General features: G+C 38.3%; 2 protein-coding genes and 1 long non-coding RNA gene across 8 annotated transcripts; 2 read left to right on the top strand and 1 right to left on the bottom strand.

Moving 5' to 3' along the window:
• Positions 1 to 33,286: 33,286 nt before the first annotated feature.
• Positions 33,287 to 94,842, top strand: USP47 (ubiquitin specific peptidase 47). Of its 5 annotated transcripts, XM_072864939.1 has the most exons (31): positions 33,340 to 33,483; positions 39,692 to 39,755; positions 40,581 to 40,685; positions 48,158 to 48,217; positions 51,276 to 51,479; positions 52,441 to 52,557; positions 53,720 to 53,858; positions 55,531 to 55,627; positions 56,160 to 56,305; positions 57,132 to 57,211; positions 58,071 to 58,220; positions 64,382 to 64,477; positions 64,568 to 64,720; positions 66,139 to 66,306; positions 68,574 to 68,705; positions 69,446 to 69,522; positions 69,834 to 69,889; positions 76,501 to 76,613; positions 77,512 to 77,616; positions 78,638 to 78,845; positions 79,270 to 79,385; positions 80,419 to 80,538; positions 81,824 to 82,601; positions 84,395 to 84,570; positions 84,757 to 84,837; positions 85,900 to 86,015; positions 87,391 to 87,509; positions 89,882 to 90,012; positions 92,129 to 92,176; positions 92,268 to 92,398; positions 93,432 to 94,841. In XM_072864939.1, exons 4-31 carry the CDS (start codon positions 48,161 to 48,163, stop codon positions 93,604 to 93,606), a joined length of 4,089 nt encoding a protein of 1,362 aa, XP_072721040.1. In that variant the 5' UTR covers positions 33,340 to 33,483; positions 39,692 to 39,755; positions 40,581 to 40,685; positions 48,158 to 48,160; the 3' UTR covers positions 93,607 to 94,841. The 5 variants fall into 5 exon arrangements, with proteins under 5 accessions (XP_072721039.1, XP_072721037.1, XP_072721038.1 ...); XM_072864938.1 differs by lacking the exons at positions 39,692 to 39,755; positions 40,581 to 40,685 and having other exon boundaries at positions 33,287 to 33,483; positions 66,142 to 66,306; positions 93,432 to 94,842; XM_072864936.1 differs by lacking the exons at positions 39,692 to 39,755; positions 40,581 to 40,685 and having other exon boundaries at positions 33,291 to 33,483.
• A 2,956-nt stretch (positions 94,843 to 97,798) lies between these two features.
• Positions 97,799 to 126,948, bottom strand: DKK3 (dickkopf WNT signaling pathway inhibitor 3). The gene is made up of 7 exons (XM_072864941.1): positions 126,686 to 126,948; positions 124,458 to 124,595; positions 123,871 to 123,954; positions 105,273 to 105,365; positions 103,055 to 103,199; positions 100,375 to 100,531; positions 97,799 to 98,162 (listed from the first exon to the last, which is right to left on the bottom strand). The coding sequence occupies exons 1-7, from the start codon at positions 126,881 to 126,883 to the stop codon at positions 97,919 to 97,921; spliced, it is 1,059 nt and encodes a 352-aa protein (XP_072721042.1). The 5' UTR covers positions 126,884 to 126,948; the 3' UTR covers positions 97,799 to 97,918.
• On the top strand, positions 125,851 to 142,862 carry LOC140653177 (uncharacterized). 2 transcript variants are annotated; one of them, XR_012043040.1, is made up of 6 exons: positions 125,851 to 126,598; positions 127,355 to 127,677; positions 132,840 to 133,021; positions 139,261 to 139,339; positions 141,056 to 141,141; positions 142,089 to 142,862. It is a non-coding gene; the product is annotated as an uncharacterized lncRNA (long non-coding RNA). The 2 variants fall into 2 exon arrangements; XR_012043039.1 differs by having other exon boundaries at positions 126,018 to 126,564; positions 142,089 to 142,859.
• Positions 142,863 to 144,179: the final 1,317 nt, after the last annotated feature.

Below are 144,179 nucleotides of genomic sequence, written 5' to 3'. Positions count from 1 at the left end.
CACTTCTCCAAGTCCAAGTGACACATAACATCCTGCATAATGAACAGGATGACATATTTATTGTTCTTTCATCTGTAAGGACAGCAAAAAATCCACCAACAATAAAACAAAACTAAACAGCTCTATGAAGTTCACTACTATTTGCAACTCCACTGCATTTACAGGCGGGATATCCAGCCAGCCTGGATAGCTGGCTTCAGGGCTGACTTCCAGATTTCTCTTAGGGATTAAGGTCTGTACATTAACCCAGAATCTGAGATGTGACCAGCTGTTTTCCAAATTACGTTTTTGTTCTGTTGGCCTGCTTCCAGTCCTAGAACAGATAAACATTATAGTCCATTGCTTCCAGTTTTCATCCTTGTATGGACAGCTCCTGTTTTCCATGTTTAATTGCATCTTTGTGGATTAGTGCCCTTCAGCTCATACCCTGGTTCCTCTCTCCAAGAACAGAAGCTCACACTTTACCAGGTTGGTCTGTCCCACCCAAAACAGTTAACTGATAGCAAGAAGGCAGCAAATGTAAATTTACAATGTGCTTAAAATCTGTTTGTAGTCGGTCCCTTTCCAAAAATTCTTTAAGATAACGCAAATGAAGTACTTAAATTTTGAACCAAACACTGATAATTTCTTACGAAGTTTTTCTTATATGGGTCACTGCCCATGAACTATTAAAAAGTAACCCATCCAATTTATTTTGAATGAGCCTTGGCAAACGCTCAGTCAGGAACACTCAAAAATCTCATGGAATGCCAGAGGCTCTCTTCCATTTCCTGTATTTGGTACATTTCACACCTTCCAGAGGATGCTTATTTAAGGATAGGACACCACCTCAAACTGCTTTATCAGGAGCCAACCATTCAGAGACTGAAACTTTAGTGCCAGAATTCTGCAACCAACAAGTTATAAGCCAGGAAATCTGAACTAAATAATTCACTCAGTAACAGTGTTAACTTTAGCAAGTGCACAAAACCACCAGAATCCAGACAGGAATTGTTTGCAACTCACCATGGTAACAGTGCACCAAGGCCAGCTATCAGAACTCACCCCTCCCCACTAGATGACTTATTTTGCAGGAATAAACAGAATATCAACAACCCTCTCCCTAGGCCCCTTTTAATTCTAAAACTATTTCAGTACCATGCTTTGGAAGTAACATGTAGCTTGTTTGTGGCGTTTTGTTGTTTGGTTTTTTTTTTTAATTTCTCTCTCTATACTTAATTGAAACACTGAAGAGCTCTCTGTGTAGCTCCTATATAGATCAGAAATAGGCCAAGCCGGCTCCCATGAATGTTAATAGAAGCTTTGCAATTGACTTCAAGGGGGAAGAGAATCAAGCCCTGTAGAGTGCGGTAATATGTTGGTAAGCCCAATAATATTTGTTTCACCTTCACCCATTTTAACCTCTTCAAAGGTTTAAATTTATGGGCGACAGCGTCTGCTCCTCTCAAAGGGGTTTTGCAAACGCATAGCATTAATCTGTCACTTGATTTTCCACTTGAGCTAGCATACACAATGAGGCAAAAAGAAGCAGTAAGGTATGTTGATAATGACTCCCACTGATAAAGCCATATATATTTTACGTCGGAGTGTGACCCTACACAGACTAGGCTCTTATTGCCACAAAAGCTGATTTGCATCTAGTTGGCTTCCTTCCAGACGGTGACCAGAAAGTGCACCAGGGAGACTTACACAAGACACCCTCAACATTATAATAGCCTCAATACGGCTTTTGGATTTATGACCAAATCATCCCATTAGTATACAGCTCTATTGTCATACAACTGTAAATGTAATTACATGAGATAAAGGCTATCCTTCAGCAAGGACCCCTGTATAGCACTAGCAGTTTATTCTTACCTGATTCAGCATGTTATTTTATTCATATATTTTGAAATAGGAAACAAGAAAAATGTCTGTCACATCACAGTATACATTAAACATCTCCTACACATTTTCTGTGATGAAACTTCTTGCTCTGAGTCCATACTTACCTTTCAGCTTTACCTTATAAATACTTTTGATGTAGTCATTTATTTAAAAAAAAAAAATTCTATGATATCACATTTCTTTCTCATGCTGTATCATCAAAGATGAAAGCAATAAAACAGGTTCAAGAACTGCATCTATACACAGAATCTATACTTGGTGCAAGCTGTACTTTCAAAATGTATTGTAGTGATTCTAGTTCAAGTGTGTTTAAAGTAATGCATCTATTAATGCTCAGGTATAGTTTTTCTGTAGGTAAGTCAAATAAAACAACCTCTCTGGTTTGCCAGGGAAATGGCTGAGAAATATTTGACTCTTTCCTGCCCCTAATCCATCTCTTCCAATGAGACTGAAGAAAGCAACTTCTACCTCCCTGTGCTCTCTCTCAGGTGGGCTCCACGCTCCGAGGCAGTAGGAGTGCAGTTCTGCTTTGCCCTTCCACCATTTCAGCACGTATTCAACACTGTTGCTTCTGCTGTCTCTGCTCTCACACCGCATGCCTGCGCGCTCACGCGAGAGACAAGAATTTGGTCCTAAACTTCTGTCAATGGAGGTGTTAGTTTGTGCTACTGCTTCTCATATAAATGGGCTCTTCCCTTTTGGCTGCTCATCAGTTCCTCAGGTCCTGAGTACCCCTAGTTCCTTTCTCCCCTGCTGGCGCTCACCAATGTATCTGACTCACCTAATAGATGCGTGATGTAAGTTTTCTCTTTGCAAATATATTACTGCTCTGAAGCATCCTGTGTAAATATATTTTACATTAAGATGGCCCCTCTGGGCCACTTCCATGCTAGCCAGTAACTGGCAGTTATCTTCACGCTGGATCACACTGCAATCATTCAAATTTTGAGCTCTCTCCTTAACTCTGCCAGTTTATTGGAGAGGAGCTTGCTAATTCTCAGATTCCAGACATCCCTTTCAACAGAAATGACTCTGTGACTTAACTGCAGTGAAATCAGTTATACCTGATCTGCAACATAGGTTTTTCCTTCTCATTTTGTCCTGTTTCCTCAGTCGGGAAACATATCAGTGTTTATCTTTTTTAGTGAACAAGTATCACAGTCACTAAAGATCCCATTTTACTAAGCACCAGGCTCGTATTTGCTGGTGATCAACTGAGCCTCATTCTCTCATTTAGGTTTTGGAACAGAGACATTTTTAGTGCTGTGCCACAGGTTCTCCTCAGTTTCCAGGTCCCACATGGTGGCTGCGGGAAGCCAGAGCAAAGTTAGGATTTCACATCATGCAAGAATAAATCCACCTCTGTGTCCTGTTCCGAGCTGCGTGACAGAGGTGGTCTCTCCTATTCACAGTCTCAGCACACTCCCTGAACAAGCACATCTGCACATTAGAAGTTTAATAGATCACACTGTTTATAACTTTTATAAGAGAATTAATGCAAAGTATAAAAATATACATAGAATTGCTGAAAGCAGAGTGCAAAAAAATAGTTGCTTCTCCCCACCCCTGCCTAATTGCACTATGCTTGAATGTAGCAACATTGGCAGAGCTGGCATTACCCTATCATAATGTCCTGCAACCTCCTATCCAACACCCTAATATCACCTTACAACTCAAAAATTAACTCCATACTGACAGAGAGAGTTAAGAAATTAATATGACTTCAAGCCATTCATCAATATTCACGCAATCCCTTGTTTTAACTAATAAGCCATTTTCTGATCAATTATGTAATGTTCAATGTCCTTAATGTTCAACATCTCAATAGTAGCATATTCAGAAAGTAACTCATATTCAATTAACTCAAAGCCTTCATATTTGCATATTCAACTTTGCTTTCTAAATCACACAGAAAGGTATTTGAAAGGCTAGAAGTGCTTTGATCTTCTTGAAAAATAAAAATGTTAGGATTATTAGAATTTTAAAAACCTTTTGGGCAATAGTTTCAAGATCACTGATACTCATATATTTTCTCCCTGGAACTCTAGTTCCTTTACTAAGAAATCTGACTTTAAACAGTTTGACTCTATTACTGGTGCAATCATATAAACCAGATTGAGGGTGTACAGCCTACAGTATTGTATAGCAAAGAAAAACTCTAAAATGACAGGTTTTTCAAAGCAAAAATTTAATTACATTCAGGATTAAAGCACAACATTGATTTTGCTGCTTGTAGGACTGTGGCAGAGACATTTCCTAGCAGAAAAGGGGTGTAAATGATGGCAGGGACTACCTTGATCCCCGAGTTGAGTTTTCCCTGAAGTCCTAAACATATGTAGTAGATGTTAAATTAAAATTTAACATCAACACCCATTCTGCCCATACATACATACATAGCAGCTGAAAAACACTCACAGCCTGTAATGTATATCTTTAGTATAAAAGATTTAAAAAAAACACAAAACCCTTCAGACATCACACAGGAATAAAGAGCAAGCATATTTAGCAGCACTATAGGTCTTGCACTGGCAGGGAGTTACAGTGAAGCAGTTGAACTAAGTGCAGGAAGTGAACTTTACTCCATAAAACATAAGAGCACAGAAAAATAAAAATCCCAACAGCTTCTGCCAGCGTAAACAAGGATGAGAGGGTGGGGGGGAAAAGGATGCCTTACTCCTCTCAAATCTGGCAACTGCAAGCCAGATGGCATTGCCAAGCATGAGAAGAAAACATAAACAGGATCCTGAAAATTTCTTATAGGAATGACAGTATAGCATGTTCAGACTCCCATCTTTAGTTCCCAGCAAAGATAAAACAAAGAAACAACAAATGTAATTATGAAAAAATATGAATGCATGAGGGAGAGACAGGGGAAAGAATCCTTCTTTGATCCTTCAGGTAATTAGTGGCAATCCTCAACTAATAGATAATTGATCAAAACCAAAAGACACTGAGTTTAACAACTCTTTCTAATCCATTTAAAATATTCAAGAACATCCTAGCCAGTCATATAACTGCTTCCTTGAATTCGTCAAGATCCATTTTCAAATTCTATGTTCCTTAGCCTTTTGCTCTACTTCAAAGTTAATTTTGTAACTTCAGTTCTCCTGGTTACTAATTCAGTACTGGTGCTGAAATAGCAGTGAAAACATTCATAGATGACAGAATCACAGTTCTTTCATCTTACTAATGGATTAGTTTAAGAACATTCAATAGCACAGGATATTGGAAATCTATAAACTTAATTATCATTGTGTTTTAAATTAACAAGAGGCATTTCATTACTATCAAAATTTCACACATGGCTTCCAAACACTAGGTGACAGGACTATAAATGTTATCTGGAACAATGCTTTAAAAAGGGACCTTAGAAAGTACAAGACATTATATAGAAAATACAGGTAAGAGAGCTAAACAAAACTCCCCCCAAGGACCTCACTGGTTGCCTCTTCCAGATAACAATCCAATCCAAAATAAGAACAAACTTCCCTATAATCTCTTCTCCACCAAGCCAACCAGACACATCTGTAAGCCTGATTTCTTCACCTGAAGAGAGGTCAGTCTTATCTTAGTTTTTCACCCTCATTGTTTTTATGCTAGCTTTATCCTGAGTTGTAATGTTGCTTCTCATCTCCTGTTCCCTAAATAAACAGAAAATTAGGTTCTCAGTGCAGATCCCAAGCCCTATCTTCTTTCTTTCCTGCCAAAAATAACTTGTTTCAGTGAGCTCGCTGGAACAATCATAATGCTCAGATTTAGTAAGGCTCTGTTTTCATAGCCTGTTTAAACAATATATTTGATGGTGTCCCATCTGCAGCTGGTCTGAACCAAAACAGAAATATTCGCATGATCTTTGTTAAGCTACTGTCTCCACAGTTAGGAACCTAAACTCTTTATATAACCCACATAGCACTTCCTTCAGAGCACTTTCACTGTTCATTGCAAATGCTTAATGAATACCGTCCTATTCAACTATAGCTAGAAGACAAGATTTGCCACGAAGGCAGAATGTAGTCTGCAAAGTCTTTATTCCTTTTGACACAAATTAGAAAGAACTAGTTTTATTTTTGGTTCCAGTGCTGAATTTCTGGCTGGTCAATTAGAACGTATATTTCCTCACCTGCAAAAGGAACAAATCTGAACTGCATATCAGAACAACATACTTCAATGCCATTGAGCAGCACATTTCAGAGCTGAACTAACAGAGTAACATGGAAAACACATTGAAACTGTGTCTCCAGAAACATTAAATGGTTAAAAAAATCCACTTTATATTCAATATAAATATCAGTTGTCTTAGGTCAGGACGCTGAGAGTAAATCTTAACTCTGTATGTCAGCATTAAGACAGAATTTCAGGTTCCTATATGCAAATACTATTGCAAAAGGTATTGGAGATTTCCTCTAGCAATCTCTGAGCTAATACCATACATATCTTTCATCACTACATGTTAATCATTCAAGAGAAATCATAAAGGTGTTACAGTCTTCATATGCCAATTCATTTCTTAGCAAGGGATTAGCATGTTACATAGATTGTTACAAACCTATACTGTATTATGCACCTAATACTTTTGAGCACTGTCTCTCAAAAATGTGAAGTCAATTTGTAAATGAAAGGCATAGCTTTTGCTTACTCTGTGCTATTATACTGAAAGTTATTTCAGATACTGGATGGTCTGGGGAGTTTTTATCTTTCAGAAAAAACGCAATTAAAGGCTTTAGACTCACAGCAGGTGTTAGTGCTTGTTTATATTACAATACAGTCAAGGTTTCTGTTTCTCAGTTGATTGTTCTTCCAATCTTACTTCAAATATTCTCCACAAAACATGCTGCCTGCAAACTTTTGTTGTTGGCAATGCAAGTATCAAGGTCACGCATCAATATACGTCAGTTGTACACAGCTCCATGTCTCCCCCCTCTGAGACTGGAATTACAAAAGCCCTTCCTGCACATGTAGCATGGCTCTGTACCTTGCAGAGAAGTTTTCAGAGCCTACATCTTGTTTTAGTTTTAATAACATTAGCTTAGTTAAATATGCTAATGGGAGTTGAAAAACTGAAATAGAAAGATGTGTTCAGCTTGTGTCAGAACTGTTGCTCTCCATGCTAGCTCCACTTCTCTGTACTAAAACCAACCCCCTTCCCTCCATTTCCAAGTGCACACAACCATGTGGTTGGGTACTTGAGACACAAATACCAGCAGGAGAATCACAGAGGACAGGAGCTGGGACAGCAGACAAGAAGAGTTAACCATAACTAACTGGAGATTAGTTCTGGGGAAAAACAGGGGCCATCCTACAGCTACACTGCAGGAATGGATACCCTGGAAATCAAAACACAGCGGGGGAAGATGCCAGAAGCAGGAGTGGTATCTACAAATGTACATAGGAAAGTATACAGTCTGGAACTGTGTGACAGTACATTATTATAGGTGCTTCTCTTAATCCATGGACACTCTCTGGATTTATCTGGCCTCTTCTACCTTAGGCAGGGAAAAGTCTTCATGATGTGAAATCCTAGCAGGCTTTCCTTTGAGCAGACAGTAAGGATTTTCATGAGACTATGCTCTAAGACAGTCCTTTTGGGGATCACACAGAGCATAACACTGTTTATTCCTACATAGAATAATTATAACATCTTTGCTTATATTTGCTCTCCCTTCCGTGCCTTAACTCCCTATAGTTGCTTTTCATTGACATTCACTGTTCCATGACCATTCTGTTTTTCTCTTCTTTCCCTCAGTTTTCTGATTCCCATCTTCCTGCCTCTTACCCATATTTTCTAACTCATCATTCCTTAATAGTACATGTACCACTTAGCTACCCTATTTCTTCTATTCCAAACTGTTCTAATTTTCCTCCACCCCTATTTGTAGTTCCCTCTGTCTCTGAATAGCTGTACTTTTGCCCTTCACTGTCAAAAACATCTGTCCACTTAAGCTTGCTATTGATAATGGTGGAAACTAATTAACATAGCCTTCCATACTTAGTGCAAGAAACAAATATCCTTTTCTCTTCTGACTGCTCCTTCTGTGTGCACCTACTGCTGACCACTTCTGGTGCACATACTCCAAGTAATTTCTGCTTTTCAGCTTTTACTCCTGTACAGAGATTTAAGAAACAAAGAAACAACTGCCCCTAGAACATTGTAAGGCACATTCTTTTTCAAGCCTGCTTCAACTGAAGTGATAGGATACTGTCAGATGCTTTATCTCAATTTTGTCACCTACAGGAAAATTCATTGCAAGTATCTTTCAGTGACAGGTATGTTTATAATCTAGAATTTCTGCAACAGCCCAGCCATAAACAATTAAACCACTGCATTCAAATGCACAATTTCTATTCCTGCTCCAAATCTGCTGAGAACCCTCCTGCAATTCCTTAATATGTTGTTTCCACATAGGCCTGCACACAAACTGAGCAAAATAATCTGCCCTTTGCTAGGACTGTATGCAGTCCTAAATGGCCTATATTGCTTCTGGGACGTTAAGACTTCTTTCAGTTAAGTTTACATTTTAAAGACTTAAAGCTTCCTAAATCTTCCTGTTTCTTTACACCTCTGCCCAGATTCCTGAAAGCTTCTTAATATTTTCAAAAAACCCACCTTTTTTCCAATCACATATTCCCATATATTCTGCCCATTCTTTCCATTACTCATGATTCATGCAGACGCTTCTGCCTTCATCCTGCCTTTCTCCTGGTTTCATTTTTATCTGCAAACTCCTTTATGACTTTTAATTTACCTTCTTTTTTTATACTAAGACCCTTCAGCTTCTTCTCCAATATCTCCCAATTTACTGTTATTCACAGTTAATCTGTTTTTCCTTCTCTTTTATACATCTTCTTCAACTTTGCAACTGAACGTATGTATCTACAATCTTTCACCTGTCAAGTGTGATGAAATATAAATATATATTTAATATATAACTTTAGGACATATAATTTTAATATATAAAATATATAATTTGTAACCTTAAAATGATGTCTCTTTTTATGGCTCTGATACAGAAAGGTAAGTACCATAAAGAAGTTAGTCTGTTAGGAAGGCTTAATACTGCTGTATCAAATAACAGCTCATATTTCCTGAAAAGCTCTTCCACAGCCTACAAACTTCTGTTTTACTTAATTTGTTATGAACTATCCCTGAATAAACAGTCCAAAGATCTGAGGACTTAATAAAGAAAGTTTACTTTATACAGGTTCTTCTGAAGTAAACAAGCCAAACTGTTACCCAGAGCATTTTGCCCTGCTTTCCTCTGTTAAAACAATCTCATGTTGCATCTGCAAATGGGTTTTGAAGTAGCCTATGTCATAGGTAAATATCAAGCCCTTTGCTTGAGCAAATCACAAAATGTTACTCTTCAGGATAGCTCTCATTTCAACTCTCTTGAATTAGAATTATTCTTTTTTATATGATAAATTCAGATATTCTTCTACATTAACAGCCTATCCTTAAATGCACTTTACCTTAATACTACTGCTTTTAGGTTTCATTTAATTCCCCCCAACCTCCAAATGATGGAATATTACCAAATTTCTTCTTAGCAATACTGCGTAAAACATAAAAATTATTTATTTTGCTACTTCCCAGGTAAGCCAATATAACAGACAATGCTTAGGACTAGGTAATACGTATTGCAGTTACCACATCTATTACTACTTAAAAATGTATATACACCAAATGGAACAGATACTAATCTCAAACATGCCAATATAAAATCTCTGGAAGCAATAGCTCATGTTTTTCTGACATTTTTCTGCTTTAAGTTTATTCCACATCTATTGTAGCAGAATGAGAAAGTGGAATCTGACCCAAAGACTACTTCTAGTAAATCCTTTCCTTTATTAGTAGAAATGTTGTTACTCACAATACAACATATGTTCCTCTAATTATGTTTTTGAGCAAAAGTATTAATGACATTTTGGCCATATGTCTACTTACCCATTTCAGAGTAAGTTTTCTTATGACACATTTGCATTATATAATGGTCAGAAACTTTGGTTAAAAGTTTGCGGCTTCAATACATCTTATTTGCAGTAAAATAGAAGCCAAATGCAGACCCATCCAATGATTTTGAGCAGCACTCAGCTACTGGAAAGCATTTTTTATGAACATTACAACACAATGTATGCTTTTGAAGAATCTATTTTCTAATCGTGCACCTTTATCAGGATATGAACCAACTGAAATTTAAATGTTCATCTCTGCCTATCTTTGTAATGCCAACATAAATCCTTAAAGCATGGAGAAGTAAAATAGGATGGGAATTTGAAGCAGAACATTTCAGTGTTTCTGAGTGAGAAGCAAATTTTGGTAATCTGGTCATATTCAACAGTATCTTTGCAAAATCTTCCATGACTGAAGTGAGGTATTGAAAAAGGACATGCTTCTAGTTCTTTGTATGTTACTTCTGGCAATTTTTAGTCAATCAACATGGCTTTCACGAGTGGCAAACAACTGCAAAGCTATCCCATGAAAACTGCATATATGGATCATAGTATAAACTTGGATTAATATTATTCTAGGGCTGCAAATAAATGAGAATTTTAGTCTGAGGCCAGACTAAAAATGAGAATAAAACAAAAATTCCCCATGTCATTAAACCATTTGAGATGCGTATTGTCTTTGTTACATGCTTTTCTATTATGTCTCTGAATACTTAGAGGGAATAACATTATCTCTTTTCTTTCTTTTTGTGCTTTGTATTAAGCATGTGTGAAAAGTACTGACCTTCAAGTCCTTTAAAATGAAATCTTCATTTGTTTGTGGGTCAGGTAGACACAAATGCTTATGGAATTAACACGTGATAAAAGCTACATTATAAAAGTTTAGTTTTTGTCTTACAAGTGCCACTGTAAAGGTTAAGAGTACCTCATTCACCAGTGTCTTTCAAGTGTGCTTCTAAATAGCCCTGAAAAACACAGTAAAAGCCAAACACATTTTAAATGCTTTCTAAAAAAATAAATTGACTTAAACATGTACATCAAACTTCTAGAATAAAGGACCACACATATGGCCACTGCTGATTAAACCAGCGAGACCCATTTATAACAAGAATTCTCATCCACTAGGAAGAGAAGAAATTAATCTCATGCAGTCTACTAAAAAAATAGCTTCTGACTTTTAATGGTGTGGGTTTTTAATGTGATCAATATTGCATTTCATCACCAATAACCTCAATTATGTTGTTTCCTTAAACAATCTCTCTTAGTTTTCTGCTACAGGCTAGACCTTGAATTATCTTCCTCTTTAAAGCAGAATGTCTTTCAATTTCCTTCGAAAGCGGGTAAGGCCAGACTTGTTCTACCGCCAGGATGAGTGAGTGAGAAGGCTCATGGAGAATATTACAGGCTTTCTGTGACCAGGAGGTTAGATTCATGCTCGCTCTCTTTTTTAACCAAAGACAGTTGGAATGATGGAGGTGTGCTGACCTGCAGGAGCCAAAACAATTTCCAGTGTTTGAGCCTACTTTTCTGAAGCTCTCACACATCGCTATCCACGTGTTCCAGTTCAGTTCTTACAACATCCCAGAAGATATGTTAAAGTGGAGACACCAGCCTCTATAAATGAAGATACCATCATGCACATTTCTTCTATTTACTTAGACTCTATGCTGGGGTAGGAAGGAAAGAGCAGAATTCAGCATTCTTTATCATACAAGGGCCTGACTTCATTCTCTTAATATCATTTATATCCATGGTTTTCTTCCTTCAGCAATTTTAGAAAATGTGTTCAAAGCCACAAAAGTAAGTAAGTGATGCTAATGGTAAGTCAGTGTTTGGGAGGCTGTACTGTGAATCGCTGAAGATTAGCACAATTGGACCAATAAAAATCTCTATGTACATTAAAGAAGAAATTAAATACTCAATTCATACATTCCAGTTTGGGAAAGTATAAAGATATGAATTCAATATCTCTAAACATTAAGTTGAACGACTTGGGCTGTTAGTAGAGAGTTATACTTGCAGACTAAACCTACCTTAGTCCTAGAAGAGCGAACTAAGTGACCACCTCTCAGTAAAACCATATGTTAGCACATTGGATTTCGAGAAATTAAAAGAAAGGCAAGCTTATTTTTTTTTGTGCTCAGCAAAAAATCTTCATGAAAATGAAGATACAAGAATTCAAATCTTTTTTTCTTAAAGTGTTATACCACCCAGTATTTCCTTGAAATAATAACCATTGCTACTCAGGATAGCAAAGTATGTTCCCTTCAGTACTTTAAGTATGAGAGAGACATTTCTCCAGGCAATCATGGAAAATGCTTTCCTGCTTTAAAAATGAAAATGGTCTTGTTAGCATTTTTGCCAAGTGGAGTATCTGAACAGAGTTATAAAACGGCGGTATGAATTAGAAAACATTATCCTTCAGCTCACAACTCATGCTGTAAAATCAGAATCACAGGCAAAATGATAAGTAAAAAAAAAAAATACCTATCTATATTCTTGGGGAGCTCGACTTCATCCAAGACAGCACAGTGAGGATTCCTGCATTTCCAAGCTTTTTATTCCTGATGGGTAAGGCCAAATTGGTAGACCTGTTTCTAGAATCAGAAATAAACTTGACCTAATCCCTTCAGAAGTCAATCAGTGCTGCCCTGAAATAAAATAAAGGGATTGCCTGGAGGTAACTGAAGGTCGATGCTTCAAACAGCAGCTCTTTCATCATTCCTGATTATTTATATATGGAATAAAATACAAAAAAAATCAAAATTACTTTATTCACCTTTCTTATTTTCTGTTCCTATCTCCTTACAGGACTTAGCCTAAAATTCTGACTCAGCCATTGCAAAAGCACTCGATGGACAAGAAGGGAAATATATATGAATCTGAAATTAAAATTCCTGTAAGATATTTCTGTTTAGTGCAATTGAAACAATCCAATTCCAGGTTTGCAGCTGAAGCCTCAGAAATGCAACTACAGTATTAACTAGAGTCACTATAATAATGACAAAGAATCAATATAATGATATAGTTTCAATATAATTAGCAAAACTTATTACAGTCCCGGTAACTTATTTTCATCACAAAGTCTGCAAACATAGCAGCAAATGAATGAAACTCATCCAGTCCCGTGACTGATGTTGATACGTAAATTCAGATAACACAAACGAACACATCTGTCAGAGTCTCTCTCACATACCAGATAAAATGGAAATATTAAAAACCTCAAGACATCCTGAATGGTGCAGGCAATTTTATTCCCTGAAGCAATGCTGCCATCTTGTGAGGGAAATGCTTAAACCAAAGTTTTAGTTGTCTATATTTATCCTAAGTGACTAGGGTTTATGAGACACAGAGGTAAGGAATCAACATGGATGTGAGCTGGAAAAAGTCTGAGCCCAGCAGACATTTGCTGTCCCTCCACATAAATAGGTCTTTGTCTGAAAACATAGTGAAGAAGATAAGCAATTGTGCTGGTTTTGGCTGGGCTAGAGTTAGTTTTCTTCATAGTAGCTAGTACGGGGCTATGTTTTGGATTTGTGCTGAAAACAGCACTGACAATACAGGGGTGTTTTCGTTATTGCTGAGCAGGGCTTACACAGAGTCAAGGCCTTTTCTGCTCCTCACCCCACCCCACCAGCGAGTAGCCTGGGGGTGCACAAGAAGCTGGGAGGGGACACAGCCGGGACAGCTGACCCCAACTGACCAAAGGGATACTCCGTACCACATGACGTCATGCTCAGCATATAAAGCTGGGGAAGAAGAAGGAAGGGGGGATGTTTGGAGTGATGGCGTTTGTCTTCCCAAGTCACCGTTAGGCGTGGTGGAGCCCTGCTTTCCTGGAGATGGCTGAACACCTGCCTGCCCATGGGAAGGAGTGAATGAATTCCTTGTTTTGCTTTGCCTTTGCACGTGGCTTTTGCTTTATCTATTAAATTGTCTTTATCTCAACAGAGGAGTTTTCTCACTTTTACCCTTCCGATTCTCTCCCCCTTCCCACCAAGGGGGAGTGAGCGAGCGGCTGTGTGGGGCTTAGTTGCCAGCTGGGGTTAAACCACAACAGCAATATTGTCCAAGAACTAAGAATTCTTAAAAGTAAGCTCTATCTTAGTTTAATTCAGTAGCAAGCAGAACATTCAGCATTGCAGTGGTAAATTCAAAACTAAGCAAACTTGCATTTCAGGTGAAAATGAACGCAAAGGAACTACAGACAGTCCATGCTAAAAGTTGGTGAATTCCACTTCCTTTCTTTTAGCTTTCACTATGCAGCTGGTATCTTGTATTGCCCGATTTGAAAATCCAAGCAATTTAAAAAAAAATGGATTTTGCAAGGTCAGATATTTAACTCAGTTCTCAAAGTTACATACTTCCATCCTTGACATGAGGGATGAAGGGACAGAGCACAGTTTAAGGGAACAAAGTATTTTCTTAAGTCATTGACCAAATAGCAGGCCATTGTGTACAGAGAGATGTTTTCACTTGTGTTTTCTCACCAGGAAGTCAAGAGTGTATACTAACGTCCTTCCTCTTTATTCCATCTCTAATTCCTATGCACGCACAGAGACTTCAAGATAATAACTATGACCACCTACAGTTGGATTGAATTTAATAGGATGGGCTAAAGAAACACCAACTGCTATTAAATCTAGAGTGAAATTTTCTAACAATGTTTTTACAGCCGAAAATGTCACTTCAACAAGTGTTACACACCCTCAGCAGGAATCTGTTTTGAAAACAAATAAAGTAGTTTTAATAAGATCAAAATATTCTGACTTCACCTTTGTGAACGGACTATTTCGATCTTCCATTTCCATGTTTAAAATGTGTAATGCAGAAAATAAAATTTTAAAATGTTTTATTTCATCAAAGTGAAAGAAAGAAGAAAATTTATAGTATTACAATGACCATATACCATAGAGTCTGCAGGCATATTCAACTTCCACTTGGGAATACTGAAAATCTCCTAAAATTAATTTTATTAGCATGCCTAAAGATTTCCTGTGTTGCTAGAAAAAAATCACCTGCTCTTTCTGGTTGCAAAATCCATGTCTTCCTGCAAACCCCTCACATCAGAAACAGCTTCATGCTATTTGGGATTACTGTTGTAGCTGTAGACAGTAACCTCTCCACTCTCCCAATATGTAAATTTGTTATAAGTTATTACAAGGGGTCTGTAAAAGAATTCCTTTTGCAGGTGTTACTAAAATGAAGCTGTTACTTTCCAGTTGAAGCAACTGGCTAGTAGACAGAGCATTAATGATTTCCATCATTGCTGCATAATGTTAGATTTCATTCTTGCTCTGTCACAGTCTATTACAGCTCTGGGTCCTCATTTATTCCTTCGAAAAATAGTATAAAACACCATCTTGCTATGCATATTGGAGTGCCACAGCTATTTACACAAATGTAAAATGCTTTGGTGTCTCTGAAGGAAAGGCACTACAGCCTCAATTATCAGACACTTTGGCACTTACTAGTTGAAAACTAGGTGTAATGTATTTATTAGTTTGCATCATCACCCCAGCATGCATTGTGTGAGCCAAGAATACCTTTTTCTACTTCTCTGCTCCTGTAGAAGGACAGGCAGAGGGGGGAAAATTCTACCCTAGGCTTCCCAAAGAAGAGTTCCTCACTGGGAAACCGTAAACCAGAAAATCTGGCCCTATATAATTAGAAAATGTTTTTGTTGTTTGAATTAGCAGCAGGATCTGCTCTTAGTAATTACCTGAAAGTATGCTGAATCTAGAGATATATTCTACCCGCTTCCCTGTAAAACACATTGCCTTCTATTCACTACAACAATGCCCCCTAATTTTTTTAATTTAATATACTTAAGGTGTCTGGAGTCTTTAAACTCTGTACTCATTTATTCAATCTGAAACCACTGCCTAAAATAAATTGTATTTAAAGAGAGATTAGAATATGCTGTATTTCTCCTCCCTCTGCAAAGTTGTCTTGGATGCATGGGTAATAGCCTCTGAATCCTTTGATGCTTTGCATCACCATTTTAATTCCTGTAAATATAAATGCTTGTGGCCTAAGAAAAGAGCAGGTATGGGGAGAGAGGAGGGATGATGTGACAAGCATGCATGAGCCTACCCACATTTGCAAACAAAAACTGCTCATTATGTCTCCTGATACTGGTTACCCAGCTGACAATTTTTTTCTTTGCTGGAGTCTGAGAGCTCTTAAAAAAATGGACTCAAGAGATGTATGTATTTCACTTGCAAAGCCACCTTACATTGTCAGCATTGCCAATGTCCCTTTAAAGTTAAGGGGTTTTGGTTTTGATGTGTTTTATCTCACTTCTGAATGTTAGTCTGCTGTCATATATTTTGCCTCTCCTACACATCTGAGCTTACTTTGCTTTCTTGAACCTATTAAAAAAGCATTAGAACTGTGGGGTACAGAGGACATGTTTGCATGGGTGAGATGTTTTATAAAGCATTAGATTTCTGTTACACTACACAAATTGACATAGCTGAGCAGACCAGTTAGCCTTCTACTGAGAATCCCATCTTTAGAAGGGGTCGGGATCTGCAGAAGCCCTTCAAAGGAAGGGATAATTGCAGTAGGAACTCAGTAATAGAGGCTATTAAATGAGGAGAAATTTAAGAAATAAATTCAAATTATCTAATACACAGGATTTGTCTTTTCTGACTTTTTGCAGATTTTCTGTTGATACAGAAGGACACATTAAAAAAATACATCTATCTATTACAGTACAGTCCAAACTAAGAATGTCAGTGCTTCACTACCTTTGTAGTTAGACAGTTTTATAACCGTCCAAGACGTGGCTCCTGGTATGTATACACTGTGCTTCCTTCAAACAATGAAAAGCCATAAAACTTATCTAACTGATCAACTAAGAACACCTCCAGAATCAGAAGATGCCCAGTGGAGGAATCAGCTAGTAGTCTGGGTGTCATTATGCTCCCCACCCCTCCTCTGCAGCCTTCGGTTCACTGTCAGCCCCAAGAAGACAGCCTCCTAGAAGTGCCATTAACAGCTCTTACAACCTGGACGACACAAACTCTGCTCCAAATAGTGCCAGAAGTTCGGGCGCCAGAACAAGAAATGAGAGGTCTGAGTCCCTGAGCTCCTCTAAGCTGATCTGAGCTTCCTACATGAATTCCCATGTTGGAACCACCTATTTTTTTGGCAAGCAGTGAAAAATCACAATTCTATTTGAAGTGAAAAGGGGCTGAAAAGACTAAGCTACTTCCAGTGTTACAAAATTCTACTTCTATTACTTTTTTCTTCGAAGTTTTTTTTTTTATTTATTTCTTCTTTTGAAGGGGCGTCAGTTATGGCTGTATGTTCATTGGTGAGATCTACAAAAGCACCTACAGGCTGAGTTCAGCCAAATATCCAGCACACCTGCAGTGAGAAGCAACTATCAGTCTAAATCCATCATAAATATTCAGGTTTTAACTGGCTGGTTTTTATTCTAATTGGACTTCTTTATTATCAGCAAAATGAAAAGTCACTTTCTGAAACTGGAGGAATTCTTAGTACAAAACTGTTTAGCAAAAGAATGTTTCTACGCATTTTTCAGTAACGTAATTCAGCAATTTAAGATGTCCATATAATTTAAGATATAGCTCCTTGCTCATCCAAAACCATGACTAAATATGACGCATCTTATTCCAACAGATTCACAGAGTGTATTTTGAGAATACTGTAGTAAGAATTTTCCACAGATCTATTATCTGATGTATTGTGCATGTGGAAACTATTTTTAGCCATTTATAAGAGTATGGCAAGGAATGCATAATTCTAAGAAGAATCTCCATGAGAGTTTCTGAATTTCTTTCCCAAATAAAAAGCTAAGGATTCTGATCTATTCAGGGTATAGTTGGTCCTCCCTCAAAGAATTAAGTTAAAATACTAAGTATTTCACCTTTCAGGTATAATTTAATGTATTGCAAACATCAAGTAAAGAATGACTACTTACCTAAACTGACGGTTTTTTTAAAGAGATCTTTTCTTACAGATCCCTTGAGCATGTCCACAATTGTTAATGCCACACACAACTAATATCACTGCTAAAAAGAACATTATTTGCCCCAAATGAGATTTAAGAAAAGCAACATACATTAAAGAAAAGAAAGTACAAAGAAAAGTTAAAAAGAAAAGGCAATTTATATTTTCAACCACTAGACTGCTCAACAACATTGATTCCTAGAATAAATGACCTTCACTTGAACTATTCTTCATACTTCAGGCTTGTACTGCATATTGAACTACTTTCTCTTTATTAATTTCTTCTTTGGTTACCATTCCTAGCTGCAGTAAATATTTCTGCACAGCAAGTAAATATTTTGAGTACACACAGCAAAATAATCACAGAGGAGCCAAAAACTCTTGAAAGGTCTTATCATAGAAGCAAAGGCAAAAGGAATCCCATATTACTTTGAATTTTGGGGAATGTAGGATATCACTTGCAGAACTCTCTAACAGTAGGGAATCTGCAGATAGTGCAACCCATCCAACAGAAGGTCTGCAGAACAAATCACTGGTCCTCAGGACTTCACATCCACAGACTATATGCATTTGAAGAGACTGCTCCACGAAGTGGGCCAAACAACAGTAAATAGTAATAATTACGAGATTTACTCCAAAAGCACATTCTTGATCTGAACTCAAATGTACATGCACCCTGCATATTTTAGAAATTTAGAAATTGGGACATAGGAAGAGATGATCAAAGAAACTGTCTTTATAATACTCTTGTTCAGTCTGGTTCAGTCCCACCAGAATTAGGTGGGAACACATAGGTGACTTAATCTTTAAGAGACCATCTGGATGGTCATCTGCTTTTAACTGAGATCTCATCCTTCTGACTGCTCACTTCAAAGTGCTACCAAATTAATTGCAAAGTCTCTATAAAAAAACAAGGGATAAATAAGCAGTCCTTTCCATAAGGTTGGAGCATCAAGCTTTTGAGAAGTAGCTTAATGAGTACTTACAAAAACTATCAGAGGAATAAATTCTTAAAGTTATTCAACTTTAAGAATTGCATAAGACATAAGAATTGCACAGGAATATCTAAACAACCAAATTCCAGTATGTTAAGTGCTAACTGAATAAAAGAAGAATTTCTACTCTGGAAATGTTGTTACATAGAAGTAAAATACTATCTCTACATAAGAACTCTACCAAAAGTAGATCAAAAATAGCAAGCAGATACGTTGGCACTACAGAAATGAGCAGAAGTGTAGAAATGTAAGAATGCCAGCATCTCTTCTGCACTTTGATAGTAACTTTCCCAAATTGAAAAATATCTTCTCTTGCCTTCTCTTATTTCCTGCATGTTATCTTCATCTTACCTGTTTAATTTGGAACATTTCTGCCATCAGTACTTAACTAAACCTGTTTTTGCTCAACTTTAACAAGTCTCACTTTCACTTTTGTCCATGAAAGATGTTAACCCCTTTCAGTATGGCCTTGCTAGTTCAGATACTTACTCCATTTTAAATAATAATGTATCTGTTCAGACAAAAAAAAAAAATCTAGTTTACTGGAGATAGTAAGTTTGTAATAAGAGATTGTTACAGAAGCTTGTATTTTGGCCGTGGTGACTATGCTATCTACCCCAGGTATTCCATGTTCCTTCTACATACAAACATTGCACACAAATCAGCGATAGCTTAGGGAACAGGTTACTTGTCTCAATGCTACAAACAGAATAGGTACACAAAACCTGATTGAGATCACAAAACCAGAGCTATGAAACTGCACTGCCCAATTACTCCTTTTTCTGGATCCCTACGTTGCCTTCCCATCTATTCTTAACATCCAAGAAAGCACATGATTTTCCTTTCATCAGCAACATTCAATCTGACTGATCTATATAAATAGGAATCTGAAGCTACTGTATTTTACAAATTGAACAAAGTGCATTTAATACCTTATCCTTTCTTGAATATTTATTTGTACTTTCAAAACCAGTAGTAAGTCAGGTTAGAAAACACAAGTGCCTTATTATCTGAATAACGAGGTCTTCAGACTATGAAAAGTAAAGCACCTTGAGTATTTCACCAAGACCTAGAAAAGAGAGAGTGCAAAGTTAACAGAAGAGCAGCTTACCACTGTTCTGTTGGAGCTATGTCTTAAATACTTAAGAAGGTTATATCTGAAGATTAAAAAAGTGGTACAGATTGCTAGATGAAGGAGTAGGATCATGTTCCCTGCATATAAATGAAATACTGAATTTCAAATTAATATAGAGCTCTCTAGAAAACATAGCAGTAAATAAGAGCTTTATTTAAATAGCTGCAATGTTTAAATCAAAAGCTAGTATGAATTCTTTTAATAAAAAAGAAACCAATTTGCCACAAAAATAAAATATTAACAAGAGAAGTAAAATGCTTTCATAATACCTTTGTTATTTACGGACTAGTGTTAAATTATTTTTTAAAATAGCAAGAGCATACATCATTTCTTTCTCATACTTTAAATGCCTTTAAAATTGCTAGACCTAAATCCAACGAAGTTTCATTCAGTTCAGCTTGCTTATTCTCCTTTCCCAAAAACAAAGTCAAAACACTACTAACTACACAGAAACACAGACTTTCCAGGTGTTCCTTGAAAGTAACAAAAAATTATATATATATAAAAATATAACCTACAGTAAGTTATTCTAGGACTTCAAAGATACCCAAGATGCACACATGACATGGTAGCAAGGACAATTCCTACGGTATGACAAAAGAACAGTATAAAGTTTTTTCTATAGTGCTGACAAAATCCTTCCCTATTTAGTTGACCTTTCTTTCCAATTACAGAACTTCACGTTAACATTGAAACATGGTCAGTGAACTTCAGTTATTCAGCTAAGAACTTAATTAAACTATTCCCATTTCAGAAATTACAAAAAAGTATATTCTTATAACACATCTTAACTAGCTGATGACATAGAATGGAGCACAGAGGTCTTTGGACATTGTTGTGCAGAAGGCTTAGGGAGAATACAGACCTCAGTAAGGTAAATCAAGCATTCTTTACCTCTGCTAGAGGTGTAATAATTTCAAAATAAGAGCATATTTCTTTCCAACCCACTCACTACATTCTACTATATTGAAATAATAAGTCAGCCTTAACAACCTCCAGTGAATCCATGTAAATACATTCCTTTTAGTTTGCTCAGCAGTAGAACAACAAGGATGTTTTAGTCTTATTAAATTCCTGGTGGTCCCTCCCCCTCCCCCCCCCCCTGTTTCCTGGCACTGGATTCATGCATGGTGTTCTAGACAACTCAGCATCTGAATCACCTTTCGCCGTAATGAAACAACATGAATTAAGCAGTATCTGAGCATAGTTTACCTCTTTAAATATCTGTGACTTGGTGAAATCATGATTTTTCCCTTTCCTGTGAAAACACTACACCTGCAGTAGGACATTTAGTGGATCCAAATGTTTACATATGCTTAGGAAAAAAGTGAAACCTTCTAATGAGGAAAGAACTCCTGTGTTATCATCACTTGTTCTAATTCTGCAAGGCAAACTGAGGTCAAGTCACTGAGTCAGTCTGCAGATCTTTCCCTACTTAATAAAGAAGTGGCTAAGGCTGGAGAACCGAGAAAGGTCTCTGTCTGCATTGCACACTCTCTTGTTCAGGAATTTCTCTTCCCCATCTTGATGTCATACTGCAATGAGAAACCTGACTCTCTTCATCACAGGTTTCTCTGTCCAAAGACGCCTGAGAAAACTCAAATACCTCTACGGCATAGAGAAAGAGAGGTGGGAGGTGGTTTTTTGGGAGGTAGGGTGGGGCAAGGGTTTCAACTTCTATGTTTGTCTATTAAAGTTTTGTTTACAGAGCAATACTGGCAAAAACAACTTCTGGATTTAAAAAGCTCTTGTCTATGATCAAAACTGCATATTGCTTCAGTTTTCAAAGTCATATGACAAGCTCCCTTATCCCTTAGGCTTCCTTCACCGAATGTAAGGCCCAAGCTTTAAGTTTTCCTCTCCAGTGCTGCTAGACTAGATGACAAAAGAGACACTGTGCTGTCCGTACAGCTGTTTATTCCAGTGGCATCGGCTACTAGTAAACAACCAACAGAGACATCCTTATGCAATTTCCTGTTCTTCTCAAACCTCGCTCTGATTCCACCACCAAAACAGCTCACAGCAGAATCACAGCGCTCCTGTTTGCAAGGTGTCTGATACCTAGAGCTGCCTCTCTGATTCAGTACGTTAGGTTCAATTTTCTCAGCAACAAAAGACTGTTGTGATAAAGAACGGAGGCAGAGATGGTTTTGCACAACTTAATATTAATGTCTTAGCATTTTTATAATATAGTAGATTTTCTTATCAAAAGCTTTCTTAATTATCACTATCTGCTGCAGTACCAGGAAGTAGCTTTATTGCTTTTGCCTTCTTTCCTATAAAGGCCCATGGAGAAGTGTTTTGGTTCTTCACAGAATCTCTTTGGATACAGAAACAACCAAAAAAAAAAAAGGCAGCTGGACTGTATCATGCTTGTTCTTTTAAAAAATTTTATTCCTTTTACTATCAGTGCCATGGCTACCCATGCATCCAGGTTCTCTTTTATTTTACAGAGATTAGATTTAATTTTCTTTTCTTCTCCCTTTATCTCCCATTCTTTTCCAGACTTTTTGGATTTGCCTTTCACTTTGCCATGTCCTTTTCTGCAGGGTTCTCTATCATCAAGCTAAGCTTCAAATGCACATAAAATAAGCAAGTTTAGTTCCTTCTTTCAGGTTTAACTGAGCGCACTTAGGAAAAGAGAAAAGTCTTGACATTAACGTGAAAAAAACCTAGTGTATGCAGTAACTCGCAAAATTTTAAGTGTCATGAATTACATCATGCATAGTAAAGTCTAATGTTCCCATGCAGCTATGTTATGCTATTCCCATACATGAAATTTCCATATTCTTTTCACATGCTTTCTGATGATATAATGTTCACTAAGCACAAGGAAACACTGTTAACACAATGTTAAAGCATACTATTAAAATAAAAATAGTCTCTCTGCGCATCCAGAGAGATGTTAATCTACTCACATCGAGCCTCTTAGGATAGTGATAGAGGAAGCTCTAATTGTGCTCTCAAGAAAATCTTAAGTTGTTGTTTGTTTTTTTAAACAAGATTAAGACATGTTATAAATTCAAAGAAACACCATGCTGCAGTTAACATTTCACCACAAGATTCTAATATCTAGCTTCTTTTAATGTATCGATACATCTAGTTTACAGTAGAAAAGATAGCCCGAGTTACTCTGTTTTAAAAACCAAAGATTTCCTTCTCCGGGTTCAAAATAGCAGCACTCAGCCATACTCTAATTATCTCAGGATTGGCATACTTGATACAAACCTCTAAGTTTAGATATTTCAGCTATGACAGAATATCTTTGCTAACTAGTACTAGGTAATATTAATAAATAAAAAGTAGCATATAGTAAGTAAAAGCACTCCCCCTTAAAAATGTAAGAAAACACAAAATAGCTAATGAAATGTAAGTGGATAGTTCAAAATCATAATTCTCAGCTATTTCCAAGATTTAAGGCTGCAGCAACACTCAGATACATTAAACATCTTATGTATTTAACAATAACAGTTACAGACTCCTGAAATGTACACAAGCAAATAGTCATGGGAACAACATGACCAAACAACATAACCATGTATTCGACATCATACTTCACACATCTCAAGACTTTATACAGATGAAGTGAGTACTGCATAAGAAACACTGGCTTGTTTTTTACTTCGTATCTAGCTCTTTAGTCCTGCCTGTGAATGTCCCACAGGTATTACAGTTTTAACAAGATTTCTTCATACTGCATATTAGTACCAAACCAACTCTGTGGTTGAAACATCTTACCTAACTATGTTTTACAACATAACATTGCCTAGAAAAAAGTCTTTAAGCAATCCAAACACGAGTGGCATCTTTCTCCGTCACATGATGGATTTGAAACAGCCAGCACAGCACAAGTGACCAGTAATTACTCTGAAATTTCCCAACATATTCACTTCCATTGAAGATTAAAAACACAGCCTGTCCTCTTTAATTCTTACTGCTTTCACCTTTCCCCCTTCCTCAAATTAAAAAAAAAAAAATTAACTAGTTACTTCATCCTAAGATAAAGCCATGGTTTAAGCAGCTAAAGAACCAGAATCCAACTAGCAGTGAGGCTTTGAGAATTGTTTCTTATGCCATGAATTTCTCATTTCCAAAAATTAAATCACAAAAACATCTTCAAAACACCTTTTCATTAACATTATTTTATTAATTTCAACTTAGGAATTCTTTGTTTGATTAACTGTTTACTAAAGTTGCCCTTTCTATTTTCAAAAGAGGCACCATAAAACTGCTATTACTGCTGAGGAACATACAAAAGGACTCTAAAGATTCTGTTACATCTAGTTTGGCTGTATAGAAATGTTGCAATCCAAAAGGATAACAGTCTTTGTATGTGACTGCAGGCAATAACTACCATCCCAAGGCTGCCAAGAACATGAATGTTTTTATGAGGTAGTTAAAGCTTCATTAACCTCTTCATGCCTGAAACATGTATACTGTTAGTGCCATCCTGAATAAATTCAAAGACATGAAAATAAATAACATGGGAATACAAAGAGCAGATTAACAAAAGGCCACTATAGTTTCAGCCTGTCTTTGAAAAAATCTGGGACCAGTGAGAACAGGAAGAGGCTGAAGGAGTAGCAATACAATAGGGAAGACCAGACTGAAAGATGATCAGGATATTAACAAAAATTTTGCAGTTAGAAAAGTATGTTATAGTCAGGCTTTTATTTTTCCTAGAATTCAGTGGTCAGAACAGACAAAAGACTGAAAAGACAAATATGACTGACTACCTTTGTTTATAACTTCTTGGGCAGTTTTGATGATAACCCTCTGATGATCTGAAGCTTGCACCTTCCACATTTCAGAAACCTTCCTAGACTTAAAAAAAATCTGCAATACAACCCAGATCTTGGATGCAGAAAAGGATGGGGGCTTTATTGTATATGCAAGTTTTCCTGTACATAGAAGTAAACCTAGAAAATAAAGAAGTTCATGGATGCTTTTGGCTCACTCTTATTCTGGTAGACAGCATTCCCATCAGCAAGTCTGGCATTTGGTTTCCTGTAAGTATTTCCATTACTGGTGGTATCAAAAGCACAGTTCTAGATGCCTTTTAGTATTTAAAATTGATTTGGGCTGCTTAATGTATATCTTTTGTTACCATACGGAACACAAACCCAGCATATATGCAAAGCCATAGGGCATGAAAGGCACACATTTCCTGTGCAAGGAAGGGCATAGATTAATTCCATATGTGAAACACTGTGGTAAATACTACAGTACCCAGCCTATTATTACATCTATGAGCCCGACATCGGGACCCTTCTAATTCACGCACCCCTGCATTCCATAGGTGCACCGTACACTACTAACCAGCCAAACAAAAAACCCCAATAAGCCCCCTTCCTTTAACATCACCATAGAAAAGAACCCTCTGCTGAAGAGCTAAGTCTCAGGAATGGATTTGGATCCAATCCAAATGATCTGGAATTTGTCTTTACCTCTCTGGGCATCTCTGCTAGACATGCTTACATCTAACAGCCCCAATTAGCAAGCCTGGTTTAAATCACAGGTGATAGGCAAATGGGTATGCATCTAACTTATAACAGCCGGCACAATTCATTGCAAAGAGGTAACAGGATGAAAAGAAATTTACTTCCCATGCTAACAGCAAATAGGAGATTCAAATTAGCATAAATGTGCACACATTTCAAAGTTCTGCAGTCAAGCCTTCTAATCAAAATGCTGAGGAAAGCACCTGCTCCCCAGAGGCATCTTCTCACAAAGGCAATGATGACAAACGAGGACAGTAGTTACAAATTTTTTAAATTTTTTTTCTCAGTGCAACCAACAGATGTATTCCAAACATTTAAAAGTGAATTTAAAAAACATTTAAAATGACATACACATGAACAAAATGAGATTGTTTTTAGAAACTACATTCTTAAGACTCTCACTTGGTAGTGCTTTGCCTTAATCTTTCACCCAGAGGAGAGACTACCAGTTCTGCAGGATTACTTTATCAGTGTAGACCCCACACCCTGACAGGCTACTTACAGTCAGGTCTAAATACAAAACACAACAGTCAAGAGCCAGTAGTATTTCCTTATATATCAACCAAGCAACACAGGAGATAACTTGCTGGGAGATTTCAAAGGGCATTTTACCAACGTCAGGATACTCTGTACACAAGTCCCTGCCCAGCCTGACTCACGCTGTGTCCACACTGACATTCCCCACATTCGCCCTGTGACAGCATTCCCCCTGCCAGAGCTCCAGTGCTGGCAGCTGCTCTAGACTGGCAGCTGACATTTTAAATGCTATGTAAGACCTCTGGCAACTCCCTCTGCTACTGCCAAAGGTAAAGCTACATTAATTCATGCAAGAAAGAGCTTAGCAACCCCCACAGTAGACCAGCCCTTAAAGCCCAAGCAAGCTGCAGCCTATTGCAAAACAAGGACAAGGTTGAACTTGGAGAACCACAGAGCCAGCAGCAAGTTTTAGACCAAGCCTCCCAACAGCTATGCACATGTTACCTAAAAGCTACTTTAGAGACATCTCACTGCAGGACACTCTGAGCCCCTACCATTGTGGGGACACAATGTTTGCCATGCAGACTGCACAAGCAGGAAGCTACAGGGCTGCAGACACATGGCCCTCCTGTGATGGACAGGAGGGAGCCCTGGCACAAGGAATGACCACAGATGAAGAGCAATTCCCCTTCCCCTAGCGATCCTAAAACAGTTATAAAATAACCCAGCCCACCCCAACACTCCTCAAAATAAGAAGTTCCTCCCATCACCAGTGGAAGAAAATTATTAGTGAGGGCACAGAGCAAAGCAGAAAGAGTGGTGTCAAGCCCTGTCAGTAAGCAGCATTCATGGAGAAATGGTGAGAGAGGTGACAGCCCCCTCCTGCTTTCCACCCCCACTTCAGTAGAGAAGGCTGGCAGGTCTCTACTCCGGGTCAGTACAGAGAGGTCAAAGGCAGACCACACCACAAGGCAGCTCAGGGTACAGATCCTGCTGCAGGTACTGCCCTTGCACTCAAAGCCATGAGACAGCACCTTCAAAGATGCCAAGTGCTGCACTTCCTTCCCTCCCCTCAGTGAGGGGATAGGGTGAGGCCCAGGCAGCTGTGAGCTACCACTTTACAGTGATAATCATGACATCTTACAAAGAAAATGTGAAGAAAACATGTTTCACCCAGGGGAAGGCCACCTAGGATCTTAAATCTGGGATGGAGGAACATTCCCTATGTGCTAGGGCTTGCTGAGGATAGGAAACCACTTCCTGCTTGCCCAAAGAGCTGTAAGCAGTAGAATTAGCACTTGCTCGTAATATTAAACATCACCAGATTTAATCTGAAGGGTCACTGGGAACCCCTAATGCAAACTTGAACTATTTAACTCTCCTGGACCCAAGGGCAGCTATAAATACTTCGAGCGTCCGTACTGAGAGCAGCCTCATGTGAAGCTAAGCTACTCTGTTATTTTTGCACATTACACAGTCTTATTTAGTGCTGCCTTTTCACTCTTACGGTGACTCTCCAAGAGCAATCCTCATGTGTGGTAAGTGTTAATTCAATGTTTTTAAATACACTGGCTATGTCACTGTGAGCTTTTTTTGAACCTCTGAAATAACTGAACCACTTTGGTGACTGACATTACCATCACGGTATGCATTCAAGGCAACTCTCCTTTCTTCTTGCTTTCCCACACATAAGCCTTTGCTACGTTGCTGTGCATAGAGATGCCTTCCCCCCCGTCACCCGCCAGCCTTAGAGAAGGGGGTTAGATAACATACTAGCCCGTATTCCAGAAAGGATGTATGCAGTACACTCTACTAGTCTGCACATTTAAAAAGACATCAGATTTCCAAGCTACTGCACACATTTTAGATAGAAGAGTTACAGTCTGGCCATGAGCCTAAGCCAGTAAACTCCGTGTGAGATTTGCTTGGATCTCAAAAACTCTACATGATACCAGTACACATCTGTTTCCACACTTCAACCACACAAAGTGGAAGTTGGCCTGCTAGTGCATGTGTTTTACTCCCTATGACACCAGGAAGGTTTTGACAAGTGCATCAAGAGGTCAAACACCCTGGAACTGTGTTTTGTTTAGACTACTAATGCTAGAAACTGCTCTGTAGTTTTAAGTACACAATGTTGAAAATCTTAAGTCAAGCTGATACAAGAATTCAGTGTTAATAAAGGAATCCATGGTCCTGCAAAATCCTCTGCAGGACTTCTATTTCTCTTTACAACTGTAATTTCAGCTTCAAACCCATTTGGGAATTCATACATAAGATTAATGCTATCATGGAAAAGCAAACTAACTTCTTAAGCTAATATCTGAACACTCAGTGTCTTCAAACCAGAGTAAGAAGATAATCTTTAACAAAAATGTCAATGAATCTTGGCTGCTGATTTATAATTAATTAAAATAATCTTCTACTGGTTTTGATTAAAAAGGTCTTGGCATGAATTACAGTGTCAGAGGACAGAAAAGCACTTGCATGCTCATAAACATTATAGCAGAAAACACTATTTGAACACAATGTTTAGCACTGAACTTAAAACTGAGTTTTTTTCTTAATCTTGTGAAGTTTAACTTCAGAGGGCTGCTTACCTATCTACTAGACCTACAAGACTATTTACTACAATGGTCTTTCTAAAGCAAAAGAATTATTTTTCCATAGTAAATCTCCCATTTAAAGCTTTAATTTCCCACAGCATTCTCAACTCTTAGAAATTTATTTTTTTATTTTCTAAAATTCTGCATACACTTATTTAGACATGGAAGACTATAATCTTTCTCTTTTTTAAGAGACAGACCATAGAAAATTATTTAATGATTCCTTATCTTTAAATTAATAGTTTAAAATAATACATTCAAGAAATAGTCCAAAATGCTAAAATATAAAAGCCCCTTTTTAACAACAGTTACAGAAGAATTAAAAATAATTAGTGTTCCCTTTTTAAAGATCTTAATTCGCTCTTTAGCCTTTTACTGGCCTGCTTCATAAGATCAAAGAAATAGAAATCCAGCAAAAAGCACCTTTAAAGATGCAGAATTCTGTAATTGTCCCTTCTTTACCTTGTACTAATTCTGCTTGTTCTCCCTAATAATTCTCCCTGTACCCTACCTTCACTCCATCCATATAAGGCCCAATTTTACTTTTTTTTTTTTTTTCTTATTCCAAGGACTGTGTGGTGCAGTCAGTAGGCTGCAGATTTTCAGAGAAATGCTTCAAAACTTCTTGTGTAATTCTGGAAAAGTTACCTGAGGCTCAAACAGCAAAGTAACCAGCAGTGCAACAAATTGCTGCACTGTGATATCCTGAACTTTCACACATCTCTGCTTCTATCAGTAGACGTGGACTTGCCAAAGATTGAAAAGGGGAGAGGCCTTCAGCTGGTTTTCCTTAAAAGTGCTGACAATGCAGAAGAGCTCTAAAAGAACACTGCCACAGCATTGGCTACATTTCTACTGCTGGCAAGTATAGAATGGCTGTATCATTTTGATATTCATTAGCAACTTGCCAAGGGTTGCAAACTTCAGGTTTGTTTTTAGGCGTTTGTTGTGGGTTTGGTTTTTTTGTTTGTTTGCTTTTTTAACAGAACAATACAGAAGAAAACAAGCACCGCAATGCTGGCTCTACAAATAAGACCACCAACCTCTGAAACAGGAAATGGATCTCCCACCAACAGCCTAATTGAAAAATCAAAACTGAAGTGTTTCAGAGAAGACATCCCAAATCAATGGTATTAGTCTACAGAATCCTCTTTACATAGGTTTTCCATTTCAAACAGGTAGGATAATATTACTTTGGGAAAGACAACATCAGTTTGTATGCTGACATTTACCTGTTAAGATTTTGCACCCCTAGAGTTCTTAGCATACAACTTGTGCATATGGAAGAGCTACATGGCAGCTCTCCCTTCATTTAGTTTTTAAAACTTTTTTCATTATTCATCAAATCGTGGATGGGGTGTTGGGACAGGAGTGTGTGAATTCTTACAGAGAAGGAGAAATGATTAAAGCATAAACTTTAAACAGGCTGTGGAGGGGGGGAGGAATCCCGTTCCCACAGACTAATTTAAAAGTTCATGATCTCTGATAATGAAGGCCTGCTATTTACTCTAGCATACCGATGTTGCACAACTATATTTCCATTAATACGATGCATACATTAGTGTGATAAGTACTGCATTGACTAAAACTAGCCAAGTGTCACTGACTGAAAACTGACACACTTCAGTACTTGTGACACTCATTAATGCATCTCTGAACAATAGTTTGACAATCAACAGCCCAAGAAATTTACCAGTAACTGCAAATCCAGCATAACTTTAAGTCTGAGATACCAACTTTTCTTCTTCACACTAATAACAAATTAAACCTGTGGTATGTTAAATCAGTCTTTACATAAGGCTAGGATTCCCTTCATGAAATTTGAATTCTGAATATTCCTCTTTAAGAAGTCTCACAGAAAGAGATTAAATACTGTAGCATCCACAAATTACAAAAGCTCCTGGAGATTTAATTATTAACTAGAGATTATTACTCCATTAAAGATGTTTCACGCACACATGCTACACTAGATGTTTGCACAGTTTTAAAGGTTGGCAGGAGGATCTAACAGAGCATTTCTTTAAAAAACAAACTCCTGATTCCTATCTAGTAGGCACATATTTGTGGTAACTACCTCTTTATCCCAATAGAACAATATATTTTAATTAAAGTCATTGAGTCCCACAGTTTTGCCCCTTGTTAAGCACAAATAGCAGCAAAAAAAACCCCCACAAGAACATAACACTTTAGAAAGTCAAAAGAACTTTCAAAAGTAACATCTCTGAAAGCTGCTCATTCTGAATTCTGGATTCCTTAGGAAACAGAGGAAGAATCCTCCAAGTTCCAAAGGTTCTGGTGTGTGTGTGTCCCCCAAAAAAAGGAAAAGAAAAAGTAACACCAGGCCCATCAGTCACATACCACTGTTGGAGGCTCCCAGCCAGTGCTTTGATGACTGTATCGCCTTCTATTGCAAGCTTATGTCTCTGCTGTGGCTCTTCGACTCAAGTACTTGCTCACTAATCTTATGGATCTTTGGACATCACTGGGCAACAGAATATCACCAGGCAGCTGCGCTGCTTCAAATATCTACAAATGTTGATACCATTTTTCATTCCTTCTGCAGTTATACCTCTTCTCACACTGAGATGCTTCACCTCGAAAGTCCCCCTCAAAAAAAACCCCAACTAAATCTCAAACCTTTTCATCAACAACACAGCTCATAAGTATTAATAAAAAACTCTTTTCTAAAAGACATGAGTTCATTAATTCCATACTGTCTTTCCTATTAAAAAACCCCAACTATTCTACAGCCTTTTCCCTGTTGTAGAGGGGTAGCTCTACACAACCCTATGCTTAACAAAGTACCATTAAAAGCAAGGGACTCCCAGGTTCCTGCCTTGATGCTTGATTTCATCATATTATAGCTCAAATGTCTAAGGTGAGGGGCTTTCAGGTGCAACACATTTCAAAACTAGAGGGCAAAAGCTTCTGTCTCAAAGAACCTCCTGACCTTTACTATATAAGTAAATTGATCTCATGAAGTTATGTAATGAAAACCAGGTCAGAAATACATTTAAAAACTGCTTTGAGTAAGTTTTCAATGAGGGGATTTCTGTGCTTAGTTCAAGGACCAGAACTGGGGAAAAAAAAACCAAAACAAAACTTAGCACCTACCATAGCACACTTGAAAGATGAAAATACAACTACTGATGTTGTTATTCACAGAAATGACCACTTTGAAGCCTTTTTAAAAGTATTAAAATACTATACTAATATAAATACTAATAACATATCCTGACTCCAAAAGGTACTACTTATCTCACCCTTGAGAAAGCATGGTGACGGAGAGGAACCCAAGAAGTTACATACTTTAAACGTGAAAGGGTAGAAGAGGTCATTTAATTTTATTAAATCTTCACAACAGATTTCCAATAACCTTCAGTACAATGGGTTTCAAAAATTACCCCAAAACACAAAGTTTCTTGGACATGAAACCAGAAAATATCCTCAGTTCTGCATTTTTCCACAAGAGGACACTAAAATAATGAGAAAAATATTTTACAACTACCACGTACCATTCTTCATCAGCCAAGTCGAATGTTCTTCACTTAAAAACTATGTTGCAGTCAAGCAGACATTAATGTGTAATTACTTTTCTTCTAATGTGCATTTTACTCACTCTAGTGATTAGCATTTGGCTTTTAGTGTGCCTTAGGTGACATGAAAAGATATATTCAAGCTTGTTGTAGACAAAAAATCAACAATTAAGTGATGTTACAGAAATAATCTTGTATTTCATGAAAATGCACTATTAAACCTAAATTTACAGAGAAGCAAGCACATGCGTAACTTCACAGTATGACTTCAAAGAACTTCTGGGCACCAAGAAGAGCACCTGTGTGTTAGTGGGATCAGGCCACACTTACTCTTCCACCCCTTCTGCTGGTCTCCTAACCCCACAGCCAAGCACCAGCAAATTACATCCAGATGTGAGGAAAAAAAAAAGGGGGGGGTAAAACAAACTAAAACCGTAGCCCACGTCCCCTGTGCCCCTTGGCTCTAGCAAGGGCCCCTTGGAAGCAGCAAAGCTGCATGAAGCAGACCTCCGTAGTGTACATAGATGGGAGGCAGGCTGGCCGGTTCCTGTGCCTCCCATTACCTCAGGACAGAGGCCCCACACCTGAGCACACTAACGGCCCAGCTGGTGAGCCCTGCTCTCATGAGCGGGGGAAGGCCCCCACGCCCACGGGAGGCCCTTATGACCTCTCTCCGGCCCCTGCAGGCCACGATCTCTGGACACTCTACCTCCTCACTTACCTACTGCAACTCATTTTTAATCACTCGCTACTTTCTCCCGCGCCCGCTGCAAGCCCAGGGGCCCCGCGGCGCGGAGGGGACGCCCCACACCGCCACGGACGGGGCGAGGGGGCAAACGGCGGCGGCAGGGGCCTCCCCCGCGCCCAGCCCGCCCTGAAGCCCATCCCGGCCTCCCCGGGGCCGGCGTTTCCCGCCGCTGCTCTCGGGAGCAGGGTAACGTGAGGGGGGGTGGCGACGGCCAAGCACCGTTTACGGCCGCCGAACGCGGGGCGCGGCAGCGGACGGGACGGACGCTGCGTCTCCCCCACCGCTCCTCGTACGCAGTCGATAACTGCGCACCTCAGCTAGGCGAGCCCGGCACCAGGCAAGCCTGGCGCTAGGCGGGGGAGCGCGCCGACGGCAGCCGCGCAGAGCCGGCAGCACTACCGGGGCGAAGGCGAGCGCGGCGAGGCTGGGCCGGCTCTCGCGAGAGCGGCGCCGGCGGCCATTTTCCCCATTGATTGGCGGTGGCGGAGGGGGTGGGGGCTGTGGCGCTGCCCTCGCCGGCTGGGGCGGCGGCGGAGGAGGAGGATGAGCCGCTGGCGTCCCCCCGCCTCCCGCTGCTGACGACGACGCTCAGCTCAGCCTGCTGCGGGCCCAGCGCCGCGCCACCGGCCATGGTGCCCAGCGAGGAGAACCAGCTCGTCCCCAAAGAGGTGCGGCGGAGCGGGGTCAGGGCGGGGGAGCCTCGGGCCGGGCGCCGCAAGGGGAGGCGGTGGTGGTCCCTGCGGCGTGCGGGAGGCCCGGGGTGCCGGGGCCGGCCGAGGAGGGGGGTGGAGGAGGCCTGGCCCAGCCTGGCTTGGCATCGCTGTCTCGGTGCGAGGCCCGGCGGGAGGGAGGGCCCCTCTTTGTGAGGGGGCCGGGCAGCCCTTGGCCCGCGGGGGGCCGGGGTTTAATGGTGCTGCGCGGGGGAAGGGGAAGCTTTTCCGTGTGGGCTGGCGTGGGGAGGAGGAGGCCGGGGCCGAGCCTGGGCTGCGCAAGGCCCCGGAGGCGGCCGGAGAGTTGCACCTGTCTGTGTCGCGGCATGCGGGGAGGCTGGCCTGCGTGGCGGCGGGGCCGGGCCGGCGGCGCCTGCGCTCGGCCGCGGGCCGGGCTGCTGCCCGTGTCGGAGGTCTTGTGCGGAGCCCTCCGGGAGGGCAGCCCGCCTCCGGGCGGGGGGGAGCGGAGGCTCCGGGTGAGGGCCCTGAGCTGAGGGGGCAGAGGAGAGAGCAGGCCCCGGCCGCGAGGCGGGTCTCTGGGTGCCCGAGGGCGTCCTCGGTTGGGGGGAAGGGGCCGGCGTGCGACATGGCAGCCGGGGGGCCCGCTGCCGAGTTTGTGGGGCGGCTTCGTGCCTCCCCTGCGCCGGTACGAAGCGCTGCAGAAAACAGGCGGTAGTGCCTGCGGTGGGTGCCGGAGAAAATGTGGCCCGGCTCAGCAGTGGATTGAGTTTCCTTTATTGTGGGCCCCTCATCTCTTCGCTGCTGCAGGAGGAAGGGAGAAGGCTTGTTTCTGTCCGTAGGCTAAAGATAAGAGCCTGCGTGAAAGAGGAAGGCTAAGCCTCTGTCCTGCAGCGATAGGCAAATGACACGTGTCAAGTAAGAGCGATACTGTTCAGGGCAAGGAGTCTTCGAGTGATGGCGTGAAATGTTGGAAACAGTTATTCGTAGAGTAGTATTAGCAGAAACTTTTATTTCATGAGCAGGTACGCTTCCATATTCAGCCAACTTTTCTGACAGTTTTACCATTCTGATAAACTACTCAAACCTTTCCTGTTGTTTTTCATTAAGTGTCAGTGGCGTGTTACATCTACCTGTTCCATCGTGTATTCTTACAGGAAGCTTTGTGGGGCAAGGACTTAGAATTTGTAGAGTTTAGCAAAAAGAAGTGATGATCTTTAAATGATATCCTTGAGCATAACTGTGAAACAAGTACCAATACAGAATTTTAGAAACAATTTTTTGTGCATGCAATTGTACAGGTAAGTACAGGATGTATGTAGGACAAAGGTAAACTTTACCGCTTTATTTGCTTTCTTGAAATCCAAAGGTTTAAAGGACTATGTTAAGTCTTTTTACAGGAAAGAGAAATCTCCAGAAACTTCAAACAAGGGATGGCATGTAGTAGCTAGTGTGGTTAAATATTTGCTTTAAAAAAGTAATCTCAAAAAACATAAGACCAGGGATAGAAGATAGTAGCTAGTATACTTAAATATTTCATTTTAAAAACAAACAAACACTGAGATAAAGTATGCTGGCAGGAGAGACCTTGTGGCATTAGTTGTAGTTAACTGGAACAGACAAGGTGATTAATAAAAGCAGTTAGCTGAGGCTGTTTCTTTGGTTATACGTATTAATAGTATCCCTGTTGGCTTTGAAGTTGTATTCAGAATATATGTATGATTCAGATGTGTATTTTTAACTGACTCATTGGACTAGGACTTTGAATGCACTTTTATCTGTAGGGAGGGGAAGTATGGGTAAAGGAAGATGAATACATGTTATTATATCTATGGATATCTTAAACATACAATGTGAAATCTATAAACTTTGTACATTGATAACCCTAGTGTGAATTGCTTTTTCTCAGCAAGTTTTCTCAAGTTCTTTATTGTGTCCCTATGCATTTTGTAAGTAAACGAAACTGAACAGAATATAAGAAAAATCAAATTGAGGAGGAAAACAGATTAACTATTTGTGTTAGACTGATCTGGTTATATATATATGTTGTAATAGAAGTTTATCTTCAGCTTTTCCAATGTTTTTCAGTATATACTTATTTTTATTTCAGTGATAGGAAGTTTAACAAATCTTATGCTACAGCATTCACATTAAGTCCTTCTGAGATTCATTAACAGTCTCTTTGCAGAGAACACTGATTTATGGGTAAACAGAATTCTCCAGGTCTCTGAGTTCTCAACAGCCTTCTCCTAAATATTTCTATTATGCCATTATCAGCAGCTGGAGGCAAAGCAGACCGTTTGGAGTTTCAGTTCTGCCCTTTAGGGGTGGATAAAGGATTACAGTTCATGGTTTTTGTCCCTTCCCAATGGGCTGAGTGGTATCGCTTGTATAGCTCACTGTCTTGTGCTGTTTCAAAGATTAAACTGGGATGTGAACCAATGTCTGCTAAAGATGAGTACACAACTGTATTTTTCCTTTGCATTCCAGTGTAAAAGAGCAAGAAGAAATGCAATGTTGTTTGCTTTAGGCCGATCTGGGGAATGACTAATCATCTAAAGGAGTGGATGGGAAAAAGATTTTGGTTTGTGTCTACAAGCTTAGGTGATGCCATGGTAGATGTGGTAGTAGGAGGTATCTATAACATTAACAGCCTCTGTTTTAAGAATGGTAAGATAGGTATTAGGTTGTTTATAAGTCTTCAGTCTGTGTTGTGTGTGTATATATCTGTGTATGCTAACAGGAGCTTAGATTGCTGTTTTTAAAGTATATTGCATGGATTTTTTCATTAGCTTTTGTAAAGAGTAATAGCATGTTTTCATGGATACAAAATACTAGTAGTTTCATTGCTGCACTTAGAATATCTTTTATTAGTCTCTTATGAAAATTTTTCTTCTGGACATTGCATAGGTTCAGCTGCATCTCTAAAGTACAGGTAATCAGGGCCTTGTTATTTTCTCTTGCTCATAACTTTGGCATAAACTTCTTTTTCGTTTGGAACAGATGTATTAAAGCAGTTTCTAATAACCCAGTGTTGGGATTTCTTTCTATATTAAGATTTTTGCCCAAGTTCTACAGGCATTTAATAAATTCATTCTTGCATCCCTACCACTGCCTAATGCTTTCCCAACTGTTTCTGTAACTGTGTGACCAATAATTCCTTATGGTGGGGACAATGAGAATCCCTGTTCACTAGATTTGGGGTTCAGTGTGAACTGCTCTATGTTCTTTTTCCTTCAAATCCTCAATTCCTTTTCATCTGAAAGATAAGTCATTCAATTTAGTCGTCTTTTATATGCAATAAATTAGAAGGCATTGAGTAACATACAGGACATTGCTGTACCCTGGTAGTAAAGGCTAAGCATGTGCTTTAAAAATTGCTTTGCTATTAGGTGTCAATTTTTTCCCTATTAGTCTAGTAAAACAGTAACCCTGGGGGAGGGAGGGGGAATAGTATAAGTAAGATAATAATGGAAATAAGTAGAAAATGGTGCTGTTGGAAGGGAAAACACTTCTATGGCTTTCAGTGTTTCTGAGAGGAAAAGTAGACCTGAAACTTATTTTGGGCAAATCTACCTCAAATAGAAAATAATAAAATTTTCTAATCAACAAGTTGATGAGAAAGTTAGATGCATATGTTTGTTTACTGGTAATGTAAGTGAACTTTACTAAGTCTTTTCTTGAAAATCAAGATGTATCAGAACTTAGTGAATATTGCCCAGAATCGGTCAGAATATAAAAAGTATGTTCTGCTATGAGGTTTTTGAAGTGTCTGTGCCACTAATTAAATAAATGCTGTGCAGATACTTTCTCAACGTGTTCCAGCATGAACTATCCAAAGTACACCTGTCAGAATAAATATATATATGCTTTGTACTTGTTGCCATTAACTCAAAAGTAGTGCGAGTTCTCTCTCAGCTAACTAATGTGAGTCTCTTCATCCCTACACTAATTAATCCATTTTAATCTTCTGCGTTGAACAAATAAAATATGTTTCTTGATGGGTATTGCTCTGACTTCTTCATTAGAAGAGCAAGAATCTGATTAAGGTATTTTGCAATTCTGTTTAGTAAAGGGATGCTGTTCCTTTCAGTGCTGGTGGCATCCTTGTTCTTTCATTCCTGTGTGTTAAGAGATTCTACAAGTGGTTACAGGTTGTGTAATTTATCAGTTTTTCCTGCTTTCCTTCTGGTGTGCTCCATTGTAAAACATAAAGGTATGATTGTGACAAATAGAGAGACTGACTACTTCATTGGCTGAGCAGATATTCTGGAAATCAAATTTAGTAAACAAACAGAAAATCCACACTGAATTCCACCAAGTCACTTGTTCCTCGCAAACAGACACTTTCTGAGTGATATTCAAGTAGTAATTTAGTTTGGTGAATTCAAGGTATGAGAGTAGAATGCAAGATTTTTCCCTGCTTAGTTCTGCCACTGGGCTTCTCAGTCACAGTTTAGTTCTCCTTGCTATATACGTCTGGGTATTTAATCTGTAGTATAAGAAAGATGATCAGGATAATTATCTAATAGCACCTTGAGATCATCTGGTGAAATTTTTTTGCCTAAGAGGTACCAACTACCTCTTAGGTGGTACTTGGTACTGGAACCTCAGTCTTTAAATGCTGCTAGGTAAAGTTACTTTTCAGTAGCATAATCTGACAACTAAATAACATATATCACTTTCTTTTTCTTTTTTTTTCCTGCGGTAATACATTTTGAACGTCATCACAAACAAGAAATGCAGTTTTCTGTAGTGTTTTGTGGGTCACTGGTGATTAAAGTTTCTAAATCAGATGAGTACAGTAGTATAAGTATAATCCTTAATTATTTTTTTTGTGCAGCTACACGGTGTTTTTTAAACTAGTAACGAACTTTTTCCTAAGCTGTGAAGTAGTTATCTGGAGGCAGAGAATACTTTAAAGATCTGTCAGTGTTACGTTCTACACTGTCTTTGAGCTCAGCATTTCAGTATACAACAGAAAAGTTCCTAGTGCTTTGTTTGTTGCTATTTTAAAATAAAGTCCACTAATTCTATTTCCTGTTGTTTTTAAAAGCTAAGTACCTGTGGATTTAGATCAGTACAGCCTTGTGTCATAGTTTTAAAATATGACTTGTCCTACCACACAAATACTGATGAAAATCATTATTATCCAACTTCCTTTTGCTGATAGAATGTATTGATATTAATATAAGATTAAAACTTGCGGACACTTACTGAAATAGACCCGTACATTGACTTTGTGTTACCTTTGACTTACATGTTTTAGTCCTGTCAGAATTAAACTTGGGGGGAGGTATTTTAAACCTTTTCCCCAGTACAATTGATACAGCAATGCACTAAAATATGTACAGATGTTCATATATCCAGTCACAGCTCCACTCTTTCTGTTCTATTTGAAAATGTATTGGGGTTTATGTAAGAAACTAAGTGTGAAAGTTACGTCTCTAGAGAATTGAGTGATTGAGTTACATATACATATTCAGCCTTTTTATTCAGTTTGAAAAAGTTTTTTATTCGTTTGTGAACACTTAAAGCTGATATTTTACACTTTATCTCTGTGAGAGTTAATGTGGTATACCTTCAGGTGAGCTGCCTATTTAGCACTTTGTTATTTTCTTTTTGTCTTGAACAAAATATTCCCCAAACAATGCCACTAGTAACTAAAGAACCGATAATTGAAAATACTAGTAAGTCTTTAAATTTTTTTGTAAACTTCTGATGAAATGATAACCAACTGATCACAGTTGCAGCCACTGTGAAGTGTGTAGTATTTTCTTTGTTTTTTGAAATGTTTGGCATGTAATCAGCTTGCACTGAACAAATGGTCTTGCACAGCATCGTCAGATGAAATAACTTCTAAAAAGGACGTTGGCCATGTTCTAAAAAAAATTAAGGGGTAAAATTGGTAAAAATCACTCAATGCAATTTAATCTTTGAGATTGTGACCACAACGATACTTTAGGTGCTTCTGAAAAATGACAACAGATTATTTTTAGATTGGCAGTTCTGTGAATAGCTTAGAACTGGTTATCATGCTGCAGTTCAGGTATATCTTCTCAATAATCAGATGTGATAAAAGCCTTTTAAGTAACATTTATTATGCATGAATTCCATAGGATTTGTGAATGCTCTAATGTTGAAGCTCTGTGAGACATATACTTGATGTACTATGAAAGTTTTCACTGTAAATAATGTCTGAAAACAGATGTAAACAGCATTTTTGAAGAAGTCTGGAAGAGTGCTGCAGGAGCTAAAGGAATGGAAGGCAGGTATGTTTACTGATCTGTATAGGTATTGTGTTGAGATCAGTAACAATGACTGAAGGAAAAGAAAAAAGAGCAGATATAGCAACTTATACTAGTACCTGTTTTCTGTAAATAAAGTATTTTCATCAGTTAATATATGGAAAAATCTTCTAGGTCCTTCCTCATATATACATTGTCATATCTATACCTTCTATGGAGACATTGTGCTTCAGAGTTCCATGTTGTCCCTGGAGCCCTTTGCGGTAGTGGTAGGGGATAGAGTTTATGCCCAGGCTTCACGGGTGCTTATGTTCTTAACTGTTATCCTTCATTCTGTGCGATGTTGCTAGAGAACTACACAAAGAATTCGTGCTGACCCACCTCGCTATTCAGCTTCTCTTTATCCTTCCCCAGCAGCAGGTGGACAGTTTAAAATTAGAGAGTTATTAAAAAGTTAAAAATTACCCTTCTATTCACATCTCTTAATCTCTAAACTGTAAAAAATTTAATTTTTTAGCATACATTTGTGTTGGTGATTTTGTAGTGAAGTAAACCTTCATTTCAAAATTGTCCAAAAAGAGAAAACTCTTATTATTTTTGCTCGGACTTTAATTTGTTTTTATGCTAATGTTGCATTTGTAACAATCCAGCAGAAAGTCCTTTAGAATATTAGCAGCATAGGAAAATGTTTCAATAAATTTCTAGTTCTGTACTTGAAGGAATGGAGGACAAGTGTGAAAGCACATCCACTGCTTCTGTGACTCCATAGGAAACAGATGATGTGATTATAGGTTAATATATGAAAGTATAATAAGTATCTCATGATGTTCTCGCATCTCCTTTTTTCAGATTTTTTTTCTGAAGGAAAAACAAGGAGCATGGTGATTAAGAAGGTGGAGACAAGATGCAAACAAAAGGAAGCCATATAAAGATGAGGCTGTTTCAGATCTGAATGTAAAGTTTGTACTGTAATGAATGTATAGAGGCTGGCAGATAGTTTGCAAATATATAGAACTTCATTTACATTTGATTGTCACAATTATTTTAGCCTGGTTACAAAAAGCCTTGGAAATTAAACAATTCAGGGGTATAGGATGAAAGATAATACAATCAGTTGAAATTATAACCTTTAAGAATAAGAGAGTGAAATACTCAAAATGTCCAGTGGTTGAGTTTTAAAATCTATATAGTTTTCTCTTAATCTGTTACTGCTGTGGATGTATTCTTTGTTACTGCTTAATTTCTTTAATTTAATAACAGGAAACTTTGTTAGAGTTCTTGTGTGATCTGTAGGCATGACCAGGAAATATTTGTACTCTTTCGTTATTGACAGTTGCTACGTTTGATTTTTAAGGGAAGTAGTTAATCTTGAATCACCTTAATTTACCATATTTAAAAGCCCATTAGGAGATATGTGTAAGAAGACTGGTTCTTCAAGATGTTCTTAAGTAAGACATATTTAAAGTCTTTTAAAATGCAGAACTTATATGGAAAATAGCCTCTGTAAAACTGAAAAGTAAATGTTTTGATCTCTAGTTCAGCTCTCCCCAGACACATGCCCCTCCACCATATCCTTTTCTGTAGTCTTTTGAATACCCTGGGTACATGTACTTATCTCTGGCCCCATACCAACTTTTTCTGGTTGTCATTTCTATTCTTTTATAAATGCTTTTTACAAATGACCCAGTAATCCACTGTAGTAAGAACAAACTCTCAAAGGTAAATGCTAGCCTCATAACATACGCTTTATTTCTGAGGCATAGTGTTATTTTTGGACATGTTTAGAAAGATGGAAGTATTAGACTTTGAAGTGTGTATGTATTATAAAAATTCTTCGTCCATATGCATTTTACAGGAGTGACAGTTAACAGCTGGCATGTAACTCTGTTTCAGTGAGGTGACAAACACTTGTTGGTTTTGGTTTTGATTTTTTTTTTTAATTAAAATTTTGTTGCTGGAGAAGCATTTCTAAGGAGGTGGTCTTTGAAAACAACAAATGAATCCATGGTCTACATGAGGTAGAGAAGAGAGTAAAACACATACCCCTTAGTCCCAAAAGGAACAAGATCCCAGAGGCCCTGCTACAGAATTTTATTTTATACCTCTTCTCCTCCTTTCTGCATTGGGTCATCCACCATAGGAAAGCATTGTTAGGGTTCATTTAGCCAGGGCCACTAGTCTCAGTATGGCCACAGCCTTCTTCCATGATCTGCAGCAGTTATCCTGTATCTACAGCAGGCTGGAAAAAAGGGTGAGCATGGGGTGAAGGCAAAAGCAATAGGATTGCTGCAGTAATGACATTTTTGCTGTTCTAGGCCATTCAGGGTAGAAGAGGGAGTTACTCCTTTTGCCTTGTGAGCAGCACTGACATTTACAGAGACTCATACCTAAGGATGGAGGGTGTCATTTTAATCTTTCAGGATACCAAAGAAAGTTGCACTATGTCCAGATGGTGTTGGTATTTAGTAATTGAAGTATTACTACATACAATACATGCATTTAAAATACTACCACTGCTACTCTGCTGGTACCGTTGTATTACTTGGTCCTTTTCCAGGGGGGTTAAGGATTCTGTTGAGAAGCTAGAGGGCTGACTCGGGTTAGAGCTAACCAACTGAAAAACCAACCAGAAATGATTAATTTTAAGAAGGATTAGCTATCTGAGCCTGTTCAACATGTAGCTGCGTGACCGATTGTACCAGCACAAAAAAGGGGACAGTGTGGGGATGATAAGAAGCAGGTAGGAGCAAGGCTGCTTCTTCTGGCAGCAGTTGCAGCTATTCAAGCTTTAACTGCTTGTATAACTGAAGTATTGCTGTGTTCAAAGTTTTTAGGCTTCTGTGTATGTGTGAAGTGTTATTAGTGCACTGTAAATTCATCAGTCTTACATGCTGACTTTCCAAAATAAATGGATATGTTCGTATTATTGTATATAAGGGTATCATAATTATTTTTTAATTGCAGTGGTCTTAACAAAACAAGGGATGCAAAGGCAGGCAGTCACCATGTCCTGTGGGTAGACCAATGCCCAGCCAATTCTCAAGCAAAGATGGAACCTAACTAAACCTCCTCTTTTCCCTTTTGTTGCTGAGCCTGGCGTTACATGGCATGGAATATCTCTTTGGTTAGTTTGGGTCACCTGCCTGGTTGTGTCTGTTCCCAGCCTCTTGCACACCCCCAATCTATTCGCTGGGGCAGCAGAGTAAGAATCGGAGAAGGCCTTGATGCTGTGCAAACGCTGTTCAGCGAGAGCTAAAACATTATTGTGTTATCAGCATTTTTTCAGTCACAAATCTAAAACACAGCACCTTAGGGACTTCTATGAAGAAAATTACCTCTACGCCAACCTGGCCCAGTACAGACCCTTTTGGTAGTTTTCCTTCCTATTTTCCAGTCTTGTTCCTAGTCAAGGGGATAGACTGAAAGGGCTTCCCTAAATCTCGTGAATCCTTGATGTCCCAGGGTGGGGGGGAAGGGGAGGGGATGAAGGTTCAATAATTAGGAAAGTGGTCAGAGTCAGGGTATATATTCTTGAATGTAGATAGTATTTTAGGCTCAGTGTGAAGTGTGTTTTTTTCCTCGCTAGTAATGGGACAGAAAACCTCTGTTTAGTTTCACTAGTTTCAAAGCACAGTTGTTGGATTTTGCCTGAAGTCTCTCCAGGTATAATGAAGAATTTGAAGTTGAGGATAAAGTATGTTATTCAGGTACTCGCAAACCTGATACCGCTAAGTCAGCCAGATTCAAAATTAAATGATTGTGTCTAAAGGTCGTTCAGAATTACTTTGCCTTGGGAAATGCTCCAACACAACATATATCAAGTTAACAGCTCAAAATAATTCTGTTTATTGAGACCTCCTGGGAACAGCATTTAAAAAAAGTGTATTCAGTTTGCCACAAGTATACTATAAAATGCTTCTTTGTAAAGTATGTTTTGGTTCAGGCATTTGTAACAGAATTCGAAGTGCACTGTTCCCTCACTAACTCAAACTAGGCTGCAGTGAGGCACCTGTGTTGAGTAACAGCTCACAATGCTCTGACAGAATTAGTCTAATAAGCTGTCTTTCAAAAATAAGTTGCTTCTCTCCTCTAAAATAAAGCCAAATGCGAGTCCAATTCCTCTTTTCTTCAGTAGATGAATAACTACAGTAGTGTCCAAAGCCACAGAGACCACCTGCTCAATGCTTTGCTCACTCCAAGGACCTTCATCATCCCTTGTTTACTTCCCAGGGGAGTGACCTGCTCAGCTGGCTGTATCAGGGAAGCTGGCCTGCATAAAAAGAGCTTTGCTGGGCTAGGAAAAAGCATTCAGTGTGACTAGCCCAGTTGGGTGGAGAAGGGAGTTGTGGGCTGTAAGGACTCTGAAGTCCATAGTTCAAAATGCACAGGGTAAAGAGAGTTTTTAGAGTGGAGATGTAACCTAGCACTCTCTTGATTCTTCTCCCCTTAACTTGCTGTATATTTGAAAGGTCTTTAGCCTTCATATTTTGTGCAGAATGCAGTGCTGTCAGCACATATCCAGTGTGGTGTTTAATGGGTTGGACCTCTTGGAATAGGTGAAGGAATTCCTGAAATATGGTTGTGGTTTCTCAAGGAGCTGGTTTGATAGCAATTTGTCATTGCTGAGAAAGAGAGTTGAAACAAACTTCTGTTCAGTTGAACTGTAAATAATGTCTGAATGTTTCTATGCAATTATACTTTAGTAGTAAAAGGTACCAGTGCAGACTACTTTTTTGTGATTGAAGCTACTGAATTTCACTTTATACTTGTAATTGCTGGAAATGCGCACCCAATCAGTTACACAAACTTGGAATGCACACCCCAAAGTTTGACCAGCAGTAATGTGATAAGCAGTAGTCACTTGTGTACATTTCATAGGGTAGTCTTAAGGTGCTGAAGCTACATGAAGTTTGAGAATTGCTGTCTTAGGCTTAATCGTCCAAGTAATTTTGTTAATGTAAGCATGATGTCTGCCGTTGCCACTCGCTACCGATCTCTTTGTCTTTCCTCTGTATTGCAGTGATTTGTGAGAATTATTTATAGGGTGTGGACATGTAGGAACTTCTCTACTGGTGATCATTTTAAGTCTCAATAGGCCATTAACTTTACTTGGCAGTGAAACTTCACACATCTGTTATTTAAACTCTTGACCTGAAACTTGTGATTTTACTTACTGATTCATGCTGTCAATATTTTTGCCTGTTGGAAATACTGGAATTTAGAAACATTGGGTAGAATCTACATGAAGTTTGAGCTTAGCTTTAGGTTTCACTTTCAATCTCTGAATATAATTTTATAAAAGAGCTGAAGCAGCAGTTAAAATCTTGGGAGAATCTTCTGTCATTTGAAAAATAAAATATGTTTGTATTGGTTTGTCCTCATAAGGTTAGTAAAATGCTGCTATAGAATTTTAATGAACTCAGTGATTCAAAGCTGAAAAATAGCAAGCCACATCTAAATGCAGTGTTAAAACCACTACAGTTTTGCATTTGAATGTTGTTTTGACAGTTCTAGTAACACTGGAATTTTTTTTGTTCCTCTGTTTTCAACAAACACAGAACCTATATGGTCAAAGCTAATGTCTCAGTCTTGCAGATGGCACTAATAACAATGCTTCCTTTGTTAGTATGTGCAGAATTACAGCTTGAATTACTTCAGTGCTACAATATGCTTTATACTCTGCAACTTACAGATGCAGATCTTTCATGTAAAAAAGATGAAATATTTTTTAGAAAGGTACATGGGGTAAATGCTTATGTAAATGGCGCTCTAGAATGTCTACCTATGTCAGATCTGTGTGTTGATTGCATGTTTGTGTGACAGTCTTTTGCATGTCTGGTCTAACACATAGTCAAATCTTCTATATGCAGGTTTGGGAACGTCATCTTCTTTCTAGAAATGGAAGAGTGTAAAAGATGAAGTGACTTGGGATGAAAGTGTCAGTGTTTCAATATTTGTAAAAGGTTAACATTTGAAATTGCAATTTCAAATATTTATTGACCAAAATATTAGCTTGAGAAGACTTCTGTGGTAAAATAATCATAGGATGGTTTCCCAAATTGTAGCCTTTAAGTAGCAGTCTGCATTTGCCTTTTTAGATGCTTATGCAGTTGAGGGTCTGCAACTTATTTTACTAAGCTAGTCATGGCATGCATACTATGTCACGGCATGGCAAAGTAGCAACATCTAGCTTTGAGGACTTTCCACAAGTACAGAATAGATGTGCTTGCTACCTGAGTAGTTGCTCTTATCTCTTCTGAGGAAAAGGCAGTAGGATATTTTTGTATGTACCTATGAATACCATGTGTATGTTAGTTTGAAACCCTTGAACTATGTAGTTAATATGCTCATCTATTTTGTGAGGTGTAATAAATAATTGGTTTGGTGAATTCCAGAGTCATTTTTATCAGGGTAAAATTTAGGCAGCTTTATGTATAGTACAATCTTTGTTCTCCTAATTGTACTTTAAAGCATAAATTCCCATGGTGAAAAGATTTCTGTAAAATTCCCGTTTCTGTAAAATGTAGAATTGAACTAGTGGTTATTATAAAGTATATTCAGAGTGGTAGAGTGAATGCTTTAATTGAAAAGTAGGGAATGCTGCATTTGAAAGATTGATACATCTGTGTGATTTTGTGGTTTGTCTTGTCAGAGCAGCTGAAGGCTCTTAGTTACTTCTTGAATTCCTGAACATCATATAAACAGTATGATTTGTAAATTTGATTTGTTTGATGTGTTATGTGGAATATTGAAAATCAACTTTTGCCATTCAGAATTTGTTTAGAGTGAAATAACTCTTGAAAATCTTCCAGCAGTCCTTTACTGAGAAATCAAGAGCTGAGAACCCAGCATAAGGAACCCAGCTCCTTATAAAAGGAGCAACCTGTAGATTTTTCTGTCCAGTTCAGGTGATGCCTGGAGCCTGTCCTCCCCTTCCACCCTCCACTGCATGCACGAAGTAAAATAACACACTAGAAAATTACACATGCCCCTGTGTATACTGGACTTAACTTGCCTGTCTCTGGAGAGAGGGAGTTCAGGCAGAAATAAGGGCTCTTTGGAGACACTGATGAGGAGGAAAATTGGAAGACATAAGTCTTCGGCAGAGGGTAGTATACCTGATGGCTATCATAAATCAGCAGTTTCAAAATTATGCTTCCGGGACTCTATTAACCTTTAAGTCACTTTAGCAAAACATATGTAACTTTCAATTGAGAGCAGGTAAAACTAGTAAGCAACAAAACATTTAAATTGTGGTGGTGTTTGTTTTCTGGGGTTTTGGTGGGGGTTTTTTTTGTTTGGGTTTTTTTTTTAATTTTTAAAACCTCTGTCAAATCTGAAATTACAAACTGGTGTATAAAGAAAACAATTGCTAGATACAATTACTAATCTTGAATTATTAAAACTTCAAAACTGGAACTCCAGTTCTCTGTATTCAAAGAAAGAAATCTCGCCTTATGTGTCATCCTGCTGAGAAGTAAAATGCAATCGTATAATTTGGGCTATTTTTGTAGGTCATTTGCTGGGGCAAATAGGTCACATCAGTAAAGATTATGTCAGTATTATATGTTTTGATAATCTTGACTGAGGGCGCAGTTGAAGAAGTTTGGAAAAGAGCAGTGATGCTATTAGCATCTTGGTTCTCACTTCCTGTTTTTCCTTTCTGGAAAAATACAAAGTGCAATGCTTCAGATTCAGAAACTAGTTAATTTGATGTTTGTCCGTAGTCAGAAAACAGTATGTACAGGTAATGTTTATTGTTGCATTTTTGATGGTACAACAGAAATACTAAGGCAGGCTTCCCTAAGAGTATTAGGAATAAGAAAAGTCAATAACTTTGTCTCTTGATTACCTTCAGCTGCATACTTCAAAATGGGTTCATATTAATAAAAACTTTCCTACAGGAAATAATTCAGGCATGAAGAAACAGTTTCATACGAAACTGGACAGCTTCATAATTTATAAATGCAATAATAAACTGAATTACAGGGTTATATGCTAAACTTGCGCTTGAGCCATTTGAGGTAAAATGTTTACCTATATCTGGAGGGCTTTTTTAATGTAATGAAGGAATTTGTTAGTATGAATTTATATATTGAATTGTTGTTTACATTTTCTTATCCACTCTCTGCTTTTTTTACTTTATGAAATGTAGTCTGTCATGTATTACAACTTAACTGACATTTTATGTAACATTGCTCCTATGATAATTTCAATGTTAAAATAGTGTGCGCTGAACTTCATGTTAATAGAACTTGTTGTTACAATATTTGGAGGCTATTGCTTTTAAAGTTATTCTGTGAATGGTGGTTTGGAAGTCGGTAATAACATTTTGCTTATACTCTAAAACTGACTTTATGCAAAAAAAAGTCAATTTACTATTTTAAAGGATTATGACTTATTAATTTTGTTTTTATATACTATAGGATATGTTTTGGAGTTGCAGACAAAGTATCTTTGCTGAAATGAAGAAGAAATTTTCACAGGTAGACAGATGAAATCAACTTTATAAAATGATAACCAAGATACATAGTAACAGCATGATGCTGTAGCTTTTGTTTATTTCTTAACATGAGCATGAGCTATTGAAATTCTGTGCATGTTCTTGAATACAAAGATTATGTACCTATTAAATGCAGTCTTAACAGTAGAAGCTTCAAATTGAGTGTGTTTATATGGTTTTACACTGGTGTGTGTGTTTTTGGCCCTCTAGCTTTTCATAAAAAAAATTGAATTGTGTAGCTGTCATATCAGATTATGTAATGATTAAAATTAAGTTTTGTGTTTACTTTGTGGACTCAGTTTGATAACAGCCTGTCAAAATAGTTTAGAGGCCTATCACTGGCCAGTACTGCCTTTTACACTATTTTTATAGTAAAGTAGCCACAAAAAAGATGTTTGCATTGTTGTCTGATAGTTCAGATGGTATATGTGAATGCTTGGCATGAATAGAGTTGGACTGAGGTTATTTTTGCTTTATCTATTTACTATGAACAACTTGAAGCAGGGGCAGTGCGAATGATGGCTTAATACCCTTTGCTATACTAACCCTGAGTTAAACCAGTTCAGTCTGTCAGAATTACATCTGTGAACAAGGAAGAGAGGATTTGTCTGACATGAAACATCCAGCAACCCAACCAGCAAATCTTCTGTAATCTTCTATAATTTGTTCTCTTAATGTTATTTCCATCTGTCAGATACTGTGTGTCTAATTATTTTCAGTAGCAACTCTAATAGTTGGAGTCCAATAGTTGTGAAGTCACAACTGATTCACTTTCAAAGGTAGTAGAGAAAGTGTGAGTAGGAGGAGTTGAATTTATAAGTATTTTCTGCAGAGAGGAGGGGAGTTAAGGTGTTGGTTATGTAAAGGCAATAGGACAACAAGCAATTAAGTCTCCAGTGGAGAACTTCTATACCTGACGTGCTCATATACAGTAGCAGGTCAAGTTGTAGGATCAGTGGGAATCCTTAAATCTGAGTTAACTTGCATTTTCCTAGATGAAGCTGTATGAAGAGCAGCAAATGCCTCTTAACCTCTCTGCACTGTTCTGTAGAGGAGGGTGGGCTTCCACCCAGAGCAAGCTGCTACCATTGCTGGGGAATCTGGGTCATAAGTGTAGGCTGATCTTATGAGTTTGGGTTTTAGCTGCTGCTCATCATCTCCAGAAAAATCAAGAAAGTAGACCACTGAACTGAGCCACAAGCTTCATCTTCTCTTTTGTAACCACACAATGAAAGAGACAAATTGTGTGCTGCTTGTTTAGCCAAAAAAAATTGAAGAATGAAGCTGTGCTGGGAAATTTAAAGGAAAGAACCCAGGAGAAGTAATCACTGGTGAATTTTAGTCTACTCAAGTACAGCCCTGTGTGCCTCTGTGGGTGCTGTGGATGAAAGTGAGGATACAATATGTCAAAATTACTTTGACTTCTAAATTGTGTTTGCTTCTTAATGTGTGGTTAATGTTTTAGGAATAGTTTTGTCTGTCTTCTTGGAAAGTAGTTCATAAACCTAAAATTCTGTAAAGATCAACTGTATGAAGGTGAAGTGTTGCAGATTTGCTGGAAATGGTGCCTTGCATATCTTTTTGAGCATGCAGTAAATGAAGATTTCCACACAGGACATTACATTTGATAAACTTAGAGAAATTGGACTTCAAAGTCTTAAGAAAAATCACAGTCTAAAGCAAATGTAACGTAATACAGATTGGGGGGAGGTGGTTTTATTTGCCCTTCTCTGACAACTTTTTTTCTGATGATGATAGGAATAGATGCTGCAGTCAGCTAACATTTTATTTTATAGTTGCCTGAAGACTATCAGCTGATCTTGAAATTTTGGGAAATGAAGGGATGCAGCATCAGCTAAAATGTTTCTGTTCCTTTTTAAAAGGTTTGGTGGTGTAAGATCTCTCATAAGGGACGATACCACTTTGGTAGTGATCTGCGTTGTGAGGCTGGCTGTGTAGAAATACAAGGGATGCTGAAGTTGCTTAGATGTTCTTTCTTCTGGCATTCTCTAGAAGATGCTTATGACGTGGCTGACAGTTTTAGCATGAACACAGTTCTTGCTATTTATTAATGCTTTTATCCACTGAAAATCATGATAGCACAGCATGTATCTTTTTGCCTTTTTAGGCGATGTGCCCTTTAGCCATGGACTAAGATTTGGGTGCTCTGACATGCGTTACTAATGCTTTCTGTGTGTTACAAGATGAAAAGGCTGAGTCCTTGGGGACTAATTATTCCATTTACTGACCTGATGCTTTCTTGTGTGACCTGTATTTAAATATTAGTTTTTCCTGATTGTTCTACAACTTTGGATAATTGAGAGAATTAATTGATTGTGCTTAGATCTTTGACTTCCTGGTTTTCAGTGTTGGAAAGTGTTGGGAAATGCCATTTTCTTGGCTTTTCTGATTTCAGATATATTGAAGTTGCTGTTTAAAATCTCTTTACTTTGTCTAGTAGCCATTTGGCAATGTTAATTTTCTTACTCTGTTCAGGCAGAATTTCTCCCGTGACTCATGCACCAGTGGATTTAGTAGAAGAAAGTTGGTGGCTTGATTATGAAACTTTTTGTTCAATGGTTAGCTTCCAAGATTATTTGGAAGCTTGCAGATCTTCTGGGTTGCATTCCTAAAAATCACAAAAGGTATACTTCTAACTCAGCAGGATTTATGATCATGTCAAAGCAAAATATGAGCTTGAAGTGGTGATTTGCAAGTCTGTTCCTGATTTGAAGCAGTCTTCTATCTGCTTACTGGCTGAAATTCTGTGCAGAACTTGAGCAGTTTATCTCTCTACAGTGATCCATCCATCCAAATTCCTTCTTGTTCTATAAAATTGAGCTTGTTTTTACATAGGTTTTCCAAAACTGGAAGGTTATTGATTTTTCTTATGCCTGCTTTCAAAAATAAAGTCCAGTTTTAGGATCTCTAGGTTGTAAGAGTATACTGTATTTTACTGGTGAATTCTTGTTTTGATTTTTCAGTTAAACTCCAAAATGTTTTCAGCTTTACTCATGAATTGTTGCCTGCTGTCATTTCAGGTGGAAAGTGCTGCTGAGGAACCCAGGGTGCTGTGTATAATACAAGATACCACAAATTCCAAGACAGTAAATGAGCGTGTTACCTTGAACCTGCCAGCTTCTACACCACTTAAAAGGCTGTTTGAAGATGTGGCTTCAAAAGTGGGCTACGTGAATGGAACTTTTGATTTGGTGTGGGGAAATGGTGATAATGTAACCGATACGGTATGGCAAAATGCTTTTTATTTCCTCTTGATAGCAAACATTTAAATCTTCACATTATAGAATAGTGCTATCTGTATTGCGTAGTGCTCATTTAATTCCTGGGAAAAGGTGTTCTCATTTAATTCCTGTAAAAATTTGTAGTAGGTGCACCAGAGCAGACTGACACCATTATTTTGATTTGGCTGAATTTTATTTTGTATTATATCTACATTTTAGTCTCAAAATGTGCTCTTAATTGATATATGTATTTAATCATTAAACGAAAGGAACTAATATGATCATTCAGATGTAATGCTAGTTTTCATTATCAGTATGTATTTTTAATAATACCCACTATAATTAATGTCGTCTGTTTCCTGTGGTCTTGTTTGAGAAATGTTTTCTTCTGAACAGAAGCATGCTGTGTGGTGACTTTCCATGTTTCTTATACCTATCTGAATTTATAATACAAAAAATTTACAATTAATATAACTTCTGTGCTTTATTGTAAATTGGTGTTGGTTTTAGTTAATATGATTTCTATAGATACACCTGGAAAACTTGGTAAGATTCCTTAAGAAATAGATGTTAGTTTATTTCAGGTCATGTTTATGCTTGCTGAACTTTTTTTTTTTTTCCTTTAAAAAAAAAAATATGCAAGCTAAATAGGACACTAGATAGGTTGATATTCTGCAAGAAACTTGTAGACCAGTGTCTTGACTCCTGACTAGATTAACCAACTTCTAAGTATTTAACTGTACTGTAATACTTAATTTACGCTGTTTCTTAAACTGTTCCCAAGTTCTTTCAGTTTTAATGATGAGTATGTTTTGTTTATATTGGATAATTATTTGTTTTCATTTCATCTTAGTGTGTCAGAAGCTACTTCAAGCAATGTACTTGGACGGAATCTGTTAACTGTGTCTAGATCTATTTTTTTTAAAAAAAGTGTTGGGTCGGTTTGTTTTTTTTTTTTTTTTAGCAGACTCCAATAGATCAGAACAGTGACAAAACTATTCTTGATGCCGGTTTTGAGCCAGGGAAGAAGAACTTCCTGCATTTGACAGACAAAGATGGTGAGCAGCCTCATATAATGCCGGTAAGTAAAATCTCCGCTCAGCTACATAAGCTATAGTGTTGGGGGGAGAGAGATGTATGTTCTGTGTATTGCTCTTGTGAGATCAGAAAATGAAATTAAATTGGGCTGTATATTTCATACAATAATCTTCAGGAACCTTCTCAACAGAGTTTTAGACTACTGTTTTATACTTCTAGGTTTCTCCTGAGTAGGACCAATTCCATTAGTAATGATTTGCTGTCACTTTTTATTCATGCTTGTCAAATATTTATGTAATGCTTTGCTATGAGTAATTTTTTAAGATTATATAATTAATTTGACATATTTAGAGATAAGTCTTAACAATACAGGTTTAATCATATACCTAATCCTTTTCCTCTGGGTGTTTGAAAGCAATATTAGGCCACTCTGACAGAATTCTCAGAAATGTCAGTCCTGTATCAGGTAACCTACAGGTAACAGCAGTTACCTACTTCCAAATTTACCTTTAAGAAAAAAAAAATGTAAAAGAAGAGTTGTCAGTGTTGCTAGAAGCAACTGTCTGCCATAACAAAATATTTGAAATTTCCTATTTCTCAAATATGTGATGCAGTGAAAGATAAACACAGCCGCAGTTTATTTAAATCAGGGATTGGACAGACTAGTGATATATTAAGATTTATTACTCAGCTTTCATGTCAGCATAATGCTGGCCTACTTATCCTTTATTGTGGACTTAATTACCTGAAAAGGGAAAAAAAAAAAACAACCCACATTTAAATAATTGTGCACAAGGTCAGAATTTGAGGGTGATTCTGAAATAATATCGAATTGTAATTTTTATACCTGGAAAAAAAAAAAGAAAATCTCATTCTGTATTTCAGTGCAGAAAACTTGAGACATAGGAGATACAACAAACAAGCTTGCAATTGAGTATGCTTTATGGTACTGTATTTGATTATACAGTATTCTAAGGGGCATTTGCTTCCACTAATACGAAGAACAGTTTCTCAAGGGGTTGAGAATTTGGAGGGCAAAATTAAAGTTACTCAAGCAACTGTATATCTGCAATTTTGTAACATTTGTGTGATACGCTGGCAAAATTGATTTCTTAGCCACAAGAGAAAGAAGTAAAACTTGTAGGTGCTTCAATAAAAATTTGTTGTCTAATTTTTGCATAAAATCAGTGTATTTATGTTTTTAGGAGGAGTCGGGTACAACAGATGACAGTGCGCAAGACAGATTTATAGGCCCTCTTCCAAGAGAAGGCTCTGTTGGCTGTACCAATGACTATGTCAGTCAAAGCTACTCTTATTCTTCAGTCCTGAGCAAATCAGACACAGGTACAGTGTTCTCTCTTGTAGAGGCAATGCTAATTCATAATTATTTTAGCATATTTTCAAAAATCTTGAAGTGCTGCTACTTGAAATAAATTGCAATTTATTTAAAAAAAACCCCATGTCACTACTACATCTTCCATCGTGTTTTCTACAATATTCTCGTATCGCTTTGGGAACAGATGAGCTGTATCCCATCCTTTTCTTACTTGTGACAGTGCAATTCAAACTCTCTGTTGGGCCCTCGTTTTCAGTTTTAATCTGCTGCTGTGTCCCTAGTTGAGTAGTCAGGATTGTATTACCGGAAAGTATTCACCTGAAGCTGAGTGTTCACTCACAGCATAATGAGTACTTGATACTCTGTTATAGAGGGGCTGTTGCCAAATCTCTGCGCTTCGTGTGTTAACTGAAGTCTTCCTCCTGTAGCCCCTGGTTGCAGTTTTCTCTGCCTGCACCATGATTCCCCTGGTTTATCCTCCTCTGCCTGGCTCCCCATCAGCAAGTGGAAACTCCCTCTGGAAGGGAAGCGCAGCTCTGCCTCGCAGACAAGTGCCAGGGCAGATCCCAGGAGGCTGTCTGGGTGCCTTTGCTGCACAGGGGGCAGGAGGAGACAGCAAGTTACAGCTCAGTAATGAGATAAACTCCTGATACTAAATTTGGTGAGCAGACACAAAGACGACATTCGTATTACACCAATTCATGCGTGCTCAAGACTTTTTTGAGGGATAAGAAAGTTTTATCTGCCACATACCAGTTTTTTATTTAATGTAGTTATGAAAAGATCATCTGTATAGAGTAGAGTAATAAATAAAATACACATGTTCTAACTTGGTCTCTTCACGGAAAATGCCTGTGTTTTGCATGGAGTAGCTGCCTTTTCATTACTAGTAGGGAAATGAGATTTATTTTTTTTTAATACTTACTAAGAGCTTCAGAGTATAAATAGGCATATTTAATTTCTTTATTACACTATGCTTCAGTATATGCTGCTTACTTATCAACTATTGTTAATATTGTATATTTAGGAGAAAATCTTAAAATTACAGTAAGATGAATATAAGTAAATAATTCCCGTTTCACCTAATAAAAATGACACTGATTTTTAGTATCTGTTTTAATTGGTTATTATGGGAGAAGGTTTTAGAAGATACATGTGCAAGGGCACTTTAGAGTTTGGGTTTTTTTTTTATAGTTCTGAGATTGATAGTACAAACCAATGCAGATACAAATTATATTTACATTATAACTAGGATATTTTTAGTTGACATCAGTCAATAAGTAAGCTAGTACACAATTGTTTCTTTAAAAATTCTAGTTTCTTCTGTAAAATGTTTACATCTACTATTAAAATATTTACAGTTACCTACATCCCCATTGGTGCAGTATTCAACACTAAGTATTGGTTGTTATTGTGAAACATAATTTGTGATCACTGAAATAGCTTTGTGTCAATTCAAGGAAATTATTTCTGTTGTGTAAACTATTACTCTCTATTGCTCTTCAGAAATGAGCAATTGTAATAGCTCTCAATTTTTATAGTGTAAATAACAATAAATGACAACAGATGGATGCAATTCTTAAATGTTATCACAGAATTGTTTTCTTGTCAAATGTTTTAACTCTTAGTGATTTCCCACCTTTTTGCATTATTTCCATCTCATTCTTCTTGTATATTTAGGTTATGTGGGGCTAGTAAATCAAGCAATGACTTGCTACTTGAACAGCCTTCTACAAACACTTTTCATGACTCCTGAATTTAGAAATGCATTATATAAGTGAGTATATATAATCAAAACCTGTTCTTAAATTTGCGCTGGTGTATATTGGTAGGAGACCCTTTTGAATTCCTCCTCTCAAAATTTCCTTGTTTGGATACTGAAAAGCATGCTTGAAGTCAAGCTGGATAGACTATTATAAATTATATCTGCTTAAAAGCTTCAGATTTTTAGTAAAATACTAAGATATGTTACTGGTTCTGGCATGGACAAGCTTTTTAATGAACTTGCCCCATCTTGAAAACATCAAACTTGAAATTAAGTTTGATACTAAGTGCAGTTCATCTCTGTATTTGTGCAGTGAATGGCTTCAAAATTATTCTATTCATGTTAGATTTGTACATTTAAAGAATAGTATTGTCATTTACTGCAGAAATGGAAAGCAATTTCATTTGACTTTTCCCAAGAAACAGCTTCAGTTAATGTCTGTAATCTGGCAGACCTCTTGAAATGTAATAAATGTTGATTTAAATGCCTTTTTGAGTAATGTTTTCAAAGCATTTTTAATTGTCAAATCTTGTGTTGTGAATAGATGGGAATTCGAAGAATCTGAAGAGGATCCTGTGACGAGTATCCCCTACCAGCTTCAAAGACTGTTTGTTTTACTGCAGACCAGCAAAAAAAGAGCAATTGAAACAACAGATGTTACACGGAGTTTTGGATGGGATAGTAGTGAGGGTAATACGCAGCTCTTAAGCTTGTGCGATTTGCTTCAGCAGCTGCCTGTTAGGGGCCTAAACTGCTGTTGATAGGGAAAAATACCAGAATAATTAAAAATAATTATTAGAATCCACTTTATTTCAATGGAAACAAAATAGCCTAAATGGATACTTTGTTGTGGTGTGTGTTTGATTTTTGTGAGTTTGATGTCTGTGAGTTTTAGGCTGTTAAAGTAAAAATCATTGTATTTTTGTAATTAAGTCATCATTACAGTTGTTAATTGTTTCTAAAGAAGTAGCTCTTTATGAGAAACTTGTGTCCATTTTAAATCACAAATGTCAAATGCATGTGTTGCACTGAAGTAGAAAATAATATGGATAATTCAATATAAACAAACACTGTATTTGTCTTTTTGACACTTGTGTAGTGTAATTTTGCCACATAACCTGCTGATTTTTCCACGGAGTAATCACATGATGATAAGGAGTTGGATTTCAGTGTCCTCACACTTACAAGGAAAAAAAAAATTGAGTTTTAGAGAATCAGCGCAAAGTGGGAAATAAGTCAGAACCAGTTTATTTTGTAACAGTGCATATTAGCATTTCCATATTTTTTACATATTCTTGCTTATGTATGCAATTCTTGTTTATGCATAAACAATGTGAGCAAGTTGGCTGCTTATTTTTCTGACTTAACTTCAATTGAACACTGGCCCAATAGTGAATAATGTAGTAAATAATAGGTACAGACTTAAACAAATTGGTAGCTTTTTAGGAAGTATTCTCAGGCTACAGTCAGTATTGGGGCTAATAACATCTCCTGCTTTAATTTAAATTTCTAACAGCATGGCAGCAACATGATGTACAGGAGCTTTGTAGAGTCATGTTTGATGCTTTGGAGCAGAAATGGAAGCAAACAGAACAGGTAATTGTATAAAAACTTTTTTCCGTTCCGTCAGCAGTGTGGTAATGTTGTGGGGTTTTGTTGTTGTTTTTAAAGGATGATCATGAAAAATGTTAACTGAATTTTAAACACAAGGCTATTGAAAGTCTGCAATAGTTGCCAGTTTTCTTGTTTGATGCAATAGTTAAGCTACTATAAGTATGACTTCCAAGAGTGTGTTGCCTCTGTTTTCCTCCCCTGTTTAGAAGTGGAATATTCTGAACTCTGGATATTTAGTCTTTATTTGAAGCACAGAAAGTGATTGTGTAACTGCTCTTCTGTGATAGCTTCCTTGCTGTCAGTATTTATTAGGCTACGTTGCAGGCTCTTGCAGCTCAAGCCCACTCTTCTAATGTAGGAGAAAGATAGGCGTACATTCATAACACATGCTACATTCTAGTAAGTGGCCAACTTGTTATAGGCCAATCTTCAGATTTGTAGATTGGCAAATACTTCCTCTGTCTTTCTGCACCTACCCCTGGAGACACAGAGAAAGACTGCAGTATCAATCTGTTAATGTCTGCAAGATCAGGCTTGTTTTTGAAACATAAACTTCAGTTTTGGTAGTTTGGTAGTCACTCTTAAGATGTGACTGTAAAGATTACTGTGAAGCTTATATAACGTGGTTTGAGAAGCTCATTTGATACATGTTTTGTACAGTGGTGGGGCAGGGGAAGACAAGAAATCAAGAGATGGATGTCCTACTGAGGAATGGTATTCTAAATGTGTAGCTATGCAATTAAGATTTAATTTTAAAAAGGCATTTTCTTGTAAAACTAAAGAAAGGAAATATGTGCTGTTTCATTTGTTGAAAGCTCTGTTGAATATCTGTTTGTTTCAGGCCGACCTTATAAATCAACTGTATCAAGGCAAACTGAAGGACTATGTAAGATGTCTAGAATGTGGCTATGAAGGCTGGAGAATCGACACTTACCTGGATATTCCTTTGGTCATCCGGCCGTATGGCTCCAACCAGGCGTTTGCTAGCGTGGTGTGTACTATTATGCTGACTAATAGTGCATCCATACACACATAGAATACATAATGCGACAGTGGTATAATTTGTTACATGGTAAGTATCATCCTAGATACTCCATCTTGGGGTGTTCGTCTTTGTGCAGTGAACCAGCTAGCAAGTTCTAGAAGATTTTTTTTGGCTTTTGGTTTATTTTTTGTTTTGTTTTTTCTTTTGCCCTTCAATGAGTCCTACTGGTGCATGTATAAGGGGAGGGGAAATGCAACTTCATTGCCTTAGGGCTGCAGTAATCAATTATTTTCTTCCTGATAAAATTTTCATCATTTACCCAAGATATTTTTATGAGATCACTAAGTTTTATTTGGGTTCTTCTCTTTATTGACACATCTGCTAAATTTTCATAGCATTGTTGAAAATCTTAGTGAAAGAACAGAATGTTGACTTAGAATTTTTAGTTTAATTACCATGTTGTTGCTGTGCTTTTAAAGTTCACATCTCAAATACCATATGCTTTTAACAGCAATTTAATGATAATAAAAAATCATATCGTACATCAGTGTTCTTGGTCACTTTTGCTCCAGCATTACTGATGTTGGCAAGCATATATATTGCTTAGTAAATCTGTGGAAGTTCTTTTGTTTTATGTTTTCCACTCCCCTGAAAAGAAGTGATTACAAACTGTGAAATTCCACTGTTGTGGCTTAAAATACCTGTACTATGGATGAAGTTGTGAGAAAGAATAAGAATAAATCAAACAAGTCTTTCAGTAAAGGTTGTTTTAAACAAACACTTGTTGTGTAATTGGCTTACCAGGATTATTTATTATATATAAAGTATTTTTCCTTTTGTATTTAGTATGGTGGCAATATTTTTTAAGCACTAATAGTCTGTAATTCTTAACAGTAATTCTGTTAAGAATTGTTAGAATTAGGTTAAACTGCAGTGTAGGTTCAAAGTACTTCATACTTTAAAACTTTAAATACCAATCTTGAGAAGTAGTAAAGATGAGGAACATTGATCTCACAAAAGGATTCAAGTTAGTAAAGTCCTTTGAATTCTTTTTAAGATTGCATTAAAATTTTTTAGAACTATCCAGCTAATTGAAGCTGTATTTTGAGCTGCCACTCCATTGATATAGGTTGATGTTTTATGTAGATGGCTTCCCTTTTCACCTTTTAAAAGTCATGTCTAGAAGTAGTCCCTAAACAAAAAATTTTTCTTGTAATTTTTATTCAATAATGAGATTTTTCTGATCTATTAAAGTAATGAAAACAATTCAGTTCATGTAGTTGTATTCCGCATTTAACAATGCATTGTACATGTGTCGCAAATTGGAATTTTTTCCTTTAGAAGTCTATAGCAGAATGCTAAAAAATGACTTTGTATATTTGTAGAAACACAGAAAGCTTGAACAATTAAGAACTTAAGTATCAGATTACTTTTAGTAGTATTTGATATTTCTCCTGTAAATCAGCATTTACTGGGTTTACTACGTTGAGGAAAATAGTTTTAAGATTTTTATTACACAGAGTTACATGGTTGCAATTTGTACTGATGGTTCAATTTTTGAGCTTTTTTTAATTCGTATTCTGATTATATTCAGTTGATTCTCCTCCCTGCATTTGTATTATCTATGGCAGATGTAATTTTTAGTTTTGTAGTCTTCAACAGTGGGGAGATATGGAGGATACTTGCTTTTGGAGAAGGGAAAAATCGCCTGTTTCTAAATGGAATTCTCTGAAGGTAGTATCCTCCATTGATCCATAGACGATGGTGATTTAGTAGGTGTAGGTAAAAGGGTATGAGTGAGAGATCAAAAACTTCACACATGCGCTAATAGGGCTTATAGAAGGGAATGTAAAACTTTTTAGACCTTGCTAGTCAGCTCCTGAGGGAACTTGCAGCAGGCGACACAACCCAAGATAGGGGATCTAAGGAGGATACTACCTTCAAAGAACTCTAGTTAGAGGTAAGTGATTTTCCATTACTTTCTAATAAGAGAGAATGGATGTATGAGCTTTAAGTAAGGTTAATCTGTAGAATGCCACATAAAGTGTATTATCCCACTGTTCGACATTGTGTACTACCAAAAAAATGTAGATATCTGAAATGTTGCATTTATCTGTATATATATATATGTATTACTTAAATACATGGGAACATTGAAGAACTGGGAAGGATAATGTTATGCTTTCTTTATTTCCTAATATGAAATAATTCTGAAATTCTTCAGTATGTTTTTAAGGTCTGCATTTTGAAATATTTTTTTTTTCTGATTCCCCACTCCATCCGCCAAGTTCCTGTAGTAAGACTACATAGCTACAAACTCATTAGGGCATCTCTGGGGCACTGAGATCTTGTCAGTATGTATCTCAAGATAGTTTCTGAAAAAGTACTTATACTATCTGCATTGTTCAAGGGCATGGTTTAAAAAAACCTGAGTCGGTCTTTTCTTGAGGTCAGTAGAAATATAGACATAAAAATACATAGCTTATTTCAAGGAAGTGAACAGGAGCAGCAGTTCACGTAATGATTTTTGTAGGTACTAGTATCTTTTGTATAGATGCCTGAATTTAACAGCATTAGACATAAGCTAAAAAGAGTTTTTTGATTGCAAAACATAAAAATTTTGCAAGATGAAGAACAGCTGAGAGAAGAGTGGATGCAATGGGGAACTAGCTGGCATGCTGAAATTATGTTACTAGAAAACAGTGGAAATTGCTTTGTAACACCAGAAGACCAGTAATAATACAAGTATTCTGGAGATATAGCAAGTACAGTTCTGTTTTGTTAAGTGTTGCTGGTTTCCACCATCTTTTGTATGTTAACTTTTCTTTTGAGGGTGTAGGTATGCATACAAGTAGACCTTTTTGGGGGCAGAAATTAATTTGGACTTATGTGTGAACTTACTTTGTGGTGTCATTGCCAAACTAAAGCTGTTGAAGGCAGTTAGAGTATGGATGATGTGATATTTACTTTTTAAAGCTAGATTGGTAATGACAAGGTCCTGTATTTTTAGTTGAGCATGTTCTTTGGACATGGTAAAACTAGATGAGCTCTGAAAAATCTGAGATGGCAATTAGTTTCTAGGTTTTTTCCCCACAGTTTTGCCTAATTGCTATTTATGGTGTAACTTTTCATAAAGGTTCTACTGCTCCTGTCCATAAGTTTTTATACAAATGCTTGCAGTAAGATACCTGTCAAACTACAGACTATATCATAATGCATTTTTGTGGAGAAGAGTGTGTGCTAAGTGCCTGTCTTTAGCCAGACACTAATTAGTTTGAACTATTTGTTATGGCATTTTAGTATGCTAAGTGTTATAAATCTCATAATCAGAATATTAAAAAGTAGGTGTACTCAGAACTTGGCTGGACAAGGCCCTGGGCAATGTGCTTTAAGTTGGACCTGCTTTGAGCAGGGAGTTAGGATCAGATGATCTCCAGAAGTCTCTTTCAGCCTATGTTGTTCCTTTGATTCTGTGAACTATAAAAAAGTTTAAATAGCTTTTGTCATACTAATCTATTGCTTGATCATTTACGGAATATTTCGAAGTGTGTGTGTGTTGGGAATGGTGGAAATGCTTAGTAGCTCTAAGACTAAATAATAGTTACCTCTTCGAAGATAACTTCAAAAGTAACATTAAAAGTAGAGTTGCACAAAAATGGGGGATGTCATGCAATAGGTTGCACAGCGTAGAAGCTTTATCACTAGTTTTGATGAATAAACTGTCAGAGTAGAAAATGGTGAACTGCATTAGAATAGGAATTGTATTAAGAAACATCCTAATGAGCAGAACTAACTTTGGTGTAAAGATTCTATAGCAGAAAACTGGAGGAGACATAAATGAGTAAACCTGAGGAACAGCAATGTTCCTTATACAAGGATTGAAAAAGACATGGATATTCATATTGCTCAAAAATAATGGAGTTCTCAAGCAGCGAAACCACAAGAGTAATGTAATAATACTTCATTCAGTTTTTGGGGGTCTGAAGGATCATAACTTTTTTTCTGTATGTAAAAATTTGTAGTATGTTTCCTTGTTAAATTGCACATAACATGAGTCTAAGCATTACATAATCGTTTATGTCCCATTATTCATCTATTCCCATTCATTCATATTCATGTTGATGCATGAATTCAACTTTTTTCTTACATTCAAAATATATTTTTATTGTCTTAACTGGCATTTGCTTCATAAGAGATAGTTCTGTGGCCATTACGTTATGTCTTCTATGTTTCATGTTTCTGTGTTGGTTATTAACTTTTTTGCTTTCATCTAAACAGTTCTGAATATTAATTCCTTAACTAGTTTACAGAATAATCAAAATGCAGTAATCTATTTCTTCCCCTTTCTTTTTAAGCAGGGTTATAGCTTGCTTAGTCGTCTGTCTTACACTTTTAGAATGAGATTCCTCACATTTCGGTGCATGATCTTACTAAACATTAACTATTTGTTGCCCTTGAGTAAAAAGCAACTCAGCCTCTGTAGCATTTAGGAAGTAAATACGTAGACAGTAGTTTAATTCAGACTCTAAAATGTTTTCATGTGTCTAGAGAGTCTCTCTGCCTAGGAACTGTGATTTCAGGGCTGTTCAAAGGTTTTTCTGGCTGGATCCAAAAATGGTGAAGTGAGATGACTGCCTTCAGTGTACAGTCATCATATTCAGTCTGGCACATTTTTCATTTGTGAGTAGTTGTCACCTGGAATACAGTCCTTTTAAAGTCCTTTGTCTTAGAACAGCGACAGAGCTTTTGTAAAATATTTATTTTATTATTGTTTTTGCTGCTTCCTTGAGTTCTCGGAAAGAAAGAAGGGAAGAATTGGAGGCTTTTTGAAGAACTTGGCATATCCTTGATTTCCTCCCAGTGTGACTTATCAAACAACATGATTTAGATAGTAATCTTAAGTTCTGTGCTACCCATATTGCAACTGGGTGAGTTTACTCTGCCTGGTTAAGCCCCTCTTACTTATTCAGACTTCAGGGAAAAGCTACACTCCTTTGTAAGAGATGATTTTTAAAGCATTTTTCTGTTGATCTTTGCTTTAAACTGAATGTCTAAATTAAATATGCAAGTGGGTATTTGTTTTCACCTCCATAGGTGAACAGAAAACTACTGGGTTCCACTTGGAGTTCAGAAACCCAAAGCTTGTGGGCTTGCAAGGTGACTGGGTTAAAGGCTTTAACTTTTAAAATCTCTGGGTAAAATTCTTCACTGAATCCATCTCAATATTCCTAGTGAATTTTGTTTGAACAAGTTTGTTCTCAAGTGTATACAACTTCTGTACAATATAATTGTTCCAAATGATGTTAGGGGGAGGACTAATGATCAGTTTAGTTGCATTTTGAATATTCTTTGCTGTAGTGCAGAGCAAAGTGGAAATTATTAAACTCCTGGATTTAAGGATTAGTAACAGATCTTTTAGGCAGCTGCCAGAGGACAAAATTCCAGTTATCAGTCAGTCGTTTCATAATGTTTGTTCTAGGAAGCTAGTCCTGCCTTTATAGGAGATGGCCATCTGATTCTCACTTCTTTGGGAGTGAAGTGCAAATATTCTCTCACCCTCCTTTCCCCACCTTTCACTTAAAAGTAATATCTTCAAATGTAGTTTCCTAAGTCCCTTTGTAGAATGGGACTAAGGCTGTCTTCAGGCAGGGTACTGAGGAACTGAGTAACATTTTTTTGTGCTGGCTTCCCCCACCCCAGTAATTCTTGGATGGTATCTGTTGGGAAAAACTCCGCTTGAAATGCAGAAGAAAAATCTCAAAATTCTGGGAGGACAGGGCCAAAGCAGGGTAAAAAATAAGCTCATTTTCACAGCAGCTGATTGAACAGACATGACTAAATGTGATGTGCAAGATAACAGGAGTAAAGATAATTTTATATTGTATGGTTATTAAAAAAAAAAGGCAGCTTGGATTCATCAAATACTGAATGAAATATAGTTAGCAGTAATTTGTGGTTTGACTGTTTAATCTTGGGCTGGGTAGAAAAGTTGTTTCTCTTAATATTTTCCTGACTCTGTATCAAAGTTTATGTCAATCAAATTTTGGTTGTAGATTTAATTGAAGTAATTTGTATGTGTTTGCAATTTCATTGTAAATTTGTCATTCTGATTTATACCTACACAGTAAACATTTTTTAAAAACCAGGTAACATCTTTTTATTATTAGGAAGAAGCACTGCATGCTTTCATTCAGCCTGAGATTCTTGATGGCCCCAATCAGTATTTTTGTGAACGATGTAAGAAGAAATGTGATGCAAGGAAGGTAAAGACTGTCCAAACCATTTGTGACAATGACTTTTGGTAAACACCAATCCTGACAATAGTAGCATAATCTTGTCTTTGCTTCATTTAGGGTCTGCGGTTCTTGCATTTTCCATATCTGCTGACATTACAGCTGAAGAGATTTGACTTTGATTATACCACTATGCACAGAATTAAACTCAATGATCGTATGACTTTTCCTGAAGAGTTAGACATGAGTGTCTTCATTGATGTTGAAGATGAGGTAAAGTGTTTGGTTTCAGAGAAAAGTCTTTACCTTTCTTGAAGTTTCTCATTAAGAAAACTAAAATGTCAGTCTAATAAACCCATGTTAACAATATTATTAATCTATATAAAATGGTCTTTAGCCATGGCAATGTTTTAATTTAAAGTTTTTAAATCTGTCCATGTGGATTTTTGTCATGTTGAAAAGAAAGTATGTTCTGTAATCACTATAGGGTTTCCATGCTTCAATAAGAAGCTGTTTCTGATTTCTTGTATCTTCACGAGTGATTTAAAAGCACAGGTCTCAAGGCTTCTATGTATACTGCAAATCCAGAATGAAACGTATTTCTTAAACTTGTGTCTGAATCTGTTTTGGTCACAAGAGGTGATGTAGAGTTTTGAAACTCTGAATGCTGAGGTTAGTACAGAAAACATTAATGATTGATTCCTTCCCTCTGACTCACAATGTTGTGTATGCTGTAGAAATGAGATTTGTAAAATTTTATTTTTCACTTGTATCTTCTTCTGGCCTTTAACTCTTCTGGTTTTGGCCAAAATTCATGTTGTGCAATTACATTCACCAAAAAGTATTTAATGTGCCTTCTGCATTAAACACTAAATTTATTCCTCTAATTCCATTCCTGAAAACATGTCACTTTGCTACCTTGTAGTGGTATAAGAGAACTGCTGCATTGATATGCATATGGAGAGGCTTTTCTGACTCTATACAAACCTTTGGTTTATGAAGTATGCCATTTAAGCAATTTGATACCTCTTGAAGTGTTATTGGGGGGGCTAAATGAGAATGAAGATTGATCTGGGAGAATAGAACTTGAGACAAAATTAACAACTGTCAGAAAATCAAAAGAATTATCCAGAGGAAAGAGGATCAGGTAAGAGATGGATATACTGACTTGTACTAAATGAACTGCATTCATTAGTGGTGTTGACATCATGCTTTTAAGCTAATAGAACACTAATCAGTCTTACTGTAATACCTTGACTCTGTCCAGTGAGTTGAAATGGAAAAAAAATATTTGACTGTGGATGAAAGTTTTTCCAGTCAAATCACTTCTGATTAACAGGGCCATGTTATAATGGGATTTAGTATCTAATATTAGACTTCCAGTTATTTAATTGAATTAACTAGTAAATGGAATAGGGTAGTAGCAGATACAATCTTGTCAAGTATGAAACCATGTAATTACCATTCAGTTGCACACAAGACATGAAAATATTGTCCAAGAAGTAGGCTGAAGAGTGTTACTAACAGAAACAAGTCAGTTCTTGATGCTGAATGGCAGAGATCCCTAGGGTTTTGAGGAGTTTAATTGTTTTGCAGATTGGAGTCTTTTCATTTCACAAACATATTGTTATTTCTTGTTCTGTGTAACTTTAAATGTTGTATAATACTAGTATATATGTCTTATTTTTAAGAAGTCTCCTCAGACTGAGAGTTGCACTGATAGCGGAGCTGAAAATGAAGGCAGTTGTCACAGTGATCAAATGAGCAATGATTTTTCTAATGATGATGGAGTTGATGAAGGAATCTGCCTTGAAAGCAATAGTGCAGCAGAAAGAATTTCTAAAGCTGGCAGTGAAAAGGTATGTTTAAAAAGTGTTGTAATGGGTCTGATTGGGATGGAGTTAATTTTCTTCATAGCAGCCCATATGGTGCTCTGTTTTGGATTTGTGACTAAAGGTGTTGACAGCACACCAGTGTGTTAACTCTTGCTGAACAGTGTTGCACAGCACCAAGGCTTTCTCTGTTTCTCATTCTGCCCCTGTAATGAGTAGGGCTAGGGGTAGGTAAGAGGCTGGAAAGGGGGACATAGCTGGGACGACTGACCTGAATTGACCAGAGGGATATTCCATGCCGTATTCCCTGCTACGTAATATCATGCTCAGCAGTAAAAACTGGGTGCTTTCCAAAGCTGTTGCTCAGAGACTGGCTGGGCATTGGTCAGCTGCTGGGAGGTGGTAATTGCCTTTGCACCATTGCATTTCCTCCCTCCCTCCCCTTTCCTTCACTTACTAAACTGTTGTTATGTCCAACCGCAAGTTTTCTCACTTTTGCTCTTCCAAGCCTCTCTACCATCCCACTCGAGGGGAGGAGTGACTGACTGAGGGGTGGGTGCTTAGTTGCCGGTGTGGGTCAACCCACCACAAATGTAAATGATAAAAATATAAATAATTTTGATATTGGGGGTGGGGTGGGGGAGTGGGAGCACATGTTTTTATTCAAATTCCAAAAATTGACACTACAGCAAAGGAAAGCATACAACTGATTTGGAGGTCACCTGAGAATAAAGATCTTCCCAGCTTGTCAGACTGAGAATTCCCAATAACTTGCTTTGGCAGCAGACCCTCAAATTGAAGACTGTTTTGTCTTGTGAGCAGTGTTTTTTTCTTTGAGGCCAACTGTCAAAGGCCTACCAGCTTTGACTGCAAAAGTGTCTTGCAGTTTAGGAGAAGATTGGAAAGTTTTGAGCAGTCTCTGCCATCTGTTTCTTGTCCTTAGATAAACAGTCGTATAGATGAGGCCATGGGTCTAAATGTTAAATATTCATTCAGTCATCTTGAGTTAATATAAAGGAATTGAGCAGCAAGTCAATCTAGGATAGCAGTCATCCTTCTGTGGGACATAAAGATTAGCAGAGATCTTCGAGAAACCTCACCAATACAAAATTCATCAGAAATCTTGAGTTTTATGGTAACATCTACAATGTATACTTCATGTGTCGTTATTCAGTTAACTCATCTGAAATTTGGCCAGTAGCTTTTATTCAGACTTGTTAGGAAGCTATTTGGCTCTAACTGTTACTTTCATAGATATTTAAAGGCTGCGTTGCATTTTAATCTGCACATCTGTCCCTGTTTACATTTACCTTAGACCATTTGAGAGGGTTTTTTGATAAATGTTCCGAATACTGTCAATCTTGGCTGGAAAAAAGAAAGAAATTAATAGATAGTCATTTGACTGGAACAGGGACAGAATATTGTAATGTATCTGTAATGCAAATGTCATGTCCTAGTATTGACAGTAGCTTTGGCCAATTAATTCATACTACTTGTTCTCAAGGCAAACTAGCTGTCAAGCCATGTTGTTAGCTTTTTGGTTTGGATATCTTAATAATGGATGCAGTATAAGCTAAGAATTTACAGAGCATTTCCTCTATGTGAGTCAGTATTGTTCAGTTTTATTTTTTTTAATGTATGCACAACACTGAAGGTATGTCCTTAGTACCCTTTATTTCCATCCTTTTATCTATGAAGAGAAAGGTTTATGACAGCAGACTCGGAGTGGTGTGAGAGAAATTAATTCAGAGTGCTAATAAGCATTGAATGGCATGTTGCTGGCTTGCAATATACATTAAGGGGCAAAAAGCAATCTTCAAGAATGCAGAGAAGGGTGACAGCAAATAAGCCTAAACTTTGTAGTTACAGGCAAGTTGGTTGTTACTTTTGTTTCTTGTGTGGCGATATGTTTAATACCTATCTAACATAAGAATTAACAAATTCAGAACTTGTACAGACAAGAAGTAAGTAATGTATTAAGCCATTTCAAAAATGTTTCCATGATTTTTTTTCTTAAGTCATTTGGTCTTTTATCTCTCTCTTCCCACCAGCAAAAGGGGAAATTCCTCTTTACTTCCATTATTACATACTCTTGTATAACGTTTAGCATATCAGAGCTCTGATTTTGTTCAGTGTCTATTGCAGTAATGCATTTCTGTTATACCGATCTGTTTTGTAACATACAACTATTTATATATTTGGGGTTGTTTAATTGTTTTAAAACTTTTTAAAATGATCATTTAGTTACCTTTTCTTTACTTAATATATGTCACACCTTTTTCTTCTCTCCCCAGAGTTCTTTACTGTATGAGCTCTTTTCTGTTATGGTTCATTCTGGAAGTGCTGCTGGTGGCCATTATTATGCCTGTATAAAATCTTTTAGTGATGATCAGTGGTACAGCTTTAATGATCAGCATGTTAGCAAGGTAAAAATAGTATTTTTAGTTATCTTGTGTACTCATAGATGAACCAATAAGTTTGTATTTTGCATGTGATTTTTTCACTTATATATAATGAAGCTGGTGTTATGTGCAGATACTTCAAGCATTTACCTTGTTTCATATTCTTATCCTAATGTCCTGCCATATACATGTGTGTCACTCATTAGCTTAACCGATTTCTAGATATTTGTTTTTATTTATTTATGTATGGGGTTTTGTATGGGGGGGGGAGTGCTTCTTCTTGATGGTGAAGGAGGGATGGTTCATAAAGAAGCCTTTATTCGTGTACAGACCAGGCTGGATTTAGAATTTTGCCTTCTGTACTTGTGAAGAATACCTCCTGCTTAGAGAAGTGTATTTGTAGATCTATTACAACCCAGATTGTGCTGTTAAGGCTGTCCTGCTGATGCATTTCAGGTGTTACATGTATCCATAAATGTTATTGCAGTCAAGAACCTGGATAATGTTTTTCTAAGAAGTTCCTACTTTAAAAAAAAAAAAAAAAAAAAAAAAAAATTAAAAATGTTTACATTCATTGTAAAATGAAGAGGCAGATCACTTTGAAACAGATTTTTTTGCAGTCAGCAAATAAGCAGAAATATTTTTAAAAATTAGAATGATTAATACTGTGTGTTAAGTATATAATGTCATTTTTCCTAATGTGAAAAAATGCATCTCGATTAGTGCGAGTTTCTCAAATAATCATTAAACTGATTTTCTGTTAGATAACTCAGGAAGATATTAAGAAAACATATGGTGGATCTTCCGGAAGCAGAGGCTATTATTCCAGTGCTTTTGCTAGGTTAGTAGTACTGTAATACTACTTTTCTTTCTGGTGGTGTTTTAGTGTAATCAAATGAATGGCCAAGATGCATGTGCTTAACATGTTAGCTTAAAATTAACAGTAGATGCTTCAGATAGTTGTAAAAAGTATCCTGACTGGTGTTTCCGATCATTAAAATAACATGAAATTTATTTTTTAAAATCCTTTTTGGTTAGTGTATTGCTAAGATACGTATGACATAGGTCCTTACTGAAAAAACAAAACAACTTTTGAAGTCAATATTGTCCTCCTGTCTGATAAGTTCAGATAACTATTCTTTTCTCTACCAGCTCCACAAATGCATACATGCTGATATATAGACTGAAGGATCCAATGAGAAATGCAAGTAAGTATGTTTTGCAGTTCTTAACTAGTAAGATTCTGTTGTGGAATAAGGAGATTGTTTTACATGTGATGAGTCCTAATTTTTGTGATGATGGTGGTATTGGTATTTTTAGGGTAAGTTAAAGTAACTTTCATATAGGAAGCTTTCTTTTATAGATTTTCATTACTCTTTTTATAAAAAACCTTTATGGATCATTAGGAGGTCATCACAAAATAAATTTTCTAATTTTTTTAGTATTTTGGATATCATGGAAGTGGAAAACATACTGGGTAACACTGAATAAACTGTAATATAATGCTATATTAGTGTCATGATTGGTAGTGGAATAAAAAAATTATTTTCTTCACTTAAAAATGAGTATTTAAGAACTTATTTTAAGAACTTATTTTAAAAATGAGTATTTAAGTTCTTATTTTAAGAACTTATTTAAGAAATTTTACACTTTATTACCAGCCCTTATTGTTTGTGTTTCAGTTTGGAAGTGAGACAATATACTAGAAGTTAGACAGTCAGAAACAAATCTTGGATTTCATGGTCTTTTACTCCCCTCATCCCTGATTTACTTCACCAAGGCTTAGAGGATGCCTGGCCCTATGCAATAGCTGACAGGTTGATTAATCTTTGAAATATGACACAGCGGAAAATGAAGATTCTGTTTGGATTCAAAACAGGAATATCTGGTTGGAGGCTTCATTTTCAAGTATTGGCTAATTTCATAGGATCTTAGACTGTTCACATTACTAATAACTGTAAACTTCCAGGATTTCTCTTGTTGTAGATTTTTTAATAATACGGTATTTGCTTGAAAACAATGTTTCTCATTTAAAATCTGAGCACACCTAAATGATGCAGTCATAAATGAAAGTTTGATAGAACTTCTTCTAACTAATATCAAATTAGAAGGAAGCATGTTGGTTTGCTGTTTTCCCATTCTTGTTAATCCCTTGTTAGAAGCACAGTTGTAGAAAGGAAACCATAAGAGCAGTGGCTAGCCACACTTGCTCTCATCAGCAGTGTGCCTGTAAGAAACGCATATTTTGTTAATATTCTAACTGGTTGAATTGAGCCAAAGATTTACTTGCTTGCAGTATCAAAGCTGTATTTTTTCTTTTAAGGAAAATTCAGTAGTCTGCCCTTATTTTATAAGGGAAATTTGTCAGTTTGTAGCCTGGTTGAAGTTAGGCTGATAAATAGTGTAGACTGTTCTAAGTTTTTGGGGTGTATATAGTTCAATTGCCAGAACTTTAATGCCCTGAAGTGCACAAAAAAATCCAGTCAGTGAATAATTTTTCCTAATTACTTGAGCAGATGAGAAGCCACATAAACATTCAAAGGTAGGTAAAAAACCTCTAATACTTCTGCATTCCTCCCTTTTTTTTTTTCTCCCCATTAAATGCTGAAGCAGTTGGGTGTCCCAAAGAACAGATTCAAGCTCTCAAGAATCTTAAAATCATCCTTTGTAGGGAGAGTATTTTGATAGGGGGATTTATTTTATTCTTAATTGGTAAACTGAAATTACATATTCCTTAATAGAGTAGAATATCACAACTGAAACCTTTGGCACCTCACATTGTGTAGCTCCTTTTGGGGCATACTCATTCTTTTTGAGGAGCATGCAAGCATAGAAAAGACTTGTGTATTTGAGAGACTTTGTAAGACACCAGCTTGTAACGTGTCTGTCATGGTTTAACTCCAGCTGGCAACTAAGCACCACACAGCTGCTTGCTCACTCCCCCCCCCCCGGTGGGATGGGAGAGAGAATCAGAAGGGTAAAAGTGAGAAAACTCGTGAGTTGAGATAAAGACAGTTTAATAGGCAAAGCAAAAGCCACGCACACAAGCAAAGCAAGGAATTCATTCACTCCTTCCCATGGGCAGGCAGGTGTTCAGCCATCTCTAGGAAAGCAGGGCTCCATCACGCATAACAGTTACTTGGAAAGACAAATGCCATCACTCTGAAGGTGCCCCCCCTTCCCTCTTCTTCCTGAGCTTTACATACTGAGCATGACATCATATGGTATGCAGTGTCCCTTTGGTCAGCTGGGGTCAGCTGTCCCGGCTGTGTCCCCTCCCAGCTTCTTGTGCACCTGGCAGAGAATGGGAAGCTGAAAAGTCCCTGATTTAGTATAAGCACTATTTAGCAACAACTAAAACATCGGTGTGTTACCAACACTGTTTTCAGCACAAATCCAAAACATAGCCCCATACTAGCTACTAGAAAGAAAATTAACTCTATCCCAGCCAAAACCAGCACATTCTCCACCCCTTATTCCATATCATTTACATCGTGCTTAGATCTCAGACTATCCAATACGTTCTCATTACCCACCACCACCCTTCGCATCCTTTGATATAATACAGAGATATCATTCCCTTAGTCTATGGACCACCCCTGTAAAATGTCCATAAATGTCCACAAAATGTCCACTGAGTTCATTTAGTCCATGACTTTGGTCTCCATCTGTTATGGTGGTCACTCAGGACAGGAGAGGTGGTGTCTTGTGTGGAGTTATTGGGCACCAAAGCCAGCTCAGGTCAGGTCACTGCTGCACTTGCACTGCTTCTTGTAAGGCTTCTCCTCCATTGGTTCAGGTGGTTCCGGCTACAGTAATTCCTATAACATGCAACTCAAATCCTGGGTTACAACAATTTAAAGGTATTTCCATTACAATCTCCACCCTGGTCCCTTTGGACCAGACCATCATGTTTAACATTGCAATGAACTCCTCCCCTTGCCTCTGCTCAGGCTTGGACTTCTTCACAGACTGCAGTCCCTTAGGGGTGTACCTGCTCCAAGTGGAGCCTTATCTGTGACCCACAGTCTCTCCAGGGATATACCTGCTGTGGCATAGACTTATCTACAGCCGCAGTGGTGTTGAGGTGCACCTGTTCAGTGTGGCCTTATCCATGGGCCATAGTGCCTTCAGAGATAGACCTGCTCCAGCGTGGCCTTACCCACAGCCACAGTCCCTTCAGAAGTAAACCTGCTCCAACATGGCCTTACCCATGGCTCCAGTCCTTCCAAGGGTGTACCTGCTGTGTCATGGGCTTACCCGTGGCCACACACTTTGAGGTTCTCCAGCATGACGTCGTGCACAGCCACAGATGCTGCGAGGTGTACCTTCTCCAGTGTGGACTTATCCTTGGGCCGCAATCCCTTCAGAGGTGTACATGCTGCAGCACAGACATAACCACGGCCACAGATGCTTCGAGATGTACGTGCTCTGGCGTGGGCTTATCCACGGCCACAGATGCTTCGTGGTGTCCTGCTCCCATGTGGACTCATCCACAGGTCACAGTCCCTTCGACTCGAGTTCACACTGGAGTTCCAGCCTGTCCAGTACAGTAGCACAGAAACAGCAGCGCTGCCCTGGCCATCTGCCAGCCCAGGCGCGTGGCCATTGCTGTTATCAAAATGTTCCCGGGTACAGCAGAGAGAGATGATAAGCAGTACAGCAGGCAGCGAAAGCAAAAAGCAGCCCCTAACGAGCACTAGTCTGTAATATACAGTAAGGCAAGCAAGCCCCAGGGCAAGCGCAGGAGCCTGCCAATTAGTAGCTAAACAGCAATAACAGCTATAAATTCAATCTAGCGCATTCCAGTCAAACCTGTTGTTATCTTGAACCTTTCAAGCCCCAATAGGTGCCAAAAATGACTGTCATGGTTTAACTCCAGCTGGCAAGTAAGCACCACACAGCTGCTCGCTCACTCCCCCCCAGTGGGATGGGGGAGAGAAGCAGAAGGGTAAAAGTGAGAAAACTTATGGGTTGAGATAGACAGTTTAATAGGGAAGGCAAAAGCTGTGCACGCAAGCAAAGCAAAACAAGGAATTGTAACGGTGACTTGGGAAGACAAATGCCATCACTCCGAATGTTCGCCCCTTCCTTCTTCTTCCCCCAGCTTTATATGCTGAGCATGACGTCATGTGGTATGGAATAGCCCTTTGGGCAGTTGGGGTCAGCTGTCCTGGCTGTGTCCCCTCCCAGCTTCTTGTGCCCCTGGCAGAGCATGGGAAGCTGAAAAGTCCTTGATTTAATATAAGTACTACTTAACAACAACTAAAACATCCCTGTGTTATGAATGCTGTTTCCAGCACAAATCCAAAACACAGCCCCATAATAACTACTATAAAGAAAATTAACTCTATCCCAGCCAAAACCAGCACAGTATGCAGGGCAGGAGGGAATAAAAGATCTTTAAAAATAACATTTTGTTTATCTTATTCTGCTGCTGTAAATATTTTAGGAGGGAGATGAATAGTTGTCTCCTTCCTTTAACTGCTTTTTTTGGGGTAAAAGTTTAAATTCCACCATGAGAAACCGAGGATGACTATTAGCAAGAATAAGGAAAGAAATTAGCAGTACAAGGATGAGTAAAACAAGCTTTAATGTTTTTTGGAATACAAAGTAAAAAAACCCCTAAGCTTATATTAAATTTTATTTTTTTTAAAAAAATCCTAAAATTAGTAAAAGTAGACTTGCAACTACTTCTGGATCAGTATATTCTACATGTTTTCTGATACTTGGAGCAAATTTGTCATTTCAACACCCTAATAACCACAAACCACATTTATTTTTAGCAGCAATCTATTTCATCATACATAGAGTACTTTCAGATATGTTTTTATTTTCCACTTTCCTACTTTTTTTCTACTTTTTCGTTTTACTTTTCTACTATTTTCTCCATAAAGTTGTACAATGATATTTTCTTTGAGGAAATAGGGAGGGGAAAAACTAAATTTGTCACCAGTTGGCAGCCAGTCAGAAGTGGTGTTCCCCAGGGCTCTGTGTTGGGTCCAGTCCTGTTTAATATCTTTATCAATGAGCTGGACGAGGGGGTCAAGTGCACCCTCAGTAAGTTTGCAGATGACACCAAGTTGGGCAGGAGTGTTGATCTGCTGGAGGGGAGGAAGGCTCTGCAGAGGGACCTGGACAGGCTGGATCGATGGGCCGAGGTCAATTGTATGGGGTTCAACAAGGCCAAGTGCAAGGTCCTGCACTTGGGTCACAACAACCCCATGCAACGCTACAGGCTTGGGGAAGAGTGGCTGGAAAGCTGCCTGGCAGAAAAGGGCCTGGGGGTGCTGGTTGACAGCCACCTGAATATGAGCCAGCAGCGTGCCCAGGTGGCCAAGAAAGCCAAGAAATAGTGTGGCCAGCAGGACTAGGGCAGTGATCGTCCCCCTGTACTCGGCACTGGTGAGGCCGCACCTCGAATACTGTGTTCAGTTTTGGGCCCCTCACTACAAGAGAGACATTGAGGTGCTGGAGTGTGTCCAGAGAAGGGCAACGAAGCTGGTGAAGGGTCTGGAGCACAAGTCTGATGAGGAGCGGCTGAGGGAGCTGGGGTTGTTCAGCCTGGAGAAAAGGAGGCTGAGGGGAGACCTTATCACTCTCTACAACTACCTGAAAGGAGGTTGTAGCGAGGTGGGGGTCGATCTCTTCTCCCAAGTAATGAGCAGATAGGACAAGAGGAAATGGCCTCAAGTTGTGCCAGGGAGGTTTAGATTGGATATTAGGAAAAATTTCTTCACTGAAAGGGTTGTCGAGCATTGGAACAGGCTGCCCAGGGAAGTGGTTGAGTCGCCATCCCTGGAGGTATTTAAAAGATGTGTACATGTGGCACTTAGGGACATGGTTTAGTGGTGGACTTGGCATATTATTTGGTTTTAAAGTAACAGTATCTGAAGTAGATGCTTTATATAGTTTTGAAGCGGATTCAACAAAAGAAGGATACTGTTAAAACAAAGCCTTTTATCAACAAACGGATAAAGTAGTAAGTCTTAAGAGCAACAAAAAAAATATTGTTTCAATATTTGAATCACTGAAACTATATTATTCATTCTGAACAAGAAGTGATTGTGAATTGTATGAAGTTTAAGAATAAACAGTAGCCATAAACAAAGTCTATGGGTCAAGAGCTGTCTTTGAAAATAGATTTTCCTGTAAGTGCTATGATTTTTAATTCCTCAACAAGCAAATAAGGAAACTGAATCTGCTATTTCAGATTTCTTGAACACACCAAACCCATTTTTAAATCTGAAAATTACTTGACCAATTCCTTGTGATAGGAGTGGCACCAGGATTGGAAAACAACTGTATTTGCAAAAGTTGATTTTTTTAAACTTGATGGAGTATTGCATGTTCTGTTTTTGTTTCTCTTTATGAAACAAAATTTCATTAAGTACACTAATCTGTATTAAGTGCAATATTTATTTTATCACAATATGGACAAGATCTTGTGACTGTTATTATCAGCTAATTCACTTTATAGAACAGAGTTTACCTTTATTGTGAATACAGGCTCAAGTGCAGTCATCAGTGTGTTTCTTTACAACAGCAAAGCTTCCCTTACTGACACCGGAATATTAATCTTGTGCTAATAGCATTTTCTTGTGTTGCTGATATATAATTAGGGGGAATAAAGGCTGATTTCCGTTTCATTGAAATCATGAAAAAGAGAACAAGACATAGAAGAGTGGGAAATTTGGGTGGAGAAGAGAGAGGGAAGAAGGCAAGATAGATAACTATTCAATATACCCATAATTCCTAAGATGTTGGCCACCGTGGAAAAATTTGTTTTTTAAAATTATTGCTTTGTTTTTACTGGCAGAGTTTCTTGAGGCACATGAGTATCCAGAGCATATTAAACAATTGGTACAGAAAGAGAGAGAATTGGAAGAACAAGAAAAGAGGCAACGTGAAATTGAGCGCAACACTTGCAAGGTTAGAATTTTTGCTGTATAAAGTAACAGTACATTTCTAGTAAGAAATGTTTCTACAGTAAATAGTAATTTTTTACTACAATACAAGGACTCTTTTGTGATAAGTATATTTGTATTAATAACTCTTTAAAATGAATTGTACACATATTGGAAGCTGGTACATAGCGGAGGCATCTGTTAGAGGTATTCACCAGAGATTTTTGTTGAATTAATGTCTTACATGTGAATTTGAATTGGTATTAAAACCAAAACAAAACTACAGTTAATACGACATCACTTGATTTCAGCAAAATGAATTCTAGAATTGAATTGAATCTTTTTGAATATTTTCATGTTGTGACCCTTTGCTTTGTGAAATTATGTTTCTTAAACTAATTTAAAATAATTATTTTGCAAAAAGAGCGGAATCTTTTTCCAACTGTAGATTCAATAGTAACAAACAAAATATGGCATCTGTGACTTACAAGCATGACAGTCAGCTGGTCTATCTATGAATCAAGTGATTGTTTCATTAGAAGGTTCTCTATGGTTGCGAAATACGTAACTCTGTATGTGAAAAAGGAATTTCACGTTCATTTTTCCTGTGTGCGTTTTGTTTTGGAGGATTTGCACGCTGCCTACAGTTTAAAGATGTTGCGGTTATAGACGTTGTACCCTAGCCTGCAAAAAGATGTAGATGTACATATATGCACACTAGTGCTATCTACTGTGCCTTTGACGTTTTCTAATGGCAGTTGTGTAACCAGCTAAAAGGAAACTGCCCTATAGTTGAACCAGAGCTAAAGATGTATTTATTATTAGATTGTTTGAATATAAGGTTGTAAATTTAAACGTACTCTAATATGAAAGGTATTTGGAAATACGTTCATGATCACTTTTCTTCCTTTTGTATTTCATAGATTAAATTGTTCTGCATGCATCCTACAAAACAAATAATGATGGAGAACAAATTAGAGGTTCATAAGGACAGGACACTGAAGGAAGCTGTGGAAATAGCTTACAAGGTATGCTATGCATAACAGAATAGTTTAATTGTTAGATGTAATTTTTTCTGCTGTTGTATATCTTCAGTTTTTAAATTTCTAATGCTGTGGGAATGTTTGGAGGGGTTGGCTGTGGGTTTTTTTGTTGTGGGTTGTTTTTCGGAGGTTGTTTTGGGGGTTTTTTTGTGTTTTTTTTAAGAGGTGTTCTAGTTGGGGGATTATTGACTGAGTTTTCTGTTAGTAGCCATCACATGATTTCTGATTTGAATGATGCAGCCTGCCCTTTTAAAAGGCACTATGATTTTACATACTCTTATTTTGAAATCGGACAGTGAGAGCTGCTGTTAGACTCACCATAGTCTCAGTAAGTTGAAAGAATTCTGAATGCTTATATTTGTATTGCAGTAAAAATGTTGTATTAGATATGTAATAAGAGAATTCTTTCAATAAACTTCCTGTATAGCTAATACAATAACATCAGTGGGCACCAAAGCATCTGCATCTGTTGATCTTTGCCTTCCACAAACAGGTAGAAGTTGAAGACATCTGTTCTTGCTTACCTACTTGTACTCTTTGGTTCTTGCCATATGCATCTTTGGCTGGGAAAGTACCAGCAAGGCAGTTACAGATTTGGAATGTGTTAACATCTTGAGATGCACGGAAGATAATCAGTGGATATGACTTCCTCAGGCCTCTAAGCTGCCATTTGGTATAACTGATAGGCAGTGTATTACTGTGAATATATCTCTGGGACCTGTCTTCATGTTCTTATATACGTACTTCTCAAACTTCCCTCTTCTCTGCATTTTGATGCAGGCTTCTCTTTTTATTTTGAAAACATGTATATGTATTGCACATGTGCGTATATAATATATATGATGTATATGTATGTTTTTTCTAAAACCAAATTGAAATTTGTGAATTCAAAGGATTCCTGGATGTACACATACTGAGATATTTCTAGCTTACAAGGGAAAAGCTAAACTCACAAATAAACCATTATTAAATGTTTGGAGTTTTTTTGTATGTGTGCATCATTTAGCTAATGGATTTAGAAGAGGCTGTTCCTTTGGATTGCTGTCGTCTTGTCAAATACGATGAGTTTCATGACTACTTGGAACGATCTTATGAAGGAGAAGAGGATACACCAATGGGTTTATTACTTGGAGGTGTCAAATCAACATACATGTTTGACTTACTGTTGGAAACAAGAAGACCTGACCAGATTTTCCAGTGCTATAAACCTGGTGGTAAGACATGTAATTACGTATAGACAAAGATAGACTAAAATCATATATTGTGTGATGGCATGACAATAAAACTTGTAAAACGTAGAACTTTCATTATGATGTGTGAAAGAAGAAAAACTTCGTACTAAATTTTATGAAGCCAGTACTCAGAACTGTGCTGTGTTGCCAACTTGTTTCTAATTGAAGCAGTTCTAAGGTATACTAAAATTTGTCAAACTGTGGAACATTTTTGCCTCTTTGGCATTAAAACTGATCTGAAAATGAAATTCTGAAATTGGACTGCTTTTCAAATTCATTACTGTTTGTGTGTTTTAAATGCAACGCCTTAATCAGTACATCAGACAAGCGTATGTGTGTTTTCTTTGCTTGTTGAGTCCTCTCTTATATATATGTGGTTTTGTTTTCTTTTTCCTCTTCCCTACAGAGGTCATGGTAAAGGTTCACGTAGTTGACCTAAAGACTGAATCTGTTGCTCCTCCAATAAGTGTACGAGCTTATTTGAATCAAACAGTTTCAGAATTTAAACAGCTAATTTCAAAGGTAATTTACAGTCATTAAGGACTTGTATTACAGAGTTTTCATTCATTCTGACTGTGAACATGTATCATAATTTAAATATCTGAAATGAGAGCCTGCACCTTTTGCAGTTCATACGGTGTGTCATGTCCAGTAGGGTTAGGTTAGTTGTTACAGTTGAGCTTGTCTGTTTGCTCACTACTGCTAAAAGCAGTACTCTGCTGCTTGCATCCATCCACAGGTAAGGTAAGCTAGTAAGGTAAGCTTACTAGCTTACCAGTTAATAAGTTTTTTGGGGAAGCTGAAGAGTCAGGTTCATGTTCTTTTGGGTTAGTAACTTGAACCACCTCACTGAGTATCCAGTCAGTGGCAGAACTAGTGAACTGTTACCATATAACTGAACCAACATGTAACTTCCCCCACTGGCTTCAGTAGTTGAAATTAACATCCAAAGCTGTCCACATTCTCCCTGCAAACCCTCCTTTTCATCCCAGCAGCCACTTGTTATTAAGATGCAGATTGATTTTTACGTGGTCTTAAACCATGGAATGCTACTGCTTCCATTGAATTAGAAGACAGACATTTTACTCAGTCAGCTCTGTGAAATAGCTCAATGGTTGGTGTAACTTCATAATATTTGTTATGAAACATGATTTCAGTAATTTGAATTCAGTCTAATTGAGAGTTAATTGAACAGCGTGCAAAACCTGATGCTCGAGAATATTTTTTATTTTCAGTTCGTTCATACCCTAAATAATAAGACCGATTCCTTATATTATTGGTTATTAACAATTTGCCAGTTCTCTGCAAAGCCAAGCCATTTTAGTCTATTGACCTTTTGAAAAAACTAGCATTTGCTACATATCAAAGGATGGGGGAAAGGAACTGGGACTGAACAGGTTTGGAAGGTTTTCCCCCACATTGTCTTTTGCCATTTATAAGTCGATAAACAAACCTGCTCCTTTCCCTATGAATAATCTTAAAAAATTAAATACGTGGTCCAGTATTTGAAATTATGTATAATGCACGTTACCTTACTGTCAATGTCTTATTTTAGGCTACACACCTGCCTGCTGAAACAATGCGGGTAGTATTAGAACGTTGCTACAATGACTTGCGTCTTCTGAACGTTTCCAGCAAAACACTGAAAGCTGAAGGCTTTTTTAGAAGCAACAAGGTACATGTTCTGTTTTTTTAATTGTTCATTTCACGTGTTTGTAGACTTCACTGTTGTGTTGTAAAAGGTATGTATAGAATTTATAATGGATAACTGTCACCTATTTCACTGTGTACTGTGTGGGGCTTTTTTAACTACTAAGTGTTGTGGTGCTGATGAATACTATAGGCTATATATGAAACCAAGTCTACATAACAAGGTGGAGCAGATTCAGAATCAGACATCTGTTTGATACTCAGTGGTTCAAATGATGCTGAAACTAAAAATCTTACAATGAAGATTTTTAAAACTCAACCCTTCTTGGGGAATGGAGGTTGACATATTACTATGAAACCTGCCTAATTTGTTTTCTAAACCTTTTGAACAGCTCTGCCTTCTCTCAGTACTGAAGTTCTTAAGAAACAAATGTCAAAACTAAGAGCAAGTTTTTGGCGGGTTTTTGTCTTAAATTCAGTAATTTTTACTATACAAATTCCCTCTAGCCAAATTTATATTGTTTTTCCAAAAAGAATTCTAATAAATGTTTCAAATAATAGTTGTGTACTGCATTCAGAAAAAGAGTAACTTAGTACTTAAATAACTTAACATCTGTAGCGTGGCCCTTTTTACTGCAGTAGTAATAGCACATCTTTTAGCACTTTTTGCACATCCTCTGTATCTGAAATTTAAGCTCAAGAGCACACTATCCTCGATGAAGAAAGATTAGCAAAGGCTCTGGTAGCTTATAGCTGAGCAAAACAATGGCATTGACTTGTTACTCAGTTACTTCAAGCCCTTTCGCATTCACATTGTTACTACAACACAGTGGCCTTTGACAAAGGGAAAAGAGAAATTTGTTCCCTTGTATTCTAATTTGCGCCATTGCTTACCCATGTATACATTTAAAGATTTCTTACTTATGATGCTATACTAGAAAGTAAAGAAAGACTGCCAACTGTAGTTGTGGGGCTCATAACTAGTGTTAGCGTACAGGTGAAGGGTGCACATGAAGTGATACATAAATATGCCTCTGAACATAAAAGCATTTACTGCAGCTGGTCAATAAGGTTACAGTTCACTCCAATCTTAACATGATTATGAAAATAAGGAGAAGTGAAATAATTATTAAACTATGGACTCCTTAGTTTATATTTTTCTAAACATATATTTTAATTTTTTAATAAAAGGTCATGGTTCTTAGTGACGTAATTTCTAATGTGTGCTCGCTCCTATCTGTTTGCTATTGTTGCTTTTACTTTTATTTAAAATAACACTACATGATAAAACACTGTTATTTTATGTTCAGGTATTTATTGAAAGCTCAGAGTCTTTAGATCGTCATGTGGCATATACAGATTCTCATTTATGGAAACTTTTGGATCGTCATGCAAATACAATCAGACTATATGTTTCATTACCAGAGCAATCACCTGGATCTCAATTTAGACGAGCAGTTTATCAGAAGCCTAGCGGAGATTCAGGCAACTTGGATGAAGCCTGTGAAAGAGTAAAAGGACCTGTAGGCAATATGAAATCCGTAGAGGCAATTCTGGAAGAAAGCACCGAAAAGCTTAAAAGCTTGTCCCTGCAGCAGCAGCAGGAGGGGGATAACGGAGACAGCAGCAAAAGCACAGAAGCCAGTGATTTTGAAAACATTGAATCACCTTTAAATGAAATAGACTCTTCAGCATCAGCAGAAAACAGAGAACTTGAAAACCAAATTCAGATTTCTGATCCAGAAAATCTCCAGTCCGAGGAACGGTCAGATTCAGATGTAAATAACGACAGGAGTACAAGTTCAGTGGACAGTGATATCCTCAGCTCCAGTCATAGCAGTGATACTTTATGCAACGTGGACAATGCCCCACTTCCCTTGGCTAATGGACTTGATTCTCATAGTATCACAAGTAGTAGGCGATCAAAAGCAAATCAGGGGAAGAAAGAAACCTGGGACACAGCAGAAGAAGATTCTGGAACAGATAGTGAATACGATGATAGTGGCAAGAGCAGAGGAGAAGCACAATATATGTACTTTAAGTCAGAACCCTACACTGTAGATGAAGGTTCAGGAGAAGGGCAGAAATGTATGTATTCTTTTTTTAAGTGCCTTAAAGTAATCTAGCTTTTGTAATTCGTATGCTGTGTTAAAAAGTCTAATGACAGTATTGAAAAACTTGATTATATGTCAAATTAAAGCTAATGAAAGTGCAAAGATGGGACATGGTATCATGTTCAGCAAAAATCTAGCCTAATTTTGATCTTGTAATAAGTGATTACATATTTGAACAGTGTCTTGCTTTTTTGTTTTTAAGAAAATGAAAAGCTACCTGTATGATACATCTATTTCCTTATATTGAAAGTGTTTTCTAGAGAGCAAGCTGAGTTTTCTTCCAAGTGAAAGGAAAATAGTTGCATCTGCTGATGATGATTCACCTGTTTCAGAACACAGTTATTTACTGTGGTTCACGGAGCAATAATTCTGTTAACATTTAGATTAACAAACCTGAAAACTCCTAGTCATTTGACTGTAAAGAAAATTGAAATGTACTTGATATTGATCACTTAATTCAGTAGACTGTTGCTTTTCATTGACTGAAGTACAATAGGTACAATGAAGTGTATGGCTGACATGAAAATGTCCGAACAAGTTCAGTGTAAGAGCCTAAGTAGTATATTAGTTGTCATAAAGATAAATCATTTAAACAATGCTCAGTACTCACATGTGTTTTATAACAGAAAAATAATTAAAAGATAGCAGGATATAAGAGAAATATTTTGAAAGGCAAGGGTTTTCCTGTCAATCCAGAAATCCTGATGTGATAATAATGGATAAAGAGTAAAATCTTTTTTGCTGATTTTCTTTTTTTGTGAACAAACATTTTTATTTTTAAAACCACAGGGAAATTTAATTGCAGCTACTAAAGTTTTAATAAAATTACTCCTTTAGCATGGAATGATCTTTCTTTGGGGCTAATCTGGAACTGCTTTAATTTTTCCCTTTTTTTTTGGTAGGACTAGTTGGATGCAGGAGTTATTTGTTTACAGTAATTTTGATGCTTTCATAGTACGCTGTATAAATTATTATCCTGAGGGGAAAGCTTTTATGTATTTTTAGTATGACAGCATGAACAGATTTATAATTCAAATAATTTATTTGTTCAGTTAAATATTCTGAATAGCAATTTTTTAATTCTAATGAGTCATGACACAATATAATCATACTGTAGTTTGTAGTATAGTCCAAATCGCATACGTTAAGAAACACAATTTCTAAAGGGAAACTATTCACTTTACTTTCCAGAATTTCATATTATTACAGTGGCTTTTCCTTAATTACAAAATTATTCCATGACAAAGTCCCTTAATCTGGACTTGAGCTTGCCTTGTGATATCCTGTGGCCTCCCAGAACACAGAGTTAACACACTTTTTAACCCTGAAAGCCAGGAGAAATAAAAGGTTTGGTGGCTTGTGCCTGGCCAGCCCCGACTCAGAAGCACTTCTGTCCCGCCCTTGAGGCAGGGGAAACCTGTAGGGGGATTATCTGCAAATGCTTCATCTGGTTCTCTCTATTTATTGTCTTACTGAATGGAGAACATACTACTCCACTACATCACTGATTGCAAAATAGGGCAGTTTGGAACTGCTGTGTCTTCCAGGAGTATCTACCCATAAACACTTAAAATACAGCAAAGCTCTTAAAGGTTACAATAACACCCTCAGATCAAATGTGAATGTGGCCTTTAACTATAATTCTGACTTTTCAGTACTGTTTTGCTGCAAGTGATAACTATGAGTATATGGAAATAATACACTAGAGTGCTTTTTTTTTTTGGTAGTGCGGTGTTTCATGCCATTTTTATCTTTATTTTTGCTTAGGGCTGATGGTGCATGTTGATAAAAGAATTACACTGTCTGCCTTCAAGCAACATCTGGAGCCTTTTGTTGGAGTTCCATCCTCTCACTTCAAAGTCTTCAGAGTCTATGCCAGCAATCAAGAGTTTGAGAGTGTTCGGCTGAATGAGACACTTTCATCGTTTTCTGATGACAATAAGGTTATTCAGAAGTTATTTTAAATCATTAAAAAATGTATTGGTACAATGTAGACAAACTTAAGAACATAACTTACAACTTTTTATTAACTTGCCCGGTGAAATCATTACATTGGTCTTGGTAGTGCGTTACAAAATGTAATTTTGATTTTGCTATCAGTTCTAACAGGTATTCCTTTTGCCTTCTAGATAACGATTAGACTTGGAAGAGCCCTTAAGAAGGGTGAATACAGAGTCAAAGTCTATCAACTTTTGGTAAATGAGCCAGAGGTAAGGTGTTGAATGTTTCAGGATTGATTCATGAAAATATTTATATGTGCCTTGACCAAGGTTTTTCTCTGAAATCTTGGGGAAAAAAAGAAAGTCCCTCTTTTCTCTGCATTTTCCTGCAAGTTTTCCTGGATTTAGAAAGGGAACTAACAGATTATTTCTATTTATGCTGTTCCAAGTATACAATTGGAATGTGATCTACAGTATCTCTCTTAAGTGTCTCTTATTTCTGCAGTGTAAATGGAGGACAAATGAAAATAATTTTTTCTTTGTTTTCCTTAAATGTATCAAAGTCATGTAGAATTCTTTCCAAATAAGAAACTGGTTTTGCTCATGGTTGCAGTTTTCAGTAATATTGTACTGATAAAATTTGTCACAGTCATGCACTGCAGACAGTGCTTATCCAGATGGTTAGCTGCATAATAGTCCTTCTGCGTAAGACAAGCCTGAAACAAAAATGCCTCCCTTGCAGTAACACAGCTCGCTTGCTACATCTTTTGGGACATGAAAAGTATAAAAGTGATTTCACTATATAGATTGCAGTCTTTAAAAGTTGACTTTGTAAGCACCTTGATTTCTGATTTTATTTTTTGGACCAAACTGCAGAATACATATTAATAATAGATAAGCATAAGAGACTGAAGCTGAACTGATCAAGCAGGGAATAAGATAAATTTGAAAGTAACTTCCAGTCATGGAGTTCTGGTCTGTGTGACCAATGAAGGCCAAGAAAGTGACATTTTTATTATCATATGGCTTATTTAATTTAAAAGCTCTTTTCAAATTGTTTAGCATGTTAATATAATGGTAGCAATTAGTAATACAGACAGAAGACACTATTTCTGCAGTGGCCTGCCTTCAGAGTGTTTGAATGACCTGTCAAAGGGCTGCTGCTACACAAAGTAGTTAAACCTGTTTTTTATCAATTCGTTGCCTTGTTTATGAAAAGCATTCTAATGGTCATTTTGCTAGGTGGATGGGACTGGCCACAAAACAGGAGGCAAATCTAATTTTTTCTGTTCAAAAAATTCATCTTTAATAACTTTCGATTTATGTTCACAGCCATGCAAGTTTCTTCTAGATGCAGTGTTTGCTAAAGGAATGACTGTCCGACAGTCAAAAGAGGAGCTGCTTCCTCAGCTTCGAGAACAATGTGGCCTAGACTTAACAATTGACAGGTAAAGAGACTGCAATCTGTTGAAGTTACCTGATAAAATATTACTTCAAAATGTGGGTTTTTTTCTCTTGTGAAGAAAGGAAGTTATGAAAGGAGCAGAAATAAGTTACTGTGGTCTTTGAATCAGATTGTGAATACAAACATTAATTTAGCAATTCTTGGCTTTCATTTCATGTAGAATGACATAGGGAATAATATTTAGATAGAATTGTCTGTGTACAACATGTTTACAGGTTTAGATCTGAGAAGTTTTATTCTCTCTAAGGATGATTTTCTTCAGAAAGGAGAGCATTAAGTAAATCGGTTCACAAAAAAGCCACCTTCTCTCTAGATGCAGGCTCAGCGTAGATCACTGCAGCAAACTGCCTCGTGCATTATCGTAGGGTGTGTATACAGCACTGATCCAGTACCGTCTTCCCTTTTTACCCATAATCGATTGTCTCATCAAGGCTGAAATTGCTTTGGGGCCTTGATTCCACATACTCTCTCCTGTCAGTGACAAGTGATGTGGTATGTACTGTGGAATAGCTGACACTATTCATGGGAATGAAGAAAAACCTGTAAGATGTGGTAAACAAGCTGGTGGGGCCTTGACATATGCCTAAAATCAGGCTGGAGCAAAACATTGGAAGAAAAGTGTTGGCCCTTTTGTGTTGAGAAAAGGTGTAGAAACCTAGATCTGGACCAGGTTTTTCTCCTTTCCTCACCATGACCGGGCCAAAGGATTTTTGACTGCCGTGCTTGGGTTATGTTCTCTAGTGCCCTATAATTATGGGGCACATCACAAAATTTATGTCTGTATTTGTGTGTGGAGAAACCATTACAATTAAAGCTTTGTACTCGTGTTTAATCTCATTTTAGTTGTTTATACCTTTATTTACCTCTGTATCTAAATCAAAGCTCATCCCTTTATATTGTCACTGGATTGATGCAGTAGAACTAAGTACATAAATCAGACACCAGTCCTCTTCTAATCTGCCACCTCTCCCCTTCTTCCCTCCTTCCCCCTCCAAAAAAAAAAGAAAGAAAAAAAAAGAGCAGCAAAATTGTCAGAGTGTTTGGGAATATTCTGTTTTCTTATGCTAAATAGGAAACCATTTTCTTTCTCTAAATCCCTACACATTTCTTGCACTGAACAAGCACAACACAGGCTTGTTTTCCTTGTTGTTATGAATGATGCAGCACTAAGAGCCAGTCGTGTTACCTTGCTGTCAGGACTATTTCAGAATGTTAAACTCATTCCTGATAAACCTAACCAAACCTCGCATAAATAAGTTGTATTTCAGTTCTGTCAGAAAATATTCAGGTTTGATCTCTGGTAGTGGCATTTATGAGCAGATAAAAACTCAAGTGTTTTCTTCGTGATGTATTTACAGGTTTCGCCTGCGAAAGAAAACTTGGAAGAACCCAGGCACTGTGTTTCTGGATTATCATATCTATGAAGAAGATATCAATATTTCAAGCAATTGGGAGGTCTTCTTAGAAATACTTGATGGTAATAATGATACAGTGTCAAGAGAAAGTAAAGATAATGTTAGAGATTTTTTTTCTTTAGAGAACATTGGAAAATGTACTTTTTTCCTTTTTTTAGAGACACTGACGCTTTAATACTATTTTATTAGGAAAAAAATAGAAGCAAAAATAATTAAAAATAATAAAAGGAAGCTGGAGGGGGATTGTACAAGTGCAGATTTCCTGTGGCTGCAATGTGCTAAAGGTCTAATAGAAGTACTGTTTTGTAGGTTTATTGGAAACTTTTGGACATACTGTAGTACTGTAGGCAGTTTTGTGCATGTGTATGTTTTCATTGTACATAAAAACTGTAGGAATGCCTATATGTTAGGCTTTTATTTGTATACATTTTTGGACTAGTATTGGTGATGTTTGTAGTTAGCTGAAATATATGTGTGTATGTATATACATAATATGTATATAATTTGTTTTTAAAGTCAGCACAGCTGTTTAGTCATTCAGTATTTTTCAGACAGGAGTGAAAAAACACTCACCTTCTGTCATGAAGTGCTAACTTTTTGAACAGACCTTGGTCATCAAAACAACTTTGGATCAAATGGTAGAGAGCAGATTTTTTCTTAAATTCTGCTTAAATATAATGAAAAACATGGCATTTCTTAAGCTATCCTTCGCATATACACTTAAAATTTGGATTCTGAATGCAGAAACATAACTTAAGAGGAAAAATGTAGGCCGTGCTGTTTCTTCTCTAGATTAACAGATATTTCTGTTAATGGATAGATGAAGAATGTGAATTCCATTCACTCAGAAACTTTCTGCACAAGTATACCTGGCTTAGGAAGTCTCATTTAGCTGTTACTCCAGTATTTTGGCAGCTGTGTTCAATCCTGGTATTGATTTTTAATAAAATTGTGCCAATGCAAGTACCAAAATTTGAAATGAACATGGGAAGTTTAGGAGGCCTGCAGATTCCTATAAATATATGTATCAGCTCACACTTCAGTTAAAACTTCGCAGTTTTAAATATTTTTGGATTAGTTTTAGATTAATTGCTGTACTGTTTCTGTAGTGAGTAGGTCTTGGAGGTACTACTTTTTAGACCACTGCAGCCCACCTAGTTCACAGATGTACCATATTATAGACTACAGGGCTTCCAAGTATTCTGTAATATCTTGTATAACTGTCTAGCTCTGCCCAAAAGGTGCTACTTTAATCCAGTTGTACAAGATGCAGCTAGATCCCACTATATTCTGTGAAAATTAAGTTGTATGTACCTGCTGCTACCACAGAGGTTGTTGGAAGAGTGTAAAGGCAACTGCTTTAAGTCAGGGTTTGTAAGGCCTCCCACCATTACCATTGCTTTCGTCTTGTTCTTCAGCTAAACATTGAAGGCACCAAGTAGGTAAATAAGGCACCTTAGAATAATTTACAGTTAAGTTTCTTAGGATAGCAGCTTTACATCACGCTGTTGCAGACATATTTGAATTAGTTATTCTCTGGCTCTGAAGAAAACTTACATAATTGCTTCAGACTTGAAATAAATGCCAAGAAGCACTAGGTGGCTGTATCTTCATTTCGGACAACAGGTTAGTGTTGAAAGCCAGTACAAATGTAGTCGCAGGCAAAACTGTAGAAGGTATCTGGGGAGAAGCTTTAACAGTGGTGGTAGTTTCATGCAGAACAAGTATGTAATGGTAGACATAAATAAGCCACAAGTTCTGCATGCTAAATTACAAAATTATAGACTGATTTAAAATAAAAATAAAATCAGCCCTTTGTTATCACTTCTGCTTATCTGATTGTAATGTTAACAGTATTACCCTGTCAACCAGAGAAGGCTGTTACTTGAAACTGATACAAAAAGGCTGGAGGCAGTACATACTAAAACTCTTCAAGGTGGTAGGTGTAAAGCAGGCTTTGATAACAGGTGTATAGTTAGTGTGTGAAATCTAAAAGTCAAGTGTGGAAAGCTTATTTTGGTAAAGAAAGTGAAGCACATGAATAAATATCATATTGCTGAGGAAGGTCTCATGCAAATGCAAGATCTGGAGGTCAGTCTCTGGTTAGGTGGATAGATACTGTATGTATTGCCGAGCTGGGTGCGACGGAGAGACATAAGAGGAATAAATGGCATGGCTCCTAAGAGATGCCCCCTATGAAAAATTCCTTGAATGGAGTTGATAACAAAGAAAAATTCAACTAAATCCTAGTGTCATCCCTGTCCCCACCCCCCTTTTTTTTTTTGATGGACTACTTGCAGCACACTTACTGGATTACTTTGTATGTATATGTAGTGCACTCTTTCGTATTTTAATATGCTTATGCTATGGAAAACCCCTAATTTTAAATAGAATATTTTGTGATGTTAATATAAGAAATTTATTTCTTTCCTAGGAATAGAAAAGATGAAATCCATGTCACAACTTGCTGTTTTATCGAGACGATGGAGGCCATCAGAGATGAAACTAGATTCTTTCCAGGAAGTAGTGCTAGAAAGCAGCAGTGTTGAAGAATTAAAAGAGAAGGTAAAATGTGTAACATGATGCAAGTTTCTTGTGGTTTCTAAGAGCCTTATTATTGTCCTCTGTTGGGAAGCACAGAGATGTCATAGCTACAAAAATCTTGTTGCATGGTGACTATTCTTTTTTCCCCAGGAACTGAGAACCTGTCCCATCCTATTACCAAAGCCATATGAATTATCAGCTTTAGTTCTTAGTTTCATATAATGGTCTGGTATCAAAGTATTCAGGTGAATGCATGCAAAAAAAAAAAAGTCGCATCTTGAAGTTTAAGCAGCATATTACCTTTGTCCCTTATCCTTGAAAAACACATGTGAAAGAAAAGCTAAACTATTATCACTTTGTTTTTTCAAGCCAGTGTTTTGGTATTCCAAAATACCAAACCTTTCAGCCTCTTCATATTTGAATTTGAGAGCTGTTGGTCAGGGACAGTGTAACTGTAACAAGTAGATTGAACTATATTTTGGTTGGAAGGAAACATGGCTTTGGTATGTTGTTCCCCACCACCACCCAAGGCCAGAACCCTCTAACAGGTAAGCAGACAGGTGCCATCCTAGCAGAAATCTAGAGTAGAAGTGTCTCTCGTATTGAGACTATTCTATTAATCCAGTATACTGCAGGGTTCCACTCTTAGAGAAATGGTTATTTATATGTGGCAATACCCAGATGTAAGAAGATCACCTTGAATCTTGAGGCTAGCAAAAATCCTAGTATCAGTGAAGTCTGCCAAAGTCTTACCTTACTAAAACACTCAGCATTTGTAAGTTAGGGGTTCGTTCATAGGCTGGAAAGAGGAACATTGTTCAGCTACCGTAGAATGCAACAGCCTTGGATTTGTGTATGTACACAGATTAAGCTATGGACTGGTTTCTTGTATTCTTCAGGTAGAAATGAAGTTATGACTACAGGTTCTTGCATGCAGTCTTTAGGATTTCCTCTTCACTTGTATCTGAAGAAAGAGTTGGCTCTTCTTGTTTTCTTGTCTTAAGAATTGATGTGCAGGGAACAATTTTAGCAGCATTCTCTCCAAGAGGCCGTAATCTTTTTACTCCCACCAGTAATAAGAGGAATTTGAATTTGACACATCTGTAGTAACAGGTGCGTTCAGCCAGCTCTTCTCTTTCAGACAAATTTTATTAGCAGAGTGTGGGACTAATAAATTTCGGAATTTGTCTGGCTTTTGTCTGTATTGTTTATTTATCCTAGTTTCCTAAGGAAATGAGAGTTAGAAAATTACACTGGCTTGTTAGTCTTTTCTCACCATCGGTTTAATTTGAACATGTCTGTTTTAACAGTGGATTTGAAAGAGGCAAGAATCTTAGAGAGGAAATCTCTGCAAGTTTGGGGAAAATAAGCAGCCAGAGATAAACACAAATTGAAGTTAGTATCTGCATTGCCATGGAGATGAGACTGCAGCCCGCACTTGAGTTAAGGGCGAGGCGGCAATGAGCCTGTGTGCTCCATGAGACTGCTCAGCGGAGGGAGGGCTCCACCGAGGCCGTGCCAGGCACAGCCAGGTGACCCTGTGACGGGTGCTAGGTAGGACTGGGCAGTGGCAGCAGAGGACAGGGGATGGATGATGGACTCTGTGCACCGGGGAGGTGCCCGGCAGGGGCAGTTGCAGGGAGGAAGAGCAGCCAGTGGTGCTTGTGGGGGCATTGTGGGGTAGTTGTGGTAGGAAGTGCAGGTATATGGAGATGGGTTTGTTGTGCATATTTTATGGCTTTGCCTGCTCCCAGGTTGACTGGATAATAGATTTCGTTTCATACAGGGAAACTGCTGAGAGCTAACTGATGGCCCTGAAGGTTTAACATGAGGCAGTTGGTCTTTTTGTATCTTGGAACTTGGATGTTATTAATTAATTGTTTCTAACTTTTTTCTGTCACCCCTTCACTGTTAAGAGAAGTGTGATCACAGCAAGTGTCACTTGTGAAACACTAGTAACTTCCAAAATGTAAAAAATTTGTACCTTGTCACTAATTTTGTATGAACATTTTGGATCGTTTGAGGACTTTTGAACGTTTTAATGGACTTGTAGATTTCGCAGGTCTATTGACTTTACGTAGGTACTGCATAACGTTGTGGAATAGTATTAAATCCACCATTTTTCTTCACTTTACAGCTGAGTGAAATAAGCGGAATACCCTTAGAAAACATAGAATTTGCAAAAGTAAGTAAGGTTTTGTCTGTTTTTACCTTTTAATGGCATGGATGTGTGATTATGAGTTTTGTTTATTCACTAAGTAATTGCTTCCTCTCAGGGTAGAGGAACATTTCCATGTGACATTTCCATACTAGAGATTCACCAAGAGTTGGACTGGAATCCTAAAGTATCTACGCTGAATGTCTGGCCTCTGTACATTTGTGATGATGGTGCAGTAATATTTTATAGGTATGTATTTTATTACAGTATAATAAACCATGCAAAAAATCTGTATATAAGATTTGAGGGATGATGTAATCAACAGAAGCCTAAAAATACTCTTCTGTTGTCTTAAAGGAAAAATGCTTATAGAAGAGGGTTTAAAACATTGACCTGAAATGTTTGTGCTCCTCAGCTTCCTAAAAACCTGACTGTTAACTGTGTTTATTGTTTAAGAAAACAAACACTGTGCTTTCTTACTCACTTCTCCCTCCCAAACCATTGAAAATAATGCTGAATGCAAAAATAGTTGTTATGCCTGAGTGTATATCTGGATTTAATTTCTTAAAATAGAACCATGTTCCTTGCGGAGTCTGTGAAAGTCTTGCCTCAGGTTTTAGAGAGCAAGGATTTTGTTTTCTGAGTTTATTTCTTTGAGAAATTAGTATGGCTTCCTCGGAAAAAAAAAAAGGATGTTATGATATAAATTTTGTTAACATGAAGAATGTTCATCAGCTGGAGGCAGTAGCTTGAAGGCACTATTTGAGGACTAAGAACTTGAATATAGTCATTTCTGCTGAAGTTGGGGGGGTGAAGGAACCTCATGAACACATGGCTTTACAGTATTTTTCATAATTGCATGTGAGTTTGGGAGAAACAGCTGGTTGGTAATGTGCTGGCCTTGAAGAAAATGATTTGGGAGAGCAGCTGGTAGTTTCTAGGAGAGGCTGGCTGACATGCTGCTTCCAGCTGTTGGCACCATGACCGAATAAAGAGCAGAGTCGTCGTTGTCTACAAAGAATAGGAGTTACCAGGTAGATGGAGGAGCATAGGCTTGTTTGTTGTGGCTTTCCCTTGGGTCTGCTGTCCGTTAGAATACTGAATGTCTTTTTAGAAAAGCAGGTTTAGACAGATTGTTAGTTTCTGGAGAAGAAGAAAATAAACTGTAAGGAGTATTATGCTTAGTTGTATTTTTTACTAAGTTGCTCCAAGTGAAAAAATTACAGAAATCTAATTATGGTCATTGTAGTAATCTGAATTTTAACATCTGTTTTCATTTTAGGGATAAAACTGAGGAATTAATGGAATTAACAGATGAGCAGAGAAATGAACTGATGAAAAAAGAAAGCAGCAGACTCCAGAAAACCGGACACCGGGTAACCTACTCTCCTCGTAAAGAAAAAGCACTAAAAATTTATCTGGATGGAGCACCAAATAAAGATTTGACTCAAGACTGACACTCGCTATAGCATTTTCCCTGGGGAATTTTTTTTGTTTAAAATAAAAAGGTTCACTACTACTGTGTAGTGCCATTACGGCAGGACACTCATTAGGTGTAAAGCGCTGACACCAGCACTGATTGGGCTGTGTTACCAATCAGAAGCGCAGTGCCCCGTTGGGTCACTGTTTGACTTGGAATCATGTTGTGCACTATAGTCAAATGTACTGTAAAGCTAAAAGGGATGTGCAAATAAAAGATTAGAACTAAAAAGTGGGCGGGGAGGGAAATGAGTGGAAATTTTTGAGGACAGTGTGCACATAGTAGCTAGTGAAACTAGCCTCAAACAGGATACTCATAGCTTAATAATAAAAGCTGTGTAAAGGCCATGAAAGAATCCTTTTTTCTGTTTGTTTCACTGATACACGCATTACCTCATCAGAGAGTTGGAAGTAAATGTTAACACATTGGTTTTAGAAGAGCAGCAGAAAAGGGTTGAAGATGAAACGAAGTGCTGCAAGTGTAAGGTTTTAGAATATTCTTCCATAAAACAGGTAGGCTGAGAGGTGTCTGCAGAAAGCTGCCAGCAGGTGTTGGTTCATTTTGCAGAAGCGCTGTTGTAAGGTAAACTGGTTTTTAACAGGTTGCGGAAGCCGATGAGCAGCTCTATTATATTGTGTTCAACGTGTAAATAAAATTTGCCCTATCCATTCAACAGAACTGCAGTTCAGCTATTTACCATGGTATTTCTTTTCACATATCAACATTCATTGTGTACATTTGGAAGTATAGTTGCCTATTTAAATTTGTATTCATTTTATGTTTGATGATGCTGGGTACTTTAGGGTTGTATTTCCCCTTGTTAATGAAGTTTTTGTTTTGTTCAGCTACTTTTTGTACATTTTGTTTTCAAGACTATTACAAGTTTGCATCTTCTCCACCCACTGAAAGTCATTTTATTTTTCCCAGAGTTGATTCCGTAGCTATATGTATTCAAATATTGGGGCAACCTCTTAACACCTCAACATATAAACTTGGTAGTTCAGGTTGTGGTGCAAAGACTGATGCAGTCAACATGATTTCATTGCAAAGCCTAGGAACAGCAATTTTTTGCTTTGGTCCATAAAGATCAATAGAGAACAATTCTCCGTAGTTTTTGGAAAACCACGTAATTTATAACAATCAAAAGATTTTGGTAAACTTTTTCATGCCAGATGCTGTTTACAACAATGAACATGCCAATAAAACATTTGTTCATTCTGTTGTGTTATTTTAATCATTAAATGCTGTGGTTTTTATTTGAAAAATTACGGAATTATTTCATGGAAATACAGACTTTTCCAAGGCAATGTCAGAGTTGTAAGGCTGTGTGTATATATGCGTGTATATGCACACACCCCCTTCCCACGCGTGTACATGGTATTGCAGGAAGTGTTTTGTAGCCTGTTTGCTGCTGCTCTTTACTTATATTCACACCAAATTTTTCAACTGTAAGTTTCCTTTTCCAGAATTGAATTCCTCACCAGTGAAGCTTCTAAGCTCCAGATATGATTGTCAGCTACGTTCTGCTCCAGAAAGGAAAAAGGATTTTGAATAACTGAACGTTCAGTTCTTCCTTGCATGCTGACCCACAGCAACCTAAAAATCCTGCGGAATCTGGCAGCTTGAGAACCAGGCACTGGGCAGAGGAATTCCCTCGTTCTTCCTCTTCTGTTTGACCTGCACCACTTCTTGTCCAACGTAGATGAGGTGGAAGCAGGAGCAAAGGAAGCGTAGAGTGAGTACCACCCAGTAGGTAGAGTACGTCATGAAGCTACCGTTTGCGTACAGATAGAGACTGCTGAAGGATCCTCTGAGGTTTCAGAAGAGAGAAAAAAAATAACTATGGAATGGGTCATGCATTTTCTTCAAACTCAGACATTTGGAGAGGCAAAATTCTAGAGATGGAATAAAGTAGGGTTAAGAAAAGAATTCCAAAAACTGCTTGCTTAATCTCTAGCGCTATTTGGGAAATTTCCATAGAGAACTTCTTTGAGGAAGTTAAGTTTAAACCTGTAAGTCTTGACAGAAACCTGGATAGAGGACTGAGGGGCAGCCACATAATGATTTCCTGTCCAGTGGTGCACTTCCTTCTGCATAAGTATGCTGGAACATATTCTGGGTTGTTCTGGGAGACATTTTTCAGCATCTGCTTTACATTCTGATCATTTCAAGCATTTTTTAGTTTGACCATGGGCATTTTAAAGAAACAAAAAGCCTTGCGTTTCTAGTTTGCTTAGTTCAGCAGAAATCTTACTGAACTTCTGATTAATACTAGTACTATCTTTCAGGGATTGAGGCATCAAGAAACTTGAAGGGAGAATAATGTTATCCTTAAGTAGGGCACTATTTATGGACAATTACTGCTCTCATGAAGTATTTTTTTAACAGGAAAATTGCAATGATATTTAATTCCTTCTCTTTGTGTAGATGGGCTGTCTCTAAAGCACAGTAATTTTATTAGGGATAGAAAGGAAAGGTAAATTCAGTGAACTTTGAGAGCGTGTGTATGTGTTGGTGTGAGAATTCGTGGTAGAAATGACTCCTTAAGCTAAAAGTCAGACTGCTCTGATGAAATACCCTTCCTGTTCATAACAATAATGGTTAACATTACTTCTGGTACCCAAGGAATTTGTTGAAAAGCTTTCCTAGACCGGAAGTGGTGAAAGACTTGCAGGCTAGTAGCACAGTCTTGTAGCTGCTCTTAAGTTACTGGTGCTCTACTGTTCCAAATTAGACATAGCAGTATGGATTATTTGGGAAGAAGCTCCATGAAAAGTTACTTGGCTGGAGCCTCACATCATCTTTTACCACGTGCAGTAACAGATGGTGAAATCTATACCCCCAAAACCCATTATGAGTGGAAGAGCCATTGTAGCAAACTGTTTGTTCAGACAGCTGGGAGCTGGGGAGTTTGGATTGGATTGTACTCTTAGCTTGCTATTGATTTCTTAAATCAATGACCTGGTAAGATGATAATGATGATCACATTTTGTAACACGCAGAGATTTATGCCTATGAAGTGTATTAAAAGCACAAACCATTTCTCAAGGAATTTTCTCTGGATGTAATAGAATCAAGTAGGAGAAGCACAAGTCTCTAAATGCAAGAAGCTATTTAGGTTGTCTTACTGCTAAACTGACGTAATGAATTTATGTCCACTGCCTGCCTCTCTCAAAAAGGGTGAGTGATGATGGAGTATAGTCAACAGATCCTTTAATCGACATTACCCAGGAAGGTATGTTCATGTAGTACAGAACGCTGCCATGTGTGTGCACTGTGTTTAGCTCTAGCTTAGGCATAGCCTTGTAACTGCAACTGCACTATTCTCCTATATATTGATACTTCCATATGCAGCATACAACAGAGAATGTAAATTCTTTGTAATCAGCCCATTGAGCTATTTGTTCTGCAATTTTAAGTAGCGTATTTTGCCCTTGAAAGAGAGCACCCTGAACAGTGAAGTTGAAAGTTCCTATATAGAAACCAATGTGTTACATGGCTATAAGTATGTACACACTGTTTGTTATTTATATGGAAAATGTAGCCTGTTTTTTTAATAGTATGCCCCTTATGTAGTGGGGGAGGCCAACGACTATTGTATATGAAAGTATAAAACTCAAGGGAGACTAGCTATGGAACACCAGTTCTTAGGCTACACTGAGGGCTTCTGCAGGACAGGTGGCATCCATTGTACACAGCTGAAAAGCAGCACTGTGGGTATATTCGTCTAGAAGGGTAAGCATCCTTCATCTTTTCCATCCTTCCACAATGGGCGGGGGGGGGGGGGGGGGGGCACTTGACACCCAGAATCTGTATGTTGCAGCTTCACTGATTATATTTTCTAAAGAAAAAATAAAAAATTGCTTAAAACCAATTACTAGAACAGTCCAAAGTAGATGGTTCTTACCCTAGAAAAAGAAATTATTCCAAACATACGTACTCAAAAGTCACTTCTACAGTCACTAATAACTTAAGATTACTGATGCTTACGTGTATTTTTTAATGAGTACAAGTACTGATAAGTTTATTTCTAACATACAAGGGGAAGGTACTAATCCAGAAGAAACACTGATCTATTTCTCATTTGTCTTTGACAGAAGGTTTGGTCCAAAGATTGAATGAATTCAACAATAATCTGAACATGCAGGTTTGGTGCACAGAAAAGGATGCTCATTGAAGACTTTGTTTATTGCACTTCTATCCAGCAGTATGTGTTTAGGGTTTATATAAGCAGGACACTAGACAAAAATTTCTAGAAATAACTAACTAAACTGTCTGGTGTTTGAACTTTAAATTTCATCTCCCAAGAACAGGTCTTGAGCTGAGTCAGGCTCAGGCTTCAAACCTGCTTGGTCCTCCAGACTTTCTAATTCTTTACGCACTTCCTGAATTACACTGCTTTCTTCATAATCAGAAAGAATATCTCTGGGTATCAAGCTGAGAAATGGCATCTCATCCATGATTACAGGATCTTCTTTTTCATTATTCCTGGTTTCATTGGCAGACAGTTCACACACAGATGTAGTGCTGTGGCTGTTGGAAAAAGAGACACCTGGTCACACAGTACATCTTTTCATGTTCTTTTGCTAGTTCCTTAATAAAATTCTTCATTCCCTCCTCACGTGAAAGCATGTTAAATACATAATACTGCCAGATCTACCATAGCTGACTTCATAAACATCTGATTTTTACACACTTGACAGCTGGAGAGCTAAAGATGAGATTTCCACATAGGGAGCTAGAACAAAGATCCTAATAGCAAAAAATGTTCGATACTGGGACACAGGATGGCAGCAGACCTCAGCACAGTCTGGCCCTTCTACCACAAGCAATCATGGTGAGTAGTCCTTTCTGTTCATGTCATAATGCCAAGTTAAGAAACATATTCCAGCTTAAAAGGAATGCAGAAAAAATACCTGTAGAGTTGAGAAAACTGTGAGCATTATATATTTGGTTCTAAATAGAATAGTGTAATAGCTGTATTTGCTGCTCTCTCTGTTTTGAAAAGTGGCTTCAGTTGCCTGCAAACATCCCACATTTGTTGTAGGAACTTTAAAAGGGAACAAGAACAATTTATATTTGTTGACAGGAGGCAGTAATAGAACTTGATCATGGTGCATCCGCTCGCTCTCTGCACTGCATGGGACAGAACAGGGCTACAGGTCGTTGTGACAGAGTGAAAGGTGACCACTGCTTGTGCCAGGCACCCCTCAACAACTGCTTAAAGCTGCAGCCTCTTTCACTGGAAACAGAGGGTAAATGAACGAAAGATGCACCTGAAGCTTATTTTGTGTACATTTTGAATTCTTCTATGTTCTGCTTTCTAGGAGTTCTAAGACCTCCATTTGTGGGCAGACTATCCCCGCATTCTCTAGGATATAATCTGATCGTTTCAGTGTTTATCACTCACTAGTAATAATTAGCCAAGGGCCATTTCAAGCAGAGATGGGCTGTTTCTTTTAATAAAAAGTTATCTGAATCTTCAAATTCACCATGTAAATCCACAGAAGCAGCTTTATCTTACGTCCATGCGAGTCATGGGCAGGTGGTATGCACATTATTACTGTATTTGTGGTCACCCTAAACAGATAAATAATTCTTGTGACTATAGCTGGACAGTTCAGTAATACTCACACCCTAATTCATTTCTGTGTTTCTATATCCTCATCTGAAACATTTTCCTTCTTACTAGACATGACATTTGCTGACTTACCTTCCCTGAGGTTAATGGTACTTGCACATTAACTAAAATTTTGGTGCTGAAAGGATGGGATCAACTCCGCTTGCTTCCTTAGGTCACATTTATGAAACAAAATGTTATCCAATTACTTACCATGCATGAAAAAAATGTAGAAAGAGTTGGACACAGAAGAAGAAAGAAATATCAACCTACATCTCTATCACAGCTATGCTGTCTTGTTGAAAGTTAATATAATATAAAATGGTAGTGTAGGAACAAACTTGGAGAGCGTATTTCATAGATAAGCATTTTTAGAAATGCTTGTCTATGGTTTAAACATGCTTATTTGCATGTTTTAGTGCAAAACTGAAATGATCTTTCTCCCAATGAAATTGCTGATAATGCAAATAACTGTCCTTTTAAAGAATAATTAAAGGCATGGTATATTAAAAGTTTTAGCTTCTAGCCAAAAATACGGAGTCAGCCTTCTTCCTGTTCTATGAAATTTGATACTGAAGAAGTCCGCACAGTATGAAGTGTTTCAAGTCTCAACAGCAGATCTTAAGTCAGCTGTAGGGAAACTGGCTTCTCACATTAGTTTGAAATGGAAGGAATGTGCAAGCAAAGATATCTTTTTTTTTTATATATACTTGTTTATACTTACTGCATGTATTAAAATGTCTTTAATGTGTCTTACATATTAAAGCAAGCAAAACGTCTAACAGAAGCCCAATCTAACATAGAAAGTTGGTGGACAAGAGCTGTATGTAGAGAATTAAATTGGAATGATACCGCTCAACAGCTGTTAGTACTTTCTGATTGATTAAAAAGCAGTACCAGCCTGATACACAAACTTAATTCACACTGGATTAAGGTGTTGTGAAACTCAATTAGGCACATCTGTGTGCGAAAAAGCAAGTTTGAGAAAGTTTCCATGCTACTGATGAGAAAAGCTGTCAAAACACTTCCTAGTGTGGAAGAATCTGCAAGTTCTGCATCTATTTCCTACAGAAAGAGACCCCTCAAAAATTTCAGGCAGCTTGCTTGCTTGGTTTTGAGCTTTACCTCTGAGGTTGGCAGATCAAGCCACTTGCACATGGGCATCGCTCAAGTACTCCATCAGGTTCCAGTTCCCAGGTGATCAGGTTGAGAAGTCTGTTTGAAGGATCATGGCAGGGTTCACCTTCTTCAGGCAAGGGCGTGCACACAGGGAACAGTAGTTCTGCATGCCAGGGTACATTAATTTTATGAGAAGTCGTTAACTGTCTGCTAAACCGAGATCATCTAATCTTTAAGTCTACACGCAAGACAAAAAGACAGACCTGACCTCTTTTTAAGTCCCCTTACATATTAGAGAGCCATAACTTAATGTTCTTTCCACTAGGTGGGAGTAAGACATTTGAAGTTTATGCTTAATGAGCAAGATCAACTCCTGCTTCTTCACAAAGAGACAACTGTCAATACAGTAGTACTGCACAATTCCATCCCTTGGGGATTTGAAAGACTGTTCTAAAACCAGGAAAACTAACATTACAGTGAATCCTTTGCAATGCATAGCATTAATGGTTTAAAATCTGAATAGAGAAATATCTCTATATTTTAGAACTCTGTTATTTTTCCTATTTATTCTATTCACAGAGGTTACAAATACAGAGCAATTGTTCAGAGACTAAATAATGAGGTTACAAGAACTACTACTCAGCCATTTAATTTGTTACAATAATTTTACAAAAGGCAAAGCTGTCTGATGGCATTTGGGGCTTGGCACCCTTGTTTCTGCACAGGGGTGAATTTCAATTTGTGTAACAAATTATTTAGAAGGATATGTCGTTTGGGTTTCCTGATGCTAGTAACTTATAGTGTCAGTCTTGAATTCAGCTCTTCCAGATGTTCCTATCAAACCTCCCTTCCTCCTCGTCTTCATTTGCCTCATTGTTTGTGGTATAGCAACATAAAATATGTGAAGAGTTCAGAATTTAAGTTTTTAAAACAGGCTTGGTAAAAATGAATGTGTGTGTGTGTATACACAGACACATGCATATGCTTTAATGTATATGACTTACCAGTTCCTAATTCCAAAACAGATTATATCTTAAGCAGCGAATGCTCCATAGTTTAGTACAGTTTTATATAAAAAATACACAGGTAAAGACAGTCCAATCTTTATTAGGACAATCTCCTCTAGTGATGAGAAAGGCCTAGAGGTTAGGCCTAACCTGAAAAACCCTAAAGCACTGCTAAAGCAGACAACTGTAGAGAATAAAAATCCATTGCTATTAATCAATAGCTCTATTCAAAGTTTGAATAATAGCATTCCATCAATATTCTTATCTATTCTATTGTTCCTTCCTGAGTTATAGGTTTTTACTAAATTTCATTTCAAGGCAAGCACTAACTTGTACTCAAATTAGTGTGAATGTCTTATGCAGCTGAAATAGTCATCATGAAGACACAGCTTGTTTGGATCCTGTAGGAAATCGGGGCTACAGAAGCAGTATTACCCTCACAGTAGACTAGCCTAGTGCTACAAACACCAATGGATGTAAATCACCGATTTACTCATCTTTGCAGCATGAGCAGAGATTCAAAGTCCTGCACAGTGAAAGTAACAGGCATTTATTAAAAGTGCTCTTTCTGTCTCATTTCAGAATCAGAGTACAAAGAAATCTCAGATAGAGCTTGGCAAAACCTGTAAATGCTTTAGGCAGAAACCTGATGAGGGGGGGGAAAAAACCCCTGCTTTAACCAAAACTTGCTGAAATCAAACTTACTTAACATCGAAGGTCCACTATGTAATGCTGAAAATTAACAAGGAAAAGCTGAGCAGCCCCACTTGCCTCTAAATGGTGTTTGAGCTTTCTCCTTTGTTTTCCTGAAATGCCCTCATAGCCCAATCCACCAGCAGGCTGACGGCGGGACAGGCAGCCCAACTATCAGTGAAGGTACAAGGTCACCTCTTGCTATAGCAAGAGCCAGGAAAAAAGCTATCTAGGGAAGTATCTACCTGATGTAGAAAGATGGTTGGAATTGTATCCCATCACTACAAAATTAAGGTGAACTATGCTAAAAGCAGTGAGGAACTAGTGGGTATAAAACAGTAGAAGAAGTTGGGCCCTGACCAGGCAGGATTTAAGACTGATTTCAGGCCTGATGCCTTCTCCTCCTCCCTTCTGTAAATTAAGTTTCACATTCCCACGTGGACTGACAACATAATCTGGAACATCGTTCCTCTACGTATCTTGGCTGTCTGGTCAGTATTGCATAGCATGGTGCCCTGGAAGGCTCATACAAAACTCAGAGTATGAAATGGATCTGCAGTCTGATTCTGATGGCCTGCTTGCTGATATGAAGGAAAAGCCACTTTTAGTAATCTCAATAATTTATTTTGTACATTTTTAATTATCTTATTTTTGCTCTGTTGGGTGACAATTTGAGACAGAGCTCTGCTACTTTTAAATGTCTGAGACTCTCCTTTAGAAACAGTAGTTTTTTGTGCTTCTCATGCTGGTCTCATCTCTAGCATGCAATAGGCTTTTCTTTCACCATTGTGCACCCCTATCAAACTGTTTCTCACTCCTAATTCTATTAAAGTTTTATAATGAAGTTAACACGGTGCGCTCCGCGGGCCAAGGGAGAATGACCTATTGGTTCTGTAGAGATTTAACCACTTCACCTGGGCAAAAGAGCTAAATATTAACACTCCTGTATTATCAAATGAATAGGATAAAAAGCAAAACCTCTCTACCTTTCTGAAAAGCACAGCACATTCCAGGGTTGCAGTCATGTTGGTTCTCACAAATGGTGCCATTCTCTCCTTTTGAAGTGGATTTCCTGCACTCACCCCAAACGCAAAGCTGGTCTCCACAGCATTCAACATCCCGTGAGCAATGCTTGCATATGGAAAAAGCACATGACAAAACTGTCACTCTAGCACTAATTGCCTATATCAACAGACAGCTAAGCATAGAATTAGACAACTGCATATATGTGCTTTAAATATACACGTCATGTTCCCACTGTTTAAACAGAACTGCTTAGGTTCTCAGCTTTAAGTATGCATAGACCTATTTGCCAGACAGGAACCTCCGCAGCAGAATAACAGCACTCTTTCTGTACTATTATACTTTCAATCTTACAAAACCTGAATTCTTATTTTAGCATTTACATGAAAATTGATCAGCGGCCAGATGTCCTACAGTGTAATATGGATTTCAGGACAGCCTTTTGCAATCAAGGAAAACAAAAATTAATAAATGAAACCTTATCAATGGAAAACATTACTGATTTTTTTCCATTGTTAAATGCCGTCAGGAATTTACAATTTGTTCAGAAGGATTACTTTCAAAGAGCAAAGCAAAAAAATCTTACTAAAATCCAGTTTTCAGTTGTAATAAGAACCAGACCTCATTTGTAACCAAGAATCTTTGGAAAAAAAACCTCTTTGAAAAAAATTTATCTTTGAAAATCAGAAATGCAAACCTCTAGCTAAAGGTAGCTTTGTATGACAATTGTCCCAGTGTTTCAACTATACGCACCTAATAACCTAATACAAGCGGTGTGTCACTTTGTTCCTTTTTTTAGGTAGTTTGATTAACATCTTAAAGATTCGTAGTAGGTCAGCGTTTTAACAGCTTTTTTCTGTCTGTGTAAAGCCCTGCCTGGGCAACCATACAAAATTGTAATTTCTTTTCCAGGGGATCCCACAGGAAGTGCTTAACACAGGGCAAGAAGTAGGACTATGCTAGCACTGTTAAGACCTGCTAATTAAAAAGAAAAATGTTTTGTAACGGGGGGTTCTAGGTCGGGGAATAGATCCCACCACCTTCAGTCTGAGCTCACTTTACAACAGGAGTGTAGCTAGGACCCAATTTTTACTTTCTTCATCCTACAAATGTTCTACTGAGGACTGCAAAGAAGGGGGAGGGGGGGGAATAGGTGTTAGGTCATCCCAATCTTGATTTTTAATTATTCCATGTTAACATGAAAAATTATCAGTTTAACATTTTCTAAAATATGAAGAGTAAGCTTTCTTAGTGATACTTGAGCATGTATTCAGGACTTGTGTTTAAGCAAGCATTCAGTCCACTGAAGTCAATAGAGCTCCCTGAAGTTATCAAGATAAGTAAGTATTTAAATCATTTCAGGAACAGCCTGGTGCTTTTAGATTATAATATTCCTATTGATTACATGACTTTACAGCAAGGTTTGCTTGCTTGTAGACTTAACTGTCTGCAAATGCTTTGAGGAATGAATTTGTTTCACAAGGGGCCATCAGCAGAACTTAGATGAAAAGGGACAGTCAGATAAAAGGCCTTTTTCAACAGACTGCTCTTAAACTGGATTTTCACCACAGAAAAAGCCTGAACTTCTCAGGCACCTGTCACCTACAGAAGATAATTAACCATAGCTACTACCAAGAACATTTATCTTTTAGCTCAAAAGACAGGAATTTACTGCTTCCTGAGGTTCACAGATTCAAATAACGTAAATGATCCATTAAGATGATCATTTACAGTAACGATTGCACTACAGCGTTGTACAAGTTGTCAATGAAGGGAAGAGTGCAGGCTGCTGCAATTCTCTTTCTGAATCAAGAGCTGGAAATGCTCAACTGTCAGCTGAGCCTTAGGAGCTGGCACAGTATTTCCTCTTTGCCCATTCCACTGGCAACCTACAATGTGTTACTTTACGCTGCCCTTAGGCCACCTAACAAGTCAAGCTTGAGTCAGGAGGAGCAGAGTGCAGGTTTTAAAGCATATGAGAACAGAAACCTTAAAACTTAGTTGTGTTAACAGGCACAAAAAAACCCCAACCCAAAACACTCTACACATCAATTTTTGAACCTCATGCAGAAAGCTTTGCATCTTGTTTTCTGTCAATTTTGACTTGCTGACATTAGCAACAATAACTTGTATACTGAGTTTCTAAAGACCACATAAAATCATATCTCAGTCAGGACTTACTGTATGCTGGGTTTTACAGAGCTGACACTTGTATTCAAAGGTGGAGAATTGGCAGTATTTCCCTGTTTCACAGTCTTCGTCAATGATACACTCCTGAAGAAAAGGATAAAAGTGTAATTTGCCACTGTGTGACAGAAATTCATACCTCTTCTTGAAATACCAGAAGGTCTTGATTGATTGTATTTCTTATTTGGGAACCAAGAAAAAAAGCTTGCTTCAGTTCTTCATGCAACCACAGTTCTGTAATAGAACAATGCTATCTCCCTGGCATACCTAAATATTGTGGCCTCAAAGTGTTAGGTGGCTTCACTTCTTGTATAAATATTGACACCAGAAACATCAAGAAAATAAATTATCTTGTTCTGCAGGCTTTTTGGTTTGTTTGGGATTTTTTTTGGGGGGGGGGCGGGGGGCACTGAAGACATTTGTATTACATCTATTTTACTTGTATTAGAGTACAATTGTGACTCATTAGTTGTTGGCTGTTTTTTCAGATGGGGGGCAAGACCAAAGGAAAGAGGCTGCGCTACAGCAGCTGCAGCAGCCAAGAGTATCTTTATGCTCTGTGGGAGACCATTCTGCAACGGCTTTCTTGACCCCAGGCCAAGCAGCTTTACGCTGTCCTCCCTCCTCTTCCCCAGCAACATTAGTGCTGACCTCAGAAACTCCGCAGCATGGTTAGCTTCCCTAAGCCAGCAAGGACAGCCCTAAGGGAGAAGGGAAATATGTTTCCTTTTCATTTTAACTGCTCCTCTGCTCCCCTTTGCAAGGGGCAGACAAATTCTTCTCAGGCAATCTTTGCACTGCCTGAGCATTTTTGTCGGCAACAGCTTCTACGCTGAAAAACACAGTGCTTCTTTCCACAGGACTGGTAATGTTAAACGTTCCTGGGACTTTATGGTAACAGCAGCACTACCTTACAGCCAGCACTTCTGGGAAGCAGTAGATGTCATACACCATTTGATTTCCTTTTCTCGTTGATAGCATGCCTCTCATGTACTTATCACCATGTACCTATCACCATAGCCCATCATCTGCAAGCTCACAGCTGCAAATGTCTAAATACCTACATGTGTAAATTTTAAATCCTTACTTTAATTTAATTTGAATATTGCAAAATATGCAAGAGCAGATTCTCAGCCTACATAATTCCTCTGTCATCTCCCTGCTGTCAATGGATCTAATTTACATTTAGTAACACCCTAGCCTGTCGAAGAATGGAATTTCCACATCACATGCTTTTGAAATGCATGTAACAAACTCAATGTTTCCCTCCCTTGTTTGATGCACATAAGTATTCAGCAGACATGTTTGAACGCTAATTTAAGATTGACAAGTATTGAAGAGCCACATACATACTAGGGAAAAAAAAGCCCCACAGTTCCCTAATGCATCAGCCTTTGCTACCCAGCTAAGACGCTAGAGTAGGCCTCAAGCTAGCAAGGTGCTTGAACACGTTTAGCTTTTCAAACCTGGAATCATTTCATGGCCTTAACAAAAATGTTCATGTGAGAGGGACACCTGAATTTCCATCTGAATCACAGACTCAGACTAAAGTTTCTTCACCCAGAGGTCACACAAGCACTGTGGTAGAGATGGCTCACCTTTCATTCCTGCTGCACAGGGTGAACGTAGAACCTGGTCAGAAATTCTTCCCAGAATACAACTCTGCAGGCACGGCAGTGAGGATAATACAGAGTAAGCGTATATGTTTGTGTACCCCTGAAGCATCTGGTTACAGGGAGGGAGTGTTTCCTCTTCCCATCTAACGGTTACCTCTTAAAAAACACGTGATTAACCCTGTTCCCGTGTTTTCTCCAGGCTGGAAACAATCTAGCCAACTCATAGCACTGTGTTGCGTGTACTCCATCATTGGTTTGTACCATCATAAAGTTGATGCCATCTTTTTGCTATTAGTCAATTTAAAAAAAAAAAATAAATAAAAAGGAATTATACAAAAACCCCTGAATTCTCTGAAGAAACCACTTGACTGCTCTTTGGCAGATGTTAATCTCACTTGCTGGAGCAGATCAACTGTCATCTGTGCAACCTTTACTGAAAGTTTCCACTAAGTTTTTAATTTTCTATTTCTACTTTTTCAGATAATTTCTCCCCAAACTGCTGACTTCTTCCACCCCATCCCAGTTGGGTTTTGTGTTTCAGCTGGGCTGAAAATTAGCTCAGCTAGAAGTTTAAATGAAGCTCTTCAATTATGATCATCACTGAAAGAGGAAAAGATTAAATTGTGAAACAGCTACACTGTCTTCAGATCTTCTCCAGATTAAACCCTATGGAAGCTTCTTGCCCTGTGTGAGACAAGGCTGCTCAGCATGAAGAGCAATGCCTCATCTAAGTTACCATTTCAGCCATCTGAGATGTTTTCAAACAGTTTGATTACCCAGAACATAGAACAAAAGCCAAACACAGTCCGGAGCCTGATTCTTTTCAAGTCAGTGACATGATATTCAGGTTATACGTTTATAATTAAGAAGCAGTCATTTCAGCTATTTTAAGACATTAGTATCACTGGGTCTAGGCTGCTATAAATGATCGTAATTTTTTTGCTGCTTCATTATTCCAGTACAGTGTGTGTTCCGCTTGTTTGCTTTTGTGTTGCTACATAATCAGGTGGGTCAAAATCCAAATGTTATATAGTATGTTTGAGGTTTTGTGGTTCCAAGTTAGCAGTTAGCCACTTCTCTTCAGCAGCCATGCTCTTTCTGGCCAATTTTCTGTCTGTAGCTTTGTCAGCTTCTTTTATGAATCCCTCTGTATAAACCATACTCAGAATAAACTATACTCTTTCATTCCTGTTCCATCCACTTTCAGGCAAACAGCCAGGTCTCAGTGTAGTCAGTTTTTCCAATTGTCCCTCTCCACAGAGGAGAAATCTTGCCATAAGCGGTTTTAAGCTCATGGAATAACTCTCTCTCTAGCTCTAAAACCACCTAACACCAAAGTTGCAATTCTCCAGTCGCTGCTTTCTCCTGCACTAATGAGTCCCCCACCAAAAAACTTCTTTTTCCCCTCTTACTGAATTGTGTCCCACTAGTTCAGACTTCCAGTTTTATGAGGGTTTTCAGTTGGGGAAAAAATCCCTTCACAGTTTTCTTTCCTGGCTTGGAAAAAGCTTGCTTTCATATGCTCTCTGTGAAATTTTGTGCCACACTCCAAACCAACTTCCTTCACCCAGGTATTATAATCCATAGTCAATGCAGAACTCAGTAATGCTTACACACGCAGATGTGTAACCATTTATCTTTTTTTCCTCTCTTTTTTCTTATGTATTTATTTAATTAGGCTACAGACCTTTTCTAATCAGGCTACCTTGAGACACAACAGTTGCTGGACAAGGAGCAAACCTAAACATCTTCATCAGCTGCAACAGATTCTGAACAATCCATTTTTTTCTGGAATTCTGCAAACTAAGTTATTTCTCAGAATATTTTGTCCTTGCAGGAGCAACTGTGTAAACTGAGGAGAGGGGGTGCTGGCTTCTGACATGCAGCAGAGCATAGAAGTTGAGCAGATAGCTTAAAGGCAGAATTAGCTACACTTATAATGGTGTACATCTCTCTCAAATGCATTACGATGTTATACCAGTTAATTTAATGTAGCAGCAAAGGAATATGCTGTTTGAGAAGCGCTAAAGAATAATGCAGAATGAAAGCAGTATTGCCTATTTATTAATGGCTATACTAGGACCCATAAACAGCAGAAACTAGGATGGAAAAAGCATGCTATGTACCTGTAAGTACATACTCAGCATCCTGTGGGCTCTTATTATAATATTGTACTCTGCAGTGAATATCCTGCAACACCTGAAAGCAATTTGGGGGTTAGGATCTGTTCCAAAACCAACAGGGAAAAAAAAAAACAAAAACACTGAAACTCATTGAAAAGTTTCCCTGTATTTTAAAACCCTAAAACAACTGCTGCTGAAAGAAGCTTCAATTTTCTTGTCTTTGGCAGATTATGCCAAGCTATCATTTGCTTTCCTAAAGAATGGTTAGTCTCCACACTTAAGAATAAAAAAAATTAAAAAGTGACTGACTGCTGTTAGTGATAGTGAAGTATGGTAGTACCACAACTACCAGAAAACTGAAACTAATTCCTGAGTGCGGGATGACGCAGGAGTGTACAGGTCAGAACTGGTGTAACAGGTTTTGACAACAGTACTTTCCTTTTGGCTGAATGTTTACATACACATGGAAAGGCACAGAAGAAAAAAAGTTTTCTTTCAACGTGATACGACAATTTTCACACGCCACCCAACAGCATGGAGCTATGGTCAACTTCTTTGACCTAGAAAGCACTATGGGCTATTTTGGCAGACTGGACTTGACTGGTGGAGTGTAGCCAACTGTGGTGTGGACCACATTATCCTCTGCCCATACAAAACGCTAAGGATAAAGAGGGAGAAGCAAAGAGTTTCTCTGTTCAAGTTATGAAAGCAGAGCTACAAGACCAGAGTTAACCTACTTTCACATAGAAACCCACTTTCGTTTGCAATGTTCATCTGGTTTCTGTACCTCACTATGGTAATATTTTTAATACTCGGTTTTGCTGGTGATATTAGTATGTACTGGAATCATGCTCATTTTGCTTTGCTCTTTTTCACCTTAATTCCTAATTAACACCCTAAGTGTAGACTACCTACCTCCCACATTCTCAAAAAGTCCTTCTTCAAAGATAACTTTAAACAAAACTCTCTCTTCACTATTCATAGCTTCAGCCAATATTCTTCAGGGAAGGGCAAGTGACTGTCTGGAATGAGCTTTCCTTTCCTTCTGGGCTCTTTACACTTCAGCTTAGAACCCAAGAAAGCAGAGGAAGGCACTGTTGTTGACTTTATATACAACTTTTCAATGGTGATTAATACATCTATCAAAGCCAGATCCTGAACACCAAGGGGGGGGAGGGTATATGGGACAGAAAATGCCCCCGTGGGTAAGGGGCAGCTGTAGTGGAGAAACTCTGTAGCAGTTGTCTGCCAAGGTCACTGACTGCTCTGACATGAGAACAGTAAGTGGGATTCAAACAGGAGAACCACCTTTCCCCTCCTTATGTAAGCTATATGGCCCAGTTTGCTGGCTGATTCTGATCCAGCTGCAGTTTGTGACTACAAACCTTTTGAAACTGGCTAACAGCTGAAGGAGAGGCAGGCTTTTATTTTTTGCCTTGGCACTGTCTGTACCGCTGTAAGCCAAAACAGCCATTCCAAAAATGTTCATTCCTAACCCTCTATGGATTTCAAGTTCACAAGCCATAAAGTATAGAGGCTAAATTCACCGATTTCAGAGCAGTAAGGAAGTTTTGCCAGCAGGTACACAACATAGGATACAATGCTACAAAAGCAGCTGGTGCAACAATTAGAAAATTCTTTTTAGTAACAACCTTGGAAATGCAGGGGGGCACCTCTCGCAGTCTACTGGGACAACTATGCTTCAAAAGCTTCTCTGAACAAAAAGCCCCTTTACATGTTTCTTAAAAGCTCCTGATATCAAGAAATTTCCTTTTCAAAAACCTGTAACTCAAGTAAAGCTCAATGTTAACCTCCATAAATGGTAGGTACAGATCCTACCCGAACAGTTCCAGAGCTCACTCAACTGTATCTGTGAGACAATGATCATTTCAGCCATAGCTGAAGTGTTCTAGCAAAACCACTTGTCCACGTTGAAACTGACATTTCTTAGCAATTAGCACTTCTAAGAGCTAATATTTACTTCTCTGTTTACATATCCCCTTCCAGGTTTTGTTTTAATTTCTACAAGTCATTTCACATAGGGCTGGTCTCCACTACTGCAGCAGATGGCAAAAACTGCTGAGCAGTAAGGAAAAAAAAGCATAAAATCTGTTTTATATCCTACATGTACTATATGTATTAGAAAAATGGCAGAATTACATAGAATGGAATATTGTTCTATGGAAACTACTATCATAGTTTGAATTGCAGTAGCATTCCAGTTCCTAATCTCTTAGTTGTCTAGACAGGGCACATAATGCATTTGTCTTTAATGAGATATGAATTAATTTGCCTTGAAATACCTCAAAACCTCTGTAATACTTTCCAGCAGAGCAAACCTCTTACTGCTGTCCTGCCAAGTACATAGCACTCATAAAAATAAAGACTACTGTTAAAAAAAGACATACTAAAAAGAGCAGACATGTGAGTTGCAAGCTATGGTATTAGTCACATCCCAGTGCTATGTGGGAAAGTCAGCTATATGTGTGGCTGTTCAACAGGAATGTGAGTTCTGAGCTCAAAACTAATAAATAGGAAAATACAAGTGACTCCCTCAGTTTTGTCTTGAACTTCTCCATAGAACTAATCTCACCTGTTTCCTTTTCTCCTGCCAAGAAAACAGAAACATTTTCATTGGAAGAACTTAATTTCTGGCTCTCCTCATGATGCAATGTGAATGAATGCAAAATATGTCTGCATGACATAACTGAAGATGGCCCAAAGGCACTTGAGCTTAGCTTTACGTACCAAAAGCAACATAGCTGCTTTAGCCTTAGCATGCTGTCAAAAAGTCTAGGGAATTAATTGAGGGAGGTTATAGTCACCCGATAAACTGCCCACCACCAGAGCTAGTCTAAGAAATCCACCCCTTTCTACACCATCTGCTTATTCTCACCGCAAATACAGCAATCCTGTTACTGATCAGGCTCTTATGCAGTTAATGTTCCAGGTCAAAAAAGAAATAAATAAAATGTCGTATTATCCACAGCTTCAAGGAACTGAGACTTCAATGAAAGAAGAAACTACACACAAAAGCAAAAAATAAAAGATTCCTGACAAATTCCTCAGGATAATGAGAAAAATGAAGCCTAGATGCTCTATCAGATCATGTTCTGTTCATGCATGGTCAAAATCTCTGTATGTCATGGAATAATTTCATGGCAGGTCACTCTGCAGAAGCAGTCACTTTATTTTCTTCCATCATCCCCTCTTTTTCTCAGTAAGCAATGTAATAATCTGATCCTGGCAAGACTACAGCCTCTGCAAATGCTCCTGAGTGGGAAACACAGTGCAAAGTACTTATTTCAATCTATTTTGCAATGGTATCAGAGGAGGCACACTAGAAGAACTGTTCGAATTTAGCAGAAAAAACCCACAAATTATAATCTGACCGGTAATTAACTTAGTCTGGAAACTAAGAGCTATCCACCTAAGAAAGGAGCAAAGGTCTGTGTATATGTATATAAACATACATACATATATATATGTATACAGCCATATATATATATATATAGGGCTACATATTGCAGTGACTGTCTGCAATAGCCGAAGTCTCGTCTCATCCCACACATTTGCCCCAGAGCAGGCAGGACAAGTTATAACATTAAATTTCTCTTCTTTTCTCCTGTTTGTCAGGTGTACCATAGGCAGAGCAGGATGGTAGAAATTCTGAATCTGAGACCCCAAACCAATAGCCATGTGCTCCATGTTTAATTGCTCCATGTTAAGAAAAGCTTTTTCACACAGTATGAGATTATCAAATGAGGTCAAAATAGTTATGCGTGTTTATAAACAAAGATTTCCTAATGATTTTGCAATTAATTGTCTTAATAGAGAAACTAATCTACCTGTGGCTCTATGAATTGGAGAACAACAATTCTTTGACCTTTGATAACCTGAAGATGTATTTAAAAGATCTTGGGTTTTATTCTAAATGTCTTGAGGTACAGTAACAGTTACAGAAACACTGTAAAACTGTGCTACCAAGCTCTAAAGTGCCAGTATTTCTAAGTAGTCAGTAATCATATAAAGATACAGCTTTCATGTAATGGTGCGTCCAGGGGCTGAATTTTAATACAGGCATCTCTTTTCTCCACAATTGGCAGCTACAAAGTTTCCATGATTCACTACCAAACTATGTAAATTTTTAAAATTTATAAAAGCAAAACAACCCAGAGTAGCTGTACACAGCAAGGATGTGAAACAGCTGTGCAAAAAAACAGTTGAAAACAAGATTTCTGTACTTAATAGCTGCTTGCTAATCTTAATCACTAAATTAAGAGTAGCACACTGAGAGTAAGACGCCAACCTGTGCCCAGTCCCTCACAGAACTTATTTCAAACCTTGAATCTCATGTGCTTTGTTATTATATGATATAATTTTTTGGTAGTTTACAGTTTCAATGGACTTATTTACTGTGTTTAAGGTGTCAGCCAAAGATAATAATACTAGAACAGAAATACATGGCTAAGAATTCATCTGCAATTGATTTTGCCTATAGCAGAGTTGACAATGTGGGAGACTGCTGTTACTGTACAGGAAAGGGAATAATTTATTTTCCATGAGCTGCAGATGGAAGAAGAAGGGCTTTAAATTACAGCAATAGAGAGTTTAGAGTGAGCACAGAAAAGCATTGGAATAAATCACCTCCAGCACTTGAGGATTTTGAGAACAGGTGAGATGAATGTCTGCCTAAGGATGGAGTAGGCATCTGGGTTGTAGATGCTGACTTTTTGAGGCTTCTTCCAGACCTCCTCTTTGGGGCATTTGTTGGGATTACAATAGAGACCTTTTTTTTTTTCCTTAATTTAATTCTCTGTCTGAAATCATGTGTCTAGAGGGTAGCAGCAACATGAGATGATGACTATTCATGAATATTCATTCAATTTTCTAAACAAACTCCAATGAAGAAGAAATGAAAAAGGGTCTTCAGCATACTCTTTATGCCTTTCCAAAAAATGACATAAGAATGTGAATGTATTACAGATTTTTACCATGTATGAAGTCCAAGACAAACACCTACTACGGGACCAAAACTTTCCCTTGCTGATGGCTATGAAATATCTTGGACACAGAAAGACCACTAAGGTTCCCTGTGCCTGACACCATGATGTCAGCCTCTCTACATGCCGTAAGATGCTTCTTCCTCCCCCTGGGATGTGTGGACTTTCTAAGGGAACAAGTTTGAGGGATTCCTCATGTGATGTAAATTCACAGAAGCGGCTCTGAGTCATTTCCAGACAGAATAACAAGTAAACAAATCCAAAACTCCCACCCGGTATATCTTTTTACCAATTATGCTATATTATGATATATTACTAATTGGAAGGGAGAAGTGGACTTGTTATTAAGGTATGAATTAGGACAGGTAGAAAAGTTGGAGGGAGGTTCTCTCTATAAGCTGCAGTGGTGAACACCCATGATTTGACAGCTAATGCATTCACTGGTGTGGTATTCCTCAGTGCTAACTATCCAAGTGACTCAGTCCCTCAAAAGGTCAGGCAGACACTCACGCCTCAAAAGATGCCACAATGCTGTTTTTGAATCGGATGGGAGGAAGGACAAAGTGAGACTTACTTAGCTGACACAGAAATGCATTTCTCAAGGGAATAAATCTGAAGCCACCATTCTACAGTGCTTTTTTTTCTCACATTTGCCAAATCTTTGATGAAACAGAACTAAACAGAAACAGAGTTCAATTCACCACTTTCCTTCAATTTCCATGGTTTACCTTAGTAAATTGTAACACAAAACACCATCAAGCTGGATTAGTAGCATCTCACACATCCTCCTGACCATAAACAACTGCACAGAAGGCCCAGCAATCACAGATCTCCTCTTACTCACTGGTGTAAAACCAGTGTCATTCTACTGATTTTGATGAATCTACCCCTCCTACGGTCCAGGAAAAGGTTAGAGAAGACTTAGGCTCATCATATATGGAACTATGTGATACTGGGCCAACCTCCCAGCCATGGTGAACTGATACCATTCTGCCACCTTATATATGACAACACAGATATCATTTGCAGATTTGTCCATTCATCTGTATCCTTTGTACCTCAATCATTCTAAGATTATAACATGGAAATAAAAAATAAAAAGACAAAACATTTATGCTTTACATCCAGTACCATAGCCTGTATTTCCTAAAGCCTTTGCTACATGTTGTTACCCTACCAGCTAAAGCTTACTGCTTAATTAGATAACATGGTTTCAGCTAAAATCTCAAATAAGTATCTGCTGGAGCCAATGGATTAAACCATGTAATCAAAACCAGTGGAAAAAATTTCTCTTTTGCCTTAAAGCTTTTCCTGTCATGTGATGAATTTTGCCACATGGGTCTGACCAGAGGAAACATTGCTGATGAACTTTCACTGCTGTCTAAAGACGGTCCGTACTATGATCTCTTAACAGACATCAGTAGATTACAGAATTGTCACCAGCCCGCATACAAGATGCGCTCTCCTGACTGTGTTACCTTACAGAGAAGATAAAAAACCATTTAATTTCTCTTAGGATAAATAGGTAGATCTAGTAGAGGCAGAAAGTAAAAGCATTCATGGTGATTTGTTTTTATATCTCCCTACAACTTGGACATGATCTGTAAAAGACATTTGAACAACCCTGGTTCCCTAAATTCAGCATGTTATGTGTGAGAAGACTGAACTAAAACCAGGGAAAAGGTAAACAAACACTCTTTGATTTACATTACTCCCTTACCATGCCTTGTTTGCAGAACAGTTGTACCAACCAATGTGCAAACAAGGAAGAAGCAGATAATTGAACATGATGCATACCTCCCCACAGATGAAAAGCTTCAGAATTTATTTCCACAACTAACAAGAATGCTGTAAACTTTGGAAGTGCTGCACGGCTCTCAGCTGGACATTGATGAAGCAGTGGGTGGGCACTGAGTCTGTTTCGTAGCCTTCTGGAGATAAACTTACTGGTTTAGTGTTGTGTTTTTACTAGCACAATCACTTAGAACATTGAATCAATTCTAGGCACTGTGACCGTGTTACAGTAATAGCTTTTTTTTGGTGAGGAGAAATTTATTCCAAGCAAATCTTTCTCCCTTCAATATTTAGCTACTCAAAGTGTAACAGTCCAGATAGATAGATAAAAACCATGAGGCAGTTCTTCAGCCAACTTGATTTTGCATAAAAATATTCTTTTTCTTTGGAGTTGCACTGGAATAGAAATACCACATCATAGCACATGAGGATCTGGCAAATTTTAAAATTATTCTAAACACAGGCATACACCTGAATTACTAATGAAGAATGTTACTTTCAGAATATCAATTACTACTACACAGTTTTGTTTGCCTAACTTGACAGAAAAAAAACTTACACTAAGCTAGACCAATAGGAAATACGAAAGAAATCCTAGTTGCTCTTTTAAATTTTTTTCGTTACTAGCAAAGTAAATTTACTAAAGTTATCTGAATTACTTCGGACTCCCACTGATACAAACGAGAGCAGGATTTGATACCTTTAATTAGGAGTAACCCCTTTGCCTGTAAATCCAAGCCACTATTTAAGACAAAAAAATGTGATAATGATCTGTGTTCTCTGACCTTTGGTTGTTGTATTTTCAGCCGAAACACCTGCCTGGTTTGCCTCACCTCTCAGCAAAAGGCACCTTGCTTCTCTTCACTCTGATAAGGTCTAGCAGCTGTTTACACCTGCTTGTTTGTTCAGGGTCACCAAGCATGATACCTGAGACCATGGAAACTGCAGTGTCACTTTTCTCCACATCATGGCCATTGCAGCACTATAGTATTACAAAACCATCTCATGTTTGTACACACTATCCATTCCTGATTCTCTGTGTGGATCTGTAACTTTCTACACAGCATCCTCTCTGAGAAAACAAGTCAACTCAGAATGGACTAAGTTCAGTAAATAAAGATGTGGACACTGAGCTGTATGACACACACCTCAGCTGGCCGTTACAGAGATTTCCCACCTTCTTCCTCGGAGAACTTTCTTCATACAGGATCAGAGGCGACACATGTTTTTCAAACTCCTTATGTCAAGTCTTTCCATTCATTGAGGCTAACATTCAGATTTTTTTGGCTATAGTCCAGTGAACATCAGATGACCAGTAAAAACTTTGGTCCTAGAGATACACTGTGACTGACAATAAGGCCATCGTATCACCCATGAGCTAAATTAAATCTCTTAATAGCTTTTGCACCACCAAGCAGCATTTGTTGCTTATGGAGCTAGATATGAATACTCAGGGGTATGCACACACTCCATCACCCCTTTCATACAAGAAGGATATGTCCCTCGCTCTACAACAAGATTCATAACCTAAAAGTATTCCAGATTAATAAGAGCAATTCAAAACACTAATTGCAAAGTTTTTATCATCTTTGCTACATCCTCTTTCCCTTTGCACCCTTCTCCACATCATTTTCTACTCTAACAAACACAAGCTACTTGTCCTCATGAGCTATTTGTACCTTCCCCGCAGCTTCATATTCTACATTGCCAAGACTGAAACTGAAAAGGAAAAATAAAATTGGGTTTCAGTAAAATGTTCAGAATGTCTGAACCCTGCCTGGCTGAAGAGCCCTGGCTCTCTAAAACAAGCCACGGGACAGATTTGCTTGTTTCAAAACAAGACACAGGTATTCAGGCCTCTCAGGATCACTACCAGAATGCTCTTTCACTAACTGGGCTCAAAAACCTCAACATCTAGCTTCACTTTGCATGGCTACTTCCTATCTTTTCCAGTGGAGTAAGTGTAGACTAACAGATGGCTAGCATCAGACAGGTTAGCAAACTTAAAACACCAGAAGGGCAAAACACATCACACTGCCTTGGAAAGGTTGTGCAACAGACTGAAAGAACTGAGGGTAGATTTGCTAGTGAAAAGCAATAGTTTTTCACGCACAGTAAGATTTAAAAAATGCCTATTAGTTTTTCTGCAGGAATTTAGGTCAATTGGGACTGGATGGAACCTAGCCTACAAGAGGTGTTTTGTTTTAAAATGTAAGCTATGACTTGCAAACACTTGAGATGCACTACTTAAAAAGTATCAATTGAATGTGACAAAAGGGAGCGCAAAGCATGCAGGTATTCTGCTTACAAAAGGCTAATGAAACTATGGTTCACTTTTTTAACTGATTGCCATTGTAAGCCACTCATGCATTTTTTTTCAGAAAGCTTTAGCGTATATTGTAACTGTAATAATCTATTCAAGTTACTGTTTAGTATATAAACTTGAAAAAGAGTGATGCAGTTCATTCAGATCTCTTAATTCTCTCCTGGAGCATTAGCTAGGAAGTACAGTCTGCCTTACCTACTCCTACACTAAGAACTACCTGAAGGGTGGGGTCTTTTGAAAAGAACTGTACTAGTCAAGACGTGACTCATGTAACAAGTTACGTCAACAGAGCAGGCTGGACAGTTAACAGAAAAGCAAACTAAGAGTGATAATGAATCAAATTATTAAGTATATAAAAACTACCAGATTTAGTTATTACGGGATTTTTGCCTAGACAGAGACCAGGGTTTCAACCCAAGAATGCACTTAGTGTGTCTACTGATAGTTTAAGGTTACTGAATGCGAGTCACCAGGGACTAAAAGTTCTGTGAAAAATGAAACAAAAAAATTAGATCCAAATGTAGGACTGGGATGCCCAAAACAAGTGTCTTCCTTGAGATACTAGCATGCCAAAGGGAGCAGAAATCAACACCAAGATGCTGCATGTTCAAATTTCTGCCATCAGCTGCTCTCCTGCAGTGCTGCTGATGGAAAAATTGCACTTTCCATTCCATTAATGCTTCCTTCTGAATTTTCAAAGCTCCTTTTCTCTTCAGCACTGGTAGGAACTCCTCTCCCTGGAGCAGTATGAATCTCAAAGAGAGCAAGTCCAGTATATGTAGCTGAGAATACGCTTAGCGAAAGCATGTAAAAGTTGCTCAAATAGGAATCAAGCAGTTTTACTTTAGCAGTTCTGGATATCTGCAGAGAAGTGGAAGCTTTGTTACGAAGTGCTACAGCTTAGCCATTTAAAACAGATTTTTCTCTAGAAAAGAGGGAAATAGAACCCCATTAAAGATAGAATGGATGCTCTCCACTCTATCTCTACAGATAAACCAGTGACCTGACTTGGTCACTTCCAGAACCTGCCAAGTCAGCTTGTAAAAGCGGTTCCACAGTGATACAGTCCTTCCTGCCCAGAGCTGCAGGGATCCAAACACCACCCTCTAACCATGGAAATAAAGGCCTGGTATCATGGGGCCTCTCTCCTAAGGACTCGAGAGTGTTTGAAATTACCTACTGACCAGCTGCTGTATTTGCAGAAGGTGGGTACCAAATACATGTGTGCATACAGGCACATACACGTGTGCAGAGAAAGAGCGAGCACCTTGCACAGAATCACAGTGAAGGCACCTCTCCTTACTCCCCCACAAAGAAACTTTGACCTGTACTGTGTAACTAATGAGAAGGTGCAGTCATGCCCCAAGAGCCTCTACCATCAAGGACAGGCAAAAGAAAGGAATGTTTTTTATAGTGCCAAAGCCAAATGAGAAATGCATGACAATCTTCCAGTTCCCTGGTACACCCTCCCTAGATATTAGCATCTTTAAAAATCTCTTTCAGGAAAGAGAATTGAAAGCAACCAGATGTACTTCTATTAAACTTTGAAAAAAAACCCCAAAACTTGCTAAAGAGAAGCTGTTGCTATTTTTATCAAATTAATACAGACAAGAAAAAAAATCTTACGTACACCACCTTTGAATTAGAAGAGAGAGCTTATATAAAATACTACTCTGAACACAACTGAGAAGCAACACAACTAATCTTTGTGCAGCAAATCTTACCAGTAGCAGTTTTGTTTCCTTTTATTTTTCATGCTTGCTTTTCATTGGTTAGGCTAATGTATCACAGTTGAAATACGACTAGTCAACAAGCCAGAAAACATTTTGATTTTCATATGGTAGCAAAGAGTGCTGTTACTTTATCTGTGTTCTATACTTGAGCTTACTACTGGAATTACTCTATTAATTCGCAAGCTAACTAATGTTCCCCGGAGAAGTAAATTATAGAATATTTGAGCCTTAAACCCAGGAGCAAGTGGATGTTAAATCCTGTACAGACATAAAAACATGCACATCCAGCTACCTCTTGCCTGTATTTGGCCTCTTTAATGATTTAAGGCTGTTGGATCAAAGCCTGACATCTATGCTGGTGACCGTCAGTCCTCACTGACATCTGAGAAAGTGAGTGTTAGTCTGGGAATGTAAATGGCGCCTCCAAATAATGCAGCACCTCTGAAGAACTGGACTGCACTGCCAGAAATGGCAAGCAGCCCAGTTCCTCTTCTGGAGACTTAAAATACTGATAGTCTTCTGGCCATCAAAATACTGTCAAGTGAGCCATTTAGTAACAAAGAACACAGTCTAGAGAGAATACTTTTGTGATGCAAAGCCAAGAAGAAATACTGTCTGAGAGGGAAAAGTGTGTGGGGGGAAGATTATGCCTTATGTTTTTGTAATAGTGTATCTGCACTATATGTATTTGTATATACCTGTATATATTTATATGTACTCTACATATGTGCATTTGTACCTGTTTGCAGGAGGACATAGGGGTGAAACAGGCGCTGTGACTTAAAAAGCAGGCACAACCTATTTCCCATGAAGCCTCTTCTCCAGTGCCAGATTTCCTTCCAGCCAGTATGCGGATTTATTATTGCAACAAAGACCCGTTGCAAGACACATCTTTGCCTACCTGTGAGGCTTTTGTGTCATGTCTCAAAGCCCAGAAATGTCACTGGAAAAACTTTCAGTGATTTCAGTGGCTTTTAACTCAGCTCAGAGCATAAATGTGAACTGACGGTTGTACGGTTCCGGTTATTGCTAATTACTGCAGTAATAAATTATATAGAGTTTACATTTCAGAGCAGGTGGTTTGCTGAGGTGTTTGATGAATTCTTGTATTTACCACCCAATTTTGTACCTGAAGTGCAGGAGCTGTGGGAATCTTTAACTTTTATAAGCTCAGACAAACCTATGAAACAGGTTTAGTTTTCAGCATTCAGTTTCCCTACAAGCATAAAAGTCAAGCTTGTGTGATAGCATGTGCCCATTTCTTTTACTTGGCAGATTGAAAATAAAAAAAACCCCTGTTGTTCTAAAGAGGCACCAATCTGAAGGCTACAGGAGTAGCGTCAGAGCAGAGGTCCTGTTCCCAATGGCTGGCTCCCTCAGCCTCTGCTACCAAATTCTCCATCCCCAGAAGAAAATGTCAGTATCACCCTTTTCAAATGACTGTCAATACTTACAGCTACAATTATACAAACCTCTTGTTGTGTTATACTACACAGCAGGATGAATCACTGATGGCTATTAAGGATGTGTATTACAGAACAGCATACATATGCTAGCTGTATTTAGAGATCCACTGAGATAATCTCCAAACAGATTTCAAAAGGTTTCCATTTTTAACTGCCTGGAGAATACAAAACCTATACATGTATTACTTTGTTGCTAACATTTAAAATAAGCAGCAAAGAAGCAGAATTACTCTTCCACCATCCAGTGGTCTGTGAAGCCTGCAGCCTGGAAAGTGACTGGGACATCCCACAATGTCACACCACACTTCAAGTATGAAAATTTATGTACATAAAAATCACTTAAGGGGCCAGTGCAAAGTTTTCTGCAACTCATTTTCCCAATACTTTTGTCTTAAGTTTACAGATCTAAGCAATAGTGCTTCTTCATTTGGACAAAATTTTTCTTCCACTTGGTAGGTCTTTCCTTGGCAGCATGTTTTTCTTGCTGTAACCCAAATTTTCCAATTCTCAATCTCATGCCATTATTCCTACAATAGTTCTTCACCCTTGTAGTACCCTAAGGAATTCATATTCCTCCTTAATGTTAAAAGTTTTCAAGTATTTTCAGATTTACTTCTGTTAGGCATCTCTTTGTCAAATGAATATATGCGTGTTTGCCCGCTCTCCTTAAATAACAACCAAATACATCTGTTGGCTGCTTTTCCCATTTAGCTTCTTCTCTAACTTGGCAACCTCTAAATTTTGTACCATGGGCATGCTGAAAGTTCAAAATAAGTGTGAGAGGGGAAATAAACATTAACAAATGTAGTTTTGTTTCTACAGCTGCTGCAGTAAGGATGTTGATGAAAAAAGCACCCCAGGATTTAAATTATTAGGAGTTAATGTGATCAGTTCTGATTATGCTTACTTCGTAACTGAATAAAGACTGCCACCATGAAGTTTGACAAAAATTTGTGTTCAGCCCTCAAATTCTTTAGCTGGAAGACTAATAATGGTATTGGTTCTGGATGCAGCATTGGCTTGGTAAGTGAGGCAACCTTCCCATAAGGAAAATGCAGATAATGTCACTTGATATATGAAGCTTATAAGGAACTTTGTATGATCGTTGGAGAAAGCTAACTTAGAAATATTTTTTACAGCTGTGAAGAATGATTAGACACCACGAGTAAGGCAAATACATTATGAAACACCACCAGTGTTATGTTCCAGTGCTAAGAAAGTTGAAAAGTTTGCCTTTGTACACTGGGTTTGAAGATGATGACCATACTTGCTTGAAAAAAACATTTGGATTGCTTTCATTACACATATCTCATTATTAAAAAGCATCGTGGAATATGTTAACACTTTGTATAAAACCAAGCTGTAGCTTAGAATAGTTGCAATTTATTGTGTACCTTGACTTCCCACTTAATCTATAAGCTTTGCAAAATAGTAAAAAAATCAGAAGTATAGCATACACAAGCAACTTTATTTTGCTACTTGACATTCTCCAACTTTAATAGCAGTATAAAAAAATGAGCTGAAAGAGGGAAAACATGGAAGATACTAGCAGAAAAGATGCACTAATTTCAGGGTTTACGTCCATTAAAAATAGGAACTACCACCATAATTTTTTCTTTTTTTAATGTTGTATAAAATAGTTAAAGAGCTTCTTCTGTGAAAGAACTGGAAGAAAGTTACTCCAAAAAAAGCCAGGGCATATTAAACTAAATTAAACCACAAACTATTAGTCAGATGAAGCCAGCTATCAGACGAAACCCTGGCAAGTCCTGTCTTTGTAAGAGCATAAAAAAAATCCATTTTGGTAAGACTATAACTGAAGAAAACCTAACAGTTGTTCTAAGTAGTGGTACGTGCCGAATTTCTCATGGGACTACTGATGTTTAGCAAATGTACCTGTGTTTGCAAGACTCAGGGAAATAATATTCTTGATCTTTTAAACTTCTTTGAGAATCCTTAAACAACTGTATTTCTGGAGGGGAGGGGGATTTATTGTCCCATCCCTCTCCCCCTCCCCAAAGTGACATTTCACAACCAGTTGTCCATCACTAGGTTAGGCTGAAAAGCAAATAGAGCCATATATTGTTCCACAGACTCCTCATGATAGACAATTCGGGGTTTATTTTCTAGTGTTAAAAGTCTATAAAGCAATTTTTTTAGGAAACCCAAAAGCACTGAGGAGACATACATGAAGCACTTTTATACTAAGGGTTTATTCACAGTTACTGGAAAGGGCTCCGTAGCTATCTTTGCTATTTGAGTACAACATTTACATTTGACAGACGAATATTGAGATCAAGCACCTCAGTTAACCATAACATTGAAACTCTGCTTACAATTAATAACATGATGTTGCTAAGTTAAATTAATTCAAGAACAAAAACGAAAACATTTTTGACTGCTTACACCTAATGGTTTTGTGTATTTTACAGCATTCAGATATTTCACTAGGTGAACTATATCACCTTCTACTGAATAATGAACCAAAAGTATTTGTTTAATTTTCAAAAGGAAAAAATGTGTTCACTTACATGATTTCTTTTGTTTTCTCCATCTTTTATAGATGTAATAACTGTCTCAGAAAAAACTGTTGATCCAGTTTTGTTATCCGTAACCTGATATAGCAAAAGAAGAATAGAATATGAAACTACATTTTTTAATTAGTCTTTTGTTACTCTCAGTCCTACATTCTGGAATAATTAACCCACACCCTCCTTTTTTCACATTTTGCTGTCACTCGTATAAAATCCTAATCTGGGGGGAAAACGTAGATGACAAGGCTACCTCCTTATCTATTTAAAATGTCACTGTAATGAAGCTAACTGAGCAGGAGACGGTCATTCTTTTATGACCCATGTAATAGCTGTACCTGTGTTCTATTTTTAGCAGGCACTTTTTAAAAAATAAATTATTATTTCATATTAACCTTTTATGAAATATGCCCCTCCACAGTGACTAGGCAAGCAAATAATATACAATAAACACCCAAAGTAATTATCATCAGGAAAGTTTATGCTCCAAATTATCTTATTTCTCCCCAAAACATGCAAAATTGGTTTTATTTTTGAAGAAAAGGTTGTGTAAGAACCAGCAGCTTGCTATATATGTTTTCTCGTACCTTATCAATTTCTTGATGAGTCTGAACAGTTTTATTACCAATTCTGGTTTCCGTGTTGGACTCATTATGGTAGTTGGGAGGTAAGTTTTCAAAGTTTACTTCTGACAGTTTTTTTGCCCCTTCCTCTTCAGCTTCCATCTGCCAAATTTAAATAAACCAACTGAAAATTAGCAACAATTACACAAAAGAGAACAAGCAACAATTCTTGTGCAGCCCTCAGTAATACTCTGTTTAATTATGTGGTGCTGTTAGTACAGAACCCCCTGTATGGGAACTCTTACTCAGCTGTTTCAGACAGTGACCACAGCAGCTCTTTTAATGGACTAGAAAAACAGTGGAGAGCTAAACCCTTAAGCTCTGGACTGTTTAAGCCAAAGTCAGTCCCTGTGAGGAAAAAGTGTGCAAAGACTAGTGACAATTTGGTATCTGCACAGGCTAATGCTGGTCAAGAGCCCAGCTTTCTATTTTTCCCAGAAAACCACCAAACACCTGAGACAGACCTTCCCATCTGACAAAGAAAAGAAAATATTCTGGCAGGACAGAGAGAAATAGCCAAAGCCCCTTGAAGTCAACAGAAGCAGTCCTATAGAGCAGGGTGCACACATGCAGAATTTCATTCTCTATTTCAATTCCCACTGTCTTTGTTTGCCAGATGAAGACTCAACGCAGAAAAGGAGTCCTCTCTGCATCAGAAAACAGACTAAGCTCAGCAAAAGGGCATGAGTTGTGTAAACAACACAAACTCTGAATAACTTGTGTCACTTCATTATTTCAAACTCCTGTAACAAAGCTAGGAGGCCACAAGTTCAGCCAGGCTGAACAACAGAATTTTTCCCAAGACAAAGTTGCTCTTTCTGGTGTGTCTATTTTAAATGACAGCTGCAAACCTTTCTAAGTGTAAAGCATTTATCTGCTAAGACGCAGCTCAGACAATCCACATTTTGTGCTGTACACAGACCATTCCTAAATCCAGAACTGACTACAGGAAGAGTAAAACAGGCAGAAAGTTTGACTACATCCTTATTTACAACTAAGCATATTTTTGGCATTGTAAAGAGTATTTTTAAAAATGGTTTGTCTCAATGGGTTTCCAGTCTAAATGAAGTGGATGACAGAGGAGATTTCAGCAACTGTCCAGGTGACAGTAAAAGTTCAGAAATTATCTAATTATAGTAAACAAAGGTCTGTTTCCCCGGTGGGTTGTCAGTAAAAGGGTTTTTTTGGACTATGCATTTTTGAATGAGAGGAAAAGAGAACTTGGAAGGAAGATTTTTAACATGAAGGGAAAAAAAGCGCAGAAGTAAGGGGAATGCAGGAACAAGGTCTCTTGATAGCGATACGACAATAGCTCGGGGTCTAGACTCAGTTCCTGGCTTTGAAACAGGTCCTGTGCGATTCTGGGCAAGGAATTTGAGATCAAGACACGGAATTACATCAAAAGTAAGCCGCTTCTGCACACATGTTTTCAGGACTGTCCTACACCTTTGAATCCTGGTTTGCGATAACCAGTTGTCTTAGCTCCTGCTGTACTAAGACAATAAAATAACTCTTCACTCCTCCCCTTGCCACGTAATGTTATTTTCTCACTTTGGGATGCAGGCGGACTATTTGCCTGCATTTTTGCCTCGCCATCTGCCTGCATTGCTGCAAGAGGGTGGCTTTCCAACGCAGCCCCCAGCGCCGCAACACGGACACACACACGGCGAAGGCCGAGCCGCAGGGACGCGCAGCAGCCGCAGGGAGCAGCGGTGGCCCGGGCGATGCGAGAAGCGGGGCGGGAGAGCCTGCCAGTGAGAAGAAACAGCGCCAGAAGCAGAGGAGCGACCTTCCGCGGCAGCAGGCGGCCGCGCCGGTACCCCCCACACCTCCCGCCTCCCCGCCTGAGGAGGGCGGCAGCACCGGGCGGGCTTACGGCGGCGGACGCGGCGCTGAACGGGCTTTCGCGCTCCCGCGGCCGAGAAGCGCGCAGGTCGCCGCCTCGGGCAGCGGCTCCTCACGGCGGGGGCGCGGGCAGGGCCGGCCGGCGGCTTTCTTTGTCGCACGCATCGGCCCGGCCCCGCTCCGGGGACGCGGAGAGGCGGCCGCTGACAGGAATCGACGAGCGCGGGTGAGGGGCTCGCGCCGCGCGGCGCTGCCCGCAGGTGCGGTGCGACCCGGCCCGGCGGAGCGAGGGGGGAAGGGACCTCCCGCCTCGCGGTATCCCCCGGAGCCCCCTGCCGCCCCCTCACCTCCTGCACCGCGTTGCGCAGCTTGTGCTGCGTGTCCTCCATGAGCGCTTCCACCTCCCGCAGCATCTCGCCCAGGCTGGCCGCCCGCCGCCGGCCGCCGCCCCCCGCCGCGGCCGCCGCGGCGCAGCACAGAGCCCCCAGCAGGGCCGCCAGCAGCAGCCATCGCCGCCGCGGCCCCGGTCCCGCTCCGCGCCGCATCCCGGTGGCGCCGCTCCCGCCGCTGCCCCTCAACGGTGCGGGCTGGCGGCGCGGAGGTGGGGCGGGGTGGAGCGGGAGCGGGCGGCTCCGCAGCGCCGGCCCGGCCCCGCAGCCTCCCGCCGGCCCCGCAGCGCCGGCCCACATTGGCCTGGCCCTGCCCCCGCAGCCCCCCGCCGGCTCCACAGCGCCGGCCCGGCCCCCGCAGCCCCCCGCTGGAGCCCACAGCCCCGGGCTTGCGAGAGGCAAGGCAGGGCGCGGGCCCCGGACAGAAAGCCTCGCCCCGGGGGGGTGCGGGAAGGACAGAGGGGAGAGAGGCTGAGGGAGGTGGGGGTGAGATGCTGAGGGAAAGGCGCAGTATGAGTTTCCCGTTCAGACCCGAGACCTTCCTTCTGTTGATTTTTATTAACATGTTTAATGCAAAGAGGATGGTGGGAGCTGCCTGACATCCCCATTATGTATTTTGCTTTCCAGCCTTCAGCGAAGCTTTTCAAAAGATGTTTTCAGCTCTGAGAATCAGCTAGGTCTCTGAGAGGTGACACGTCCTGCATCTGGTTGGCCAGCACCCCGCTCTCCCTGATGGTTTCCTTTCAAACTTTTCTCTCAAAAATTTCAGACATCATCATTTTGTATCTGTGTGCGTCTTCCCCAGTTTCCACATTATTTTTCCGCTTCGTGCTGCACCCAAGGATTTCAGGGGCAGTTTTTGCTGCAGTTGGCTCGCTGCTCCTGGGCAACGTTGTGCCAAGAGGGAACTGACCTGTATGTCTCATTTTATTTTGGAGCCTGGGTGAGAGGTAATAGTGAGTGAAGTATTTCTGCAGAAACTATTTAAGTCCTAAAAATTTCCTGCAAGTGCATTATTACAATAATCACCAATATAAAATCCAGTGTTATTGGCAGCCTAAGGCAGCTTCAGTCAGCTCTGAATGCTAGCAGAATGCAGTGGAGAGCAGCGGAGATGGGAAGGCCCCTGTGTCCCCAGAGGGAAACCCTTCCCTCAGTCTCCCAGCCACAGCACATCACATTTCTGTTCAGAGCCACAGAAGGTTTCATTCTGGACACACTGTAAATCTTAGTTTATTGGTACAATAGTTTGATTTTTTAAATGTAAACCTCTTGGACTACACAATTTAAATAATAAAGAGTGTTAGGAATTATCTAGAATGAATTAATAGTTCAACTATGTTCTGTCACATTGCAGGAAATGGCATCTGAAACAATTCTGTCCTGGCAGAGAAATGTTTAGACAACATACTCCTCTTTTCCACCTCTGTCTTTATGGTAGTTTTCCAGTTCATCCACTGCCTCAAATAAGCTTATTGCCATTGACAATATGCAGGTGACACTTAAGTAACATTCAGAATTTTAATTTTCTTAGCCTTGTGGAGGAACTGAAGGTTAGATCAGACACAATGAAAACATTTTTAAGAAAGACCTGAGGCCCAAATTCCCAAAGGTATTTAGTCATCAGACTCCCAAGGAAATGGAATAGAAGCCAGATACTTCTTTGTAATACCTTCGTAAATTTGGGCCTCAAACCAATTTTCCAAACAATCTAAACATATATAAGTGTTAAATACTTTAGAAGAGGTGTGTCTAAAGAGCTAAAGTCTCCCTGTCTTGCAGTGAGATGAGGGCCGCCGTCCCAAACCCTGGCTTGCAGGCAAGACCCTTCCATGCTGCCTTTGATGAATGTGATTTAAAAAAAACAACCCTGACATTGACAGGGCTGACAGGATACGCTAAAGCATACGCTTTATTCAGTATTGTTGAAGTGAATTAAGACTGCATTCATCTTTTAATATGGATAAGTACTGTGGAGTAAGCTTACAATACAATCCCAGTTACTCTGTTGTCTTGGACTTGAACTCAGTTTTCCTAGCTCCTTTGAGTGAGCTTTCTTTGGACAGGGATCGAGCTGAGTGGTGAGGGTGCACTTGTATCCCAGAATGGAAGATCTGCACCTGAAGTCAGTGCAGAATAGCTCTTCTGGTTTTCCGCTGTCGCCTTGATGTACTTAATAATAACATCCTTGTGCTCACAAGGCTTTACGCTCACTATGATTATATCCGTTTGAGCCAAATTACATCTTCTAAGCTCAACATGCAGCACCCTAGAGCACCTGCTTAGATTCGCACTTCACCCTGGCACTGCTGAAGTCCCCTGCACCCGTAAGAGTGTGTCTGTAAGGAAAGCCATGGGCACAGGGGTGGTGTGCCTTGCTCGTGTTGAGCCGGCGAGACACAAACCAGGTCTAGTTCACAGTAACCCCATGCTGTGCCTGAGCTCATTAGCCATACTGAAAGGCAGGTGTACACAATAGGGCATGGTGCTATGCTAGCAGCCTGACGTGATTCCCAGCATGATTAGGTTCTTCCCTGCGTTTGGATCTAGGTGTTTTTCCCCTCAGTATCACTTAAGCTGCTGGGTATAGGGACGTTGCAAACTAAGTGGGAAATATTGTCATAGATGGTAGTGCCCCTAAAACTTAGGATTTGTAATGATTAATCTTTATCTTCCTTCTTGGCTCAGTCCGGAGTGCCTATGCAGAAGGATTTATCTACATGGAAAATTTTGGGGGTGCCCATTTATTCTAATATGGTTGCATTACTATAAACCCCCAAGTCTGTACTCCTATTCTAGTACCAGCTACTTTTTTGATTTACAATTAAGTAATAGCGAAGCATGCGGCTAACATGAGAGCTGTTACTGGTTTATTTTTCTTTGAGCAGAATTTGAATGCCCATGTAGAAAATTATACCTTTATAGCTCTGCGTACAATAGTACAGAAAATAGCTACACTTGTATAATTATATTGACATACAACCTAGATCAAGGCCTCAGGTATTTTAATTACTTATACTGAAAATGTTAAACCTAGATTATCTCCCACTGAGGTTAGTGGAAAAATTCCCATAAGTTTCAGTGGGACTTACACTCTGTCTTTAAACAGAATTGCTGAGGATCAGAAGGAGCTTGTAGTATTGATCACCTCTTCTGGTCATTTGTTCTACCATTTTTATCTTGTATGATTAAAGCAACAGTGACAACCACAAAAAATCAAAAAGGATAAAAATTCATCTATATTTAATGTAACAGAAGCCTGTAATCAGGATATCTCTACTGCATTGTTACAGCAGGAAGAAAGTCACATCTGTATTGAAAATACTGCTTCTGTTTAAAAGCATGCTTCTGAGGACATAGGATTAACTAAGAATAGTGTCTTCTTACGTTGGACTGGTACAAAGTCTTGTTTAAAATTGTATTAGGTAAAAGATGTCAGAGAATATGTTTTGGACTATAACAAATTTTCATAGCTAAGGTGCAGCCCAGAGAGCTGGTATTTTTCTAAGACAAGCTAACACAGCTAAAAAGCATCTCTTCCTGAACACATATATTACACAAAACTGCTATGTTACACAGAAACACATACGATCTTTTTGTCAAGATATAATTTATTCTTAGACGTTATTAATTTAGAAAGGACATAATAAGCTGGAATAATTTTAGCTGGAAACATACTTAGGAAAAACATATCCCAGAGATATTACATAAAAAGAATTTGTAAGACTTAGGTCAGCCTCAATACAAGACCCTTAAGGTGGATTTGAGGCAAAAATGGCCCCCCGTCATGGTGAATGCACTCTTGTCAAAGGCAGACATCATCTGAATCAGTGATTCTAGAGAACAGAAACCACCTTCTGGTTGGATGAGTTTTGAGACAAAAGACTATGTTCCTGAAAGCAGCAGGGTAGGGAGTTGTGCATGTTTGATTTATTTTTTCCCACACATTGTTTATTCATTTAAAGGCAGTATATTATATTTTGTTTTCTGTGTTTCAAACATCTGTTATTTTGCATGTTCCTTTACCAATTAATTAATAGAGTTCTTTTTGCTTTCCAACAATTGTACTGTGAACAATCAATCAATTAGTTAGCTGCAGAAAAGAAGAATAGCAAGATGTCTGGCTAATGTACAACCTATAATATGAAAAGAAAAGACAGCCTTCTGAAGTATTTAAGTATAAACAACATCAAACATCTGTACAACAAAGACAAAATCTATCACCAGCAGGCAAAAATTCCAGAAACTGAAATCCTAAATTCCCTGCTGAAGGGGAAAGGAGAGCATGAGAGAGGGAGAGCAGGGTTAAGAGAAGGAATTAACACCAGTGAAGTTTGCCATTTCTACCATTTTAAGCCGTTATGTGTCTCAGCTGTTCATGTGAATTTCTCCGCACAGGCTGTACCGTATGGCTGGAGTCAGGCTGGGAGGGCTGCTGAGGCTGATACTGCCAAGGGATTGCCCTGCTGCTGGGCTGACCCCGTCACCTGCAGAGCGAATTTCCCTTACTACCCTTACTCTCTGCAGTGCTCCTTTCCCTTACTCCCCAAGTATGCAGGACACCTACACCAAAGTACCCTTTTGTGGCTTTTGGCCCATGATGATTTTGATATGAGCCTCACGGGAAAGCTGGCCAGTTCAGTGATGGGTGGTCAGTGGAGGATCATGGTTGGCATCCTGTGGGAGACTGTTGTGCCAATGAGTCCCTGCTAACAGCAGCGTGAAAGGCCAGGTGTGACAGCAGCCAAGGGCAAATCAAACTCAGTGCAGCTAACTGACAAAATGGAATAACAAAAGACAGACTGAATGCTTATGGCCTACAATGAATGTATATATCCATACTACAGTCTTCAAAACTATTGTTTAGCATGTCAGCAGTAAGTTTAATTCCCTGGTGAAACTGATCGCTTTATTAGTACAGTACCAGTTAGGGGTTTTCCACAGGAGAGACACTGTCCAGACAGATCAAGATGTGATAACAGTATTGATTGTCTACTCTTTTTACTGGTCATTTGTTTTATCAGATTTCTTGGACTTACAAGGTTGTAGTAAAAATATTTGTCTACTCACATGAGGTTTTACAGAATGGAAACTTGTAAATGTCACAACTGAATAACTGTAAGTACAAAAAACCACAGAGTTATTTTGCTGGGTCAACTCAGTGTTTAACTTTCAGACCATTTTTATACGTTAAACATATATAAGATTTTTAAGTTCAATCTGAGATCTAGGAGCTTTAGGAAAGATTTAGAAAAGAATTAGGGATTTCAGAACAATTAGAGCAGAATCATTTAACGATCATAGTTTTCTCAGGTCTTGCTCAAGTAAATTGGTGTTAAGGACACTGAAATGCTAATGTGTGTGTAGGAGAAACCTGACTGCAATGAGAGGAATATAAACAGTTTTCCTGGAGTTAGGGGTCCTGAAAAATCCCTAATTTAATACTTTTGGGGAAATAACTGTGCCTCATTCTAGTTTAATTTAACTTGCTCTGTAAGGTGATTAAATCACTAAGTAGTAAGACCTTGTTTAAAAAATGCAAGAATATCACACATAGATTTGATTATGAACAGTTACTGTATTTAACTTTGTGCCTTGACAGAACCAGAGTAACTTTCAGGTGTAGGTGAACACCTTGTGGGCCTTTATTTAATAGATTGAAGAGATTTGTGGTTTGTTTCATTTTATTTTCTTAAAGAAGAAGGGGACTTGTATTAGTTTTATCTTCACAGCTGCAGATTTTAGAGTGGAGCTCTATTATCTCCTTTTGGCCTTCTCATGGATGATTGTAAAATTTTCTAGAAGTGAGATTATCATATGCCAAGGATTAATGACATATTAACCTATCAGCACACAGTAAATCCTTGACAGTCTTTGCAAACACAGTCATCATGTGGCAGCTGTACTTTACTCAGGAAAAATAGAATTATGCAAATACAAATATTGTTCCGTTTTAATGGCACATTATTTAGCAAGATAGCAGCTATGCGTTTGAAATATGAACATACTTTGATCTCATTTTTATTGCTTTGTGGACTGTATTTTCCTTTTGAGGTACTCCAGGTTTTAACTGGTGAAGACCTAACTAATCAACAATGCCTATTTTTTTTAGTGTGCCTTGTATCATCTCAGTTACTCATGACCAGAACGGATGGAGCAGTGAGTCACCTACCAGATGATATTAAAGCTCTGACAACAAGAAACCAGATGAAACCTCTAAACTGTATCTGCTTTCCAGACCGCAGAAATACAGCAAATTGAATTTGCTTTGACTTACGCAAACTGCAAAGCCTGGTAAGGACTCTTTTCTACAATCGCAAGTGCTAATTATGTGCATAGGCAAACGGCTGTATTCTAGCACATGTCCTAGACACATTTAATGCCATTCCAAGCCATTGGCTCCATTTAAAAATAATGACCTGGGGCAATAAGTTTCTGAAAATTACAAGAAAGTATTTATTTCTATTTGTAATGCATAAGTCCATGGCAGTGGATGGAAATCTTTTTGCTGCTCAAATGTATTGTCCGTGTGTATTCATACAATCAAATTACACTTTAAAACTTCTGCATGCCAAATTATTCTAGCTATCCAGGAAGTGCAATATTGTCTGATGAATGAAAATGTAAATTCTTTTTACAGAAGTGTGCACATACGTTTTTGTTGGGAAGGGGCGAGAGTGTCAACTGACAGTCTATAGCTACAAACACTCTCATGAGGACTGTCGTAGTATTTCATGTTTTTAAGACTTCGTGGTTAAGAAAGCTGGGAGCAAAATACAGAACCTCTATGTCCTGATCTTTTTTAGAGTGTATTTCAGATCAGTTGAAAGTTGAAATGGTTGAAATGGTTGAAAGTTTTCAGTGATTCCTATGAAATGAATCAATGTCTCCACTCAGTTTTTAGTAGATAGATAGTTGATGGCTTTGTTGATACCAGTTCCAAAAAGCAAGAGAGTTGATATCAACAAATATTAAGCCATCCTCTCATTATCAGAGGGGATCCTTCCAGGCCACCATTGAGTCATGTTGCCTGGATAGCATAGAGAAGCAGGTCCCCTTTTGCTTAGAGGTGGTATGTGTAGAGAGAAGCCACCCTAGAGTCAAATTTTTTACTCTTCCATGGCATTACTTGCTGACCAGTCCTGTTAGCTTCAGCACTTTGTAACATGAAGTTACGTATGACCTAAGTCTTGGTACGGATCTCATCTCCTAGCTCCAGTTCCCCTATTCTGCTTCTTGAAATTGTACTATAGGCAAACATAACATGTATATATGAGAGTTGGGACAAACGAATCAAGAAATGGGCAAAGAGCTGCTGTGAAATTGGGCCAACAGTAACTCATAAAGAAGGTGCCTGCAAGAGAAGGAACCAAATATAGTAAGAGGTGAAATGGGTTGAAGTCAGGTAGACAGGAACTCATACAAGGAGAATTGAAAAGATAACCCCTAGAGTAGTAGGGAGGTTTTTTGAAGTGATAGTGAGAAGACTGGCTTGGGACATGGGAAGAGAGAAGCAGTGTGAAGGAAGAGCTGCAGAGAAAAAATACTTAGGAGTGAGTGTATGAAAGAAAGTCACATAGAAAAAACAGTGAAGCTTTAGCAGGGAGACAAAAAAACTAGTTCAGAAAAGCAAATGACTGGGGAAAGGGAAACCTGGAGCTAGTTTAAAGGAGAATGAAAATAGAAAATGTGCTTGCATGGAATAAAGGACATAGGAGAATAAAGAACCAAATGCACAGTGAGAAATGGAGAACTTTTATCATACATGTAATACACAAAAAGAGACATTTAATTTGAGGAAAAAATTGTTTGCTTGCCTCTTTTTTAACAAAACACAGGGAATCTAATTTGCAATAGTGCTTTGGTTGTGTATGAGGATAAAAAGTTTTTCATCCCTTGGCCAAGAATGTGTGTCATACATTGGCCGGTTTTCTCCTCTTTTATGCTATAAATTGCACTTGCTTTATAGCATAAACCTTTGGGGTTTATGCTATAAACCCCAAAGGTAATAGTTGTGTTAGGAAAACATTATAGATCATGTATCAGCCATCCACTTCAATCTTTGCAGGTTCTAAGCATTATCGAAATCCCCCAAAGGTCACACAACCATTTATTCCTCAAGCCTTTCTCAAAATAATAAGCAAGTAAGCAATGACAAAATAGACATGAAGTTCGCAGCTTGGCAGCAACAATTTCATAGATGACTCACTAGCCAGTAGGTTGTCTAAGGATTTGCCTAATCATACAAGCAATGCGGTCTTCCCTATTGCAGATTTAGTGAAGCTATGTCAATGTTATGCTAGATGGTGTTTAGCCACATATCTTAAACATTTATGAAGTCAGGAGAAATACAAAACTGCATATTAAAACATCATCAAAACCATCAGGTATAATTGATTAAGACCTAACAAGGTAATTTGTCTTCTGTAACATATATAGCCTTTCTCTACCAGATTTCCACTCTCTCTAAATAGTATAAGTGAGCATCATTATTCATTTTTTCTGGTTTAGCATGTAGTCAAAACTTAGTTTAATGTCATTGTCATTTCAAAATAAAGAAAAATGCAAACAATGTGATAAAAGCTTCTAAGAAATTAAGTCATTCCTGTATTCTGATTTTCCATTTCCTATTCTAAATATATCTTACGAGTGTATTTCCCCCGTGCCAGTGTATCTAACATCACAAGGCATTATGATTTACGTATTTCACAAAAGACAGAATAGAATTTAAGCTAAAACTGGGCATTGTACTTTACTTCCACAGATTTTAGCAGATTTATCATTATTTATATCCATATAAGAGGAACAGCTCCAATATCTCTGGTTTTAAAATTGCCTGCCATTCTGAATTATGGTATTTTGTACATCTTTCCATTATGGAATTGAAGTTTCCTTGAATTAGTATTCCTTCAAGGGTGGGTATTGCTGCCTTTTTTTTTTTTTTAATATAGTTTCGTGCCACACAGTTTTTAGTGGTTGTTATGGTGAATAAGTTTGTGTATTAAATAGAAGAGAACAGAAATCCCACAATAAAGGTTAGCCATTCACAGCTGACTGCTTCCCTGTGGTTACAAAAGCATATGAATCCTTCACTTGGAAAGATCTGACTTTTAAAATTCATAAATTAAAGATGCTCTAATCCATTTGCTCAAACTAAGACTAGCCAGTATTCCCAGCTGACTGTGTATCTTCCAAGTTGCTAGTGCAAGTACAAAGTCATTGATACACTGATATTTAATTTGCATATGGTCCTTGTTAAAGTACACAAGAAAAAGCCATTTAATGATTCAGAACAAAGAAATGTATTTCATTAAGAAAAAATAGGTGCTCCCTCCATCTTCCCTTACTTGAGTTTGTGAATCACTGTATGATACATTTTTTTCATGGCTATGGTTTTTTACTTTAGCACACTATTTCCCCGCATCATCTGCTTTTCAAGGTTGTTGTTGAAGCCAACACAACAAGGATTCCTCTATGGAAACCAGTTCACTCAATTTCTCTTGCAATTTTCCTTTTCTGATGAGAAATAATCACTGGTGACTCAAGTTCTCACTTACATTTGAGGACACAGGAAGGGCATAGGGAAAGGAAAAGGTGGTGGACCCTGGTAGCCCCCTCACAGACTATTAAGATTTGGGAGACACCCTCCCTGTGTCCCTCCCTGCATCTCCTACCGCACCCTCCACTTGCCTGCTGCCCTGGAGAGATCTGCCTCTCCCCTGCAGATTTCAGTTGCTGCTCATCCCCAAGCATGGGAGACATCAGAGTGAGATTCCACTAAAAAATGGCATTTGGGAGAAGGCTGGGAGAAGGCATCAGTGCTGGCATTACTGGCTCCGACCCACTTGCAAAACCAGCAACAAATAATTGCAAGAGCTGGCAACACTCTCATAAATATTTGGAGATGTACTTTCTGAGATAAGATAAAGGAACTCAAAACAACATGCTGTCTTGAATGTGTATTCAGCTGCTATTTTCTAGCTTTTTTCCCAGTATTCTTCTGGCAAGACACTTACTTGAATTCCTACTGAAATATGAAGGGCAAAGTTGATAATCCATATGGAATATCATTTGAAAAAATGTTACTGCATATCCCTCTGTAAATTCACATTATCTGCAATCTATTGGGGCTGTTATGATTAATTAGCTTTAATACAAAATTATTATGAACACAAAAATATTTTTCAACAGTTTTATTTTAAATTCAGGATATTTTAAAATTTAAAATAATGGACTGTGATATCTCTTGCAGATTTTGAAATGGAATTTTTATTGTTTACATAATAAAACATAAACCTACTAAAATAACAGAATTGGAATTGGGTCATCTACATGGAAAGGTTTTAATAAGCATCTTGATTTAAAAAACCTGCAATACTTCTGTGTACTTCAATATGAGGGAGGATTCTACTTTTGATGGAGGCCTGAATCCTATGTTACTTAAGAATCAGAAAGGATCTGGGAGCAGGGGCAATGACCAAACTATGAAAATTGCAGCAAGTACTTTGTTTTGCAAGTTATTTTCAAGTACGTAACATGCGAGTGGGCCAGAGTGGCACTGTGCTGTGGAGTGCAAATAAATTTTTGTGGTCACATTTTAGGAACAGGAGCCATCAGCCCTGTACCAAATAAAATCTAGGTGACATTAACATCACAAATGACCGAAAGGAGAGGTAAAATGTGCTAGAAGAGTGGCATATGGATAGCAATGGCAACAAATTGCTGCATTGCTACAAGAACCGTGAAAATAAACAGCAAGTGGTACCATGAAAGCAATTGGGACAAGACCTCCCAGAACACAAAGGTTGTCATTGTCCATAAAACACTGTTAAAACTGGTCATCAGAAACTACAAATAAGCACTAAAAGGAGATGCTTTACAAACAGCAGATGGTTCAACACTGCAGCTGGAAGGAGTGGCAGAGTGGTGACGCCAAGCAGTTCAAATGGAGAAGGAGTGATCTGCTGTTGTTGCCAGGTGCCATAAATGTTACCAATAGATGTGTGGCTGCACAGCAACAGTTGAAGAGGATCACCGACTGTTAAACGGCATTATTGACAAGCATTTAGCTTTTGCACTTAGTCTGAAAGCTACAAAAACATGACTTGCCAGGAAGCTGCAAGCCCTGAAGATATATTCCTGTTGCTGTTCTTACACTGTGCAAAGATAGGAGAAGGAAGAATAGTTGGAAGAAGTTTACATCATATCACCAAATTTATCATTTAGAAACAGGCTGTCAGAAAGAATTAAAAAAGAGAGATGATGTGACTAAGCTTTAAACAAAGAAAAAAACAATAAAATGGTGATGCCTGCAGAAAAGCAACATGTTCATTAGCCGTAGGGGACAACTAGTATTAAAAGTACAAGTTGTGGAAAGAGAGCAATTACTGAAAGAAGAGAATATACTGATTTCAACTGAAATTCATCAAGAACTTCTCAAAAGCATTAACAATGGCCACTCTAATATGGTCTTATGCAAGAGAGGAAGAAACACCCATAATTTGCCCAAAATGAATGAATGATAAAAGAAATTAGCATTTGTGCAATGTAACAAAGACAGAATCCGTGGGAACTGAGGGAACATTGATGATGTGTCCAACAGAGCCAGGCAATCAATGACTGATTCGAACACAGACATACAACTATCAGTCATATTTTAAAATAAACTAATGAATCAAAGTGGTTGTCAGCCTGCAGCAAAACAAGTCATGGTAATTTTCTAGATTATGCTCTAATGAGATGAGGTAACAGGTGCAGAGCGGATGTGAGACAACTACACAGAGACACTGCAATGAAGGACTCGCCTGCATTGTGGGTTTGCCCAGGATGAGTGAATCGTTTACTGGGCCAGTGACTCAAATCACATTCTTTTCAACTATGAAGCCCTTCAGTTTTTGAATAATAATGTGACTTCTCTGGCTTTTGGAAGTGTGTTAGTCTTCCAAGAGCATACTTTTTATTTCAGCACCTTTGAACGTCTTTCTGCAAATAGGCTACAGGTTATATCCTTGTCCCTTATGGAGAATAGCAGTTGCTGAGGATCTTTGATTTGTGTGCCCTACTTTGGGGTTAGGAGACAACCCTTGCACTGACAGCGTTGTTGAAAGCCTTTTTAGGGCAATGCCGTGCAATCTGGTAGAGGCCAGATTTCACATGATTTCTGGATTCTTCTGGGTCACACCCTTCTCCCTGTGGTCAGACTGCCTAGCACCTAGGAGACAGGTTGGCTAAGGGACAGACCATCACCTTCTTTCAAAGCTTTCTTTGTTGTGCCCACCCTCATACCCCCGTGCAAGTCTCTGCCTTTATTCCCTTGGCATCGTGTTATGGCTGCCCCCAGGGAAGATCTCTGCTGACATTAGGCCAGAGTTGGCCTTCTGTTTCAGACTTGCCTAAAAATCAGCTTCCAGTTTCCCTCCTTCCTGCTCCCTGGGGATTTGAGATTGGACTTTGAAGACATATTTTCCTGCTGTTATTTCAATTTTAATAACTTTTATTTTAGCAAAATGTATTCCTGCTTCTGTTTTGTTTAGGTAATATCATTCTCTTCAGTTCTAATACCATTTCATAATGGAAATGACATTCACTTCCGAAGTTTCCATGTATGTTAAGGTACGTAAGTGTAATTTTTTCAACTAATGAATCTGTAGGCTGTATTTTTAAACTGATGCTACCCACTGTGATTACTAATTTAGCAGGTTTCTGCTCTTGACTGAAAAACAAAGAACATACAACAGAGTATTATTTTAAAACTCTTACATAACTTTCTTCTTACCTTGCAAGGATTGCTGGTCAATGAGGAATATAGAACTGTAATTCTTGGGGTGAAGGAGTAGATATACATATATGTATGTATGTATGTATCTGTGTTTGTGTGTATGTATATGCTGAGAGCACATTAATAATTTTTAATGTATTTAAAGCATGAATGATTAGTCCTTTAATAAAATGAGTATAACAGTAGTAAATTTCCTAAGCATTATTTATGTGTCTTATGATAAATAATGAATTAAGGTAACTGCTTTATTCTCTTTACATCTCTGCTTCTTTTGGTGTGCCATTTCATATGTGCACTATGTTGGATGTTCCTGTTGTGAACAGTGGCTCCTAACAGCACCTGTCAATGGCACTGGGGGATGTTGAAAGGGCATATATTACAGAACCTCTTCACTATTATACTCCAGCATATTAAAAGGTGATTTCTGTTTTAATGCAGTTTCATCTGATGATAAAACACTTTCCTTCACTTCACTTATCTTGAACTTTTGCATTTACTACAGTCGTTTTTTGCTAGCCACAGTGAATGCTTCAGGTTTTAACTGCCCTTCCAATTGCAGTGTAGACTGATGACTGTGCAGAGCTTGTCCTGGGACAAGGAGTTTGGCACCTGCAAAAGGGGCTGACAGCTCCACGGATCCCTATAAGCTGACTGACCTGTAAGGTAGCAATGGCAGAAAACAATTCCTGCAGCGCAGTAATAAACAGTGAGGTTACAGCCCTGTAGGAACTTGGGTGAATTTTATTCTGTGTTGAGAACTTTTTTTGCTAACACCTCTACTCTGGAACAAAATTGTGGAAGGAAATAAAAAGAGGTTTGATTTATTTGGGTTTTGGTAACCTTTAAACTGGACCATCTTACCCCATAATTCTATTTTACCTGTGTCATGAAAACACATCTTGCTGTAGCTACTTACTGAAGTAAAACAATTAATAAAGCAAATGCCCCAGGAAGAAGTTTCAGTTTTCTCCTTATCAGAACAAAGAGTCCACTGAGCATGCAAAGAATCTTGCTCTGGTTTACAATAATGACTTTTTTTATCCTTACATATTTCAAGGCAACTGCCTTGTGATTTGCAAGTTGAGTTTTCACTTTTTTTCTAGATTCACACAGCCTAAGGCAGGCAGCCCTGTGGCCAGGAGCTGACTAGGAAAATGTCACTGTTACTTAGCTGGAATAAAGCATTTATACTTCAGCTTCTATCTTGCACAAGACTGCATCCTTTCTTATATCTCTGATTGACTGCTCCCAAGCCTCCAGTCAGACAAATACTTTCACAATGTTATTGATCTGTCAAGTTCTGCAAAAGCAAAGCACAATTTCTGATTGTGCTATATCCTTCACCCCTTCTATGATAAATATGTGATGGCAAGGGACAGACACATCTTGTGTTTCATTTCCCAGAAGGCTACAGTATTGCCGTCATTTAGGGCAAAAGATTGGTTAATAAGCCATCTATCTCAAGGTTTTAATGTACTTTGGTAAAATTACATACTATGCAAAGCACAGGTTTTCCTATTACTTTTTAACATGCATATGTTTCTTTCCAGCATAATTCACACAAGTGGGTGGATTTGTATATATTTGCTGCATGCACATGCATCTGTGTCAGCCTTTGAAGGAAAAGGATTTCACCGTAAGTTATCTACTTTTGCAGCTATGTTATTTAATTCATTCTGAATTTTTTTAGCAATTACCACTCTCTACTTTTTTGCCAGCTCCTGCATAGAGATGTTTCCATGGACTGGTCTGTCATTCCTATATGTGCTTGTGTTGAATAAGCTCTCCTTTCTGTCTCTTGGCTGCTCCATTTGGAGCCTGTGGTTAGACACAAAAAGCATGCCATTAAACTAGAAGCCATAACATTAGTGTAGCACACCTGCACTACTCCCCTAATTAATTAATTTTCACCAGTGTGGCATCCAGTTCTTTATTGGAGATATTCTGAAGTTGACATGAAAACTAAGAAACAGGCAAACTCTTGGTGCTGATTTCAGTTACAGCCTCCCTCTTGTTTCTTTTCAGATTGCCTTTCAGGGCTTGGGCTGGCATGGACAGATGTCTCTGAAATTAGGGTAGGAAGGGTGGGCTGAAGACTGATCAGTGGAGTACACTGAGCTCATTCCTGGACCTAAGCCTGGGTCAGAACTGGGTCTGATTGGTCTGATATGATTGGTATCTCTACAGCTATTCAGCTGGTGAGGTTGGCTTTTAAATGGCAGTCAAAACAGTTGTTGTAGGCTCTGCGCTTGTTTGATTAAAACTGTTTCCACCCCTGTGGTGGGGAATGATGTGGAAGCATAAAGATGTGATAAGAAGCTGTGAAAATGAGAATTGCTGTTGAACAACACAAACCATGATACTGCTAGCATTTTTATAAAAAGATAAGAGAGGGTCATACTTGCAGTGTGGAACACATCAAAGCTATAACAAAAGCATTTTCTAGTGACTAATATTTTGTTGTAAATGACAGAGTTAAAAAATGAATCATTAGAAATTACTGTCTTCACTGTTGTCTCTGTATAAGTTCATGTGTTGGTTTGTGCTAGATTCTCAGCTGCCTGTGCATCACTCTCTTTTCAGCTCTACAGGACTGGAAAACAAAAGTGGTTTTTAATCTAAAGGATTCTGTAACCTCCGTCGAACTGCAAGGCTGAGCTCTCTGATGCCTGAGCACGTCTCAGAGGGCTGCACGGCACCTAGGAGTCAGCACCATGCACAGACTCATAATTGCTTTAATGTAAAGACTGCTGAACCGTGTCCCTGGTACTACCATCCTGCCTCTCCCATGGTACTAACCATGAACATGGTTTTCCTTTGGTCACAGCTGCTGGACTGTGATTATAATGTTCTGGTTTAGAGTACAAAAAATATTTGTAGTTTATAACTACTACTGTCTACCTACTTCATAGCAAGCTTTCACCAATGATATTTCTGTCTTTGGAAGGCTTTCACTCTACATATTTGAGAAAGGATCTCAACATTACACATGCATGAAGTTAATTTAGGCATTTTTTAAAGGACATTTAACACTATGTAAGTAACAAGAACAACTTTTTAAATAGAGTTTCTGATTGTTTTCTTGCAATGGTGTGTACTCAAACTGAGATATAAGATGTTCCCCACAACACTTTGCATACACTGGTGTTTTTTTAAGTTAATGGGATGTTACAGTTTGAAGAAGTATCTATTTGCTGATAAATAAAGAGACTGGGCAAACACTTCTCTGAAAACATGATTTTAAAAAGAGCATCTTACCTTATAATAAAAATTTAATTTAACTTGTCTTGGACAACTCTTTCTGGCAGTTCCACTGGGCTATATCACTGATGCTGGAAAGTTGTCCAGAATTAAGCATGCAATGACTACTGACTGATGGTTTATTTCAGGAAAACTGCAGGCTGTGGATAAATTGTCAGTTTTCTTGCTCATGGCATATATAAGTAACAAGATGGGGCCGTTGTTTTTTCCATATGTTATACACTCTAGTTTAATGAATGCCTCTAATTTGCCATTTGAAATACTTCTGAATAAATAAATTGGGAAGGGGACAAAGGAAGGCACTTCAGAGGATTTGAGTAGCACCTAATACTTAAAGGAAAGCTAGCTGTGTCAAAGAAATATAGCAGAGACCAAAGAGTTAATTTGTTCTGGTGGATCATCCCTACATACTTTTCCCAGCCACCAGCCGAGTTATTTCTCACATGCCAGCCAAGAACTACTTGTAGCTGGCAAAAATCCACAGTTATCAGTGCAATGGAAAAGGGGTGAGACAAAAAAAAGAGCAGTGTGGCCCTGTTGATAGTGAGGTGTGGGTTCCTGTGCTCTTATCCAGCTTGTAGGGGTAAGAGAAGAAGTAGTTAACAAAGATAACATTTATACAGTGATTCAGCTCAGTGGTATGTGTGATGATTTCCTAGGTTTCTGGAGTCTGTTTTGTGCTGTGGGGTATATGAAGTTCATACAGGACCTGTGGAGTTCATATGGGTCCTGGTTTCCCTGAGGTTCACAGAAAGACCATTTTAATTGTAAGTGATTTCAAAAAATACCAAACAACTAGTTCTTCAGTTATTTTGTGTACAACACATTAGGAACACAGAGAGGTTGAGAGGTGGAGAGAGCACAGATTAAATACTGGTAAAAGAACACAGAAATCTTTGAAATTCATGATTATGTGGTGTTCTTGCAACCAGAAAGTAAGTGGATCTAGCAGATCCTCAAAGCTCCCCAAACCTTTGCAACATATGGTGAAAATAAGGGATATTTCCAGTTCTGAAGTTAACAGCTATACATAAAATAGGGCCTCATAAAGTTCAGCATTTCTGTAACTCATTGTTTGTGGACCCCATTGCATAGGAAGTACTGATCAGATTCTTACAGACTGAAAAAAATACTGGGCTGCAGAAAAAAGTATCTTACACATAGTCAAATCAGCCTTGGCTGAACACATACAGGAGAAAGTGGGCCATGGAAGATTTAAACTGGGCATGAATATTGCTTTTCAAAGAACTAGGAGTACCAGATAGGAAAAGCCATGCTTCTTGTGGCTAGTTAATCACCACGGTTAGTTGATCTCTGTAGCTTGTATTAAGGAGTCCTGGAAAGTCAGACCATTGAAATTACAAAAAGCAAACAGCATTAATGCATTCTGGTGCCTTTTTCACTGTAATTGAT

The sequence above is a fragment of the Ciconia boyciana genome, chromosome 6, assembly GCF_034638445.1.
Source record: "Ciconia boyciana chromosome 6, ASM3463844v1, whole genome shotgun sequence".
NCBI lineage: Eukaryota > Metazoa > Chordata > Aves > Ciconiiformes > Ciconiidae > Ciconia > Ciconia boyciana.
The sequence above is the reverse complement of the archived record's forward strand: the minus strand, read 5'-3'. Positions and strand labels throughout refer to the sequence as shown.

Bases quoted from the DNA above. Each gene is read 5' to 3' on its own strand.
- USP47 (XM_072864936.1), top strand. From the start codon at position 33,445: ATGGTGCCCAGCGAGGAGAACCAGCTCGTCCCCAAAGAG. The intron at 56,306-57,131 runs GTAATACGCAGC...AATTTCTAACAG, and splicing joins TGGATGGGATAGTAGTGAGG to CATGGCAGCAACATGATGTA. The intron at 57,212-58,070 runs GTAATTGTATAA...TGTTTGTTTCAG, and splicing joins AATGGAAGCAAACAGAACAG to GCCGACCTTATAAATCAACT.
- DKK3 (XM_072864941.1), bottom strand. From the start codon at position 126,883: ATGCGGCGCGGAGCGGGACCGGGGCCGCGGCGGCGATGGCTGCTGCTG. The intron at 123,955-124,457 runs GTACGAGAAAAC...TTGCTATATCAG, and splicing joins CTCATCAAGAAATTGATAAG to GTTACGGATAACAAAACTGG. The intron at 105,366-123,870 runs GTAAGTGAACAC...CCTTTTCTTCAG, and splicing joins GAGAAAACAAAAGAAATCAT to GAGTGTATCATTGACGAAGA.